This window comes from Oncorhynchus mykiss, chromosome 28 (genome assembly GCF_013265735.2).
Source record: "Oncorhynchus mykiss isolate Arlee chromosome 28, USDA_OmykA_1.1, whole genome shotgun sequence".
NCBI lineage: Eukaryota > Metazoa > Chordata > Actinopteri > Salmoniformes > Salmonidae > Oncorhynchus > Oncorhynchus mykiss.
In genome coordinates, this window is record NC_048592.1 from 24,163,914 (window position 1) to 24,308,092 (window position 144,179).

The 144,179-nt window shown below is 41.9% G+C and overlaps 2 protein-coding genes across 7 annotated transcripts; one reads left to right on the top strand and one right to left on the bottom strand.

Annotated features, from left to right (window-relative positions):
- The first annotated feature begins 27,376 nt into the window (after positions 1-27,376).
- On the top strand, positions 27,377-66,210 carry LOC110508777 (ATP-dependent 6-phosphofructokinase, platelet type). Of its 6 annotated transcripts, none has more exons than XM_021589589.2 (23): positions 27,377-27,652; positions 39,807-39,880; positions 41,736-41,813; positions 42,570-42,759; positions 42,973-43,138; positions 43,299-43,343; positions 43,583-43,691; positions 43,900-43,995; positions 45,397-45,489; positions 45,844-45,969; positions 46,279-46,343; positions 46,584-46,653; positions 48,481-48,504; positions 51,112-51,258; positions 53,816-53,886; positions 54,011-54,098; positions 54,820-54,972; positions 62,696-62,860; positions 64,188-64,249; positions 64,559-64,670; positions 64,846-64,945; positions 65,154-65,259; positions 65,450-66,207. In XM_021589589.2, exons 1-23 carry the CDS (start codon positions 27,559-27,561, stop codon positions 65,589-65,591), a joined length of 2,376 nt encoding a protein of 791 aa, XP_021445264.1. In that variant the 5' UTR covers positions 27,377-27,558; the 3' UTR covers positions 65,592-66,207. The 6 variants fall into 6 exon arrangements, with proteins under 6 accessions (XP_021445264.1, XP_021445263.1, XP_036822876.1 ...); XM_021589588.2 differs by lacking the exon at positions 43,900-43,995 and adding an exon at positions 44,247-44,342; XM_036966981.1 differs by lacking the exons at positions 43,900-43,995; positions 54,820-54,972 and adding exons at positions 44,247-44,342; positions 61,703-61,855.
- A 158-nt stretch (positions 66,211-66,368) lies between these two features.
- Positions 66,369-86,688, bottom strand: LOC110508776 (presequence protease, mitochondrial). The gene is made up of 27 exons (XM_021589582.2): positions 86,451-86,688; positions 83,280-83,385; positions 83,008-83,114; positions 82,637-82,788; positions 82,437-82,551; positions 82,254-82,350; positions 81,941-82,101; positions 81,576-81,702; positions 81,204-81,292; positions 80,882-81,010; positions 80,565-80,678; positions 80,385-80,481; positions 79,140-79,274; positions 78,754-78,892; positions 74,382-74,498; positions 72,892-73,021; positions 72,409-72,529; positions 70,158-70,234; positions 69,823-69,988; positions 69,571-69,671; positions 69,345-69,465; positions 69,068-69,124; positions 68,684-68,796; positions 68,183-68,305; positions 67,667-67,812; positions 67,144-67,246; positions 66,369-66,956 (listed from the first exon to the last, which is right to left on the bottom strand). The coding sequence occupies exons 1-27, from the start codon at positions 86,498-86,500 to the stop codon at positions 66,863-66,865; spliced, it is 3,087 nt and encodes a 1,028-aa protein (XP_021445257.2). The 5' UTR covers positions 86,501-86,688; the 3' UTR covers positions 66,369-66,862.
- Between the last annotated feature and the right edge of the window lie 57,491 nt (positions 86,689-144,179).

Consider the following 144,179-nt stretch of genomic DNA (forward strand, 5'->3'; position numbering starts at 1 on the left):
TTGCTGCTCTTTCAGAACATCAGCTGACTGGATTTGGGAGAAGGAGAAATGGGGAAGGCTTGGGCGAGTTGCTGTGGGGGGGTTCAGTGATGTTGACCGATGTAGGGGTAGCCAGGTGGAAAGCATGGCCAGCCGTAGAAAAATGCTTATTGAAATTCTCCATTATAGTGGATGTATCGATGGTGACAGTGTTTCCTTCAGTGCAAGGGGCAGCTGGGAAGAGGTGCTCTTATTCTCCATGGACTTTACAGTGTCCCAGAACCTTTTTGAGTTAGTGTTGCAGGAAGCACATTTCTGCTTGACAAAGCTAGCCTTGGCTTTTCTAACTGCCTGTGTATATTGGTTTCTAGCTTCCCTGAAAAGTTGCATATCACAGGGGCTGTTCGATGCTAATGAAGAACGCCATAGGATGTTTTTGTGTTGGTTGGCAGTCAGGTCTGGAGAGAACCAAGGACTATGTCTGTTCCTGGTTCTACATTTCTTGAATGGGGCATGCTTATTTAAGATGGTGAGGAAGGCATTTAAAAAAACAAAAACAGGCATCCACTACTGATGGGATGAGATCAATATCCTTCCAGGGTACCCCGGCCAGGTCGATTAGAAAGGCCTGCTCGCTGAAGTGTTTCAGGGAGCGTTTGACAGTGATGAGTGGAGGTCGTTTGACCGCTGACCCATTACGGATGCAGGCAATAAATGACTATTGTAGCTGAAAATTGCTGATTTTTTATGGAATATCTACATAGGCATACAGGGACCCATTATCAGCAACCATCACTCCTGTGTTCCAGTGACACATTGTGTTAGCCAATCCAAGTTTATCATTTTAGAAGGCTAATTGATCATTAGAAAACCCCTTTGCAATTATGTTAGCACAGCTGAAAACTGTTGTTCTGATTAAAGAAGTAAAAAAACTGGCATTCTTTAGACTAGTTGAGTATCTGGAGCATCAGCATTTGTGGGTTAGATTAAAGGCTCAAAATGAATCAACTAACTTTCAGAAACAAATAACTTTCTTCTGAAACTCGTCAGTCTATTCTTGTTCTAAGAAATGAAGGCTGTTCCATGCAAGAAATTGCCAAGAAACTGAAGATTTCATACAGCGCTGTGCACTACTCCCTTCACAGAACAGCGCAAACTGGCTATAACCAGAATAGAAAGAGGAGTGGGAGGCCCCGGTGCACAACTGAGCAAGAGGACAAGTACATTACGGTGTCTAGTTTGAGAAACAGACACCTCACAAGTCCTCAACTAGCAGCTTCATTAAATAGTACCCGTAAAACACCAGTCTCAATGTTAACAGTGAAGAGGCGACTCCAGGATGCTGTCCTTCTAGGCAGAGTTCCTCTGTCCAGTGTCTGTGTCTGTCTTAGTCTGTCTTAGCCCATCTTAAACTTTTATTTTTATTGCCAGTCTGTGATATGTCTTTTTCTTTGCAACTCTGCCTAGAAGGCCAGCATCCCAGAGTCACCTAGTTTTTGTTGAACCTGTAGACATCTAAATACATTGGAAGCCATTCTCATTCAGTTCAGGCACAAAGAGAGTAGAAAGGCCATGGCCACTATTGCGTATTTAGTGCACTACTTTATGGGTTCCGGTCAAAAGTAGTATACTAAAATGGGAATGGGGTGCCATTTGGGACGCAAACATTTTGTGGCTCAGTTGACTAATCTCTGCTAGACCCTGATTGCCAGTTCTGCTAGGGAGATAAGGATACCTCCTGGACCTCTTTTTAAGAGGTTGAGCAAATAACTCATTTTTATCTCATAGTGGACACTCCACCTCCTGGCTAAATGCATTGTTTGAGCTGATTGGCTGACCAGAAAAAAATCCACGGATCTTTTCCAAAAATATTTCCAGGAAAACATTGGACTAACTTTTCATTATATGAAAAATATATACTGTCATAAAGTAATCAATATAAAAGTTAATTTACATGTTTTGATATGTCACTAGTGCTAGTCATAACGTCAGAGAAACAGACACAGACACAATACTTTACTTTGCACAAACATCGATACTGGGGTTTATATGTCTCTAGTTTAAGATTTGCATATTTGCATTGTCATCATCTTTTCAAATTGGGTTTGCTGAGGCCAACATGGTTTAAATATACAGTACATACATTAAATTTTCACATTTCAATCCACTTAGTGGATCAAATAAGCCTCACATTTAATGGCGACAAATTGGTCATCATTTCTCTTCAGTAGAATTTACCAGCTCAGCAGGGCCAGGTTTGGGTCTGGCTGGGGGAAGGGGAAATGAGGTGAGAAATAAACCGCTCTGCATCCCAAATGGCACCCTATTCTCTATATACAGAAGTGCACTACTTTTGACCAGGGCTCATAGTGGATGAAGAGGGGATGGTGGACAAAAGGACCTGGTGGGCGAAAAGATGAGAAAGTCAGTCATCACTACCACCACCACCAGTGTATTCTGTTCATCAAGGTGGAAATATCCACAGAGTGCTGCAAAGATGCTGTTAGACTTTCCATTCTGATCTCAGTATAGGATATGGGGCTCCCTTCCCTTGATGGATATGGGGCTCCCTTCCCTTGATGGATATGGGCTTCAGCCCCTTGATGGATATGGGGCTCCCTTCCCTTGATGGATATGGGGCTCCCTTCCCTTGATGGATATGGGGCTCCCTTCCCTTGATGGATATGGGGCTTCCTTCCCTTGATGGATATGGGGCTCCCTTCCCTTGATGGATATGGGGCTCCCTTCCCTTGATGGATATGGGGCTCCCTTCCCTTGATGGATATGGGGCTCCCTTCCCTTGATGGATATGGGGCTCGCTTCCCTTGATGGATATGGGGCTCCCTTGCTAAGTGAACAAAATATATATGGTTCTGCAAGAGGTGATATCAGTTAAGCCTTGTTCATATTGGCAGTTTGAAGTGACTCAAATCCTATTTTCTGGCATATCCAAATCTGTTATTTTTCCTGAACAGCCAAAAAGCACATGGAATCTAATATTTCAAGCAAATCTAATTCCTGGCCATGCGACTTGTGTCTGAATGGGCATCTCTGATTAATATGTGCTCAAGTGGTTTTTAGACTGCTATTTTGGCATATCTTGTTGCTTGCTAGCTATTCTGTTGACAGTTTGACAAGAACATGTGGTAGCTAACTAGCTTGTTAATTGTTTACAAACAAATGAGTGAACGTGCTAGAAAGCTAAACAGCTAGCTAGCTCAGTGCTGTGGCCAAAAATGACTTGTTTTGAAAGTTGGATGATCTTATCCTTTGAGGCTTTAAAAGCGTTCTCGTACTATGATTTTGAACATTCAAAACAACTGGGAAACGACATTGGCAGGCATTGTTGTCTCCTTAGCTTGTTACATAACTTCTGAGTGATAGTAAGCACAAGCACCACCACCAATCAGCCTACACCACTGTGGACACACCTGTAGTTACTGTGACAACTAGTGTAGCCATGTCAGCAAATGATTTGCTGTCTGAACACACAAAAATCTGATTTGCACACATGTAACTTCCTGTTTGGACAGTCCGTATTCCAAAACATATTTGAAAAACAAAACCAGCCTCAGCACTGCCCAGCTGATTCAAATGATCAACTCATCATCAAGCTTCAAGTGGTATTTATGTATTCATTTGTGATGCTATCCTTGATATGATCCTGTTGTTGTCACATGCTACACATGCATCTATCCAATGTTATCATGGTTTGTTATAAGATATATTATTTTGGATGGAACATTAAACGGGTGTCCTGACTCTCTGTGGTCACTAAAGACCCCATGGCACATATGAGTAGGGGTGTTAACCCCGGTGTCCTGGCTAAATTCCCAATCTGGCCCTCATACCATCAGTCACCTAATCATCTCCAGCTAACAATTGTCTCATTCATCTCCCTCCTCTCCCCTGTAAGTATTCCTCAGGTCTTTGCTGTAAATGAGAATGTGTTCTCAGTCAACTTACCTGGTAAAATAAGAGTTAATTAAAAAATATTATACTTTAGTCATTCACAATGACCTGGTGATGTAAAAGTCTAATAATGACATTATCTTCCATATACCTACAGATACCTTGCAATTGGAATTTCCTTCAAAACAATTGCTGATAGTTACAAGGTTGGGTGACAAGGGCCACCTGGGACTGCCTCCTGGAGGAATTCAGGCGTGTGAAGGCTACCTGTGTCCTGCATAACTTCATGAGAATGAACATGAGGACCAGGAGGGGATCTGCAGCTCACCTCCGTGTGCCAGAGGAGAAGTCAGCTGCTCTGCAGGATGTTTCAACGATGGGGTCCAACAACGCAGCAAGAGAGACAATCCCTGTGCGGGAGATTTTCACCTCCTACTTCTTCGAAGAGGGTGTTGTTCCCTGGCAACACCATAGACTACACTATGCACAACACATTGTAATAAGAGTATTCTTCCATTTACTTAGCTATGTCAACTGCAGTTATTCAATTCCCAGTTTCTCTCCCTTTGATGTCTACTTCTCAGGTGAGGGTGCTGTTTAGGTAAGGATGTCTGTACAAAAACAAAACAGGCTATTTTAAGTCTCCCGTATAGAAATGTTTTTGAACAATTACACACCCTATAACCCACACACTGATGTATCAACCTGATTTATGGCTTGTTGTGCAGTAAGCAAGCTCAGGTGTATAACTGTGAATCATTCCACCTTCAAAGACTGGAATGAGAATGGAGTACTTTATACTTTTCAGTATAAAGTACTCTGCAGGCACTTAGTGTGGACACCAAGTGAAGCCACACACACACAGATTCTTGTTGAACACTGTCTCCGACAGTGTTATTTTTTCAATAACAGTCTCTCTCCTTTCCTTCATCCCTCTCCCCCCTTCTCCCTAAGTCCTCTAGGTTATATCACCTGTGTCGGTGAGCCCCTCCTGCATCTGAACTGGCTGACACATAGAGGGCATAGCATGATCCGAGGTGAGAGGTCACTTGGTTGGGTCAACAGGAAGTATTATTAAAGAGATACTTTACATTGAAATACAGATAGAGATGTAGTAGTCCCAGAGTTAATGATCCAAGGTCAGTTTTGCATTTCCCCTCCTGATTATGATGATTGACAGTGATAGAATACAAAAAACACAAGGCTAAATCATGCTCTCTCTCTCTCTCGCTCTCTCTCTCCATTCTGTCTTTTGTCTGCAGGCATGTTTTGATGTGAGAGAGGATGCCAACCCCCAGTCCCGTCATCGCCACCTCACCCGCTCTTAAGATAACCTTCGGGCCGACTGGGAGCCCAAGGCTGGTTAAGAGACACCACTAGAGACACTATTATGTAATTGTGATGAACTGAGAGAATATTAGGGTAGCACTGTGATTCATTAATCATATGCCGTCTTCCCTGCTCCTATGTTCTTACCTCTTTCCCTTTCTGTCTTTTACACCTCTCTCACCACCACTTTCTTCCTCTGTTTTTATAATGCACAACAGATCTGCACTTGAACTTGTATTAATAATATAATATGACAATTAGAATATTTATAATGCATGTATTATGTGTTTATAATATTTGGTTAATTAACTTATTTCGATAAAACATTCCACATTCTCTACTGGTTGAAATTAAGTCTCTCATTTGATGAAATACTACACTTATCCTGTGTTTATCAGATCAATGCAGATGAAGGAAATGAGATATTGTGATTAACCGGTTTTAGAGTATTGACATGATGAATAAGAAGTGTAGTGTACTGTTTTCTTTTCATTCTGTTTCTGTATATATGAATTACAAATCAGCCTTTAACCCATTAAATCATGTTTCTAGTCTATTGCATAGTTACAATGTGTAAGCATTAATGTCCCAGCACCAGGATTGGTAAATACTGTTGAAGTGTATAATTGTAATTACATACATGCAAACACAGCATCATTCAAAGACTGGAATTTGATACTCCTGGTATTGGTTATGACTGAAAAGGAACATCTCACAGACATTCATACCTGAACTGCACCATTATTTGCCAAGGTAGAGTACATGGGGCATGAGAGTACATCAGAACAACTTGCACCAATTCTGTTTTTTTTCTTTTCTCAATCCAGTTTTCCCATTGTAGTGAGGTTCAGACTCCATGGAACCACGAAGGCTCATAAGGAAAGAACAAAGTGTTATTCAACTTCAATATGGTGAAGAGGTGAAGCAACAACATTTTTTACAGAACATGAAGCTCGTCTCCTATCTGTTAGTCCCCCAACACTAAAAAAAACTTTGCATCTAGATCTTTCCTGAAGCGTATTTACCTCTTTGATCACTTTGTTGCATATGTTGATGAGAGGTGATGGAACAATCGGCTGACAACCTCCTCTTATTTACCTGTGAACAGCCTCTCTGAGGAAACCAACACAGTCAAGTAACATGAATGAAACTATGAAACTGACACAATTGGCTAGGCTACTGTCTGCCAAAAGTCTGCATCTCCACTGAGAGAGTGACATCAAATGAAGGGTGGGGGGGGACACAGCCAGCCTGTCATGGTTAGGAGCCAAAGTGAGTTCCGTGGGCTCACTTTGATGCCACTTTTCCCAGACTCAAGTAATACATAATAATACATAATATACCGCAAACTATTCATGTAGTTGTGATGTTTGTTGTTCATAAGCAGGTTGTTCCCATCTGCAGGAATCAGAGAAACAGGAAGAGAACTTCATAATATTCTAAGAGAGAAGGAGCCATATGTCACCCTAGACACATCAACAGCGGACACTATAAGTTCAGTTTGGACTGGTTATGTACCAGACATTACACACAATGAACATAGCTAATGAATATTAAAAACTTCAGAGAAAAAAATTGGCTTTCCAGTTTAGTTGGTATTTAAGAGAAAAATCAGGGGCTGTATGTATTAAGTATAGTATATGCCATTTAGCAGAAGCTTTTATCTAAAACAACTTACAGTCACGCGTGCATACATTTTATGTATGGGTGGCCGCAAGACTCAAACCCACAACCCTGGCGGTACAAGCGCCATGCTCTTCCAACTGAGCTACAGAGTAGGAGCGTTGAGCTAGGATCAGGTCCTCCCCCGTCCATGTAATCTTGTTGATTGTGATCTAAAATGCAAAACTGATCCTAAATCAGAAGTCCTACTCTGAGACGCTTGACACATACAGTCCTGGATCTTTTTTTAAAACAGCCCACCCATATTATCTTTATTTATTTTTATTTCACCTTTATTTAACCAGGTAGGCAAGTTGAGAACAAGTTCTCATTTACAATTGCGACCTGGCCAAGATAAAGCAAAGCAGTTCGACACATACAACAACACAGAGTTACACATGGAGTAAAACAAACATGCAGTCAATAATACAGTAGAAAAATAAGTATATAAATAATGTGAGCAAATGAGGTGAGATAAGGGAGGTAAAGGCAAAAAAGGCCATGGTGGTGAGGTAAATACAATACAGCAAGTAAAACATAGATTTGCAGTGGAAGAATGTGCAAAGTAGAAATAGAAATAATGGGGTGCAAAGGAGCTAAATAAATAAATAAATACAGGAGGGGAAGAGGTAGTTGTTTGGGCTAAATTATAGATGGGCTATGTACAGGTGCAGTAATCTGTGAGCTGCTCTGACAGCTGGTGCTTAAAGCTAGTGAGGGAGATAAGTGTTTCCAGTTTCAGAGATTTTTGTAGTTCGTTCCAGTCATTGGCAGCAGAGAACTGGAGGGAGAGGCGGCCAAAAGAGTAATTGGCTTTGGGGGTGACCAGAGAGATATACCTGCTGGTGCGTGTGCTACAGGTGGGTGCTGCTATGGTGACCAGCGAGCGTAGATAAGGGGGGACTTTACCTAGCAGGGTCTTGTAGATGACCTGGAGCCAGTGGGTTTGGCGACGAGTATGAAGTGATGGCCAGCCAACGAGAGCATACAGGTCGCAGTGGTGGGTAGTATATGGGGCTTTGGTGACAAAACAAATGGCACTGTGATAGACTGCATCCAATTTATTGAGTAGGCTATTGGAGGCTATTTTGTAAATTACATCGCCGAAGTCGAGGATCGGTAGGATGGTCAGTTTTACGAGGGTATGTTTGGCAGCATGAGTGAAGAATGCTTTGTTGCGAAATAGGAAGCCAATTCTAGATTTAACTTTGGATTGGAGATGTTTGATGTGAGTCTGGAAGGAGAGCTTACAGTCCATCCAGACACCTAGGTATTTGTAGATGTCCACATATTCTAAGTCAGAACCGTCAGAGTAGTGTTGCTGGACGGGCGGGCAGGTGCAGGCAGCGATCGGTTGAATAGCATGCATTTCGTTTGACTTGTATTTAAGAGCAGTTGGAGGCCACGGAAGGAGAGTTGTATGGCATTGAAGCTCGTCTGGAGGGTTTTTAACACAGTGTCCAAAGAAGGGCCAGAAGTATACAGAATAGTGTCGTCTGCGTAGAGTTTGATCAGAGACTCACCAGCAGCAAGAGCGACATCATTGATGTATACAGAGAAGAGAGTCGGCCCAAGAATTGAACCCTGTGCGGTCATAACTTTGGACTAGAGAGGAGAATATCTCATAAGGTCCACTCAACCAGAGGCTCAGACTGGGTAATTGTTGTAAAAACCAGTCAAGCAGTGAGATGTCTGAGCAAACCCTCACTGTGACAGTCAGATCACACACATTCTGTTCCTCAAATCAATCATACAGTAGATCAAATCAAAAACAAATACAGACAAAAGCCGTTCAAAACCAAACCTTATATCAAAGCGCTCACAAACACTTGGAACTGAATTATGAACATTTTTCCTAAAACATATGGTGATGGCAATTTCATTGTAATATGGGATAATAACAATGGCATACTGTGGCACAAATCTGTGGCTCCCCGTTGATACAACAGCTGTGAAAATGGCCTCATTTCAACTAGTAACACCAATGACATCAAACCATTAAACCAAATACTATATTTCCTCTAATCTATGTTGCCTTCTAGTACAGTGAGCAATTTAACAAATGGGGTGGCAGGTAGCCTAGTGATTAAGAACATTGGGCCAGTAACCGAATGGCTGCTGGTTCAAATCCCTGAGCCAAATAGTTGAACAATCTGTCAGTGTGCCCTTGAGCAAGGCACTTAACCCTAATTGCTCCAGTAAGTCACTCTGAATAAGAACATCTGATTAAATGTAGCTTTTAATGTCAGTGAAATCAATCAATAAGAAAGGCTTGATTTAACCTTTTTTATTTTTGCAAAACAACAGCACTCTCTCAAACGATCTACTCACTGTCTGGGATAACATATTGAGGATATTGTTATGGGTTTCTTTACTACAGCAATGGTTAATGAATAATACAACAAGTTGTTGAGTAACAGCAAATACAATAAGAGTAAGAGTAAGAGTAAGTCTGTTTCAGTTGTCGTCTGTTACAGTGGACAGTAATAATTAGAGCTTTATTACATCAATATAGATTTAAAGTTGACTGGTTTCCCTAATGCATGAAATAAGAGGAAAACATTTCCCTTGTGCTGATTGACAGTCTGTCTGTCTGTCTGTCTGTCTGTCTGTCTGTCTGTCTGTCTGTCCGTCCGTCCGTCCGTCCGTCCGTCCGTCCGTCCGTCCGTCCGTCCGTCCGTCCGTCCGTCCGTCCGTCCGTCCGTCCGTCCGTCCGTCCGTCCGTATTTTTGAAAGCATGCAGCCTAGTTGACTGCACTTATGTCTGGTTTCACTGCAACTTCACACAACCAATACAGCTAAATGCAGACCTGACATTTTAACACTGCAATCATATCAAAAGCCTTTGTCTCCCTCCCTCCGTGTCTAGACCTGATGCACTCACTATACAGATCTGTAAACAAAGCAGAAGTAAAATTGCATGTTGACTTGCTCTAGTAATGGTTTTGAGTTTCTGATACTATACCTTTATATCAAAATAGCAGCCCAATCAACAAATATGGATACAAATCATAATACATTTTGTTGAAGCAACAGATGATAGAACACAGCTGTTGTTCCATGTTCTTCCATCATGATAATCTGCCCTGAATTTAGGACAATATTGCACAACTTTCCCAAATAAACCAAGTACAGTATATAGCACTGAATAGTCTCTAGTCCCTGCATGGTGTATATACTGTAACATGAGAGTCTGATCGTTGAAAATGGTAAGTCATTTACCAAATTAACAGTAACTTCTGTCAATCATCAAACCATTATTGTCTTTGAAGAAAACTTGTTCCAAGGCCATACATTTGTCTCATAATTTGCATGTTTGTATACTCAAATGTTTACCACATCTGACTGGGACTGCTTTTAAGTATTTTGAAGGTAGGAAAACACTCTTCAGGAATCCATAACAACACAATACATAATTGCTCATACTGGGAATAACGGTTTTTGTATGGATCCTCCTCTGACCAAACATCCAATTGGCTCTTTCTTGATGAACACTGTAAGGATGACATTCATCAAAAGAGCAATATACACCCACACCCACAACCCTTCTGTAAATATATCAATTAAAAATAGCTTAACATTTTAGTTAAATCATTACAGCACAATACCCCAATAGAATGCCACTTTTCAGACATGATGTGCTCTATGTTCAGCTGGCGTTAAGGCGGCGCTAATGTCAACATGGGAGGTCTGTCTTTAAATTAAAAACGTGTGCCAATTTCAAGCAGCGCTACCAGTGATAACTCACCAAAAGCTGGTCTTAGCGGTAACGCAATTGGTTATGGTATCGATTTTGCCAGTGGAGGCGCACAGTTGCCTATTCAGTAGCCTATAACCAATGCTTTATTGAAATATCATAAGCAACAAAACAGTCAGACATTCCCATTTTTTCATTATATATTGTATATAATTTTTGTCCATATGTAGCTTCTGTGGACTCATTAGGCATATGTGTAATGCACATTGAATGGATGGTTCAGACAATGGTCGGCTTATTGTTTTTCCTTTATCATTTAGTTGAAATATGACAACTTCAACTTTCATCTGTTGGACTTAACTGTCAAATGGCAGGAATTCTGCTGTCCTTGGAGCTGAATCTGCTTGTAGCCTAGGCTATTTTCCTGTTCCTTTGTTTATGTTTTACGTGGCTAACTCTCTAACAGCCCATATCAACAACGATGGTAGACTAATCTTATTATAATGTTTGGGACAATGTCTAAATGTCCATGGCTCAAACATGCAGTGCATTTTCGAAATCCGAACGCAATGACGAATATTTCCATGTTGAAGCCAATAAAATTAGCAACATGTTTGTTATAACTAGGCCTATTGTAGGGTTACTGTATACTATTTAAATTAATAAATGTCCTATTTAGAAATATTGTTTTGTTTTTAAAAAATATATAGTTTTTTGTTTATTCGAAAGATTCATGGGTTTATGTTGAGAACATACATTGCTCGAATGTAATGCAATTTTGTCTGCTATTTCTGGAGAAGTGCAAATATGATCTATGGTTCCATAATGGTTATAAAACGTAACATTTTTGAGCAGTATGACCATAGAGATCCTATTAAATCAGCCTGGTCTCATACATTAGATGTAATATAGTAAACTAAACTCCGAGACACTCAAATTAGTATGATAAGTTAAGTTTGTTATGGTTACATAAGACAGAAGGTTACTTAATGCAAAAACGAAAAATTAGGCTTGTTGGTCGGGGTGGATGGGTTGGCATGTAACGGCACTGTATATCAACCTAAAGGTTACAAGTTCAAATCTCATCTTGGACAACTTTAACATTTTTGATAATTTGCAACTTTTAAACTTGGCTACTTACTGCTTTTTATCTACTTTGCAACTACTTAGCATGTTAGCTAACCCTTCCCCTAACCCTAACCTTAACCCTTTAGCGTAACTCCTAAACTTAACCCTCACCCTAACCCTAACCCATAGCCTAGCTAACTTTAGCCACCTAACCAACTAGCTAGAATTTGTAACATATCATACGGTTTGCAAATTCGTAACATACAGTACATTTTGCTAATTCATAGCATATAATACGAATTGTAATTCAAAACATATTACACAAAATAGGTGATGGATATCCACAAATTACTACATCACAGGTGATTGGTGGCACCTTAATTGGGGAGGACAGGCTAGTGGTAATGGCTGGAGCGGAATAGGTGGAATGGTATCAAACACATAGACACATAGTTTCTATGTGTTTGATGCCATTCCATTTGCTCCGTTCCAGCCATATTATGAGCCGTCCTCCCCCCAGCAGCCTCCACTGTACTTCAGACCATAAGAAAAATAACATATACTAAATGGAGTGTCTCGGATTTAGAATAGAATAATATGAAATACTGTGAGACCAAATGGATTACATTTGTATTCTAATTCCCAATTACATGAGTATAGTATAACAGTGAGTGGGCATTCACCCTTTCTCTTTATATTGGATATTTTTCCAACTCCTGTGAAAAGTTTGGATGTGCGTAAAAACCCCTCCATAGTCTAAGTTGCCTTGTCTGCATTATACGCCCAAAGGGAGCAATTATGGTGCCTGTAACTGTATCCATATTGAAACAATGTAATTAGAACAATGTGGACTGCAAACATGTTTAAAATATTTTGCAAATATTGGGCAGGCTAATAAACAAACTAGGCTATAACAGACTAACATTCAAATTGGAGTTGATGACAACCCTATACATAAAATACTATAAATACACAACTTGAAGAAACCACATATTTAGCCATGGAGCACGTTCTGATTGGCCAGTGAGGGGCCAAGCCTTACACACCCACAACTTGTTAATTTATCAAAACTCCCTTCGAGCCACCGCCAGCTACTGCGGCCATTATTCCAGCTGTGAAGAATATTTCTGACATGCCCCTGGACCTATAATTATATAAAAAATTAGAATAAAATACAAAATATTGTTGTATATCAACAATGACAAGACCGGGGTCTGACAACTTGGATGGAAAATTACTGAGGATAATAGCGGATGATATTGACACTCCTATTTGCCACATCTTCAATCTAAGCCTACTAGAAAGTGTGTGCCCTCAGGCCCGGAGAGAATCAAAAGTCATTCCCCTACCCAAGAATAGTAAAGCCCCCTTTATGGGATCAAATAGCCAACCAGCCTGTTACCAACCCTTAGTAAACTTCTGTAAAAAATGGTGTTTGACCAGATACAATGCTATTTCACAGTAAACAAATTGACAATAGACTTTCAGCACGCGTATAGGGAAGGACATTCAACAAGCACAGCACTTACACAAATGACTGATGATTGGCTGAGAGAAATTAATGATAAAAACTTTTGACATTATCGATCATAGTCTGCTGCTGGAAAAATGTATGTGTTATGGCTTTACACCCCCTGCTATATTGTGGATAAATAATTACCTGTCTAACAGAACACAGAGGGTGTTCTTTAATGGAAGCCTCTCAAACATAATCCAGGTAGAATCCAAATCCAGGTATTTCAAAAACTAAAAGCATTGTATTTGGGACAAATCATTCACTAAACCCTAAAACGCAACTAAATCTTGCAATGAATAATGTGGAAATTGAGAAAGTTGAGGTGACTAAACTGCTTGGAGTAACCCTGGATTGTAAACTATCATGGTCAAAACATGTTGATGCAACAGTAGCTAAAATGGGGCGATGTCTGTTTATAATGAAGTGTTACTCTGCCTTCTTAACAACACTATCAACGAGGTAGGTCCTACAAGCCCTAGTTTTGTCGCCCCGGGACTAAATCAAATCAAATCAAATTATATTTGTTACATACACATGGTTAGCAGATGTTAATGCGAGTGCAGCGAAATGCTTGTGCTTCTAGTTCCGATTATCCAGTAAAATCGAACAAATAATCAAACAAATTCACAACAACTACCTTATACACACAAATACACACAAATGTAAAAGAATGAATAAGAATATGTACATATAAATATATGGATGAGCCATGGTGTGCGGCATAGGCAAGATGCAGTAGATGGTATAGAGTACAGTATATACATATGAGATGAGTAATGTAGGATATGTAGACATTATTAAAGTGGCGTTATTTAAGGTGACTGGCGAAACCGTTATTAAGTCTGTTTATTTAAGTGGCCAGAGATTTGAGACTGTATGTTGGCAGCAGCCTCTCTATGTTAGTGATGGCTGTTTAACAGTCTGATGGCCTTGAGATAGAAGCTGTTTTTCAGCCTCTCGGTCCCAGCTTTGATGCACCTGTACTGACCTCACCTTCTGGATGGTAGCGGGGTGAACAGGCAGTGGCTCGGGTGGTTGTTGACCTTGATGATTATTTTTGGCCTTCCTGTGACATTGGGTGCTGTAGGTGTCCTGAAGGGCAGGTAGTTTGCCCCCGGTGATGCATTGTGCAAACCGCACTACCCTCTGGAGAGCCTGGTGCAATTGTCGTACCAGGCGGTGATACAGCCCGACAGGATGCTCACAATTGTGCATCTGTAACAATTTGTGAGTGTTTTAGATGACAAGCCAAATTTCTTCAGCCTCCTGAGGTTGAAGAGGCGCTGTTGCACCTTCTTCACCACGCTGTCTGTGTGGGTGGACCATTTCAGTTTGTCCGTGATGTGTACGCCAAGGACCTTAAAACGTTCCACCTTCTCCACCACTGTCCTGCCGATGTGAATGGGGGGGTGCTCCCTCTGCTGTTTCCTGAAGTCCGCGATCATCTCCTTTGTTTTGTTGACTACTGTTCAGTCATGTGGTCAGGTGCCACAAAGAGGGACTTAGGAAAATTACAATTGGCTCAAAACAGGGCAGCACAGGTGGCCCCTAAATGTACACGAAGAGCTAATATTAATAACATACATGTCAGTCTCTCCTGGCTCAAAGTGGAGGAGAGATTGACTTCATCACTACTTGTTTTTGTAAGAAGTGTTGACAAGTAAACTACTAGCACACAGCTGGGACACCCATGCATAACCCACAAGACAAGACATGTCACCAGAGGTCTCTTCACCATCCTCAAATCCAGAACAGACTATGGGAGGTGCACAGTACTACATAGAGCCATGACTATATGGAACTCTATTCCACATCAGGTAACTGATGCAAGCAGTAGAATCAGATAACAAAAACAGATACAAATACACCTTATGGAACAGCAGGGACTGTGAAGAGACACACACATAGGTACAGACCCACGCTAGCACACGCGTACATTGTAATTTTGTTGAATGGTTTTATTATACATGTTGTATTGTAGATATAAAGTGGTGTAATAATTGTATATGATGTACTGTTTTATAATTTAAATGTTTTATTTCACTAGTCCTGCATGTTGGAGCTCAAGGCCTAAGATATTCACTGTACCCTGCAATCACACCTGCAACCCTGTACATGTGACTATTAAACCATCTGAATCTGATCTTTTGTTTTATGTGTGATGTAAGTGCATTAATGTGTTTGGACCCCAGAAAGAGTAGCTGTTGCCTTGGGGATACCTAAACTAACGCAGCACTAAGATTTACCTTTGCATTAGGTAGGTTTGTTAAAACAGAGCCCTGTGAAACCAAGGCTGCATCCCAAATAGCTCTGGTCAAAAGTAGTGCACTATATAGGGAGCAGGGTTCCATTTGGGATGTATCCTTGGTTTCACAGGGCTCTGTTTCAACAAATGTACCTCATGCAAAGGTAAATCAGGGAATAGGGTGCCATTTGGGATGCATTCAATGTATTCACCCTGTGTATCCTTATATACTCTCCCATTAATTCACCTTGAGCAGCAAAAGGTCAATAGATCATAAATGGAAGAGAATAGGCTTAAGCACTTTGAATGAGCATAGGTTTTAATATAAAACCCCTTATGAAATAATCTGTAGCATGTTCTGAGGATTAGTGTGTCCAGAACAAACGGCTGTTTAATCCTAAAATATGACCTGTTGCCAAGAGGACAATAGAAATGATTGTCAGGGCTTTCATGAAAATGAGAGTGAATTTAAATAACAGGAGATGGAGGCGGAGAATTGTCAAAAGCCATTTTAATTGTTTATATTTTTGTATATATATTTGACCATTTATTTCATATCCGAAACATACAATGTACTTGCAGTGAAGCCACTCAACAACTACATCACACCAGTCATCCAACAGCCAAGAAAATGAACTAAAAAGAAAAAGACAAAAGAAAACATCCAACAGCAATGCAAAATAATATATAAATACAAATAAATACATAAACTAAGGATATCAAGGACAACTAAAATCATAACAGCAATGCCAACTGTATATGTTTGTGTGCATGTCTGGCACTACGTCCGTCAGTGTATGCGTGTATTCGATTAAGAGTGTGTGTATATAAGTATATGTGTACAAACACCAGACTGGCATCAGTCTCAGGCAAACCGGCATTAGTTGTAAAAACACTGCCCCTCAGTGTCATTCAAACTTACTTACTTTTAAATCTTTATTTTGACTTTATTTTTGACTTTTATCTTTGACCATCATTCTATCTCCCACACAGCAACTCCACTCCCACTTCTCCAATTCCACATCCCAACCCTCAGCATTTGAATTATTGCTCAAAGGCATTCTGTTGATTGGAGTTAGCGTATTTTTATACTATTCTTACTGATCAACTCAGGGCCAAAAGCCCTTAGTCAATGTTCCCTCTATTATTTTGGGGCACTGAGAAAATGTTAGGGCTTGTGAGCGGAAACTTGAACACTGTGACAATTTTGTGCAACTGCCTGTACACGTTTACAGTGAAGACTGAGGCTGTACCCTTACAGGTTTAGACAGTAGCCAATAGGCTATTGTGGCTATTGAGCATAATGTAGGCCTACCAACAAAACAAATGGAGCAAATCACATAACATTTTCACATGGAAATAGCTTTTGATTTCTACGATATAGCCTACAGAGGCCTATATGTGGTGGTCATTGCAGGCCTACATTGCATGAGACTTTTAAAAACGTTTTTACATTATGAAGGGGTTCCCGAGTGGCTCAGTGCAAGAGGTGTCACTGCAGTACCTGGTTCAAATCCAGGCTGTATCACATCTGTCTGTGATTGGGAATCCCATAGAGCACTGCACAATTAGCCCAGTGTTGATTGGGTTTGGCCAGGGTAGGCAGTCATTGCAAATAAGAATTTATTCTTAACTGACTTGCCTAGTTAAATTTTTTAAAATGAAGGGTTTGACATTAATTAATGATTTTTTACTTGGTCTGTTAAACCATGGGCCAAATAGGTGACTGTAAATGGCATTGTTTTGTGTTTACGAAATACAATGGATTATTATTACCACACAGATAATTAGACAGTGTGGGCTACCCCTCTGCCTATTGGCTTATTTGCATATTCAACCCTGTCTGAAAATACAACACTGCCCCTTTAATTAGACATACACTTTTTATCTGACGGGTTTTTCAAAGACAGCTTGAAATGTAGCCTACACGTTTTGTGCTCGTCTAGGAAGCAGTAACTCCCTATTAATGACCTATAATTATTCATAACTGTGCTAATAACTTGCTAACTATAAAAGAATATCAACAAATGTGCACACGCTTGGCTTTGCGCTGTGACCTGAACCGATCTGAAAAGCGCATTCACTCGCGTGTGATTGAAAGACCGCTCGTGGGCTACCCCAGCCAATAGAATTCTACCCCGTTGCGCTCTGGCTCTGCCTACAATAAAATCAATCTTGCAAAGTTAGATTTGTTTTGGTTTGTTGATCACAAATTTTTCTGTATTTAAATAGTGCAAATTAAAGGGGCGAACTCAGTGAAGTTCAATCTCTTACGTCTCTGCGCAGCATGGCATTTCTTGTGCGCGGCAGTACTGGAGGAAGTGCGCGACCGCGCACGCGTACAGTTTAGCGTGAACATTGCTTACAGTATAACAATATGAGAATCAAATTCATCACAGTGCATTTTTTTGTTGCCTCCAACATGAGATACATTTATACAGTTCTTAAATCACTTTACTCCAGGTGATTCGTTTTACGGTGATCCTATTTGTAATCATGTATGTAGATTTATTTTTATGGCCACTGGCAAACCTTAGCATAAATAACATAAATATATTCACAATAACCATCAGTGACAAATTATTCCTGCGTTTATTTCGGGCTATAGGCTATGATTTATTGCCTACAAAGGCACCCTCAAGGCAAACGTTATAATCTTAACAAATCAAATGGTATATTGTTTGATCTTCTGTCCACATTCAACTCCTTGCAACAACTCATCATTTGTCTACTGACCTTTTCTTGTCGACCTCCTCCTTCTCCTTTTGAACTGGCTTCTCAGCTCACAATCTGAAGTTCCCATAGTTCGGGTGCTGTTTCCAAGAACCGCAGCCATGAGGCACAATAATAAACTCCTACAGTGGCCGTGGAAGGCTGTTCCCTCGTTGAGAACTGGTGAAATGAGAAACTGAGACTTTCCAAGTAAAGTCCCGTACTATTTCGCCGAAGCGCGGTAGTGATGTGTGAGTTTTACCGCTGGAATCTCCCTGCTGCTGTTTTGGGGGGCCACCTACATTCATGCTGTGACAGCCTTTTTATAAAGTGACATCATTTAGACTGGATAGGAGAACCAGCACACGCTCGAAGGGCTTAGCACTGTATTTTGCTCTAATGCGAAGTGATGTGTGCTTTGTTCCCTTTTCAAAATGAACAATAATATGCATTAAACATAGTTTTATGTGCAAGAACGCAACACATTTATGCTGTTTTTTGGGGGGAATGTGCGCAATTGCACATTCCTCAGGAAAGCGCAAGCGTATTCAGGGTTGGGGAGTAACGGATTAGAGTAATGGATTACAGAAAAACAGTAACTGTAATCAGTTACTTTACCAGCAAAAATATTGTAATCAGATTACAGATACTTTTGAAAAACTAGATGATTACTTCGAGGATTACTTTTAAATTCAGAAAGGATGTTTGCAAAAAAATATGACATCCAAATCAGCGTTTGAAAAAAATGCCCGTTTAAATTTGTTGCACCTGAGGGAGTCTGACCACAAATCAGAGAACACTATGATGACACACATAATGGGTTTGATGGATCGCGGGAAAAGAGCGGGAATAGGCTTTTGTAGACTACAGTCCCTGCTATGTCTTCCAATGTTAAGACTGCTGTCGGCATCCAAAAATTATCCAACTTGAATAGATGCTTGGAGGTATGGATGACAACAGTGGTGTAGTCTACGGCGATACAGATATCACTTATTATTGATATCTACATATCGCATTGATGTGAATCACACTGCTGCTCTCTCATTTAGCTATTTGCGCCTTACAGATTGTGGTTGTTATGGATGGCTGTTCACAAATCTAAATGTGTATTTGAACCCAATATTGGGAGAAGCTGCATATCAATCATTGTTTTTGAAACCAGTGGACAGCCAGTGAAAAATGGCTCTTGCAACAGCTGCACATTGCGGGTCACAGCCTATGGAAAAAAACTGGGGCTTTTATTATTGCTCAATCTAATTCATGCTGATACATTGTTTCAATCCATAGACCTAATAGACACATGTTTAAACTCGCACACTTTTGATAGACTTAAACGGGCAATATGTACTTGCTACATCCATTTTGGACTTATAAATTCAAATAGCCACCCTTTGCCTTGATGACAGCTTTGCACACTCTTGGCATTCTCTCAACCAGCTTCACCTGGAAAGCTTTTCCAACAGTCTTGAAGGAGTTCCCACATATGCTGAGCACGTGTCGGCTGCTTTTCCTTCACTCTTCGGTCCAACTCATCCCAAACCATCTCAATTTGGTTGAGGTCGGGGGATTGTGGAGGCCACGTCATCTGATGCAGCACTCCATCCCTCTCCTTCTTGGTAAAATTACACAGCCTGGAGGTATGTTGGGTCATTGTCCTGTTGAAAAACAAATGATCGTCCCACTAAGCCCAAACCAGATGGGATGGCGTATTGCTGCAGAATGCTGTGGTAGCCATGCTGGTTAAGTGTGAATTCTAATTCTATCAATCACAGACAGTGTCACCAGCAAAGCACCCCCACACCATAACACCTCCTCCTCCATGCTTTACGGTGAGAAATACACATGCGGAGATCATCTGTTCTCCTACACGCGTCTCACAAAGTCACAGTTGGAAGCAAAAGTCTCAAATTTGGACTCAAGACCAAAGGAAAAATTTCACCGGTCTAATGCCCAATGCTTGTGTTTCTTGGCCCAAGCAAGTCTCTTCTTATTATTGGTGTCCTTTAGTAGTGGGTTATTTGCAGCAATTCGACCATGATGGCCAGATTCACACTGTCTCCTCTGAACAGTTGATGTTGAGATGTGTCTGTTACTTGAACTCTGTGAAGCATTTATTTGGGCTGTTCTTGCCATAATATGGACTTGGTCTTCTACCTTGTCACAACACAACTGATTGGCTCAAACGCATTAAGAAGGAAAGAAATTCCAGAAATGTACTTTTAAGAAGGCACACCTGTAAATTTAAATGCATCCCAGGTGACAACCTCATGAAGCTCGTTGAGAGAATGCCAAGAGTGTGTATAGCTAGGGTGGCTATTTAAACAATCTCAAATATAAAACATATTTTGATTTGTTTAACACTTTTCCATAAATTCTTGAAGAATATAACTCATGAGCTTAGTTCAACTGTCACACTCCCAAAATATAAGCTTGTTTTACTCCAATGTTTGTAAACATTGTACATGTAATCAAACACTGTATAGCCTCATAACATAGTTAAAACAATCATTTAGATATCATGGATGGTCAGTCGTTGCATCCACAGCTCTGTCTATTTAAACAGCTGCATATTATCAAGATGTCAAAGTGTCACCAACAAAAAGTTACAAAAATAGGCAATGCAGCATATGGCATTCATTTTTCACATGTAAATAGCACTTTTCAGTAGTGGTCAAAGCAGGTACAGTAACTAGTAACTGTAACGAATTACATTTATAAAGTAACCTACACAACCCTAAGTGTATTACAGTGCCTTGCGAAAGTATTCGGCCCTTTGCGACCTTTTGCCACATTTCAGGCTTCAAACATAGATATAAAACTGTATTTTTTTGTGAAGAATCAACAACAAGTGGGACACAATCATGAAGTGGAACGACATTTATTGGATATTTCAAACTTTTTTAACAAATCAAAAACTGAAAAATTGGGCGTGCAAAATTATTCAGCCCCTTTACTTTCAGTGCAGCAAACTCTCTCCAGAAGTTCAGTGAGGATCTCTGGGAATACTTTCGCAAGGCACTGTATATGAAAAAGAGAAAGAGTGATGACTATTATTTTCTCTTACAACAATCAAGTGACCATCCATTCAAATGAATTAACACATGACATGTAAATAGGCAACTGTTTTCATTGATAGTTTCAGAGTTTAGTCCCTCTTCCGGTCATGGAAACTCAGGCTTAAGGCAATCATATTTGCTTTCCTGTCTGAATCATGCATTGCAAACAGTCAATATCGTAATGGTGGAACCATTACCTGCTTTCATTTATCCACAGCTTTAAAAAACCACATCCATGAAGAATGCTGAAGCAATCACTTTTCAGTGGACGCATGTTTGAATGTGGTTCATGCAATCCTCAAACTCATGTCGTTTGTGTCATAATACCTATTTTGAATAATCCTCCCAATAAATACCATTCAAACTTTACTTTTAATTAACAGGTGTTTAATCCCTGCCAGTCACATACCATTATTGTCCTCAGAATGATAATGATCATAAATCATATCCCAATTATTGTTCCAATTATGGCACACTTTGTACACAGGGATGTAACAATACCATATCAATATCTTTCTAATTGTGGCTGTCATATTTGTTTCATTTCCAGCTGTATGGAGAGGAGAGATGCAGGTTCAGGTTGTTTGGGTGCTGACTATAACTATAAGCCTCCTCGAGGGGATTAGTTTGATACTGTAACCTCCTCCTTTATCTCTGCCTCTGGCTATGTGTCTGGGGGTTTGTGTTGGGCCCTTTGGAACCCTTCTTCCAGATAACATTTTACCTCACTGCCTTTGTGTGTTTTTAGTCTCTACCACAGGAGGTTGGTGGCACCTTAATTGGGGAGAACAGGATCGCGGTAAGGACTGGAGCAGAATGAGTGGAACAGTATCAAATACATCAAACACATGGTTTCCAGGTATTTGATTCCATTCCATTTGCTCTGTTCTGGCCATTATTATGAGCCGTTCTCCCCTCAGCAGCCTCCTGTGGTCTGTACCCCACAGTTCCTTTAGATACTGAGTCACAAATCTCACCCTATGCCATATTTAATGCACTACTTTTGACATTTCACTCTGAAATGGTCAAAAGTAGTGCACTATATAGGAAAAGGGTGCCATTTGTGATGCAGACCATCTCTCATCTCACCCTGTCCCTCCATTTCCATCCCAAACTTGGGACTTATCCTTGTACCCTGAAATTATTCCACATGGACACAGACCGTAAGAGAGGCACGAGTAGTTTTCTCCACGCCATGAAGATTATTTTAGCTGTAGTTTACATATCTGTGTCCTAAATGGCACCCTACTCCTTATAAACCCTTGTAAAAGGAATGCACTACGTAGGGAATAGGGTGCCAATTGGGACATATGAAATAGCTCAAGCAGTGACATGCCTCCAGATATCAGCCAAAGGGAAGCATTTGAAAAAGGGCCACATGAGAGAGTTCTCAAGATCGCATTATGAGTTAAGGTTCCGTGTGTGGTTTGCAGACGTTTCCATTTGTTTTGTTTCAGTTTGAATCACAAGAGTTTATGACAACAAACCAACCTCATGTTTATGCCAACAGGACTGCAGGAGACAGACACACATGAGTGGCCACAGATATGTTGTATACATACTTAGAAACTACAAATTAGTGGCTAATATGTGTACCTTAAAATAAAGTGTTACCCAGATTTTGTATTAGACAACCTATGGAATAACACCTAGTTGTAACTGCCAGGATGCTCCCAAATTGCACCCTATTCCCTATATTTCCTAGGTAGGAAATAGGGTACCATTTGGGACATAGCTAGTGATGTGACCTCTCTTCCCCTCAGTTCAGATTGAATTCATTATGAGATATCAGCATTGTTTTGGCATCAGAGGCAAGCCTCATCGTGCCTCATAAGGAACATAGAACACATGCTCCAACCAGTGTCTGAGACCCCAGAGGATAGGCAGGGGGAATGAGCTGCTCTCACAATGAGCCCATGGGCCGCTCAGCCAAATGGGGTACAACATCTTGCATACGCTCTCCTGAGGCCAAGCAGATTAGAGAATATAGATCTGACCCAATTCCAATGGAAGTGTCTCTTCCTCCAAGATATGAGGAAAAGTGCTTCTCTTTAAAGAGATGTTTACCCTATAATGTTTGGCTCTCTATTCTCTCTTAGTTTTTTTTCAACCAGATTTGGCATCAGAGTGGAAATGTGAAGGTAAAATGCTTTCTATTTAGTTAAATGCAGCATTTGGCATGAAACCTGACTCTAACCTTTTTTCATATGTAACCTACTACAGTTGTCAGAATTAGATTTTGACTTTGTTCCTCATATTTTGGATGGAGACGGTTGTCAAAGGTTGTTTTTTTTCTATCTATGAGCCACTAGTCAACTAATCATGTCATGCTTGATTGAAAATTCCATACTAGGATCTTTCATTAAGACACGGAGTAAAGATTATGATTAGCTTGATTACATTTCCTGAATATTTGAAAGGCATATCAAATAGCTGATTAAATATTTACAGGCAGTTTAATTCTAGAGGAGTGAGGTATCATTTCATATTTCCCAAACTCCTTACTGTATCTCTGTCTCTATTACTAACTCATGATGATCAGATGTGTATAGTTATATAGTATTTCTTATGTTCTGTTATTGCATTATCAAATATTTATTTAATTTCATGTGTTTTACAAGAAATAATTTACAGCTGTCTAAAAACAATATATCAAAATTGTAGTTGATAGGTTTGAGTTTTTCCTGACCACTTGACCTGATGAGAAAAAAAGTCCTTCATGCTCTGAATAATAATACATCCTTAGACCAGAAGTGGACCATAAACTGTCTGATTTAGGCAAAACACAAACCAGATTCATCTAAATGTGCAAATGTAGGCATTTTTTACTTGAGAAACTTGACTTTGGTAAACTTTGAATGTGTGGCTTAGGTTGTATTCACTAGGAACCAAATGGCAGCAATTGAACCAAAACTGTGAGGCACCTACTTGAATTTATCCAATAAGAAAGGCTTGTTTTCCATGCAAAATGTTTTGTAACAATGTGCACTAATGAATACGATCCTCAGCTTGGGATGATCAGAACCAAGCATTTGACATTTAAGCAGGACAACTTTATGTTGATTATAAGAGAAAGATCATCCTCTAGATGCAACATTTCCAGACAACTATCTATATAAATAGAGAATACATGTCATTGAATATCTCATGTTTAGTCTTCATGTTGGATGTTGTTTGCCTGTGACTCACCAAATGGGGTGTGTTGATGCAAAATTGCATGATTAGGAGAAGCTGGTTCTAGAAAGAGTCAGTCTGTCTCATCTTTAACCTGAAGACAATAAGATGCAGGCACAGATACAAAATCTGACAGAAAAATGTATTTATTTGGGGGTCCTGGCTAAGTTTTTTGTAGTTGTTTTTCCAGATAAATCCTACTGTCCCAGCCAGGGTTGGAGAGTAACTGATTACTATTACGTTTCAGGTAAGACCCAAATGTAACAATGTTTATTACAGCAACAGGGGCAGGCAAACGACAGGTCAAGGCAGGCAGGGGTCGATAATCCAGAGTAGTGGGACAAAGGTACAGGATGGCAGGCAGGGTCAGGTCAGGCAGAGGTCTGTATCCAGAGTAGTGGGGCAAAGGTTCAGGACGTCAGGTAGGCTCAGGGCAGACAGAAAAGGTCAAAACCGGGAAAAACAGGCATAATCAATAGACAGGAACCGAGGGGAAAACTGCTGGTAGACTTGACGAAACAAAACAAACTGGTAACAGACAAACCGAGAACACGGTTTGTGGAAAATGGGGAAAATGGGCGGCACCTGGAGGGGGTGGAGACAAGCACAAGGACAGGGGAAACAGATCAGGGTGTGACAGATTACATGTAACAAAAACATTGTAATCAGATTACAGATACTAAAAAAAACTAAATGATTACTCCTTGGATTACTTTAAAATTCAGAAAGAATGTTTTTGAGAAAAAAAACCCATTATGACACCTTTCTGATTTCTCAATGACATTGAATTCAGCATTGAAAAAAGGCACAAGTTTAAATTTGTTCCACCTGAGTGAGTCTGACCAGAAGTCAGAGACCACTATGATGACACACCAAATGTGTTTGATGATCCTTTTTGTCTTCTAATGCCTCAAGGGGAAAGTCATCCAAAAGTAACATAAAGTAATCAGATTACGTTACTAAATTTGGGTAATCCAAAAATGACATAACTGATTATAATTTTGTACAGGCAACTAGCAACTGTAACAGATTACATTTAGAAAGTAACCTACCCAAACCTGGTCCTAGCAACAAAAGATAAGCCACTCATAGTTTTCCGAAGTCTAATTTTAGAGTCATTTTTTGGGGGTTGAGCTCCCCTTTCTGGTTGGAAAGCAGAGTACATTCATAAAAGGCCACAACAGCCTGCAGAGATGCAATATGCCACTAGATGTCTCTCTTTACTGACAGTAAAAAAACTGATGCAAATTTTAAAAAATGCATCATCAAACAAACCTCCAATGAACTGGAATCTATGACAAAAGTAATGAATTTGGACTTAATGTGCACATTAAGGAAAACAGTAAAATTGAGGAAAACAGTGATGCCTTTTTTTCTTAAATTTTTTGACAATATGTTGTTTCATTAATTAAATCTAGCAGTATCACACCAACGCTGGTCAAATTATTTCAGACCCAGTGTTTAGAGGACTTTCACGCTTTGCTTTCCCTTTTTGACATGGTTAAATAACCAACAATGAACAACCAACCTGCGAGAGGCCATTAAAACAAAGGAGATGTTTACTCAATATGAGTAAATACGAGTAGCACCCAGAACCTAATCTTGGGTGAGCACTAACTCCTGGCCAGTTAAGCCTGTCAACAAGAGACTGCTCATTGTGAAATGCAGGACCAAAACTGCTCGGTGCTGTATGTGCAATATCAGACCATGGCATTCCAAGAGCTGTGTGGGCTCTCCCCTCTCCTCTCCCTCTCCATCACCCCCAGCACCAGCCTGACCCAAGGCAACTCTATATTTAGAAGTTCTGCATCACTGCTTGTCATATCTTCTCAGAGAATAACATACACACGAAAGGCTCTACTACTCCCCCACCTGGACTTTCATTAATATTTTAGGGCTTTGTAAGGAAGGAGAGGCTTTCCAGGAATAATATAACATTTAGGCAGACAATAGCTTTGTGTCAGTATGGCTGCGTTCACACAGGCATCCCAATCTGAACTTGTTCACTAATGGGTATATATTTCAGTAAGATCAACTCTGAAAAAGAGTTGATGTGAAAAGATCTGATATGATTGGTCAAAATACCAATTAGTGGAAAAAGTATCAAAATTGGGCTGCCTGTGTAAATACAACCAATTAGGTAATGTGGTGTGGGGCAGAATAATATTGCATGCTACTGACATCCTTGTGTCTGTTCTTCATCATCCATGTCCTTTCTACCAGTAGGTGTGCCCCTCTCTCTTTTCTGGCCAAGCAATTGATTCTTCACATAAATATTCTATAGCCACCCCTTTCCAGAGTAGTATCATTTCAGTCTGGATGAAATCTGAAAATAAGGATGTCTGGAGGGTAACAAGCTTGGTGGGGGCTATTAGTATGACAGCGGATCGTCTCTGAGATGCCATCTTGGTTTCTTGCTCATGATAGGGCTGTGGCCTGTTATGTAATATGATGCAGTTGGTCTAGGCTGAAGGAGTGATGCAGAACAAAATAGTTATAATCAGACAATATTAGAGACTATATTTCATTACATAGTAAATTCACTTTGAGGTTAAAACTCAACTATGCCTATGGACAGATTTATAAAAAATAAAATAAAAACTAGTAAAATGCCAGCTACTTCATTGCTCCCTGTTTAACTGTTCCTAGTCCCTACCTCATCGTTGTCCCTGCCTTATCGTTGTCGCGCTAGTAATTTCTACCGGCCCAATTGGTCAGAATAGTTGGAGGAATATACGTGATGCAGCATTCTATTGGATGACACCACTGTCAATTAATTACAGGATGATTGCGTTATAGGCTCTCCGCTGGGTTTTGACTAGATGGGATACAGTTTATATCATAATTTAACATATTTTGTTTAAGCAGCACGTTAAGATAATTAACTTATCAGGTTATGATAATTAGATTACGGTTCTGAAAAGGTTTAGGGTTAGCTACCCCCCCCCCCCCCCCCCCCCCCCAAAAAAAATATACTTTAGACGTTAATTTGACACAAACTGTATCCCGTCTAGCCGTGACCTCACTGTTGCCATCGGTGACTGTCAGAAGCGAGTCAGCGAAGCAGGGAAAGGAAGGGGGCGTTAACCACTGCATTAATTTACAGTCGGTCTCTCAAATACCGACACCTATTTAATTTCAAAACCTACATACCAACAAAAAATAAGACTTTTCGTATATAATCTTGTGAAGGGTAGAAGAGGGAGCCATGGCGAAGCGGCAGGACACCAAGAAATTCTTTGAGAATCTTTCCGGTGCTGGAAAATCCATCGGCGTTCTGACAAGCGGAGGAGATGCTCAAGGTATCAGTTACTGTTAGGCTACAAGTGGATTAGAGTGATACTGTAATAAACGCTGGAATTGTGTAATCATTACGATACTAAAAGGGAAACAAAGTGTCGAATTAATATCAGTATTACAAGTGCTGTCATTGTGTTTAGCCTAAAGGAACTTAGTATTTTGTTCTCATATGTTTGACTTAATTATTCAAAAGATAATGTAGGCTAGTTGAGTATTGACCAAAAAAAGCTGTTCAACATTAAATAAAATTCATAATAACATTATTTGTGGAGTATGTAGGCAATTGGTAGGCTATTTTTGGTTAGAATTGTCACACCATTGGAAAAGGGAGATGATGCATTATTGTAATCAACAAAAACACGGAGCAAAAAAGTGTATCATACTGAAGGGTCGGTGCTATCCGGCAAGGGATATTTATGTTTAAGGTTAGAGTTAGGGTAAGAGTGTGGACGTCCCAAGAATCCCGGATAGCACTATCCGACACTGAAGCCTGCATTGCGGAATTCCATTCGTTGATAACCTATGGCGCAGATATGCCATCACGTCTGCAGGCGCACGCCCTGGATGTTAAACTCAACTTGCCAATTGCAGAGAGCTAAGCATATGTGCATAGTAGCAGTTGCGATTTTAGCATGTAAATCTTGGTGGGGCAAACTCAACAAAAACAAAAAATTGGGATCCATGCCAGCAAAGCGACTACACAACACAATACATTAATTGCATTATAACCGTGACAAACAGTGCCCACAAACTGTTAGGGCCTACATAAAGCTGTCCCAAGAGCAGAGCTTTCTTTTCAGCACCATGGAGTGAATCCTTACCACTGCTACACCTGGCTATCAGAGGAGCCTTGTCTGGCAGCTAAACAGTTAATTCAGCCTCATTTACTGCCTTAAAAAAACAGCTGATATAGCTGACTTGCTTAAACAAATGTGGTTTCTACTAACAATTGAGATGTACAAACTATAGCATAAGGGGACGACAATCGGATAAGAGGCTATTTGTCATTTTGATTAAGACATTAATGAGCGAGCTTGGACGGACGTAGACGGACGTAGTCAACTATTTGTTCAGCACTTTTGAAATGTGCATTAATAGAATTAAGTTAATGGGCCATTCTTACAGTATTTTCCCTGTACACCAAGATAGAACCGTGGGATAAATGAAGGGGGCATATAAGCAGACAATGAAAGCTCTTAAAATATTAAATGATTACATTTCTCTCAAACAGGCTATAGGCTACATGTGCACCACCAAGTAAGAACAGTAGGCTAGGTTATGAGGGGGAAAGGGACCAAATTAATAGGGTGCGCCACATGGGCTACTAATAACTTATTACACAACATACACTTAGTATTGCTTTCTTAGCTACAGTATACATATCTCCCTGGCATATTACAGAATTTATGCAGTAGCATACAATATATTTTGTGCTGTGCTTACTTGAACAGGAAGGTGGCACGGCGGTCCTTCTTGTGGGCAAATTTAGTCATCAAAGTCTGGCATTTTCTGGATTTATGGTGCTTTCAAGACAACTGGGAACTCAGAAAAAAACAAGGCCGATTCATGACGTCAGTGATCTTCAGGTCGGAGCTCTAGAAAGAAGCCCAAGTTCCCGACATCCGAGTTGGATAATCGTTCAAAATGTATTTTCCAAGTCCGAGCTAGTTTTTGTCAGCGTTCCCATTTCTCTTGAACTCACTGAAGTCTGTTGCATGTGAATTTGTATTATTTTAAGCTTGGAAAAGAGACCCTTAATCCCAGACTTGGACAACACACCCACTCCACTGAATAGCAGGCTAGTGATTGCTTAGCAATGCTTGCAGTTAGCCACTGATTCCTTCGAAGCTTCTCATTGTTGAATTTCCATCTTGTTGTGTAATGTTTATGTTCAATGGCCGATGAGCACCGATACGTTTTATCTATAATTTATCTTCATATGAAAAGGATTTGCCAGTAGATTGTCGACTTGATTCATGAGGATAACTGCTTGTCTAGCTTGCTAGCTAAGATTTTGAAAGTTTGAGGTTGACATGATCAGTCCAACCTAAGCTACAGTAGATATAATGTGATTTGATGTCATTTTATCTGTGGTCAATGACCTTGAGCCTTTGATGGGCACTTCTAATGTAACTGTATGTCAGCACCAAAGGGCCTAGAATTTTCGAGTTCTCTCCGTAGATTTTGCGATGACGTAGTGTCCCCGTGAGTGACAGAACACTTAGCCAATCACGGCGCAACAAGAGAACATTACCAACCCCTACGCTCCGTATTTTCCACTGGCTGCCCCACCACCACAGAAAGCACTGAGCTAGGCTGAAACACCTTAATTTTAGAGCTGCATTACTCAAGAAAGCAAAAAACAGACCATGTTTGTGTGCGGCTTTATTAACTCAATGATATTTTATTTTTTACATTGTTTGCAAACTGATATTAGCACGTGTTAATGCAAAACAGGCACTTTTTTCAGCTCTGCCTCACCTGTCCTGAATGATGGGTTGCCACTGCATACGAGCCTATCAATATTGTAATGTATTTAATTTTATATCAGCCTATTTCAATGTGACTATCATTATAAAGTTCCCTGTGCATTAAAACATCTGAGGATTAACATTTGTGCCAGCCTGGCAGGAAGTGGCAGGGGGCTGTATCCCAAATTACCAATTCAGCGTACTACTTTTGACCAGGTGTACTTTACAGGGAATATGGTGCCATTTGGGACACTGCCACAGTGCACCTTATCATGGGACACAGAGGTGGCTGCCAATTAAAACACATCTTGACTATTGTAGCGCGCATGGCATTACTAATGGGCAGACAAGCACTTAAAGAGGAAGATGGGGATGAGAATAGGGTAGACCTACGTGAGGCGCTGCAAGTAGTGGAGTTGTCCCCTGGGTTTCTCAACTCCGAAATGTAGCCTACCTCTCACAGAGTTGAGAAATTTGGCTACCTCTATGCGTCACTATAATGTGGAAACACAACTGACATCTCAGTAAAGGACTGTGGTAGTAATAAGTGTGACTCAGCCATTCATTGTTCCATGCCTGGCCCTGGCTGTCATTCACTAATAATATTGTACTCTCTTTACATGGACTATCTTATTGGCAGACTACAGCAGGCTGAGATTTCCACTGAATTTATGATACTGTAGTACATTTGCAACAATAGTCTACTGTATCTGTCATTAAAGTGTGACATAGTGGGGAGTAGAGTAGTAGGCTACTCCCTTTCTCATCAGAGTACTAGTTCTAAAAAGCCTACACGTGTAACCATGTAATGACGCTTTATCTCTTCACAGCTTTAAAGATTGTTACTGGCATGGCCCAAATATTTTCACCTTGCTCAAAGCCTTCAAACACACTGTTGTGTCGCTTTGTTTCATTGGCCTGCTGTTCTTTACTTTGCTTGATCCTATCTTGAAGGGTCAGTAGTGCTGGAAGGAAGAGGTTGTATGCATATGTCTGTGTTGAGAAATACACTGCATCCTGTTACTGTAGAGCAGGGATCATCAACTAGATTCAGCCGCGTCCAAATACATTTTTTTGAGTGGCTGGTCAGTGGGCCAGAACATAATAACACTTTTTTTTTTTTTACTGCAAATGGACCACAAGAAGACCATAATATTTGACTAAAACATCATTTCAAACCTTGCTTACAGTTGTATACAATATCTCTATTATGTGTGGGAATACATGGGAACAGATGACCAAAATTAAAATCACTAGGGCCGATTTCCTGGTGTTGTTATTGTCTTCTATGTCCAACAATGAAAATGCATAAAAATAATATTGGGTGGGCCAAATAAACTACCAGTTGGGGAACCCTGCTGTCAGTTGAGTGAGTGGGTAAAATCACTGGAGAAGCCAAGCACCCCCCCGTTAATTAACAAAAACACGTTTACCATCTTTTGGCTTTCACTGATGCTGACCTTCTGAACATCTACATTTTAAAAAGTCTAATAAATACATGTAATATAGCCTACACCTTCACAATAAAGAACAGAATAGCATACTCTGAGTTGTCCTTATGTTAGGTCCTGATCTGGCTAAGCCAAATGGCTGTGGGCTACAAAAGTGAATTTAGCAGACAAGATTTGCTTAGAATTCCATGGCATTATTTTATAGTATGAAGAATACAACTGAACAAAGCTGAATAAAATAGAAACTATCAGGAATCAAGGTAAGACCCAAGTGCAGACTGTGTGAAGTAACAATGTTTATTGTAACAACAGGGGCAGGCAAACGACAGGTCAAGACAGGCAGGGGGCGATAATCCAGAGTAGGAGCAAAGGTACAATACGGCAGGCAGCCTCGGGGTCAGGGACAGGCAGAGTTCAGCAATCCAGAGGTGGAGCAAAGGCACAGGACGGCAGGCAGGCTCAGGGACAGGCAGAGTGATCAGGGGGGTGGGTACTTGGTCAGGACAGGCAAGGGTCAAAAACCAGGAGGACGAGAAAAAGAGAGACTAGGGAAAAACAGGAGCTGAGACAAAACGTTGGTAGGCTTGAACAAACAAGACGAACTGGCAACAGACAAACAGAGAACACAGGTATAAATACACAGGGGATAAGGGGGAAGATGGACGACACCTGGAGGGGGGTGGATACAATCACAAAGACAGGTGAAACAAATCAGGGTGTGACAGAAATAATATTTTCTCCAAACGATTTGAGGGAGTGCGCACATGCAGCTATTCTGTGTTGAGTGGTTAACAAATCAAATCAAATCAAATCAAATTTATTTATATAGCCCTTCGTACATCAGCTGATATCTCAAAGTGCTGTACAGAAAACCAGCCTAAAACCCCAAACAGCAAGCAATGCAGGTGTAGAAGCACGGTGGCTAGGAAAAACTCCCTAGAAAGGCCAAAACCTAGGAAGAAACCTAGAGAGGAACCAGGCTATGTGGGGTGGCCAGTCCTCTTCTGGCTGTGCCGGGTGGAGATTATAACAAAACATGGTCAAGATGTTCAAATGTTCATAAATGACCAGCATGGTCGAATAATAATAAGGCAGAATAGTTGAAACTGGAGCAGCAGCACAGTCAGGTGGACTGGGGACAGTAAGGAGTCATCATGTCAGATATTCCTGGGGCATGGTCCTAGGGCTCAGGTCAGTTGAAACTGGAGCAGCAGCACAGCCAGGTGGACTGGGGACAGCAAGGAGTCATCATGTCAGGTAGTCCTGGGGCATGGTCCTAGGGCTCAGGTCCTCCGAGAGAGAGAAAGAGAGGAGAGAATTAGAGAACGCACACTTAGATTCACACAGGACACCAAATAGGACAGGAGAAGTACTCCAGATATAACAAACTGACCCTAGCCCCCCGACACATAAACTACTGCAGCATAAATACTGGAGGCTGAGACAGGAGGGGTCAGGAGACACTGTGGCCCACTCCGAGGACACCCCCGGACAGGGCCAAACAGGAAGGATATAACCCCACCCACTTTGCCAAAACACAGCCCCCACACCACTAGAGGGATATCTTCAACCACCAACTTACCATCCTGAGACAAGGCTGAGTATAGCCCACAAAGACCTCCGCCACGGCACAACCCAAGGGGGGGGGGGCGCCAACCCAGACAGGATGACCACATCAGTGACTCAACCCACTCAGGTGACGCACCCCCTCCAGGGACGGCATGAGAGAGCCCCAGTAAAGCCAGTGACTCAGCCCCTGTAATAGGGTTAGAGGCAGAGAATCCCAGTGGAAAGAGGGGAACCGGCCAGGCAAAGACAGCAAGGGCGGTTCGTTGCTCCAGAGCCTTTCCGTTCACCCTCCCACTCCTGGGCCAGACTACACTCAATCATATGACCCACTGAAGAGATGAGTCTTCAGTAGAGACTTAAAGGTTGAGACCGAGTTTGCGTCTCTGACATGGGTAGGCAGACCGTTCCATAAAAATGGAGCTCTATAGGAGAAAGCCCTGCCTCCAGCTGTTTGCTGAAAAATTCTAGGGACAATTAGGAGGCCTGCGTCTTGTGACCGTAGCGTACGTGTAGCGTACGTACACGTACACGTACGTGTAGCGTGTACGTGTATGTACGGCAGGACCAAATCAGAGAGATAGGTAGGAGCAAGCCCATGTAATGCTTTGTAGGTTAGCAGTAAAACCTTGAAATCAGCCCTTGCTTTGACAGGAAGCCAGTGTAGAGAGGCTAGCACTGGAGTAATATGATCAAATTTTTTGGTTCTAGTCAGGATTCTAGCAGCCGTATTTAGCACTAACTGAAGTTTATTTAGTGCTTTATCCGGGTAGCCGGAAAGTAGAGCATTGCAGTAGTCTAACCTAGAAGTGACAAAAGCATGGATTAATTTTTCTGCATCATTTTTGGACAGAAAGTTTCTGATTTTTGCAATGTTACGTAGATGGAAAAAAGCTGTCCTTGAAATGGTCTTGATATGTTCTTCAAAAGAGAGATCAGGGTCCAGAGTAACGCCGAGGTCCTTCACAGTTTTATTTGAGACGACTGTACAACCATTAAGATTAATTGTCAGATTCAACAGAAGATCTCTTTGTTTCTTGGGACCTAGAACAAGCATCTCTGTTTTGTCCGAGTTTAAAAGTAGAAAGTTTGCAGCCATCCACTTCCTTATGTCTGAAACACATTCTTCTAGCAAGGGCAATTTTGGGGCTTCACCATGTTTAATTGAGATGTACAGCTGTGTGTCATCCGCATAGCAGTGAAAGTTAACATTATGTTTTCGAATAACATCCCCAAGAGGTAAAATATATAGTGAAAACAATAGTGGTCCTAAAACGGAACCTTGAGGAACACCGAAATTTACAGTTGATTTGTCAGAGGACAAACCATTCACAGAGACAAACTGATATCTTTCCGACAGATAAGATCTAAACCAGGCCAGAACTTGTCCGTGTAGGCCAATTTGGGTTTCCAATCTCTCCAAAAGAATGTGGTGATCGATGGTATCAAAAGCAGCACTAAGGTCTAGGAGCACAAGGACAGATGCAGAGCCTCGGTCCGATGCCATTAAAATGTCATTTACCACCTTCACAAGTGCAGTCTCAGTGCTATGATGGGGTCTAAAACCAGACTGAAGCATTTCGTATACATTGTTTGTCTTCAGGAAGGCAGTGAGTTGTTGCGCAACAGCCTTTTCTAAAATTTTTGAGAGGAATGGAAGATTCGATATAGGCCGATAGTTTTTTATATTTTCTGGGTCAAGGTTTGGCTTTTTCAAGAGAGGCTTTATTACTGCCACTTTTAGTGAGTTTGGTACACATCCGGTGGATAGAGAGCCGTTTATTATGTTCAACATAGGAGGGCCAAGCACAGGAAGCAGCTCTTTCAGTAGTTTAGTTGGAATAGGGTCCAGTATGCAGCTTGAAGGTTTAGAGGCCATGATTATTTTCATCATTGTGTCAAGAGATATAGTACTAAAACACTTGAGCGTCTCTCTTGATCCTAGGTCCTGGCAGAGTTGTGCAGACTCAGGACAACTGAGCTTTGAAGGAATACGCAGATTTAAGGAGGAGTCCGTAATTTGCTTTCTAATAATCATAATCTTTTCCTCAAAGAAGTTCATGAATTTATCACTGCTAAAGTGAAAGTCATCCTCTCTTGGGGAATGCTGCTTTTTAGTTAGCTTTGCGACAGTATCAAAAAGGAATTTCGGATTGTTCTTATTTTCCTCAATTAAGTTAGAAAAATAGGATGATCGAGCAGCAGTAAGGGCTCTTCGGTACTGCACAGTACTGTCTTTCCAAGCTAGTCGGAAGACTTCCAGTTTGGTGTGGCGCCATTTCCGTTCCAATTTTCTGGAAGCTTGCTTCAGAGCTCGGGTATTTTCTGTGTACCAGGGAGCTAGTTTCTTATGAGAAATGTTTTTAGTTTTTAGGGGTGCAACTGCATCTAGGGTATTGCGCAAGGTTAAGTTGAGTTCCTCAGTTAGGTGGTTAACTGATTTTTGTCCTCTGGCGTCCTTGGGTAGACAGAGGGAATCTGGAAGGACATCAAGGAATCTTTGTGTTGTTTGTGAATTTATAGCACGACTTTTGATGATCCTTGGTTGGGGTCTGAGCAGATTATTTGTTGCAATTGCAAACGTAATAAAATGGTGGTCCGATAGTCCAGGATTATGAGGAAAAACATTAAGATCCACAACATTTATTCCATGGGACAAAACAAGGTCCAGCGTATACAAAGAAATAGGTATTATTATATGCTTAATTTAGAGTTATTAATGTAACTTTAGTTGTTCTACAAATGTACGTTCATCTCTAGGAGACAGAACGCGTATCCTTCCTGAGCGGTATGACGGATGTTTTGATTTTTTAATTTTTAAGGCTGCATGATGCGACTCTAATGATGATTTGAAAAAAGTTGCTTGAAAGGCATGATCTCTGCTTTGTTTTTTGCCTAGGCTGTACACACTACATCAATCACTCATTCACAATTTGACAAGCACTTGAACATGTCTAGAATTTTATGGCGGCATCCCCTTTGTGTGGCCGTAATGCACCCTAAAAAAATCCATGCCTTTTGTGGCCAGTGAGTGCTGCACACTCAATCATGTGATCAGGTCTTTCTCACAGGCTACAAGTGAAGACAGACACATCAGGGACACAACTGCGCACGTCTTTATCCAATTCCGAGGTGAACTTTGAAGATATTGGAAGAACTGTCCACATTTACTTTTGTCAGCCAACAAGATGAGTAGGTTGAAGTCGGAAGTTTACATACACCTTAGAAAAATGCATTTAAACTCAGTTTTTCACAATTCCTGACATTTAATCCTAGTAAAAATTCCCTGTCTTAGGTCAGTTAGGATCACCACTTTATTTTAAGAATGTGTAATGTCAGGATAATAGTAGAGAGAATTATTTATTTCAGCTTTTATTTATTTTCTCACATTCTCAGTGGGTCAAAAGTTTACATACAATTAGTATTTGGTAGCATTGCCTTTTAAATTGTTTAACTTGGGTCAAACGTTTCAGGTAGCCTTCCACAAGCTTCCCACAATAAGTTGGGTGAATTTTGGCCCATTCCTCCTGACAGAGCTGGTGTAACTGAGTCAGGTTTGTAGGCCTCCTTGCTCACACACACTTTTTCAGTTCCGTCTTCTATAAGATTGAGGTCAGGGCTTTGTGATGACCACTCCAATACCTTGACTTTGTTGTCCTTAAGCCATTTTGCCATAACTTTGGAAGTATGCTTGGGGTCATTGTCCATTTGGAAGACCCATTTGCGACCAAGCTTTAACTTCCTGACTGATGTTTTGAGATGTTGCTTCAATATATCCACATCATTTTGCTCACTCATGATGCCATCTATTTTGTGAAGTGCACCAGTCCCTCCTGCAGCAAAGCACCCCCACAACATGATGCTGCCACCCCCGTTCTTCACGGTTGGGATGGTGTACTTCGGCTTGCAAGCCTCCCCCTTTTTCCTCCAAACATAACAATGGTCATTATGGCCAAACAGTTCTATTTTTGTTTCATCAGACCAGAGGACTTTTCTCCAAAAAGTACGATCTTTGTCCCCATGTGCAGTCGCAAACCGTAGTCTGGCTTTTTCATGGCAGTTTTGGAGCAGTGGCTTCTTCCTTGCTGAGCGGCCTTTCAGGTTATGTCGATATAGGACTCGTTTTTACTGTGGCTATAGATACTTTTGTACCTGTTTCCTCCAGCATATTCACAAGGCCCTTTGCTGTTGTTCTGGGATTGATTTGCACTTTCGCACCAAAGTATGTTCATCTCTAGGAGACAGAACATGTATCCTTCGTGAGCGGTATGACGGATGCATGGTCCCATGGTGTTTATACTTGCGTACTATTGTTTGTACAGATGAACGTGGTACCTTCAGGCGTTTGGAAATTGCTCCCAAGGATGAACCAGACATGTGGAGGTCTACAATTAGTTTTTTTTTATGTCTTTGCTGATTTCTTTAGATTTTCCCATGATGTCAAGCAAAGAGGCACTGAGTTTGAAGGTAGGCCTTGAAATACATCCACAGATACACCTCAAATCGACTCAAATGATGTCAGAAGCTTCTATCAGAAGCTTCTAAAGCCATGACATAATTTTCTGGAATTTTCCAAGCTGTTTAAAGGCACAGTTATCTTAGTGTATGTAAACTTCTGACCTACTGGATTGTGATACAGTGAATTATAATTGAAATAATCTGTCTGTAAACAATTGTTGGAAAAAATACTTGTGTCATGCACAAAGTAGATCCTAACTGACTTGCCAAAACTATATTTTGTTAACAAGAAACTTGTTGAGTGGTTGAAAAATGAGTTTTCTTGACTCCAACCTAAGTGTATGTAAACTTCCGACTTCAACTGTAGATGGTTGTCACGTAGAGAGACAGAGGAGCACTGTTTTGATCACTCGGATGCTTTCTCCTGTGAGAAAATTATGAAACACAGAGAGATGAAAGATACATTATTTTATGTGTTTTTATTTTTTTCTTGATACGTTTTTGGGGGAAGCCTGGTTTCCCTTGGTATTCATGAATACACACCACTACCTGCTGTAGAGAAATCAAACATAACTAAACATACCTAATCCATCATCTCTACGAACACTACTTGGCCGTCGTAAAGATACATTTGTCCCTCGCTATCAAATAAACACCCGAATCAAACTTTTGTCACAATCACACTACATTCCTGCTGTGTCAACAGTGGGCTACCATTAGACCAAGCACTTTGTACGAGAGTACCTACCATGAAATCTACCATTGTCTACACAGCAGGAATATAGTGCAAAAGTCCCGTCAGAATCCAGCTGTGGTCGAAGCTAGAAAGCATCCTGTAGCCTACCCTGAAGACTAGAACATTCACATGATGTAAGTAAAAACCACTAAGACTTCTGGCAGTCTTATCTGCCAGAAAATATCAGTTGGTTCTGTATATAGGGTGATTCCTAAAATTAATTACAGAACCATTGGCCATGCTTCAGGAAATCTTCCAGTGGGATTCAGTGTTTATCATTGTTAACCTACATTGGCTAATATATGCACAATTTTCTGTGTACACACAGGTCTCCTTTATCTTATATTGTTACTGGTCTCCTAGCAACAGTGACTGGCACCAGCCAACCCACAGTACCAGAATCAGTGCTCGTTAGCATCGACCCAGACAACAGACCCTTAATATCTGTGCCAGACCAACCATGCACTCTGGTCTCGCTACAGTCTGTTTACTGTGAAGGCATGCTGATTCTGAAATGAAACCCTATATCATATATAGTGTACCCTATGTGGGCCCTGGTCAAAGTAAGTGCACTATATAAGGAATAGGGTTAAAAACTAGTGCACTATAGGGAATAGGGTCCCATTTCAGATACACGTGAGTTCATTGTTGTGGGCCTAAGAAGCTCTTGGAGGCTGACACTAACAATAATGACATCCAAGGCAGCGCCTGCTCCCACCCACACTCAGAGTGCTCTGGGAAGCCAGTGAATAGCAGCCTTGTTGTGTGGTGTGGGAGAAGTGGAAGGACATCAGCATAGAGCAGTCTTGGCACCACAGGGCTGCCCTACTGTTCTTGGCTGCGTGTACAGACTAATGAGAATGTAGCTGTAAGCAGTAAGTGCTACACTCTTAGAAAAAAAGGGTTCTAAAAGGGTTATTTGGCTGTCCCCATAGGATAACCCTTTTTGGTTCCAGGTAGAACCCCTTTGGGTTCTATGTAGAGCCCTCTGTGGAAGGGGAATTAAAAAGGAACCAAAAGGGTTCTTACCTGGAACCAAAAATGGTTCCTTAAAGGGTTCTCCTATGGGGACAGCCAGATAACCCTTTTACTGTAGGTACTAGATTAGAGTGTATTGTCTTGTCCGTAATAAGTTAACCAAAGATACTGCATTCAAAATGATTCCCACACTTGTATAACAATATTAACGTAGTTTTGGTGCAACTAAGATGCAAGTCTTTGTAATCATTATGACCAATTTCCACACTGTCAATGGAAAATGTACTAGATACTGAATCAAGGTCAATGCCTATGCAAGTATCTTTCTCTGCTGGACAGAGCACACCATGTTAACTTGATTTACATGATTCATCCCATCTCCCTGATTTGTATTTTCAGCCTGTAGCCTACCAAATATAACATGCATTGTCATATAATGAATGTATTTTTCATTCTCTCTGACTCTCTCTGCCTCTGTGTTGTTGTTGTTGTGCAGGTATGAATGCTGCTGTACGGGCTGTGGTCCGCATGGGTATTTATGTGGGAGCTAAAGTCTACTTCGTCCATGAGGTGAGATCATGATAGACACCCCCGCGGGCTTGTACTGTTCTACCACTGACACTGAGACAAATCAACACCGACAAGCTCTGTGCTCATAGGGCAAAGCTTTTTCTTTGAGCAGTAGTGGTTTGGATAAACAAAATGTTACAGAATGAAATAGAACACTAAATTAAATTGGTGATTAAAAGGATCTCTATGCAGAATGTGTCATGTTTAAATAAAACAGAGGAGGAGCGATTCTTCGGCATAAATGTTCAACGAGATGACTTTTAGTTTATTTAAGGGTCATGAAAATGAGAAGCATTTGAATTGGAAACTTGTGAAGTCATGGTGTTGGTAGCGGGAGCAGTTTCCCATACATAAGCAGCTAATTAATTTTCTGAGGAAATCATACTCTGGAGGTTATCTAATAATGTTCCTGTCCACTGGGGTCAAATCAAATTGTATTTGTCACATGCTTCATAAACAGGTGTAGACTAGAGTGAAATGCTTGCTTACAGGCCCTTCCCAACAATGGGGTCAAATAAAATAATTTCAGGGCTTAAGAATTAACTTAGGTGTGATTCTGTCTCTACAGATTCTGTCTCTACTTTCACTTAATGCTTTTATAAGGATGACGTAACGCCTGGTCATAAGAGGTCATGATGGAATACTGTATGAGAATATCAAATCAAACTGTATTTGTCACATGCTTTGTAAACAACAGGTGTGGACTAACAGTGAAATGCTTACTTACGGGTCCTTCCCAACAACGCAGAGAAATAATAGAAAAATAATAACACAAGGAATAAATACACAATGAGTAATGATAACTTTGCTACTGTATATACACGGGGTACCTGCATACATAGACAACTTGAGGTAAGATCAATCTGGCCCAAACATGAAAATTAGATGAACCATCCCTTTAACACTAGCACAAATGATGCCCACTTATTAAAGGTACACTGATGTATCTCACAGCATGCTGTTGTTTATTCAGACTCATGGCGATGGCACTACAGGGACGTCTGAAACTTCCTGTAATCCAATTATTTAGACATTGACACCAGAGCTCTTATCCTCCCGCCTCTGTTGAGTCAGACAGAGTAGATAACAACATGTTACAGTTAGCCTCTTGCAGAGTGTATGTCCCAAATTCCAACCTATTCCGTATAGTACACTACTTTTGGTGTGCATAGGGCTCTGGTAAAAAGCTGTGCACTATATAGGGACTAGTGTGCCATTTGAGACACAGAGAGTGAGTGTGCTGTGAGCCTGCTCAATGGAATACCTTTCATCAGTCATCAAACACTGGAGTCTCTAACAATAGACGACACTTAAGCAAAGACTCCAGCCACCCAAGTCAAAGGGTTCTCTCTACTAGCACACAGCAAGCACTACCGATGCAAGTATGGAACCAACAGGACCCCGAACAGCTTCGACCCCCAAGCCATAAGACTGCTAAATAAATAGTTAAAATAGTTAACTAATTAGCTACCTGCATTGACCCTTTTTGCACTAACTATTTGTCTCATCACAAACTGCTGTTACTGTTTATCATCTATCCTGTAGCCTAGTGACTTCATCCCTACCTATATGTACATATCTACCTCAATTACCCCTGCACATCGACTTGGTACTGAGAGACAGCCTCCATGATAATCTGTTGTTTACTTTTGCTACAGGTAGCAGTTAGCATGATTTAGCATTGTCCTCTCAAAATGAATGTAAGTCAATATCCCTGATGTTATCAAAGATGCGTTGCAGAGTCAACGACTGTTACTATGTAACAACATTGTAATTCATGAATATGTTCATATTACTATTAGGAAATATAGGCCTATGCTGTGAGATAATTTTCATATGTATTTTCTCTATGCAGGGTTACCAGGGTATGGTAGATGGTGGGGATAACATTGAAGAGGCATCATGGGAAAGTGTCTCCAGCATGCTGCAAGTGGTAAGTAGTGCAATGAATGCCTTTAGGCAAAATACTATGGATTTGTTTAACATTATCATCACAGTCACAGGCTATATATATAGTATACATAGTGGTTAATGAATATTTTGGCCAGAGGCTACAGTATACTATACAGTATATGATGGTTAATGGTTTGAATATATCAGTGGTCCCAGAATTTACAAATTGCATGTGACAGATGAGCGCAGCTGCATTTCTGGCCGATGCTAAACAGAGTGGAAGGTGGATTCTGCATGAACCTGATAGTTAATGACAACAAAACACACCACACAACACAACACTAAAACAATATGTGAGAGGTTGAATTAATGACACCTATCAATGCAGCAGTGCTCAATTGTGTCAGATAATATCATCCATTGGTTTGCTCTAGAGCTGTTTTGTTCCATTCATCCTACCTTCATCCATCCATCCATCCATCCATCCGTCCATCCATCCACATTCATCCGTCTATCCTTCTAACATTAATTAATTCAGTCATCCATCCATCCCTTCATCTATCCTTCACCCATCCATCCAATCTTCATTCATCTATCCACCAACCTCAACCTATCCATCCATCAATTCAGTTGTCATCCATCCATCAATTCAGTTGTCATCCATCCATCAATTCAGTTGTCATCCATCCATCAATTCAGTTGTCATCCATCCATCAATTCAGTTGTCATCCATCCATCAATCCATCTTTCCAACTGTCATTCATCTGAATTCTTGACTGTTGTGTTTTCCTGTCAGGGTGGCACGGTCATTGGCAGTGCCCGCTGCAAGGAGTTCCGCAGCCACGAGGGGCGTCTGAAGGCTGCCCACCACCTGGTGCAGCGTGACATCACCAACCTGTGTGTGATCGGAGGGGACGGCAGCCTCACTGGGGCCAACCTCTTCAGAGAGGAGTGGAGCGGACTACTGGAGGAACTGGTCCAGCAGGGTATCTCAATGTTATAGTCAATGGAGTGGACCAAATGTTCACAGTAATCTACTCCATCCTTCATTTCTACACAAATGTTTTTATTTATATGCCTGACATGTTGTAGTAAAACATGTATTACTATGTATTACCAAAGCCTGTATACAGCCATTCCATCTATGAGTGTACACTACTAAGCCAGTGGGTTCATGTTGCGTTGCATTGTGAATAAAGGTCTGATTGATGAGAAGGCTGCCCAGAACAATTCAGAGCTGCACATCGTGGGAATGGTGGGCTCCATCGACAACGACTTCTGTGGCACTGACATGACAATCGGGACAGACTCTGCCCTGCACAGAATCATAGAGGTGGTGGACGCAATCATGACTACAGCCCAGAGGTACTGACATAGATGATTGTTGTTGAATGGTACATTTCTTAACTTTTAGATGAGCCAACATTTACACCGACAGAGGTACTGACAGATACAGTGCCATATTTAGCTCAGTGGTGTTGTTTGTACACATACAACATTTACAGACTTATCTCCTTTCTCTCAGCCACCAGAGGACGTTTGTGCTGGAGGTCATGGGAAGACATTGTGGGTATGGAATGGCATTTCATTTCTGCTTTCATTTCCTGCTTTATTCTTGTACTTGCTACAATTTAGCAATGGACTCTCAGCAGTCCTGCTTTGAAAATGTTTGTACATAATACATACAAATGGGTTTGTATTGCATGTATTTATATTTTATTGTATACTAAATGTAGTGTGTGTGTGTGTGTGTGTGTGTGTGTGTGTGTGTGTGTGTGTGTGTGTGTGTGTGTGTGTGTGTGTGTGTAGGTACCTGGCCCTAGTAAGTGCTCTGGCCTGCGGGGCTGACTGGGTGCTGATCCCTGAGATGCCCCCTGAGGACGGGTGGGAGGAACAGATGTGTCAGAAACTGTCTGAGGTAACCACACACACACACACACACACACACACACACACACACACACACACACAAAGGTAACATCCGACATCTGCAGATCTAACAAATACATTTCAATCTATACCTCACATTGAATAGGATTTACTGCTTAGTGATAACACTGTAGTGTATTGTATTTCCTTCAACCATAGCAAAAGCAGCAGTGTTCATTGTGTTTCTTAATGCCCAGAGCCGATCCAGGGGTTCAAGGCTGAATATAATCATTGTCGCTGAAGGAGCCATTGACAGACAAGGAAAGGCTATTACTGTTAATAATGTCAAGGATGTGAGTACCTGACTATGCAACGTAGGGGGAACCAAAAGCAGGTCCTACAGATGTGTGAATAGCTCCATGCTTTACAGATGAAAGGACTCTGTTAAGTGAGAGATGGACAGAGGTAGTAGGCAGATCTGTTATTTCTCTCTCTCTGGTAGGCATGCAGCTGTTTCAGCATAAACCGGGTCCAGCTTTTGAAAACAAATGCAAAAATGTTCTGTCATGTACTGTATATCTGTGCTTTGTTTGTATTCTTATAGAATCGCGCAGATAAGAAACGGCTCAATATCATTATTGTAGCAGAGGGGGCGATAGATTCTCACAACAAGCCTATCACTACAGACCATATTAAGGAAGTAAGTACTCAGCTGTCCTGTACTGGTGGAGTACTCCTCTGCAGACCTGGGTTCAAATCCTATTTGAAATCTTTTTGCGACTTTTCTATTGGTTTAATTGCGCCAGACAAGCTCAATCAAGCCCACATTAAGTATTTGAAATGATTTCATATTGTATTTGAACCCAGGTCTGGTACAGTACTTCTGTGTGCCGTGGTTACTTCTGGCTGCACATCGTCATCTCTCCATCTCTCTGTCCCATTAACAACATGCTGTCCATGTTTTAACTCTTCATCTAAGTATTTTATTGGATCTTTCTTAGTGATGTGAACTTCTGTGAATTATTCTTCGTCCTGTTTGTGCCTTTGCAACCTTGTTCTTCATCAGCATACCTAACCTGGTAAGCATAGAAATCCATATAGAACTTATAGGATCTCTGTTCTGGTAAGAGTCTTATACAGTACAGTTTACCTGGCAGAACAAAAGAACAAGGTCTGAGTCCAAAATGGCACCCTATTCTCTATAATATACTGTACTAGTTTTGACCAGCTCTGGTTTAAAGTAGTGCACTATATAGGGAATAGGGTGCCATTTGGAACACACAGGTGTAAGTGTTGGAGACTCACTTACAGTGTACATGACAGGAACTGTTTTGCATGGGTGTACAGTGCTTGTGCTTTCCCCTACTGTCTTTCTTCCTAAGGTATAGCATGTCATTGTCATTCTCTTTCTACCATACAATACAAATAGACAATTGTTGCATTCCAAATGGCACCCTATGCTCTATATCATGGTCCTGGGGACCCAAAAGGGTGCACATTTTGGTTTTTGCCTTATAGCACTACACAGCTGATTCAGCTCATCATCAAATCTTTGATTAGTGGAATCAGATGTGCACTCCTTTGGGTCCCCAGGACCAGGATTAAGAAACACTGATCTATATAATGCATTACTTTTGTAGTAGTGCACTATATAGGGAATATGGTGCCATTTGGGACGTAAGTGTTATTTGATTACTCTGCTAATTTGAGGAAACGTACATTGCTCAATACCTGGCCTTCCTCTCCTACTATAGTTGGTTGTTAGCTGTCTGGGCTTTGACACCCGAGTCACCATCCTGGGTCACGTCCAGAGAGGAGGAACTCCCTCTGCCTTTGACCGGATCCTGGTGAGTGTTACCCACATACTCACATACAATGAAAAGGCACTTATAGACTGGGTTGCTTCCTAAATGGCACCCTATTCCCTATATAATGCACTACTTTTCAGTTAGAGGCACAGCCATTTGTGCTGCCGTCTGTCTAATAGCTGAATAATATCCCTGGTTTGTTTGTTTTGGTTAGTAACCATGAGGAAGTTTCAGTATGGTAATCATCATTTAAAGAGCACGCCATTTCATACTGTTATGCAATTTCTAACTTGAACTTGAAGTTATTTTCCCAGTGTCCCAAATCACCATGAATTCTAAGTTGACCCCAGTTTAAATATTATTTGACCTTTTCCCTCCACCCTGTCTGTCCAGGCCAGTCGTATGGGAGTGGAGGCGGTCCTGGCCCTGTTGGAGGCGTCAGCCAGCACACCGGCCTGCGTAGTGTCTCTGTGTGGGAACCAGGCTGTCCGTCTGCCCCTCATGGAGTGTGTTCAGATGGTACACTTACACTGTGTGTTCACATGCTATACAGGCCCTGCTGGGACCCTGGATTAGTATTCTGTACAGGGTACAGATGGGGATGGCCGCCAGCCAAGATAGTGGGTGTGAGATTGCTTTACTCAACAGTAATGAACACGTATGAAGTAATAGCCTACCCCTTTGTGATGTTTTCAGGTTCTACACCATTCACAGAATGCATCAAGTACTTCTACCTACTGTATACATTATATATCTATTATGAATAAAGACGATTGATAGGCTGTTGATTCCAGACACATTAACCACTCGTATTTATGTTCTCAATAGACACAAGACGTCCAGAAAGCCATGGACGAGAAGAATTTTGAGGAAGCTGTGAGACTGCGTGGCAGGTACATTATCTGACTCTTGTACCAATTCTACATTCTTTGATAAAATAAAGTGATATCTCTGTATTTCTAAGATGCATATCTTTATTTGGCCAGCAGTCTAGTCTAGCAGGACCATTACCGCGTTACAGGATTCAGATTAATTTTCCTCTTGCCTTTAAAAGTTTATGCAACTTAGTAATGCAGGTTTCTGGACAAAAGGTAGATGGATGAATAACAGTATGTTTCATTCATATTTTGCAGGAGTTTTGAAAACAACCTGAACACCTACAAACTCCTGTCTTACCGGAAAGCAGACTCTGAACTCCCAAATGTAAGTATCCTCAGATAACCCAAGGCAAACATTTACAGTGGAGCAAAAAAGTATTTAGTCAGCCACCAATTGTGCAAGTTCTCCCACTTAAAAATATGAGAGAGGCATGTAATTTTCATCATAGGTACACTTATGACAGACAAAATGAGAAAAAAAATCCAGTAAATCACATTGTAGGATTTTTTATGAATTTATTTGCAAATTATGGTGGAAAATAAGTATTTGGTCACCTACAAACAAGCAAGATTTCTGGCTCTCACAGACCTGTAACTTCTTCTTTAAGAGGCTCCTCTGTCCTCCACTCGTTACCTGTATTAATGGCACCTGTTTAAACTTGTTATCAGTATAAAAGACACCTGTCCACAACCTCAAACAGTCACACTCCAAACTCCACTATGGCCAAGACCAAAGAGCTGTCAAAGGACACCAGAAACAAAATTGTAGATCTGCACCAGGCTGGGAAGACTGAATCTGCAATAGGTAAGCAGCTTGGTTTGAAGAAATCAACTGTGGAAGCAATTATTAGGAAATGGAAGACATACAAGACCACTGATAATCTCCCTCGATCTGGGGCTTCACGCAAGATCTCACCCCGTGGGGTCAAAATGAGAACAAGACTGGTGAGCAAAAATCCCAGAACCACACGGGGGTCCTAGTGAATGACCTGCAGAGAGCTGGGACCAAAGTAACAAAGCCTACCATCAGTAACACACTACGCCGCCAGGGACTCAAATCCTGCAGTGCCAGACGTGTCCCCCTGCTTAAGCAAGTACATGTCCAGGCCCGTCTGAAGTTTGCTAGAGAGCATTTGGATGATCCAGAAGAAGATTGGGAGAATGTCATATGGTCAGATGAAACCAAAATATAACTTTTTGGTAAAAACTCAACTCGTCGTGTTTGGAGGACAAAGAATGCTGAGTTGCATCCAAAGAACACCATACCTACTGTGAAGCATGGGGGTGGAAACATCATGCTTTGGGGCTGTTTTTCTGCAAAGGGACCAGGACGACTGATCCGTGTAAAGGAAAGAATGAATGGGGCCATGTATCGTGAGATTTTGAGTGAAAACCTCCTTCCATCAGCAAGGGCATTGAAGATGAAACGTGACTGGGTCTTTCAGCATGACAATGATCCCAAACACACCGCCCGGGCAACGAAGGAGTGGCTTCGTAAGAAGCATTTCAAGGTCCTGGAGTGGCCTAGCCAGTCTCCAGATCTCAACCCCATAGAAAATCTTTGGAGGGAGTTGAAAGTCCGTGTTGCCCAGCAACAGCCCCAAAATATCACTGCTCTAGAGGAGATCTGCATGGAGGAATGGGCCAAAATACCAGCAACAGTGTGTGAAAACCTTGTGAAGACTTACAGAAAACGTTTGACCTCTGTCATTGCCAACAAAGGGTATATAACAAAGTATTGAGATAAACTTTTGTTATTGACCAAATACTTATTTTCCACCATAATTTGCAAATAAATTCATTAAAAATCCTACAACTTGATTTTCAGGATTTGTTTTTCTCATTTTGTCTGTCATAGTTGAAGTGTACCTATGATGAAAATTACAGGCCTCTCTCATCTTTTTAAGTGGGAGAACTTGCACAATTGGTGGCTGACTAAATACTTTTTTGCCCCACTGTATATTGTACATTGACAAAGTTACTGTGACATTCACATGTGTTTTCCCTAACGTTTGTGTCTTTCCAGCGTTTCTCAGATTTGTGCGTTAGGATCAGGTACTTCCTGTTGAGGTGCATTGTGGCTCATACTGAGGTCTTTTTGTGACACTAACAGAGTGTGTTTGTTAAATTGTTTTCTGTCTTGAGGGGATAGGAAGAGGATGAGCTCCCATATAATGTACGTACTGTACTGTAACCTACTATAATATACCAGCTTTAGATCAGTGCTAAGTTATCCTATATGTATACCGTTTGTGCTAACATGCCAACTCTCCGTGTTTGGCTTGACAATGACAGCAATGGAGTTGGCAAGAGCACAAACAGATCTGGGACCAGGCTTCGTTTGAAATACTAATTTGCTGCATCAATGGCCCTGTAGAATAGAACAACAAGTAGCTTTTACAGTGTCTTGCGAAAGTATTCGGCCCCCTTGAACTTTGCGACCTTTTGCCACATTTCAGGCTTCAAACATAATGATATAAAACTGTATTTGTTTGTGAAGAATCAACAACAAGTGGGACACAATCATGAAGTGGAACGACATTTATTGGATATTTCAAACTTTTTTAACAAATCAAAAACTGAAAAATTGGGTGTGCAAAATTATTCAGCCCCTTTACTTTCAGTGCAGCAAACTCTCCAGAAGTTCAGTGAGGATCTCTGAATGATCCAATGTTGACCTAAATGACTAATGATGATAAATACAATCCACCTGTGTGTAATCAAGTATCCGTATAAATGCACCTGCACTGTGATAGTCTCAGAGGTCCGTTAAAAGCGCAGAGAGCATCATGAAGAACAAGGAACACACCAGGCAGGTCCGAGATACTGTTGTGAAGAAGTGTAAAGCCGGATTTGGATACAAAAAGATTTCCCAAGCTTTAAACATCCCAAGGAGCACTGTGCAAGCGATAATATTGAAATGGAAGGAGTATCAGACCACTGCAAATCTACCAAGACCTGGCCGTCCCTCTAAACTTTCAGCTCATACAAGGAGAAGACTGATCAGAGATGCAGCCAAGAGGCCCATGATCACTCTGGATGAACTGCAGAGATCTACAGCTGAGGTGGGAGACTCTGTCCATAGGACAACAATCAGTCGTATATTGCACATCTGGCCTTTATGGAAGAGTGGCAAGAAGAAAGCCATTTCTTAAAGATATCCATAAAAAGTGTTGTTTAAAGTTTGCCACAAGCCACCTGGGAGACACACCAAACATGTGGAAGAAGGCGCTCTGGTCAGATGAAACCAAAATGTAACTTTTAGGCAACAATGCAAGACGATATGTTTGGCGTAAAAGCAACACAGCCCATCACCCTGAAAACACCATCCCCACTGTCAAACATGGTGGTGGCAGCATCATGGTTTGGGCCTGCTTTTCTTCAGCAGGGACAGGGAAGATGGTTAAAATTGATGGGAAGATGGATGGAGCCAAATACAGGACCATTCTGGAAGAAAACCTGATGGAGTCTGCAAAAGACCTGAGACTGGGACGGAGATTTGTCTTCCAACAAGACAATGATCCAAAACATAAAGTAAAATCTACAATGGAATGGTTCAAAAATAAACATATCCAGGTGTTAGAATGGCCAAGTCAAAGTCCAGACCTGAATCCAATCGAGAATCTGTGGAAAGAACTGAAAACTGCTGTTCACAAATGCTCTCCATCCAACCTGACTGAGCTCGAGCTGTTTTGCAAGGAGGAATGGGAAAAAATGTCAGTCTCTCGATGTGCAAAACTGATAGACATACCCCAAGCGACTTACAGCTGTAATCGCAGCAAAAGGTGGCGCTACAAAGTATTAACTTAAGGGGGCTGAATAATTTTCCACGCCCAATTTTTCCGTTTTTGATTTGTTAAAAAAGTTTGAAATATCCAATAACTGTCGTTCCACTTCATGATTGTGTCCCACTTGTTATTGATTCTTCACAAAAAAATACAGTTTTATATCTTTATGTTTGAAGCCTGAAATGTGGCAAAAGGTCGCAAAGTTCAAGGGGCCGAATACTTTCGCAATGCACTGTAGGTTACATTTTCTCTAACAACATATTTATTTGAATAGAATAATACCTCCATAGGGCCATGATTGAACTAGACAGCTTCTGACGCAGTACATGTTGGATTAGACCATTTTGAACATAAATAGTGCCACAAAACGACAGATGTCTGTTGCTGTAGCCTCATTGCTTATTTCTTCATGACTCTGCTTAGTAGAAGCACAGTAGATCTGTGTTCTAAGAAGTGCCCTGTTCCTGCACTTTCAGTATGCTTGCTGTTGTCATAGTAGCCTACTAACTAGTTCTGCTGCATAGAAGTATCAATCAGACACATGCTTGTGATCTGCTCAAAGTAAGAGATTACTTTGAGATTACCACGCCTATGAGGGCACTCATATACGTGGGGTCTATCTGTCCATGAGCACGCTGTGATCATGTGATTGAGCTCAGAGCCAGTGGTCTATGTGAAGTACAACAACAGCCTATACAGATGCAGCATTTTGGGGCCGTAGCATGAGGCCTTGCTAGGCTTGTCTCTGCATGCTGCTCCATTCTCCACGGAGACAACAGCTTTGCCAGGCTTGTAGAGCATCTCTACCCAGTATCAACCACTATGAGCAGGTGTATGTATACAGAGGGGTTTGGTGATATGGGTATCAATGAGCATTTTGAATTTACTGAATAGAAATTGAAATGACCCCAACTCTGCTGGTTTAAAATGTGTATGTATTTTTGTGTGTGTGTATTTCTAAATGTGTGTGTGACGACTGTGCTGTTGATCCTCAGAGCTCCTTCAACGTGGCGGTGCTGAACGTGGGTGCCCCTGCTGCGGGCATGAACGCAGCTGTCCGCTCGGCCGTCAGGGTGGGCATCACCGAGGGGCACAAGATGTTCGCTGTTAACGACGGCTTCGAGGGATTCTACAAGGGACAGGTACTGGAGTTAAGACACATGATTATAGTCATTGTATTTTTGCCCAATGAGAATGATGGTCTCACTGCCACATGATCAACATGTTGTTTTCTCACTGTTAAACACATTCGATCATATTTGTCCCCTAGTATTGTTTACACCATTAACCTTGAAATGAAGTCTACACCATATTTTGAAAGCCATTAGAATAACAAGAACATATTTAAAATGATTAATATAAACATGACAGCGAAGCCAGGTAATCTAAAGTTTATAGTGACCTTGTTGACTGGCTTTGCAGAGTAGAAAAGTAGCTGCCCTCTGTAAGTCACCTTTACTCTTGTGTCCCCTGCCACAGACACTGATTGTGTTTTTCAGATAAGACTTGTGTGGGGAGATAAACAGGAGTGCTTACAATTGTATTGTCAATTTTGTTTTGTATTTTGTATTTAAACGTGTACATGACACTGCAACAAAATGATCCCCATGGGGACAATAAAGTCAGTAAGTAAGTCAGTAAGTAAGCCAATTACTCTCACCTCCACTCTACTTTACCCAGGCCAGGCCTCTCAATCTACCCCTGTCCTTTATCCAGAACAGGCCTCTCACTCACCCCCTGTCCTTTATCCAGGCCAGGCCTCTCAATCTACCCCTGTCCTTTATCCAGAACAGGCCTCTCACTCACCCCCTGTCCTTTATCCAGGCCTCTCACTCACCCCCTGTCCTTTATCCAGGCCAGGCCTTTCACTCACCCCCTGTCCTTTATCCAGGCCAGGCCTCTCACTCACCCCCTGCCCTTTATCCAGGCCTCTCACTCACCCCCTGTCCTTTATCCAGGCCTCTCACTCACCCCCTGTCCTTTATCCAGGCCAGGCCTCTCACTCACCCCCTGCCCTTTATCCAGGCCTCTCACTCACCCCCTGTCCTTTCTGCAGGCCTCTCACTCACCCCCTGTCATTTATCCAGGCCAGGCCTCTCACTCACCCCCTGTCCTTTATCCAGGCCTCTCACCCCCCCTCTCTCCTTTATGCAGGCCTCTCACTCACCCCCTCTACTTTATGCAGAAGAGGCCTTTCACCCCCCCCCCCCTCTAATTTATGCAAGCCAGGCCTCTCACTCACCCCCTCTACTTTATGCAGAAGAGGCCTCTCTCTCACCCCCTGTCCTTTATGCAGAAGAGGCCTTTCACCCCCCCTCTAATTTATGCAGGCCAGGCCTCTCACTCACCCCCTCTACTTTATGCAGAAGAGGCCTCTCTCTCACCCCCTGTCCTTTATGCAGAAGAGGCCTTTCACCCCCCTCTACTTTATGCAGGCCAGGCCTCTCTCTCACCCCCTCTACTTTATGCAGGCCAGGCCTCTCTCTCACCCCCTCTCCTTTATACAGAAGAGGCCTCTCACTCACCCCCTCTCCTTTATGTAGAAGAGGCCTCTCACTCACCCCCTCTCCTTTATACAGAAGAGGCCTCTCACTCACCCCCTCTCCTTTATGCAGAAGAGGCCTCTCACTCACCCCCTCTCCTTTATACAGAAGAGGCCTCTCACTCACCCCCTCTCTACTTTATGCAGAAGAGGCCTCTCACTCACCCCCTCTCCTTTATAAAGAAGAGGCCTCTCACTCACCCCCTCTCCTTTACACAGGCCTCTCTCTCACCCCCTCTCCTTTATGCAGGCCTCTCTCTCACCTCCTCACCTTTACACAGGCCTCTCTCTCACCCCCTCTCCTTTATGCAGGCCTCTCTCTCACCTCCTCACCTTTACACAGGCCTCTCTCTCACCTCCACTCTCACCCACCCTCTCTTTTACACAGGCCTCTCTCTCACACCCTCTCCTTTATGCAGGCCTCTCTCTCACCCCCTCTCCTTTACACAGGCCTCTCTCTCACCTCCACTCTCACCCACCCTCTATTTTACACAGGCCTCTCTCTCACACCCTCTCTTTTACACAGGCCTCTCTCTCACCCCTTCTCCTTTATGCAGGCCTCTCTCTCACTTCCACTCTCATCCACATTTCCTAGGCCTCTAACCCCTACGTTCTCACCCTCACACCCACTCCCTTTCTCTGTCACTCCCTCTTTCTGTCACTCCCTCTCTGTCACCCACTCTCTCTGTCACCAGACCTCAAACAACACTGCCTGGGTCAGTCTTTGTTTCAAGGGCCCTGGGCACTCAGCTGGAGGAAAGCATGAAGGCAGGGATAAGTGATTGAAAATAATGGCGTGCTTCTTCGTCCATGGTCAAATGCTACTTTACCTTGCCCAACACTGAGGGATGAGTGAGACCTTGGTAGAGTACTGTTGGTAGATTAGAGCCTGTGTGCTTCAATGAGCAATAATACAGTACAATCAAGCTATCATACAAAGCAGGATAGATGTTATATGTCTATATCATTGACTGCAAATCTGATGTGTGTGATTGTTTTTTAGAATGTCATTCCTTCTTTTAGCATGTTTTGTGTCCCATTGAAATGAATGTAATGAATGAGGATGTTAGCAATTAGGAGAGCTTTATGGAGACTACTCAGAACACATTTGAAACCTCAATCCCAAACGCAGTTTTGTTGTGTTTGTGTCCACACAGATAAAGGAGATTAAATGGGGAGATGTAGGTGGTTGGACTGGACAAGGGGGGTCCATACTGGGAACAAAGAGGTAGGCCAATGAACAGAGCCCATAGAGTGCCATTTGGGACACAACAAGTGTTTCAAAAGGTGCAGCATGGACACTGACATATCGGGTACTGTAGATTAACACAGATTTTCATTCCTTATTTCAGAACCCTTCCAGCGAAGCATCTTGATAAGATAGCTGAACAAATCAGGATACATAACATCAATGCTTTGCTTGTTATCGGTGGATTTGAGGTATGTACAGCTCATCACAGAATCAAATGCATTGGACATTGAAATAGCAGTTTAATATTATTACAGTATTATACCACTACTATGCATTACCAAATTGTATATTGTACTTTTTATAAATGTGAAAAGTTTTTAGCATAGTCTAGTAATCCTCAAATACTTTAAGTACTTGGTTAAATGCATTGTCCGGCACACTGAAAAGATCTTACATTAGAATCCTATATTTTGAGTAAAATTTGAATTTTAGTATTATTAGTATTACTATTAGAGTGTATTACTATTAATCTTTGAGAAATACACTGGAATATACTCCTGTCTCTTATATTTTTCTACGTTTGTCACACTGTTGTATTCATTCATTTCACAATCTAAAGTGACAAAATATTCTCCATTATTCCCTCCTATGATTATTAAGAACATATTTCTCCACAATTCCTAGCACCCTTCAGGCTCTCCTCCCTGTGTCCCCCATATCTGTGTCAGTTACACTGTGTGGTGCTTCCTATGTCACACTGTCCGTTTTGATAGGCCCGGCTCCCTCACACTGGCTCCGCCCACCTTGTCCTGTCTTTATGGCTGTGTCCTAAATGGCACCCTATACACTGCACTACTTTTGACCAGCCCTGGTCAAAAGTAGTGTACTATATAGGGAATAGGGTGCCATTTTGGGATGCTACCCAATTAACTCTCCGCTCTAAAGCCCTGGCTCTGCCCTGTACTGTAGGCCTTCCTGGGAGTCATGGAACTGTCCGCTGCCCGGGAGAAATATAATGAGTTCTGTGTCCCCATGGTTATGGTCCCTGCCACGGTCTCCAACAATATACCGGGCTCTGACCTCAGCATTGGCGCAGACACAGCTTTGAATGCTATTACTGATGTAAGTCTGGCTGGGGGTCAGAGGTCGCAAGTTTACGTGTTTTAAGAACACCCTCCAGCCAATCAGAATTGGGGGCTTCACTGATCGCAGCTCGGGCGTGACATTTACCAGCATCACAACTGGCTGAATGTAACTGAGCGTTACCTAAAGGCACCAAACTGATTTGTGTTGACCGAGGTATGCATGTGCTACTTTATCATCTGAAAGGAAATAGTTAGGTAGAGTTTAAAAAGCCACAGTAAACACTAAGTGAAATAGTTAGGTAGAGTTTAAAAAGCCACAGTAAACACTAAGTGAAATAGTTAGGTAGAGTTTAAAAAGCCACAGTAAACACTAAGTGAAATAGTTAGGTAGAGTTTAAAAAGCCACAGTAAACACTAAGTGAAATAGTTAGGTAGAGTTTAAAAAGCCACAGTAAACACTAAGTGAAATAGTTAGGTAGAGTTTAAAAAGCCACAGTAAACACTAAGTGAAATAGTTAGGTAGAGTTTAAAAAGCCACAGTAAACACTAAGTGAAATAGTTAGGTAGAGTTTAAAAAGCCACAGTAAACACTAAGTGAAATAGTTAGGTAGAGTTTAAAAAGCCACAGTAAACACTAAGTGAAATAGTTAGGTAGAGTTTAAAAAGCCACAGTAAACACTAAGTGAAATAGTTAGGTAGAGTTTAAAAAGCCACAGTAAACACTAAGTGAAATAGTTAGGTAGAGTTTAAAAAGCCACAGTAAACACTAAGTGAAATAGTTAGGTAGAGTTTAAAAAGCCACAGTAAACACTAAGTGAAAGAGTTAGATATAGTTTAAAAAGCCACAGTAAACACTAAGTGAAAGAGTTAGATATAGTATGACAACTTATCCTCTGATCAGTTGCAAGAGACTCTATTGTACAAACAGCAAGAAGTTAACAGTGATTTCATTAAAGTTCAACCCATGTAAAGAGGTGGAGTAGTATATGATTAGTAGTGGTAGGAGTAGGATTAGGGATATTAGGGGCAGGGGTGTAATTTGGGTTAGGTATATTAGGGGTAGGGGTAGTATTAGGAGTAGGTACAGTGTCTTCACAAAGTATTAATACCTCTTGACTTATTCCACTTTTGTTGTGTTGCAGCCTAAGTTCAAAGTTCAACATTGATTACATTTTGGGGGGGGGGGGGGGGGGGGGGGTTCTCTCACCAATCTACACACAATACCCCATAATGACAAAGTGAAAACCTGTTTTTTAGAAACTTTTGCAGTTTTATTGTAAATTAAATACAGAAATATCTAATAAGTAGTCACACCCCTGAGTCAATAATTTGTAGAAACATCTTTGGCAGCCATTACAGCTGTGAGTCTTTCTGGGTGTGTCTCTAAGAGATTTCCACACCTGGATTTTGCAACATTTGCCTATTATTCTTTTCAAAATTCTTCAAGCTCTGTCAAATTGCTTGTAGATGACTGCTAAATAACCATTGTCAGGTCTTTCCATAGATTTTCATGTAGATTTAAGTCAAAACTAACTCAGCCACTCAGGAACATTCACTGTCATCTTGGTAAGCAACTCCAATGTAGAGTTGGCCTTGTGTTTTAGGTTATTGTCCCGCTGAAACAATCTCCTGGTGTCTGGTGGAAAGCTGACAAGGTTTTTCTCTAAGATTTTGCCTGTACTTAGCTCCATTCCATGTAGTTTTTTATCCTGAAAAACTCCCCAGTCCTTAACGATTACAAGCATACCCATAACATGATGCAGCCACCACTATGCTTGAAAGTATTGAGAGTGGTACTCAGTAATGTGACGTGGTAAGGTTGGACCCAGGTGCAGAGAAGACCAGACGAGGAATCAGTGGTTAAGGATAAACATAATACTTCACTGAGAAACAGTAGCCGCAGGACCACAGTACACTTGAAAAAAATAAAATAAAAAATAAACACTAAGTCTCAAAAACTCACTCAGGAAACGACCACACACAGTAAACAATTCAAGCTTCTGCAAAGGACCACAGAAAAAAAAGAATAAGACATACCGGAGTCCAATAAAAAGTCCAATAAAAGTCTCTAGGGCGGTCTCTGCCACCCTCTGTCAGGAGGAACCATGACAAGTAATGTGTTATATTGATTTGCCACAAACATAACATTTTGTATTCAGGACAAAAAGTGAATTGCTTTGCCAGGTTTTTTGCAGTATTTCTTTAGTGCCTTGTTGCAAATATGATGCTTCCTTTTATTACTCTGTCAATTAAGTTAGCATTGTGTAGTAATTCCAAATGTTGTTAATCAAACCTCAGTTTTCTCTTATCACAACCATTAAACTATGTAACTGTGTTAGTCACCATTGGCCTCGTAGTGAAATCTCTGAGCTGTTTCCTTCCTATCTGAGTTAGGAAGGACGCCTGTATATTTGTAGTGACTGGGTGTATTGATACATCATCCAATGTGTAATTAATAACTTCACCATGCTCAAAGGGATATTCAATGTCATATTTTTTTTACCCATCTACCAATAGGTGCCCTTCTTTCTGAGGCATTGGAAAACCTTGCTGGTCTTTGTGGTCAAATCTGTTGAAAATCACTGCTTGACATGGGACCTTAGGTACAGAGACGAGGTAGTCATTCAAAAATCATGTTAAACACGGTTATTGCACACAAAGTGAGACCATGCAATTATTATGTGACTTGTTAAGCATTTTACTTATTTAGGTTTACCATAACAAAGGGTTTGAATACTTATTGACTCAAGACATTTCAGATGTTCATTTTTGTATTAATTTGTAAACATTTCTAAAACATAATTCCACTTTGACATGATGGGGTATTGGGTGTAGGCCAGTGACACACACATCTACATGTAATCCATTTTAAATTCAGGCTGGAACACAACAACATGTGAATACTTTCTGAAGGCACTGTATATTAGGGGTTGGAGTAGTATTAGGGGTAGGTAATTAAGGGTTGCGGTAGGATTAGTTTTAGGGGTAGGTAATTAAGGGTCGCGGTAGGATTCATTTTAGGGGTAGGTAATTAGGGGTTGGAGTGGTATTAGAGGTAGGTAAATAAGGGTCGCGGTAGGATTAGTTTTAGGGGTAGGTTATTAGGGGTTGGAGTAGTATTAGGGGTAGGGGAGACTTAGTTTTAGGGTTAGGTATATTAGGGGTTGGAGTAGTATTAGGGGTAGGTAATTAAGGGTCGCGGTAGGATTAGTTTTAGGGGTAGGTGATTAAGGGTCGCGGTAGGATTCATTTTAGGGGTAGGTATTTAGGGGTTGGAGTAGTATTAGAGGTAGGTAATTAAGGGTCGCCGTAGGATTAGTTTTAGGGGTAGGTTATTAGGGGTTGGAGTAGTATTAGGGGTAGGGGAGACTTAGTTTTAGGGTTAGGTATATTAGGGGTTGGAGTAGTATTAGGGGTAGGTAATTAAGGGTCACAGTAGGATTAGTTTTAGGGGTAGGTGATTAGGGGTTGGAGTAGTATTAAGGGTAGGTAATTAAGGGTCGCGGTAGGATTAGTTTTAGGGGTAGGTAATTAAGGGTCGCGGTAGGATTAGTTTTAGGGGTAGGTAATTAGGGGTTGGAGTAGTTTTAGGGGTAGGTGTTTAGGGGTAGGAGGGACTTAGTTTTAGGGTTAGGTATATTAGGGGTTGGAGTAGTATTAGGGGTAGGTAATTAAGGGTCGCGGTAGGATTCATTTTAGGGGTAGGTAATTAGGGGCTGGAGTAGTATTAGGGGAGGTATATTTGGGGTAGGAGTAGTATTAGGGGTAGGTATATTAGGGGTAGTGTTAGGGGGAGGTATATTAAGGGTAGATATATTAGTGACAGGGGTAGTATTAGGGGAGTAGTACTATATTATGGGTAGGGGTAGTATTAGGGGTAGGGGTAGTATTAGGGATAGGTGTATTAGGGGTAGGGGTAGTATTAGGGGTAGGGGTAGTATTAGGGATATGTGTATTAGGGGTAGGGGTAGTATTAGGGGTAGGTGTATTAGGGGAAGGGGTAGTATTAGGGATAGGTGTATTAGGGGAAGGGGTAGTATTAGGGATAGGTATATTAGGGGTAGTATTACGTGTAGGTGTATTAGGGGTAGGGGTAGTATTAGGGATAGGTGTATTATGGGAAGGGGTAGTATTAGGGATAGGTGTATTAGGGGAAGGGGTAGTATTAGGGATAGGTATATTAGGGGTAGTATTACGTGTAGGTGTATTAGGGGTAGGTAATTTATGGGTAGGGGCTGGTATTAGGGGTATGTGTGTTAGGGGTATGGGTAGTATTAGGGGTAGGGGTAGGTAATTAGGGGTAGGATTAGTTTTAGGGGTAGATATATTAGGGATAGGTATATTAGGGGTAGGGGTATTATTAGGGGGAGGTACATTAGGGGTAGGGGTAGTATTAGGGGGAGGTATATTAGGGGTACGGGCAGTATTGGGGCAGGTCATTTACGGGCAGGGAGAGTATTAGGGGAGGCATATTAGGGGTAGATGTAGTATTAGGGGTAGGTCATTTTGGGGTAGGTATATTAGAGGTAGGATTGGATTAGGGCTAGGTTGGTTAGGGGTAGTATTAGGTGTAGGGTTGGATTAGCGGCAGGTATTTTAGGGGTGGTATTAGGGGTAAGGTTAGTATTATGGGTAGGTATATTAGAGGTAGTATTAAGGGTAGGTATATTAGGAGTAGTATTAGGGGTAGGGTTAGTATTATGGGTAGGTAGGTATATTAGGGGTAGGGCATTTTTCCTATTTTGTTGCCGTACAACCTGGAATTAAAATAGATTTTTCAGGGGTTTGTATAATTTGATTTACACAACAAGCCTACCACTTTGAAGATGAAAAAAATATTTTTTCTTGTGAAACAAACACTCTTCTGTAAAGCCCAGCTCTGTGGAGTGTACGGCTTAAAGTGGTCCTATGGACAGATACTCCAATCTCCGCTGTGGAGCTTTGCAGCTCCTTCAGGGTTATCTTTGATCTCTTTGTTGCCTCTCTGATTAATGCCCTCCTTGCCTGGTCCGTGAGTTTTGGTGGGAGGCCCTCTCTTGGCAGGTTTGTTGTGGTGCCATATTCTTTCAATTTTTTAATCATGGATTTAATGGTGCTCCGTGGGATGTTCAAAGTTCCTGATATTTTTTATAACCCAACACTGATCTGTACTTCTCCACAACTTTGTCCCTGACCTGTTTGGAGAGCTCCTCGGTCTTCATAGTGCCGCTTGCTTAGTGGTGTCCCTTGCCTAGTGGTGTTGCAGACTCTGGGGCCTTTCAGAACAGGTGTATATATACTGAGATCATGTGACAGATCATGTGACACTTAGATTGCACACAGGTAGACTTTATTTAACTATTTATGTGACTTCTGAAGGAAATTGGTTGCACCAGATCTTATTTAGGGGCTTCATAGCAAAGGGGGTGAATATATAAACACGCACCACTTTTCACTTTTATTTTTTATAATTTTTTGAAACAAGTTATTTTTTTCACTTCACCAATTTGGACTATTTTGTGTATGTCCATTACATGAAATCCAAATAAAATATTTTTCAATTACAGGTTGTAATGCAACAAAATAGGAAAAACACCAAGGGGGTGAATAATTTTGCAAGGCACTGTATATTAAGGGTAGGGGTAGTATTAGGGGTTGGGGTAATATTAGGAGTGTAGTACTATATTAGGGCTAGTTCTTTCAGTCTGAGGCCTCTGATGTCTGTTGTTTTTGCTGGTAAATGTCATAGTGGAGCTCTCAGTTAGGTCCCAGGTAAGTGGTAGATAGGGGCATGCACTAGTGACGTGGCATGTTTTGCACCCTGCCACTTCCATTGTTCTCCCTGCACCTTGTTTACTAAACATGATGAGATGTCTGGTCCCTGGTCTGGTTAAATACAACCCGTAGCTCTACAACACTCCTATCCTGCTATCCAAATGGCTACAAGCCAGGTGGATGAGGTGGATAAGGTGGAGGTTTGGAAGAGAAGGGTATGAATGAAGTAGAAGTAGTAGTTGTACTAACATTTAGATGTTTTCTCTAACCAATCATTTTACTTTACCCATCTAGTTGATTTTATTTCTATTATCAACAAAAGCTAGATTCTCACGAAGCATCTGAAACAAATATACACTATACTCTATTGGAGAAAGAAGTTCATTCACTTTAATAACTTTAATAAAGGGAGATTAAATTATTCATAGAACAGTAATAGCCTATCTAATTGTTGTCTTCAACCAGGACAGACCACCATTTTGTTTTGAACACGATTGTCTGCATGGGTAGTGGACCTGATGGATAACGACCAGCATTTTGCCACTTGCGTACAAAAGTTCCCTCACGTTGTGAGGTCAAGTGCAGTATCGCCAGGCTGCATTGTGACTGACTGAGTCTACTGTAGTTTCCACGACAACACTTCTGTCTGTCTGCCAGCTAGGGTGACCAACCAACCCCGCCCCTCTTCGGTCTCCTCTTTGCCAATGGGATACCAAGCCAACTCCTCTCTTGCACGGAAAGAGCCTTACACACACAGATACTACATGGGGTAGGGTGTAGATCAGGCCTTAATAGGGTAACATATAGTATGATCTGCCTCCCAAATGAGAGCCTATTCCCTTTATACTGCACTACTTTTGACCAGAGCCCTATGGGCTGTATATTGCACTACGTAGGGAATAGGGTGCCATTTGGGACACGACCCATACTAGGGTACCGTGTAGTAGGGTCTCTCTGAGTATGAGATGCTCCACCTAGTGGTGTAACGCGTTTGTGCCGCACCACTTCACCAGGCGTTTGAGTGTCTGCTGCAGCTCTATGAGGCCCGGACCAGCCATGAGGACTTTTGCATCCCGATGTGTGTGCTGCCTGCCACCATTAGTAACAATGTACCTGGTACTGATCTGAGTATCGGGGCAGACACTTCCCTCAATGCCATCGTAGAGGTAAGGTAGAACTCACATAGCCTGGTCCCAGATCTGTTTATGCTTTTGCCAACTCCATTGGTGTCATTGTCAAGCCAAGCACGACAAGGAGTGGCAATGAGTTGGCATGATAGCACAAACAGACTGGCACTCAGGCTAGAACACAGCTTTTAACAGGGTTGAAATGATACTGTACCATTTGAAGTTATCAGTGATCACTACATTTGTATTATTATGTGGTCTGCTTTCCTAGAGATCTACAAGTCATAATTATTTGCTCAAAAACTAGTTCACTTATTGGACCGATGTGCGACCCTAGTTGACATTGTGAAACTATTGTGGGAATATAGACTGACAACAGACAGATATTTCCCATGATTTCTCTTCCACATTCACACAATGTAAACAACCCCATTTGTGTACACTTAGAACATACATGCTTTACTAGTTAGAATTAGACTTCCTGTTCCTTTACTAACTGGTTTGATGTTATGGAAGAATTCTTTGAGACTAGAGCTGCATCCTGGTAAATCTTGAAATGCTGTTTGCATTTTATGATCGTATTATATTGTGACATGGAGCATGTTTTGGGTAATTGTGTGAGCATGTTTGATACCAATACAGAGCATTTTGTATGTACAGTAGCTATTACCTAACAAAACAACATTGTCTGCATGCTATTGATAATCGTAACATTGGTCTGTGTCACAAATGCCACCCTATTCCCTTATAGTGAACAACTTTTGACCAGAGCCTTATTCGCCCTGGTCAAAAGTAATGCACTAAAAAGGGAATAGGGTGCCATTATGGACAACCTGTGTGCCTATTCGATCTGACTATGAGCATCTGTGTGTGTGTCAGACATGTGACCGCATCAAGCAGTCTGCCAGTGGGACTAAGCGGCGTGTGTTCATCATTGAGACCATGGGGGGGTACTGTGGGTACCTGGCCAGTGTCGGGGGGCTGGCTGCGGGGGCTGACGCTGTCTACATCTATGAGGAACCTTTCGACATCAGAGACCTCCAGGTGAGGGACATTGTTTTACATAAGGTAGAAAAATTCTAGTAACTTTCCAGAAATTCCCAGGTTTTACAGAAATTCTGGTTGGAAGATTCCTGGCATCAGGAGGGAATATGCAGGATAAGACTGCTAAATAGCTACCCGGACTATCTGCATTGACCCTTTTTGCACTAACTCTTTTGACTCATCACATACGCTGCTGTTACTGTTTATTATCTATCTGTTGCCTAGTGACTTCATCCCTACCTATATGTACATACAGTATCTACCTCAATTACCTCGTACCCCTGACAGTAGCAAAGTTATCATTACTCATTGTGTATTTATTCCTTGTGTTATTATTTTTCTATTATTTCTCTGCGTTGTTGGGAAGGACCCGTAAGTAAGCATTTCACTGTTAGTCCACACCTGTTGTTTACAAAGCATGTGACAAATACAATTTGATTTGGAATCCTCCAACCAGGAATTATAGAAAACCTGGCAATTGTGGAATCTCAGTTTTATACAGTTTTATACATATTCCTCATTGGAATCCATAGTAACTGATGTACATATAATCACTCTCTCCTCCCTCAGTGCAACAGGGCCTCTATTTTAGGAGTGCTCAAGTGACCCAGATTACAGTACATTACAGTACGTAGCTATGGTGGTTATTAATAGGTAGAACGCATCATCATTCCAGGAGTGTTAAGCTCTGATCAAGACAGATCTCATTGTTATGGTTTGAGGAGGCCTACTCAACAGCACTAGAGTGTTGTTGTCGTGCTAGTTGTTATTGTCTGAGAGACATTCTGCTGTTGTCAGGTACACAAATGTTGTAGAGCCCTTCAGATCATGGATAAAATATGCAGTCTCCTAAGACCTGGTCCAATATCAGATGAAATCATTTGTATTATTTAATGCAATGAATATTATATATATGCTACATTATTATTTAATGTAATAAATGTTATATATATATGCTCCATTGTGGAACAAGGTGATGTCGATATTTACCCATGTGTTGCAAAGTACACACTCATTATAAACAAAAGATAAAGTTGAGTGTAATTCAGTGTTCTAGCATATGTTCCATCGGCATGCTGTATACTGTAGCCTACTTTAATTGGAGTGAATGGCGACAACTCATCCAAGTAGGGGACAGAACAGCAGTAATAAGTGTGCCACCTCATGGTCACCAGAGCACTCTTGCAGAACTGTCCCTGAGACACAGCAGAGAAATGAGCTTCGTTCTGCAGCTCGGAAAGCTCACGTAGGTTACAGATGGAGGTGGAAAACTCTAGAATACTTCAGACTTATCACAGATAATGTGAGGCTTTTCTCTCTGCTTCAGTCCAACGTCGAGCATTTGACAGAGAAGATGAAGACGGGCATCCAGAGGGGCTTGGTGCTGAGGTAAGGAAGAGCTCATGTCTGGCATGATCACCTCTTTACAAATGTACAGTATGTTAACAATAAAAGGCACACATGTACGTAGCCAGCTATGTATGATAGTCTTACTATATTTATGCCACACTGTGTAGGCTACTAATACAAATTATTTGTATGTTAAAATACTCTACCTTTTGTGATGGTCTATCGAGGCTCTAGAGACCACTCAATATTTCTCAGTATTACTGAACACAATAGGAAGAATCACCCTGTAACGCAGCAGCAGGACAAATGGAACCTTGACATTGTGTGTGTGTGTGTGTGACGTTACAGGAATGAGAACTCCAATGAGAACTTCACCACAGATTTCATCTACCAGCTGTACTCTGAGGAGGGGAAAGGAGTGTTCGACTGCAGGAAGAATGTCCTTGGACATATGCAGCAGGTGTGGTTACAGACACACACACTGTAGCCCGATTACAACTGATACCACTCAGATGTGAATTGAATGACAGCATACTGTATATTGATCATGTTACTGTGTAATCCACATATTACCTTAGTTTATTATGACATGAACCTGACCTGAGTAAAACAGATTATTTATTATATTTCCAAAGGGAGGTGCTCCTTCCCCATTCGACAGGAACTTTGGAACGAAGATTGCAGCCAAAGCGATTCAATGGATTTCAAGAAAGCTCAAGGAGTCATATAAAGAAGGTAGAGTACATGTTCTGAATTTAATACCAAAAATACTACCAAAAAAATACAAAAATGCCTTTTTAGTTTGCATATTGGTTAATATACATCCTAAATGGCACCATATCAACAATATAGTGCACTACTTTTGACCATGGTCCATAGGGGGAATAGGGTGTAATTTGGACTCAAATAAGTGTGCCTGGCTGTATTTGTTCTCCTTGTGCAGGGAAGGTGTTTGCTAACACAGAGGACACTGCCTGTTTGCTGGGGATGCGTCGCAGGGCCATGGTCTTCCAACCAGTGGTGCAGCTCAAAGACCAAACAGACTTTGTGTAAGGCAACTTTTACATGTTGTGTAGACCATGGTAGCACAAGGTTAAAACATTCTTCCTTCAGTTTAACTGACAATGTCCACTCGTATAAAACAAAGTGCCAAATTGAGTGCATTAACTAAAGCTTCAAACTGTTTTATTTTATGTCATCATGGTCTCGTGTGTGTTTTGTCCTATTCTACCCTATCAGCCACAGGATCCCTAAGGAACAGTGGTGGTTGAAGCTCCGCCCCCTGATGAAGATCCTGGCTAAATACAAGACCAGCTACGACGTGTCTGACTCTGGCCAGCTGGAGCATGTGACCCGGGTCAGGCCCAAGAAGGTGGACTGAACTGACCAGCACCTAGTCTGGGTAGGCTAGATCAGCACAGTCTGGATAGGCTAGTCTTTAGATAGAGCAGACTGGCCCTGAGCTGATCCAATCATGGTAACTCTTACCAGCACTTTCACTCCGTCCCATACTCATGTCCCCTCAGAAGCTACTTAGGGCTCAATTGTCCACCCTTCTTCTGAAGTATGCACTTGCACACTTTCTCATATGGATTTTACACTGGTAGAAACTGCTTCCAGCCAATGCTTACACCAATCCTATGCTTTTAAATTCATGATGGGCAGTGTGCAAGTGCACACTTTTGGAAAAGGGTGGAGAACCAGGATGTAGCCCTAGTCTACTCCCATAGGTGCTTCTTCCCTCTCCGTCTTCTTCTAAAGGGAGAGCTGTTCATCCCGCCACCTACTGTAGGTCTACTCCATTGTTACGTTGTGTTGTCACTCCGTACTTGCACTTTGTATCAATCCTGGGTTGGCATCTAAGAGTAGGTCATGTTAGTTCCGCTGCTGTATTGTGTGGCTTAGCTGAGGATCTGTTTGTGAAACCCATTTGAATGTTAACTCACTGTGTGATCCGAGTGTTTTCTCTAAGTATTAAAGAATATTTATTGTGATGACAATTGTGAAACCTCAATGAAGTTCACGTCACCTCTCCTCACCACACTATTCAACATTTGAGGTCAGAGGATGGGCATGGAAATCTCACAGGATAAAGCTGCATGTAGCATTGTGTCTGGTATGGAAGGTATGAGTTCAGGATTAGATAATAACACATTGATTACAACATCATGATAATTTAATGGTCATATTTTTGTATACACATGTACTCTATAGAAATACAATATTTCAGTAAACAGGAGCCATCGCTGTACATACTTGTACACATTCTGAAGCCAGAGGTAGGGTTCTATGCCATAAAGAAATTCTGATGTTTTGAATGAAATGTACGTTGTCATATTTGATACATTATGAATATGGTATTCAGGTGAGGTTAGACATGAAATTATCTGTTTACTGTTGTGCGCATTCAGTTTGCCTACAAAATAGCTTTACACACATACCTCAATGGAATATTAAACTTTGTAACACAGCGCCGTAACATCAAAAACCAAAGCAACTGTCTGGTTAATTCAATAATAAATGTATATTATAACACTGTAGCAACAGTCCAGTTTTTTAGGACAATCAAGTACCACTGATCACTTACCATCAAACACAGTGTATCTGAAGTCTCTTAATTGGAGAAGATACATGTGGATCATTTCCCTGATGTTATTTTACCACCCATGAGGGGTCTTTCTTGATGATGTCATTCTCAGGACCAAGAATAGCAACTCCACATGTCCTCTGTCCAATGCCAAGGTACCTGTGTAAAACATGGATATAAACTATGAAAATGGCCACTCTCTTCATATTCACTTTCATTCAAAGTCCAAAAATAGGGCATGCTCAATAAACTTCCAAAAAGGACTGATTCATGGTAAACAGGAGTTGGAGCACAAAAAACAGATTCAACAACACCTGAAATAATATTAAACCAAAAACCACATTACCTGCCAGCCACATCGACCAGGCTCTTGTCTGTGACAGCGAAGAGTCTCTCTCTGTGGGCCTGTTTCAACTCATCTGTGATTCCACTCAGGAAACGGCCCATACCTGCAACATGATAATGTGATAGTGATCACATTTCAAGACAAGGTTTGACACTTGGTCTTTTTCATCTCTTATCATTGTCCATTTATAACATGTCATTTAGAAGACAGTCATGTTTCTTTCCAAAGTGAGACCCAGGTAAGGGACAACCTCTAAGTAAATGCCTCTCTGTAGAGCTGTCCTCATGTTATACATGTGTTATAATAACAAGTTACTACAGTAAAACTTAACAGGACATAAAATAACAGAATGTTAAATGTCAGGTGAAGAGGTTTAGAGCTGGCATTTGGGCTCTGGTAGCATCCCAAATGGCACCCTATTCCCTATATAGTGCACTACCTTTAACCAGGGCCTGAAGGGCTCCGCTCAAAAGTAGCACTATATAGGGAATAGGGTGCCATTTGGGACACATCATCTGTTCACCTTTATTGGAGGGGGCGACGGGGGAATCCACGGCTGAGAACACGGACAGCTTGGCCTCGTCGATGTCCTGCTGGGTAAACTGTCCTGATCTGACCCAGTCCACACTCTTACGGAAGGTTGACAGAGTCTGCACCGAGTTGGGGTCTCTGAAATCAACACAGGGACATGGAACAATGGGTTAAAGCTAATGAAATATGCCAAGAAGTGATCTAATACATGTATTCAAACAGTACAGTACATTCATTAAAAATGTGTAACTCCCCTTAATGTACTCTGAACATTTCATGACTCTAGGATCAAGAAAATATATTCAAAATAGCTTGTCATGTTTTGTGATTGTGTGTTCAATGGTAAAATATGGCAGTTAATTCAATTTCCTGAAAAGTTATAGTTTGAGATTTTCCGCAACATGTCTTTCTGCAGCTTTGTCAGGTCTTAATCTCTATGACTACTGTTAAAACCTGTTTAGTTACAGTATAATCCTGTTGTATTACAGTACATTAATACACTACACACCTGTATGAATAGAAGGTGAATAGTCCTCCTCCCACCCTGGCCCCTCCACCATAGGCCCCACCCTTCTCTCTGATCTCTCTGTGCAGGTACTTAGCAGTCATCATCCGGGACAGGATATTCAGGCTGAGGGAGAGAGAGGGGAACGAGCATGGGTAAATACGGGGTTACAATATTTGTAACTTTCAGAAATATCCTACATTTTCCAGAAATCTTGGTTTGAGGATTCTGGATTTTGTGCTTATTCCCTCCTGATTCCAGGAATATCCAAACCAGATTTCTGGAACATCAGGGAATTTGGGGAAAGTACGTTTTTTGCAACCCTAGTAAATATGAACATGGATCTACAGAAACAGCTAGCATTTGTGCTAATGCTAGTTAGCAACTTCCTTCAAAACTGAACGCAGAGACATAAAAATGGTATCCATGAGTTCATCTGACTCTAGGGAAGTAGATAAAGGGTTTCATTGCCAAAATCCCAAATTATCCCTTTAAGACAGTCACCTCGCATAGTCCTCATGGGTGAAGGGCACGGTGCGGATACACTCGCTGACAAAGTTGATTGGGAAGGGCATTGGGAAAAATGTCTTCATCTGGCAGGGCTTGAAGTTGGGCTCCTGTGGGGTGATGATCAAACACACTTACATTAGCTCAATGGTAGATTAAGAAGGTCAGAAACCAATGATAAAAGTGTTACTCAACAATAATGAAAGGAAGACCAAACTAATGTTCAGAGGCCGTATGGATCAAGTGTCTCAAGAGTAGGAGTGCTGATCTAGGATCAGGTCCCCCCTGTCCAACATGTAATCTTATTCATGATCCTCAATCAGTATTCCTACTGAGATGCTTGACACATAGGTCTAGTTTAAAAGTGGAGGCGGTACGCACAGTGATTAGTTTTCTACTTGGGCCAGATCCAGGAGCTGCCAGTGAGTCAAGAGGTCTCTGTTAGGATTAAAAGAACACCTGTCAACTCACAGCAATATTCAGGTTTTGTCCCAAATGGGACCCTATTCCCTACATAGTGCACTTCATATGAGCCATGGTCAAAAGTAGTGCACTTTGTAGAGAATAGGCTGCCATTGGGGACATATCCCAAGTATTTATTTCACATTGTTACAGTGCAGTCTTAGTACAGTACTAAGATAGTTTGAAAAATTCATACCTCAGTGATATCGGAGCGGACGGGTTTGCGATCCTTCTTATTGGAAGCAACGTTAGACATGAAGTTATCCAACTGTCCAGCGGCATCAGACATCTTCTGAGGAGTTGAGTTGACCGCACATCTGTCCGAACAACGAGAAGTTGTAATATACTTTACCCTCAAGTCAAAAATACAGAAATTATAGTAAAATCTTGAAGTAGCTGTCACGTGTAAAGACTATACCCACCTCATGTTCAGTGGGTTGAGAATGTGTCTCTTTATTCTAGGAAGTGTCCGTAGAACTTGGGTGAGGTCTGGCATCTCCGCAATCCTTTTCATGAACTTGACCTGATATTCAAGATACACAAGAAAACAGATGTATTTCATTTGAGGGTACAGAAGTGCATTATATTCTCATTCAGATGTTACAATAACCCTTTTCCTTCATCATACAGCTTTTTCTTTGCTTCCAAACCCTCATTGTCCTCCCCCTTCGCACCTGCTCCATCCCTCCGAAGGTCTCCTGTAATTCTCCTGTTGGGGTCAGACTGCGAGCCGCCCTCGTCATGGCGTACATGTGACCAGAGTAAGAGATCCCATTGGCAAGTTCCTGAGCCGATATCATGACCAGCACACGCAGACGCTCCTCATCATCAAAGTGCGGGCTGTAGGTCAAGTTAAAGGTTCAAAGGTCAGAGCACAGAGAGAAAAGGGCTTAAATAATATCAATCAAATGAGTCATTAAAAAACTATGGACATGTGGTTTATTAGTGAACATGCGACCATAGATGGATTACGTGCCATGGCATTATTCTGATGGACATGCGACCCTACCTGTTGAATATGTCACTCCACAGGTGAAACATATCAGGAAGATTCCTCTCCAGACAGGAAGATGAGAGGAGGACTCCCTGTGAATCAGACTGTGAATGAACAATGCTCTTTCTTATAGCGAATTGTGTTATACTTACGTAAAGGTATACATTAGACTTCATTATAACTGACTGGCTGGCTGGGGACTGAGCTAGAGCTGGGCGATATGGCCTAAATATCATATCTCGATTTTTTTCAAACTTATGGGCGAGTCACAATATACAGTATATCGGAAAAAAACCTGTTCTCTCTAAATAAGCATTGTTGTAAAATTAAAGGTCAAATACACTGCATTTCAAACAGTCAGCAATAATCAAATGAATTCAGGGCTTGTACCTAGGCTAAATATAAGCCTTCCACAACAAGACCCACTAATAATTTCATTATTCTATCAAAATACACTGAAAATAATATAAACGCAACATGTAAATGGTTGTTCCCATGTTTCATGAGCTTAAATACAAAATCCCAGAAATGTTCCATACCTACAAAAAGCTTCTCTCAAAGTTTGTGCACAAATTTGTTTACACCACTTTTAGTGAGCATTTCTCCTTTGCCAAGATAATCCATCCATTCCAAGTGTGGAATATCAAGAAGCTGATTAAACAGCATGATCATTACACAGAAACCTTGTGCTTGGGACAATATAAGGCCACTTTAAAATGTGCAGTTCTGTCACACAACATAATGCCACAGATGTCTCAAGTTTTGAGGGAGCGTGAGATTGGCAAACTGACTGCAAGAATTTCCACCAGAGCTGTTGCCAGAGAATTTAATGTTAATTTCTCTACCAACAATAGGCTGCCCCTAATTTCGTTTCAGAGAATTTGGCAGTACGTCCAACCGGCCTCACAACCGCAGCTCACGTGTAACCACGCCAGCCCAGGACCTCTACATCTGGCTTTTTCACCTGCGGGGAAAACTCATTCTGATTGGCTGGGCCTAGCTCCCAAGCGGGTGGGCCTGGCTTCCAAGTGGGTGGGCCTGTACCCTCCAAGGCCCACCCATGGCTGCACTCCTGCCCAGTCATGGGAAATCCATAGATTAGGGCCTAATACATTTATTTCAATTGACTGATTTCCTTATATGAACTGTAACTCAGCAAAATCCTTGAAATTGTTGCATGTTGCGTTTAGATTTTTGTTCAGTATAGTTTAACCTGCTTTTTTTTTGTTGCAATATTCACTGATCTGTCTTGCAAGTCAGTCTATGAAAATGCCCTTTTTGTTACAAATGTAGCTATAACCATGCATAATGCACATTCACTAATAATGACTAAACTCTTGTAGCAGGCATTAGGCTACAGAAAATGAACACAGGTCTCATCAACAATCTCTCAAGCCCATGAGCTAGTAAATAACAAGGTTGAACAGTTGAATTGCTATGAACACACCCTTCTGTCTGCCTCCAACTGTTTGAACAGCATGTTGGCCTGTCCACTTTGTTCAGATGTTGAAATCAATTGGCCTACCTTATTTCTCAGAATTAGAACGAGTTTGCCAATTATTCATATAATTGAATTTAATACTTAGTGCACATTTAAAAAACACAGACTAGAAAGCTAGTATAACAGTCTTAAGCTAAAATGCTGCTAGCAGTACGTGGTACCCCAATGCCGCGCTCGACAAACTGCGCATTCATTTGACAGAATCAATGTTCATTGATATTCTCGTTTTAGTAGTGTCTGCGATGCGCAATTTGAGTAGTTGAGACATAAAAAGGGTATCGTTAGAAATGTTTAAATAATAATGTGTTTTGGTGTCCATATGACCGATTATGTTGGAAAACCTCAAATGGAAAAGCGAGTTAAAACCGCATGTCAGAGAGGACAATGTTATCTCTCAACTTTGTTGGCGTGAGCGGCAGGGGCTTGGTGTGTAAACCATAGAAAAGGCGAAGCAATAGGTTTCGCTCTCAATAAAATCTGTCCAAAGTAAGGCCAATGCATTTGTATGGGCATATTTTGGACCTAAACCTATAGCTTGCCTTCCCGCCTTTGGGACAACGTCTCCCATTGTTAGGGCGGAGACGTACATCTCGTCATTATATACAGATCTCTGGTGTAAATGGGAAGTTGCACACAGCACAGAAGGAGACGCTCATAAAAATGAAAAATATCAAAACCTTGATTCTTGTGATACAGGCATTTGGAATATCACGCAAAAACATAAATTCGAATGAATACAACGTACCGCCCAGCCCTAGGACTGACCTGTTCATACATGTCCATGTTAGAGTAGTCAGGGTTGACTGATGTGGAGATGGACATGCCTCCAGTCTTCAGCTCCATCTGCTGGGCCTGCTGCCTGTAGTCCAGCCCTCCACAGCCCATCCTGGTAACAACACACTCCCATTAGCATGTCTCATCTCACAGCCTGGACCAACACATACTCCTTATCAAATCACACCCCATCCTAAAATAACACACACCTCCATTACCTGATCACAATTCACACGGATCATTAACGGATCACAAATACTACCTACCGGTAGCTCAACCTGGACCGACGCAGCACGCCTTTTCATAATCACCTCAGTAACCCAGTCAGACACACATTCTCAAGACAAAAACTCAATACTCATCACAATTGCAACTAACTCCATTACCTTCAACACATGTTTATGAAACCACACGAGCTATGCCTTCTAGACAATACACAAATGATTGGTCATATTATATGGGGTCTGGACTCACTTGGTGATGACACTGCAGAAGAGGGGCACATATAGTTTGAGGTCTTCAGGGAGGGTGTTGAGACTACACATAGCCCTGAAGTAGACCATCCCATTGGTTGGCTGCTCACAGTACTGCACAGGGACACCTCCTAGTGGGGTGAAGAGAGTAGAACAGGACAAATGTCAGAGGGAGACAAAACCATGACTCCAAGAATTTCTGTCTTGACATGTGGACCAGTTTATTTGCCAGTCTACCAATACTTGGAAATTGTACATCAAAACATATCTACATTTTGTCAAGTTAGTCTTATTCTAAAATGTATTAAATTACATTTTCTCCTCACAATAATCCTAATGACAAAGTTAACTGATTTTTAGAATTTTTTTCAAATTCATTAAAAATAAACAGAAATACCTTATTTACATAAGTATTTAGACCCTCTGCTATGAGACTCAAATTGCGCTCAGGTGCCTCCTGTTTCCATTGATTATCCTTGAGATGTTTATACAACTTGGAGTCCACCTGTGGTCAATTTAATTGATTGGACATGATTTGGAAAAGGCACAAACCTGTCTATATAAGGTCCCACAGTTGATAGTGTACGTCAGAGCAAAAATCAAGCTATGAGGTATAAATAATTGTCCGTTCTGAGACAGGATTGTATTGAGGCACAGATCTGGGGAAGGGTACCGAAACATTTCTGCAGCATTGAAGGTCTCCAAGAACACAGTGGTGGCTTCCATCATTCTTAAAAGGAAGAAGTTTGGAACCACCAAGACTCTTCCTAGAGCTGTCCGCTCGGCCAAACTGAGCAATTGGGGAAGAAGGGGCTTGGTCAGGGAAGTGACCAAGAACCCAATGGTCAACCTGACAGAGCTCCTCTGTGGAGATGGGAGAACCTTCGATAAAGACAACCATCTCTGAAGCACTCCACCAAATCAGGCCTTTATGGTAGAGTGGCCAGACGGAAGCCACTCTTCTGTAAAAGGCACATGACAGCCTGTTTGAAGTTTGCCAAAAGGTACCTAAAGGACTCTCAGAACATGAGAAACAAGATTCTCTGGTCTGATGAAACCAAGATTGGCCTGAATTTGTTTTTTAACCTTTTATTTAACGGCAAGTCAGTAGTGTCTGGGGAACTGGAGGACAGGAGGAGATGTGGTGTCTGGGGAACTGGAGGACAGGAGGAGATGTGGTGTCTGGGGAACTGGAGGACAGGAGGAGATGTGGTGTCTGGGGAACTGGAGGACAGGAGGAGATGTGGTGTCTGGGGAACTGGAGGACAGGAGGAGATGTGGTGTCTGGGGAACTGGAGGACAGGAGGAGATGTGGTGTCTGGGGAACTGGAGGACAGGAGGAGATGTGGTGTCTGGGGAACTGGAGGACAGGAGGAGATGTGGTGTCTGGGGTACTGGAGGACTGGAAATGGGAAACACTATTAGAGTGTTATCTCGGAGCCTAGAGTAACTAGAGTGTAGCGTCTGCGTGTACTACAGGTAGTACTGTACCTGCAGTGCCCATCTCTACAGGTGTGACTGCTATCGTTGGCTCAATGTCAGACACTTTCAGGGCAGGGAGACATGAGGCATCCTGGATCTTGCTCTGAACCGATAGCAGCTCAAGACCTGAATAAAAAGTCATAAATTAGTACAAAAATACTGAAAAAACGTTATGATCATGAATGGTTTATAAAGTTTTGATAATGAAGTGAATGAGTATTCTCCATTTTCCTCAAAAGACAGGTGGGTTGTTAAGCAACAAAACCAATGAGTGCCCAACTTTGGGGCAAAACAAGGATTATTGAAAAAGTGAATTATAATTGATCTCCAAATGTGTATTGAAAACATAAATACATTTGCACAATGAGCACTTGGTGTCTCTCAAATACATCATTACAGATATTGGTTAGCTAGCTAGCATATGTATTAGCATAGATATGACATCAGTCAAAACACCTCAAAACAAGACCTACACTATATATACAAAAGTATGTGGACACCCCTTCAAATTAGTGCATTCAGCTATTTCAGCCACACCCGTTGCTGACAGGTGTATAAAATTGAGCACACCGCCATACAATCTCCATGACAAACATTGACAGTAAAACGGCATTAATGAAGAGGTCAGTGACTTACAATGTGGCAACGTCATAGGATGCCACCTTTAAAATTTCTGCTCTGCAAGAGCTGTCCCGGTCAACTGTAAGTGCTGTTATTGTGAAATGGAAACGTCTAGGAGCAACAACGGCTCAGCCGCAAAGTGGTAGGCCACACATGCTCACAGAACGGGACCGCAGAGTGCTGAAGCGTGTAAAAATCATCTGTCCTCGGTTGCAACACTCACTACTGAGTTCCAACCTGCCTCTGGAAGCAATGTCAGCACAAGAACTGTTCGTTGGGAGCTTCATGAAATGTGTTTCCATGGCCGAGCAGCCGCACACAAGCCTAAGCCCACCATGTGCAACGCCAAGCATCGGCTGGAGTGGTGTAAAGCTCGCCGCCATTGGACTCTGGGGCAGGGGAAACGCGTTCTCTGTAGTGTAGTGATGAATCATGCTTCACCATCAGGCAGTCCGACAGATTAATCTGGGTTTGGTGGATGCCAGAAAAACACTACCTGCCCGAATAAATAGTGGCAACTAAAGTTTCGTGGTGGAGGAATAATGGCCTGGGGCTGTTTTTCATGGTTTGGGCTAGGCCCCTTAATTCCAGTGAAGGGAAATCTTAATGCTGCAGCATACAATGACATTCTAGACAATTCTGTGCTTCCAACTTTGTAGCAACAGTTTGGAGAAGGCCCTTTCCTGTTTCAACATGACAATGCCCCTGTGCACAAAGCGAGGTACATACAGAAATGGTTTGTTGAGATCGGTGTGGAAGAACTTGACTGGCACCTGACCACATGACTGAACCGTAGTCAACAAAACAAAGGAGATGATTGTGGACTTCAGAAAACAGCAGAGGGAGCATCCCCCCATCCACGGCACAGTAGTGGAGAAGATGGAACGTTTTAAGTTCCTCGACGTACACATCACGGACAAACTGAAATGGTCCAGTCACACAGACAGCGTGGTGAAGAAGGCGCAACAGCACCTCTTCAACCTCAGGAGGCTGAAGAAATGTGGCTTGTCACCTAAAAGCCTCAAACTTTTACAGATGCACAATTGAGAGCATCCTGTCGGGCTGTATCACCGCCTGGTACGGCAACTGCTCCGCCCACAACCGCAAGGCCCTCCAGAGGGTGGTGTGGTCTGCACAACGCATCACCAGGGGCAAACTACCTGCCCTCCAGGACACCTACAGCACCCGATATCACAGGAAGGATCTTCAAGGATAACAACCACCTGGGCCACTGCCTGTTCACCCCACTAACATCCAGAAGGCGGGGTCAGTACAGATGCATCAAAGCTGGGACAGAGAGACTGAATAACAGCTTCTATCTCAAGGCCATCAGACTGTTAAACAGCCATCACTTACACAGAGAGGCTGCTGCCAACATACAGACTTGAAATCATTGGCCACTTTAATTAATGGATCACTAGTCACTTTAATAATGCTACTTTAATAATGTTACAAGATCTTGCATCACTCATCTCATATGTACAGTGCCTTGCGAAAGTATTCGGCCCCCTTGAACTTTGCGACCTTTTGCCACATTTCAGGCTTCAAACATAAAGATATAAAACTGTATTTTTTTGTGAAGAATCAACAACAAGTGGGACACAATCATGAAGTGGAACAACATTTATTGGATATTTCAAACTTTTTTAACAAATCAAAAACTGAAAAATTGGGCGTGCAAAATTATTCAGCCCCCTTAAGTTAATACTTTGTAGCGCCACCTTTTGCTGCGATTACAGCTGTAAGTCGCTTGGGGTATGTCTCTATCAGTTTTGCACATCGAGATAATTTTTTCCCATTCCTCCTTGCAAAACAGCTCGAGCTCAGTGAGGTTGGATGGAGAGCATTTGTGAACAGCAGTTTTCAGTTCTTTCCACAGATTCTCGATTGGATTCAGGTCTGGACTTTGACTTGGCCCATCTAACACCTAGATATGTTTATTTTTGAACCATTCCATTGTTGATTTTGCTTTATGTTTTGGATCATTGTCTTGTTGGAAGACAAATCTCAGTCCCAGTCTCAGGTCTTTTGCAGACTCCATCAGGTTTTCTTCCAGAATGGTCCTGTATTTGGCTCCATCCATCTTCCCATCAATTTTAACCATCTTCCCTGTCCCTGCTGAAGAAAAGCAGGCCCAAACCATGATGCTGCCACCACCATGTTTGACAGTGGGGATGGTGTGTTCATGGTGATGAGCAGTGTTGCTTTTACGCCAAACATAACGTTTTGCATTGTTGCCAAAAAGTTCAATTTTGGTTTCATCTGACCAGAGCACCTTCTTCCACATGTTTGGTGTGTCTCCCAGGTGGCTTGTGGCAAACTTTAAACAACACTTTTTATGGATATCTTTAAGAAATGTCTTTCTTCTTGCCACTCTTCCATAAAGGCCAGATTTGTGCAATATACAACTGATTGTTGTCCTATGGACAGAGTCTCCCACCTCAGCTGTAGATCTCTGCAGTTCATCCAGAGTGATCATGAGCCTCTTGGCTGCATCTCTGATCAGTCTTCTCCTTGTATGAGCTGAAAGTTTAGAGGGACGGCCAGGTCTTGGTAGATTTGCAGTGGTCTGATACTCCTTCCATTTCAATATTATCGCTTGCACAGTGCTCCTTGGGATGTTTAAAGCTTGGGAAATCTTTTTGTATCCAAATCCGGCTTTAAACTTCTTCACAACAGTATCTCGGACCTGCCTGGTGTGTTCCTTGTTCTTCATGATGCTCTCTGCGCTTTTAACGGACCTCTGAGACTATCACAGTGCAGGTGCATTTATACGGAGACTTGATTACACACAGGTGGATTGTATTTATCATCATTAGTCATTTAGGTCAACATTGGATCATTCAGAGATCCTCACTGAACTTCTGGAAAGAGTTTGCTGCACTGAAAGTAAAGGGGCTGAATAATTTTGCACGCCCAATTTTTTAGTTTTTGATTTGTTAAAAAAGTTTGAAATATCCAATAAATGTCGTTCCACTTCATGATTGTGTCCCACTTGTTGTTGATTCTTCACAAAAAAATACAGTTTTATATCTTTATGTTTGAAGCCTGAAATGTGGCAAAAGGTCGCAAAACTCAAGGGGGCCGAAAACTTTCGCAAGGCACTGTATATACTGTATTTTATACCATCTATTGCATCTTGCCTATGCCGTTCTGTCATTTACATTCTTATTCCATTCCTTTACTAAGATTTGTGTGTATTAGGGAGTTGTGTGGAATAGTTAGACTACATGTTAGATATTACTGCACTGTCAGAACTAGAAGCACAAGCACAGTAACGCAGTAACATCTGCTAAGCATGTGTATGTGACCAATACAATTTGATTTGATCCCCATCGAACACCTTCGGGATGAATTGGAACATTGACTGTAAAACCAGGCCTAATTGCACAACATCAGTGTCTGACCTCACTAATGCTCGTGGCTGAATGGAAGCAAGTCCCCGCATCAATGTTCCAACATCTAGTGGAAAAGTGGAGGCTTTTATAGCAGCAAAGGGGGACCAACTCCATATTAATGCCTATGATTTTGGAATGAGATGCTCGACGAGCAGGTGTCCACATACTTTTGGTCATGTAGTGTAGTACCAAGAACAAGATACAACTAGCTGAAACAAGCCACATGGCAGCTTCTTGTCATTGTTGCTTGCTATCTGACTGTTCAGGTTCATAACACACAACCTTCTGCCCCATCGATGAGAACGCATCTTTTTCGTGATGTTGTCAGGCAACCCGTCTATAGCTGTTGGCGTATAACTTACCTTTCTCATAGATGTCTTTCTTGTCACTCTCAGACAGAGCCTGTACCTTCTTCTGGAGTTTCTCCTCCTCTGCTTTGACTTGTTTCTCCAGGTACGCCTCATCGGGACTCATAGACAGAGTCAGCCTGTGAGTGTTGTCCTGCATGGGCACCAACAAGATGCTAATGTGACATGACATTACCATAACACTAAAGTCAGTGACATGATTAAACTGATGTAATTTCCTTCTTTCAACAACCCCCTGGTCTATGACCCCTGCATGATGACATCAACTTTCTTGATTAGACTGCTTTATCCCATTACAATTTACTGTTACATAGGCTATTCAGATTTAGATGCCATGTATACTGAAAGAAACGCAACGTATTTCTCCTGTCTGGTCTCACCTTGAAGTAGTGTAGGACTTTCTCCTGGAGGAAGCGAGGGTTGTCCTTCAGGGCTTCTCTGAACTGGGTCACACTGTCACTGATCTTCAGCAGCTGGACCGGGTCTCCATCATGGTTCCAACAGGAAGCTATGTACTGTTAGCAGAGAGACAACACACAGGGTAAAAGGTCATACTCATTTAATGAGCAGCACCTAGGTGTGTATATTTCCATTGTAGTTCCAGCAGGAAGCTACTGTATGTTCTGCAGAGACAAGTATAAAGTTGACAACACGCACCCAAAATATACTGAACAAAAATACAACAATTTTACTTAGTTACATTTCATATAAGGAAATCAGTCAATTGAAATAAATTCATTAGATCCTAATCTATGGATTTCACATGACTGGGCAGGGCTACAGCCCACCCACTAGGGAACCCAGCAAATCAGAATGAGTTTTTCCCCGCAAAAGGGCATTATTACAGACTGAAATACTCCTCAGTTTCATCAGCTGTCCAGGTAGCTGGTCTCAGACAATCCGCAGGTGAAGAAGCCAGATGTGAAGGTCCTGGGGTGGAGTGGTTACATGTGGTCTGTGGTTGTGAGGCCGGTTGGATATACTGCCATACTGAGAAATGGACATTCAATTCTCTGGCAACAGCTCTGGTGGACACTCCTGCAGTCAGCATGCCAAATGCACACTCCCTCAAAACTTGACATTTGTGGCATTGTGTTTTGTGACAAAACTGCACATTTTAGAGTGGCCTTTTACTGTCCCCAGCACAAGTTACACCTGTGTAATGATCATGCTGTTTAATCAGCTTCTTGAAATGCATACCTGTCAGGTGGATGGATTATCTTGGCAAAAGGTGAATGCTCTCTAACAGGGATGTAAACTAATTTGGACAACATTTTACAAAAAGCTTATTTTTCTGCGTTTGGAACATTTCTAGGATCTTTTATTTCAACTCATGAAACCTCGGACCAACACTTTACATGTTGCGTTTATATTTTTGTTCAGTGTAGTTAGAGAGGTGCTGACTAATGGAATAGTAAACTTACTAGAGGGTTAATATGGTCATACTGTATACAGGAGATGCAGCTGCCAGGACAATCACTATGGTATTCGTGAGTCTGTCTTTATATACATTTCAATTCCCTTCACATTTCACCTCTGTTTAGAGTGTGTATAGAAAACAATAAAATGTTCATGGTTAAAACATCACAGTGGAGACACCAGACAAGCTGTGGCCTTGTACTCACTGAGGCCAGTGACAACCCGAAGCTGGTAGACTGATGTTTCATCTGGATTTCAATCTTATGAAGCAGGGCCTCTATCCTCTCCTCCTCAAATCCATTGCTGCATCGTTAGGAGAGAAGTACAGTTAGATTACATTATTGTGATGACTGTTATTGTACATAACACATCAGCAGTATACTTACGCAATGATCTCATCAATGGTTTGGACAATGATTTGCTTGACTTTCTCAGTGTCTTCTTCAGCCATTCCTTGCAAGCCTATGCTGAATGATGCCTCTTTGGTGCTCCCATCGTATCTGGAAAATAACAAGATACTGGTAAATAAAGAATTTTACTGTTCAGTATATATCAACATTCCAAAGTGCTATGCCAATGTGTACCTCACAAGTTCTTTAACTTCGTTGAGATAAAGTGCCTGTATTCTGGGACTGTATGTCTTTTAACGTGTTTTATCAATGTTCATTGGTTTCTAAATCCATCTCCAAAGAGGTTAACCCACCCTACGACAGAGGAGAAGTTTGTTCCTATCTTGGGTTCTATGAGGGTCTTGTAGAAGGGAGAGTTGGGTCCAGAGATCATCAGAGAGGACAGCAGGCTCAGGGTGAAACCCTCAAATGTATCTGTGATGCTGCAGAGCGAAGGACACCTGAATGAGACCACTACTGTGTCGCTTACTGATTTTAAATGACCAAAATGCATACGTAAATCTCGACATGCAACAATTGAGGTTAAAGTCACTTTAAAACAAATCAATGTATACTATCCCAGAAAGAAGTTTAGAGAAACAACTGATAGTGTTGCAGTAGCTCAGTATTACGTACTCTCCTAGCAGGTAGCTCATACACAGCGTGTTCTGTTTGGCTGCATCAGGAGCCATAGCATCGGGACTGCAGGTCACATGGTCCTCTCTCTGTGGAAAAGTCCATTACAATTAGAAACACTTCTGTCCACACAAATGTGGAAATGTCTTTGGCGTCAGACATTAAAAAAAACTGACATTAAAACATCATCAAACAGGATCATTCAAATAAGCATTACGGTGAAATTAATTCAAACTTCCAAACCATAGACCTTGCCAAAGTAGCTCAAGTGGAGTGCATAGAATTGTAATATGTGGGAGCTGATGATGAATAAAGTAATATCTGACAGCAGGTACTGAAAGAGCTACAGTGATACTGGATGGGCAGACGCACAGGCCTGTCCCAGTGGGGTTGGTTAGGGACAGCAGTGTCAGGCTCAGTGCGCTCAAACTTGGACAGAGCCTCCTCCTGGATCTGTTTCAAGTGCTGCTCTAAGGGCAGATCCCCGTAGGTGAAGAACCTGAGGAGCAGAAAAGGGGAAACCCTGTTACTGCCAAGGCCCAACAGAGTTGTGTGAGACACAGTGCTACTGTGCCGAGTATATAATATTGGGGTGTGTGACAGTGTGTTGTGCCGTGCATTGCTAAGTGGTAATGTGTGACAGTGTACTGTACAGGTCATGGCGTATCACAATGAGCAGTAGCTCATGTTGAAGCATGGTGGTGGTGGTGTATTGTGCATGTCATAGTGTACTGTACCTTGCATTGCTGGGGTGGTAGTGTGTAGCGTGGAAGTGCTTCAGTTGTTCCCAGGAGAGGTCAGGGATGGCCAGGGGTTCCCCTCCAGACACCACACCGTATGTGTGGTCAGGAAACAGCTTGTTCTGCAGGTGCTGGGCATATACCCTCTCGTTGTCTGACTGAAATCACATACAGAGAGGAAATGTAAGATTCCAATGTGACTTCTATTTGTCCATCTCCTGACCAAATTATTCTGTAATTCTCACAAATTAATCACAATAAATCTAAATAACAAATCTCTAAATAAATAACTTGGAACGAAGTCACTCACAAAAGCGCCCTTCATTTCATTGAAGACAACTCCTTTGAAGACCAAAGGGGAAGTAGGATCTGTAGGTTTTTCATTCTCCAGTCTCCATCCCTCCTGCCTTTAACAAAACACAAGGATATGAATGCAGACTTCTGATGTCAATGATTTTGATTAAAGAGGCAGCTATTTAAACACCACACTTACCAAAAATCAAGTTCTCGTAGACAAGGGAAAAACACTGCATCCAGATACACGGAGAGGAGATTCTGGAAGTCTTTCCCGTTTTGTGTGGAGAAGGGATACATAGTGAAATCACTAGCTGTGGGGGAAAAAAACAATGATGTTTCAGACACCATGCGTGTACACACACACACACACACACACACACACACACACACACACACCTGTGAATGCGTTCATGAAGGTGGAGAGGGATCTGTTGAGCATCTTGAAAAAGGGGTCTCTGCAGGGGTACTTCTCTGAGCCACACAACACTGTGTGTTCCAGGATGTGTGGGACCCCTGTGTTGTCCATTGGGGTCGTCCTGAGCTGAACACTGCAGAGGTGTTACGACAAGAGATGGAAACACTGTCGTTAGAAAAAGCACTGGCTTAGAATAAGTATTTTATTACTAAACTAGAACATTTAATTTTATCTAATCTCTTCAACCAGCCGGCTCTCTATCAGGGAAGCAATTGAGTCTGGGGACAAGGTTCCATTTTAACATACAAACTTAGCCAAATAAAGTATACTTCCACAAATGTGGGATTATTACCTAAAGAGATTGTTCTTGTCATCTCTAGCTGCGTGTAGATACTGGGCGCCTGTGTTGTCATGGGTCAGTTTGACAGCTGTAAGGAACAGGTCAGGAACAGTAACCACCTGCAGAAACACAGGAGGATAAGATCACATTTATCCTGACTTTATGCTAAACTTTGACTAGAAGTGTATGTGAATTTATCAGAATTTTACTCTTGTTGTGGGTCAGTGTTTTCCAATCCTATTGACCCAAAGGGATTGACATTAGTTTTTGGCCCGGCATTTTACCTCCTTAACTGTGAAGCCATGGATCTTCTGTCCTGCCTGGTACTGCAATGCCCTCTCTGTTGCTGAGGTGCTCCTGAACCTCCATGAAGGATTCTGCCACTGGAAACTGGATTTGCCAAGAGAGAGATCATTGCTGGCTTGCATCAGATGATACCATTTGAAAGGAAACACTTTGAAGTTTGTGGAAATGTTAAATTCATGTAGGAGAATAAAACACATTAGATCTGGTAAAATATTTTTTTAAAGATTATTTTTGTACCATCATTTTTGAAATGCAAGAAAAAGGCCATCATGTATTATGCCAGCCCAAGCGTCATTTAGATGTTGGCCACTAGATGGCAGCAGTGTTTGTGCAAAGTTTTAGACTGATCCAATGAACTATTGTGTTTCTGTTCAAAATGTTGTATCAAGTCTGCCCAAATGTGCCTAACTGGTTTATTAATACATTTTCAAGTTCACAACTGTGCACTCTCCTCAAACAATAGCATGGCATTCTTTCACTGTAATATCTACTGTAAATTGGACAGTGCAGTTGGATTAACAAGAATTTAAGCTTCTGCCAATATCAGATATGTCTATGTCCTGGGAAATGTTCTTGTTACTTACAACCTCATGCTAATCACATTAGCCTACTTTAGCTCAACCGTCCCGCGGGGGACCCACCAATTCTGTAGAGGTTAGATAACTACATGATTCCATAGCTGTTATTTTGTAGTTTTGATGTCTTCACTATTATTCTACAATGTAGAACATAGTAAAAATAAAGAAAAACCCTTGAATGAGTGGGTGTGTCCAAACTTTTGACAAGTACTGTAGTTTACAATAAATACATAAAATACACATTTTTTTTCCTAACTTTATACCACAAATTAAAGAAATCATAGACTGCTTGGAAATGACTGACAAAAATATTCTCTACACAAGTAATATTTACCTAGATATTTCTTCAACTTTTGGACAACTGCCCACTGCAGCCATTTTCCATGGTAGCTAAATTAACATGCTCTTCACAAAACTATATTAAAAAGAGGAACTTGCCCTCAGTGGTGTAAATTACACCATTACCAAAGGACAGGTATATTTTGTGTAAGTAACAATATAAAGGGCATACTCACAATAAATATTGATATAGATTTTATTTAATTGACTCTTTCTCTAGTAGATAACATTATATGAGTAATTATTAATGTTCTCTCATAGAAAAACATAGTAGAAGCTCAAAAGTCTGGGTCAGGGACAAGGGCAAAACAGTGAAATGTAGGTGGAAAAAATGCAACTGAAAAGTAGATAAAATACTTGATGTGTTAAAACATACTTAGTATGAATTTAACATATTTTTTCGAAATTGACCCCGAGGACATAGAAGTGCCCGTAGTTGTAGAATCACTCATATACACAGTTGAAGTCGGAAGTTTACATACACTTAGGTTGGAGTCATTAAAACTAGTTTTTCAACCACGCCACAAAATTCTTGTCAACAAACTATAGTTTTGGCAAGTCAGTTAGGACATCTACTTTGCGCATGACACAAGTAATTTCTCCAACAATTGTTTACAGACAGATTGTTTCACTTATAATTCACTGTATCACAATTCCAGTGGGTCAGAAGTTTACATACACTAAGTTGACTGTGCCTTTAAACAGCTTGGAAAATTCCAGAAAATTATTGTCATGGCTTCAGAAGCTTCTGATAGGCTAGACATCATTTGAGTCAATTGGAGGTGTACCTGTGGATGTATTTCAAGGCCTACCTTCAAACTCAGTGCCTCTTTGCGTGACATCATGGGAAAAACAAAAGAAATCAGCCAAGACCTCAGAAAAGAAATTGTAAACGCCTGAATGTACCATGTTCATCTGTACAAACAATAGTACGCAAGTATAAACATCATGGAACCACACAGCCGTCATACCGCTCAGGAAGGAGACGTGTTCTGTCTCCTAGAGATGAACATACTTTGGTGCGAAAAGTGCAAACCAATCCCAAAACAACAGCAAAGGACCTTGTGAAGATGCTGGAGGAAACGGGTACAAAAGTATCTATATCCACAGTAAAACGAGTCCTATATCGACATGACCTGAAAGGCCGCTCAGCAAGGAGAAGCCACTGCTCCAAAACCGCCATTAAGCCAGACTATGGTTTGCAACTGCACATGAGGACAAATATTGTATTTTTTGGAGAAATGTCCTCTGGTCTGATGAAACAAAAATAGAAATGTTTGGCCATAATGAACATTGTTATGTTTAGAGGAAAAAGGGCGAGGCTTGCAAGCCGAAGAACACCATCCCAACTGTGAAGAACGGGGGTGGCAGCATCATGTTGTGGGGGTGCTTTGCTGGGACTGGTGCATTTCACAAAATAGATGGCATCATGACAAAAGAAAATTATGTGGATATATTATAGCAACATATTAAGACGTCAGTTAAAGCTTGGTCGCAAATGGGTCTTCCAAATTGACAATGACCTCAAGCATACTTCCAAAGTTGTAGAAAAATGGCTTAAGGACAACAAAGTTAAGGTATTGGAGTGGCCATCACAAAGCCCTGACCTCAATCCTATAGAATATTTGTGGGCAGAACTGAAAAAGTGTGTGCGAGCAAGGAGGCCTACAAACCTGACTCAGTTCCACCAGCTCTCAGGAGGAATGGGCCAAAATTCACAACTTATTATGTGGGAAGCTTGTGGAAGGCTACCCAAAACGTTTGACCCAAGTTAAACTATTTAAAGGCAATGCTACCAATTAATAATTGAGTGTGTGTAAACTTCTGACCCACTGGGAATGTGACAAATAGGCTGAAATAAATTATTCTTTCTCCTATTATTCTGACATTTCACTTAAAATAAAGTGGTGATCCTAACTGACCTAAGACAGGACATTTTTACTATGATTAAATGTCAGGAATTGTGAAAAACTGAGTTTAAATGTATTTGGCTAAGGTGTATGTAAACTTCCGACTTCAACTGTACATTTTTCCCCCACCAGGTTATAGCCTATATCCACATAAAATGTCCCGTAAAAAAACATCCCCCTATGGAAATCAAATACCCGTTCAACGGGTTTGTTCTGGTGCCAGACGTGAGATTTACTCATAAAGATCCTACGGTTATGTGCAATGTGATGTAACGGAGTCATGGTCCAGGGCTAGCTGGCTAGCTAGCTAATATATACTCACCGTAGATTTCGAAGTTTCTGGAGAACTGTTTTACTCTGCCTAAACATCATTTCCTTAATTTAGTGACAATATATCTAATTGGTATTTATCAATGAACGTGCATATCCGAATAGTATACGCTGAACAGCTTTACTATCATAACGTCAGCACAATTTGGTTTGCTGCACATCCATATCCTCTCATGCTGTCAGTAGTTGACACACTGAAATTGAAGTGGACATGTTAACGTGGCATCTGCGCATATTACAGACAAACCAATACATGCAATGGGGCAAGTCACACACTCTTATAGGTATGAGTGGGTTCATGCTGTTTATAGATCTACACAAGCTGCGGTTTGCTATTTAGAGCCAGTGGGCTATTCCTTTTAGTGTTGTACAATCAAATGTTTTATTGGCTAAACTGGCAATAACACCAAATATGATTGGGTAAACGTGGTATGACGATTATGACACATCCAATACGTCTGGAAGTTTTCGAAGGGAAAAACATGGACCAAGATGGCGTCGTTGTGAAGCGGGAGTGTTTAATTGTGGAGTTTGTGATTAATTCTCGCAAATTTGATGACTGTTCTTATTATTTCACCCGTTTTAATTTGTTGCAACAAAATGTGATTAAGACGAGTTGGTCGCAGTTTTCATGGGCACAACAAATAATATGCGCGCAACACAGGAACACCTTCCTAAAATGAATTAGATGGTTAGACAAAGATTGTGTATGTCCTCTCCACCCAAACTATAGGTAGTCGTTGTCCACACATCCACTCGGCATAGTTTCTAGATCCCGTCTATTCTTTCTCTGGATTGGTGGACATATATCTCAATATTTTTATATATATTTGAATATTCGATGAGTTGTTGACGTCAGCAACCTGTTTTCAAAGTAGACAGAGGGACGGACTTTGATTACTAGCCTCATTCATAGCCGTCTCAAGACAACTCCGATATAAAGTGTTTTTTTCTCAAAGTTGTGGAGATGTCACACTCGTAACAACCTAAGCATTACGAAACTTCGATTCAATCAAATAAGCCTCATTTAGCAAATAAGACATTATGTTGTTGTTGACCAAATTCGACATTCCAAACAAGTCCTTGCTTGATGGGTCTGAGGGAGTCACATGCAACGGGGTCGTCACTAGTTACCACAGCCACAAAGTAAGAAACCTCGCCTATTTATACAATTCCTCTTCTTCTATCTGATTTTAGAGCTTTGGTTAACCATACTGCTAACCTCATGCCTAACCTTAAATTAAGACAAAAAAGCAACATTTTGTTTTCATAGAATTTTATGATATAGCCAATTGTGACTTTGTGTTTGTGGTAACTAGTGGAAACTCAATGCACAGGTTAGAGATGTAATTGCAGGGTACAGTGACATTCTTGAGAAGTGAATTAAATAATAATACATATTTACATCTGTAACAATAATGAAATGACCATTGTTGGGAGGGGAGCTCGCCGTGTCTATTCAGCAGCCTGATGGTCTGGGGGTAGAAGCTATTGGCCAGTCTGACAGTTTTGCCATGATACTCCTATACTGCCCGCGTCTGAGTGATGAAATCAGGAAGAATAGGCCATGGCTTGGGTGGCTGAGGTCATTGATGATTGTTCTTGGCCTTCCTACGACACCTGGTGTTCTCTGTGTCCTGGAGGGCAGGCAGTGTGTGCACCCAATGGTGCGTTTGGCTGAGCGTACCACCCTCTGTAGAGCATTGCAGTCAGCGACAGTAAAGTTGCCGTATCAGGCTTTTAAATATCTCTGCGAGCACAGATGAATACAAATGTAAAGTCACTGTATTCAATCGATCAATACTAAGTCAATACTTAGCCTATCTTTCTATTTTTCTGTGTTAATTTTGTGCACACTTTCCAGTCATGTTCCCAGCAGAGAAAGAAGCTAGATAAACAGTCTTCTTTTCCCATTTCTCAGTCTGGCTGTAAGTTGCTCTTTCTACCAGCAGATGAAGGCAGAGGGTCATGTCTGTCAATTCGTGTGACTCTGCAATGTAGCAATTTCAGTCAATTTCTGTATTATGAAGTATGCAGAACATGTTACTTTGTAGCCCATGCTCAGTTGTTGCTTTACTGTTTACAATATCTCTGCAGTATGTCATGTTGAAGTGTGTGTCTTTATGCAAATGCAGGTCACAAACTAGGCTATTTGCTCATACACTACAAATATGTCAGTTTATTTCTTGGAGAAAATAAAGTACTCTTCATTACAGCCCCTAATGATATAATACCCTACTGTATTCACTAGGTCTGAATGTAATGCATGGACATGATGGATGCATTCAGGGTTATTCGGTGCGTTTCGATTGACAGCAAACTGAAGTTATTCCACCATCAGCATGAGGAGATCTTGAGCTGGTGGCATGGAGCCACTGCCAGGAGCCGAGTGGACACCTGTGAGTAGTATACCTTATCATACAAGGACCTCTGACACACAAGACATCTACTACACATGAGCTATCCCATTGAAATACCACAGTATCAGTACAACAGAGGTTGTATGTAGAGGAATCAGATTGTATATTTTGAATCTTGACAAATTAAGCTCAACTTGTTCAGAAAAGTGGGCCTTTAAAATTATGTAGAAGCAGGGGCGCCCCCTACATTCTGAAATAGCATTTCCCCCCTCAGAGTTTTATCATTTGAATGTCATGGAATGTGAATGAGGTAAAGGTGTGCTTTAGGACCACGTGGACGCCTCAGAGCGGTCGGGGAGGCAGTTTGGAGTGTTTTGGATTAAAAAACAAGAAATGAATAGTTATGTACCCCCCCCATTTCTAAAACCAAAGTTGGCCCCCTATGTAGAAGCGTACATAGTAGTGTATCACATTCAGTGTCTGTAGTGCAGCATTTTCGAACACAACCCTAGAGCCCAATAATTATTGGTGTGCTTAACAGTGTGCTCTCTAGGCTAGCACAGTCTGCTTTTATGGCCAGTGCTATGCAGGACAGGCCTGTCTAGACTCCCAAGATCTTAATTCAGGCATCTGCGCAGTATAGTGCATTGATCAGAATTCTGATATTGTCTTCCTTTGAGCTATAGCTGTTTGTGCCACATCTAGCACGCCCGCAACTATATAAATGAAGAGAATCAACCATTTTAGGTTATCAAGTATGCACTTACTTGCACTGTGCACACACAAGCCGAACGCATCTCTCTCGCGCGCTCTCTCTATATGATGTGTTTGGTTTGAAATATTATAGTTGATCTCAGTGTGACATTTATCAGGACAGATATCCTCCCGCAGCCACTCAACACATATGGACCTCAGATGGCTTCTCTCTCTGACGGATGGCCCTGGGTCCTGTTCTCTTTCATTTGGACGCAGTAAAAACCATACTGTGGCACTATATAGAAATCTGACAGATTGTAAGAGCACAATGAACAGTAGCTTGTGAGATTGAGATTTAATGGAGAGAGCAGAGAGGTCAATAGCATGTGAAGTAACTCAGTTCGACTCCAACACCATCATTAAATTTGCCGATGACACAACAAGACAGCCTATAGGGAGGAGGTCAGAGACCTGGCTGTGTGGTGCCAGGACAACAACCTCTCCCTCAACGTGATCAAGACAAAGGAGATGATTGTGGACTACAGGAAAAAGAGGACCGAGCACGCCCCATTCTCATCGACGGGGCTGCAGTAGAGTAGGTTGAGAGCTTCAAGTTCCTTGGTGTCCACATCACCAACAAACTAACATGGTCCGAGCATACCATGACAGTCGTGAAGCAGGCACGACAAAACCTATTCCCCCTCAGTAGACTGAAAAGATTTGCCATGGGTCCTCAGATCCTCAAAAGGTTCCACAGCTGCACCATCGAGAGCATCCTGGTTGCATCACTGCCTGGTATGGCAACTACTCGGCCTCCGACCGAAAGGCACTACAGAGGGTAGTGCGAATGGCCCAGTACATCACTGCGGCCAAGCTTCCTGCCATCCATGACCTCTATACTAGGCGGTGTCAGAGGAAGGCCCTGAAAATTGTCAAAGACTCCAGCGACCCTAGTCATAGACTGTTCTCTCTACTACCACACGGCAATCGGTACTGGAGCGCCAAGTCTAGGTCCAAGAGGCTTCTATGAACAGCTTCTACCCCCAAGACATAAGACTCCTGAACATCTAGTCAAATGGCTACCCAGACTATTCACATTGCCCCCCCTCCCCTCTCCACACCACTCCCGCTCTCGGTTGTCATCTATGCATAGTCACTTTAATTAACTCTACCTACATGTACGTACTACCTCAACTAACCGGTGCCTCCGCACATTGACTGTGTACCGGCATCCCCCTGTATATATTGTTATGTTTTACTGCTCCTCTTTAATTATTTGTTACTTTTATCTCTTATTCTTATCCAGATTTTTTGAAACTGCACTGTCGGTTAGGGGCTCGTAAGTAAGCATTTCACTGTAAGGTGAAATACCTGTTGTATTCGGCGCATGTGACTAATACAATTTGATTTGATTTGAGTTCAAACCTATTAGGGTTTTGAACTGCGTAACCCAAAAATATTTTTGGCATCTCAGGTTGTTCAGTTTGTTGAGGCAATTCTCACATGTAAACTTCATTAGAAGGAAGGATGTTTGACATGCTTTTTACATTTGTATCACAAACCATTTTTGAGAAAATCATAATGAAAGTGGCAATTTTAGGCCCTTTTTAGACTGATACCTGCCTCCTGTAAGATCCTATGATCTGTGAACTGTACATGATACAGACAACATCTTTGTGTCGTTATACTCTTTATATTGTGCTCTAAAATATGGAGTATGTCTAGATTCTGAAATAAAAATGTTCACATTAATTTATCCAAAATAAAAAATATGAATAGTACCCTTTTTGATTTAGCTTGTTTTTATACATTATTGTTTGTAACAATATACTCTAGTGGGCTCTCTGGTGTACATTATAGGTTATTAACCAATCACAACACTCGTTTAGGATTGTACATGTAGCAAATCACCAGGAGAACAATCTGACATACCAAAAATATTTTTTGCCCAGTAATCAGTAATCAAGTCGTTTTTTGGGGCATATCTGTACTTTACTATTTATATCTTTAACAACTTTTACTCTTACTTCACTACATTCCTAAAGAAAATAAGGTACTTTTTACTGGCACCCAAAAGTACTCATTACATTTTGATTGCTTAGCAGGACAGGTAAATGGTCTAACTCACACACCTATCAAAAGAACATCCCTGATAATCCATACTGTTTGTGATCTGGCGGACTCACTAAACAGATATGCTTCCTTTGTAAATTATGTCTGAGTGTTCCCCAAGCTATCCGTAAGTTAAAAAAACAAGAAAATTGTGCTGTCTGGTTTGCTTAAAGGAATTTGAAATGATTTAGACTTTTACTTTTGATACTTAAGTACAGTGCCTTGCGAAAGTATTCGGCCCCCTTGAACTTTGCGACCTTTTGCCACATTTCAGGCTTCAAACATAAAGATATAAAACTGTATTTTTTTGTGAAGAATCAACAACAAGTGGGACACAATCATGAAGTGGAACGACATTTTTTGGATATTTCAAACTTTTTTAACAAATCAAAAACTGAAAAATTGGGCGTGCAAAATTATTCAGCCCCTTTACTTTCAGTGCAGCAAACTCTCTCCAGAAGTTCAGTGAGGATCTCTGAATGATCCACTGTTGACCTAAATGACTAATGATGATAAATACAATACACCTGTGTGTAATCAAGTCTCCGTATAAATGCACCTGCACTGTGATAGTCTCAGAGGTCCGTTAAAAGAGCAGAGAGCATCATGAAGAACAAGGAACACACCAGGCAGGTCCGAGATACTTTTGTGAAGAAGTTTAAAGACGGATTTGGATACAAAAAGATTTCCCAAACTTTAAACATCCCAAGGAGCACTGTGCAAGCGATAATATTGAAATGGAAGGAGTATCAGACCACTGCAAATCTACCAAGACCTGGCCGTCCCTCTAAACTTTCAGCTCATACAAGGAGAAGACTGATCAGAGATGCAGCCAAGAGGCCCATGATCACTCTGGATGAACTGCAGAGATCTACAGCTGAGGTGGGAGACTCTGTCCATAGGACAACAATCAGTCATATATTGCACAAATCTATTTAATCTATTTAAATCTATCTACATTTATGGAAGAGTGGCAAGAAGAAAGCCATTTCTTAAAGATATCCATAAAAAGTGTAGTTTAAAGTTTGCCACAAGCCACCTGGGCTTGTGGAAGAAGATGTGGAACATGTGGAAGAAGGTGCTCTGGTCAGATGAAACCAAAATTGAACTTTTTGGCAACAATGCAAAACGTTATGTTTGGCGTAAAAGCAACACACCATCCCCACTGTCAAACATGGTGGTGGCAGCATCATGGTTTGGGCCTGCTTTTCTTCAGCAGGGACAGGGAAGATGTTTAAAATTGATGGGAAGATGGATGGAGCCAAATACAGGACCATTCTGGAAGAAAACCTGATGGAGTCTGCAAAAGACCTGAGACTGGGACGGAGATTTCTCTTCCAACAAGACAATGATCCAAAACATAAAGCAAAATCTACAATGGAATGGTTCAAAAATAAACATATCCAGGTGATAGAATGTTCAAGTCAAAGTCCAGACCTGAATCCAATCGAGAATCTGTGGAAAGAACTGAAAACTGCTGTTCACAAATGCTCTCCATCCAACCTGACTGAGCTCGAGCTGTTTTGCAAGGAGGAATGGGAAAAAATGTCAGTCTCTCGATGTGCAAAACTGATAGACATACCCCAAGCGACTTACAGCTGTAATCGCAGCAAAAGGTGGCGCTACAAAGTATTAACTTAAGGGGGCTGAATAATTTTGCACGCCCAATTTTTCAGTTTTTGATTTGTTAAAAAAGTTTGAAATATCCAATAAATGTCGTTCCACTTCATGATTTGTCCCACTTGTTGTTGATTCTTCACAAAAAAATACAGTTTTATATCTTTATGTTTGAAGCCTGAAATGTGGCAAAAGGTCGCAAAGTTCAAGGGGGCCGAATACTTTCGCAAGGCACTGTATATTTAAAACCAAATAAAACCAAATACTTTAGTGATAATGGCGCCGGAGGTGATGGCTGCCGTTTTATAGTCTCCTAACCAATTGTTCTATTGTGTGTGTTATTTTTGTACAAAATGTTTCTGGCACCGTCTCTTATGACCGAAAAGAGCTTCTAGATATCAGGACAGTGATTACTCACCTCGTACTGGATGAAGATTTACTTCAGACACCCGACAAGTACCAAATCCCTGTGATTCACATGAGAAAGAGACCGAGATATCGAGGACGTAGGTCGGGGTGCCTTGTAAGGATCTGACGGCGAGTGAGTAATCTGCCTCTACCATCAATCCTAATTGCCAACGTACAATCATTGGATAACAAAATAGATGAGCTACGATCACGAATATCCTACAGACGGCACAATAAAAACTGTAATATCTTGTGTTTCACAGAGTCGTGGCTGAACGACAACATTAATAAAATACAGCTGGTGGGGTTTAGGCCGCATCAGCAAGATAGAACAGCCTTCTCTGGTAAGACAAGGGGTGGTGGTCTGTCTATTTTTGTAAACAACAGCTGGTGCATGAAATCTAATATTAAGGAGGTCTCAAGGTTTTGCTCGCCTGAGGTAGAGTATAATGAATGATAAGCTGTAGACCACAATATTTACCAAGAGAGTTTTCATCCATATTTTTTGTAGCTGTATACTTACCACCACAAACCGATGCTGGCACTAAAACCTCACTCAATGAGCTGTATAAGGCCATAAGCAAACAGGAAATCGCTCATCCAGAGTCGATGCTCCTAGTGGCTGGGGACTTTAATGCAGGGAAACTTAAATCCATTTTACCTCATTTCTACCAGCATGTTAAATGTGCAACCAGAGGAAAAAAACTCTCAAGCACCTTTACTCCACACACAGAGACTTGTACGAAGCTCTTGTTCGCCCTCCATTTGGAAAATCGGACCATATTTCTATCCTCCTGATTCCAGCTTACAAGCAAAAACTAAAGGAAGAAGAAGTGGTCAGATGACGCAGATGATAAGTTTCAGGACTGTTTTGCTAGCACAGACTGGAATATGTTCCTGGATTCTTCCGTTTGGCATTGAGGAGATCACCACATCAGTCACTGACTTCATCAATAAGTGCATCGATGACGTCGTCCCCACAGTGACTGTACGTACATACCCCAACCAGAAGCCATGGATTGCAGGCAACATCCACACTGATCTAAAGAGTAGAGCTGCCGCTTTCATGGAGCAGGACTCTAACCCGGACGTTTATAAGAAATCCCTCAGACGAAACATCAAACAGGCAAAGTGTCAATATAGGACTAAGATTCAATCGTACTACACCGGCTCTGATGCTCGTCGGATGTGGCAGGGCTTGAAACCTATTACAGACTACAAAGGGAAGCACAGCCGCGAGCTGCCCAGTGACACGAGCCTACCAGACAAGCTAAATTACTTGTATGTTCGCTTCGAGGCAAGCAACACTGAAGCATGCATGAGAGCATCAGCTGTTCCGGACGACTGTGTTATCACGCTCTGCGTAGCCGATGTGAGCAAGACCTTTAAACAGGTCAACATTCACAAGGCCGCAGGGCCAGAAGGATTACCAGGACGTGTTCTCCGAGCATGCGATGACCAACTGGCAAGTATCTTCACTGACATTTTCAACCTGTCCCTGACTGAGTCTGTAATACCAACATGTTTCAAGCAGACCACCATAGTCCCTGTGCCCAAGAACACTAAGGTAACTTGCCTAAATTACTACTGACCCGTAGCACTCATGTCTGTATCCATGAGGTGCTTTGAAAGGCTGGTCATGGCATGTCATTATCCCAGAAACCCTAGACCCACCCCATTTTGCATATCGCTCTAAGAGATCTACAGATGATGCAATCTCAATTGCACTGCACACTGCCCTTTCCCACTTGGACAAAAGGAACACCTACATGGGAATGCTACTCATTGACTACAGCTCAGCGTTCATCACCATAGTGCCCTCAAAGCTCATCACTAAGCTAAGGACCCTGGGACTAAACACCTCCCTCTGCAACTGGATCCTGGACTTCCTGACGGGCTGCCCCCAAGACATTTGCCACGCTGATCCTCAACACGAGGGACCCTCAGGGGTGCGTGCTCAGTTCCCTCCTGTACTCCCTGTTCACCCAGGACTGCATGGCCAGGTAGGACTCCATCACCATCATTGTATTATTATTTTATTTTTTGTGAATATTTGTGAAGCCTCTCAACAACTAAACAGCCTCTCATCCAGAGCGACACACAGAAGCAACCAGGGTGTGTATGTGCAGGTGTGCATTTGAATGATAGTGCGTGTATATTACATGTGTGAAAACACCTGCATGGCATCAGCCTCAGGCAAACCGGCATTAACTGTAACAACACTACCCCTCAGTGTCATTCAAACGTACTTTTTGTTATGTTTTATTTTGACTTAATTTTTTACCAGGGTAGTGCGTACGGCCCAGTTCATCACTGGGGCCAAGCTTCCTGCCATCCGGGACCTCTATACCAGGTGGTGTCAGAGGAAGGCCCGAAAAATTGTCAAAGACTCTGGCCACTCTGGTCATAGACTGTTTTCTTTGCTACCGCACGGCAAGCGGTACCGGAGCCTCAAGTCTAGGTCCAAAAGTCTTTGTAACAGCTTCTACCCCCAAGCCTCCTGAACAGCTAATCAATTGGCTACCCATACTATTTGCATTGTCCCCTCCCCCCTCTGTTACACTGCTGTTTATTTTCTATTTTACTAGTCAGTTAAGAACAAATTCTTTACAATGACAGCCTAGGAACAGTAGGTTAACTGCCTTGTTCAGGGGCAGAATGACATATTTTTACCTTGTCAGCTCAGGGATTCAATCTAGCAACCTTTCGGTTTCTGGCCCAACGCTCTAACCACTAAGCTACCTGCTCTATGCATAGTCACCTTAACTCTACCTACATGTACATATTACCTCAACTAAGTGGTACCCCCGCACATTGATTCAATACCGGGACTCCCTGTATATAGCCTCGCTACTATTATTTTACTGCTGCTCTTGAATTATTTGTTATTAACATTTTTTATAATCTTTTTTTTTATACATCTATATTCCTTTTTTTTGAAAACTACAGTGTTGTTTAGGGCTTGCAAGTAAGCATTTCACTCTAATACCTGTTGTATTCAGCACGTGACAAATAACATTTGATTTTATTTAAAACTTTTACTCAGATAGTATTTTACTGGGCGACTTTCAATTTGACTTAATTCATTTTCTAATAAGATATCTTTACTTTTACTCAAGTATGACAATTGGGTACTTTTCCCACCACTACCAATAGTCACTTTCCGTTGTTGTATTCTGAGCCAGGTAGATTGATAGAGTTCAATAGCTTCTTCAAATGCCTGTCTGTGACCAGTTTCATTCAAATGTTAAAATGTCCTGGATATCTCAAGCATTCACGGCAGCCTTGGTTGTGACAAAAATAAAGGTAGAGCAAATTCTCAGAGCCAAATTTTAATTGAGGCAAATTCACATGCTTCACCATTAGCTACTGTACTGTATCTCACCAGTTTCTCACATTACTTTTATTAAAGTAAGCTGTGTTTCACTACTAGTGGATCATCCTCCTCAGACTGGACCCCAATGACATTATCATTCTGCTGTTTGATCAAAAACAGATCCCCAAAGATTAATTCAGTCAGTCAGGAGCTCCCAATCCAGTTTGCTTTGCATGGGCTGCCTCGGAACCATAAACGGATGCTGCGTATCTCCATGCGTGTCCCCCAAATGGCACCCTAATCCCTACAGTGCCTTCAGAAAGTCTTCACACCACTTTACTTTTTGCACATTTTGTTGTCTTACAGCCTGATTTTAAAATGTATTACATTTAGATTTTGTTTCACTGATCCACACACACAATAACCCATAATGTCAAAGTGGAGTTACACTACTGTTCAAAAGTTTGCGGGCACTTAGAAATGTCTTTTTTTTAAAGAAAGCTACTTTTTTGTCCATTAAAATATCATCAAATTGATCAGATTGTTGATTGATTGTTAATGTTGTAAATGACTATTGTAGCTGGAAACGGCAGATTTTTAATGGAATATCTACATAGGCACACAGATGCCCATTATCAGCAACCATCACTCCTGTGTTCCAATGGCCCGTTGTGTTAGCTAATCCAAGTTTATAATTTTAAAAGGCTAATTGATCATTAGAAAACCCTTTTGCAATTATGTTAGCACAGCTGAAAACTGTTGTGCTGCTTAAAGAAACAATACAACTGGCCTTCTTTACACTAGTTGAGTATCTGGAGCATCAGCATTTGTGGGTTCGATTACAGGCTCAAAATGGCCAGAAACCAAGACTTTCTTTTGAAACTCGTCAGTCTATTCTTGTTCTGAGAAATGAAGGCTATTCCATGTGAGAAATTGCCAAGAAACTGAAGATCTCGTACAACGCTGTGTTCTACTCCCTTCACAGAGCAGCGCAAACTGTCTCTAACCAGAATAGAAAGAGGAGTGGGAGGCCTGTGATTCACTCTGTGTGTAAGAATAGTGCTTACCATGATATTTTAATTACTACTAAGATTGTACCCCACACATCAAATGATCTAAAAGGTCCGTTAGTCGAGAAGTGAATTTCAAGCACAGATTCAACCAAAAAGACCATGCATGTTTTCCAATGCCTCGCAAAGATGGGCACCTATTGGTAGATGGGTAAAAATAAACAAAAGGAGACATTGGATATCCCTTTGAGCATGGTAAAGTTATAATTAGGCTTTGGATGTGTCACGGCCGTTAAAAGAAGAGGACCAAGGTGCAGCGTGGTAGGCGTACATTTTCTCTTTATTTGGATGCCAAACAAAACAATAAACACTACAAAACAAACCGTGAACTAAAGGCTATGTGCCCTAAACAAAGTCAACTTCCCACAAAGACAGGTGGAAAAAAGGACTACCTATGTATGGTTCTCAATCAGAGACAACGATAGACAGCAGAGAACCCTAACCGGCCAAAACATAGAAATATAAATATAGAGTATAGAATACCCACCCCAACTCACACTCTGACCAAACCAAAATAGAGACATAAACAGGATCTCTAAGGTCAGGGCGTGACAGGATGGTGTATCGATACACCCAGTCACTACAAAGATACAGGCATCCTTCCTAACTCAGATGCCAGAGAGGAAGGGAACCACTCAGGGATTTCACCATGAGGCCATGAGGCCAATGGCGATTTTAAAACGGCTTCAGAGTTTAATGGCTGTGATAGGAGAAACTGAGGATGGATCAACAACATTGTAGTTATAACACAATACTCACCTAAATGCCAGAGTGAAAAGATGGAAGCCTGTACAGAATATATATTCCAAAACATGCATCCTGTTTGCAATAAGGCACTAAAGTAAAACTGCAAAAAATGTGGCAAAAAATGTATGTACTTTATGTACTGAATACAAAGTGTTGTGTTTTGGGAAAATGCAACACAGCACATGACGGTGTACCACTCTTCATATTTTCAAGCATGGTGGTGGCTGCATCATGTTATGGGTATGCTTGTCATTGGCAAGGACTAGGGAGTTTTCTGGATAAAAAGAAACAGAATAGAGCTAAGCACATTCAAAATCCTAGAGGAAAACCTGGTTGTCTGCTTTCCAACAGACACAAAATCCCCTTTCAGTAGGACAAAAATTGAAAACACAAGGGCAAATCTACACTGTTGATTACCAAAATGACATTGAATGTTCCAAAATGGCCTAGGTACAGTTTTTAAATCTGTTTGAAAATCCATGGCAAGACTTGAAAATGGCTTTCTAGTAAACAACTAACTTGACAGAGCTTAAATAATTTTTTAAAGAATAAATGGTCAAATAATATAATAATCGGGAAGCAAATACAGGGAGTTTTTTTACCTTTATTTAACTAGGCAAGTCAGTTAAGAACAAATTCTTATTTTCAATGACGGCCTAGGAGCAGTTTTTTATATTTATTTTTTATTTCACCTTTATTTAACCAGGTAGGCAAGTTGAGAACAAGTTCTCATTTGCAACTGCGACCTGGCCAAGATAAAGCATAGCAATTCGACACATACAACAACACAGAGTTACACATGGAATAAACAAAACATAGTCAATAATACAGTAGAACAAAAGAAAACAAAAAGTCTATATACAGTGAGTGCAATTGAGGTAAGATAAGGGAGGTAAGGCAATAAATAGGCCACAGTGGCGAAGTAATTACAATATAGCTATTAAACACTGGAATGGTAGATGTGCAGAATATGAATGTGCAAGTAGAGCTACTGGGGTGCAAAGGAGCAAGATAAATAAATAAATACTGTATGGGGATGAGGTATGTAGATAGATGGGCTGTTTACAGATGGGCTATGTACAGGTGCAGTGATCTGTGAGCTGCTCTGACAGCTGGTGCTTAAAGCTAGTGTGGGAGATCTGAGTCTCCAGCTTTAGAGATTTTTGCAGTTCATTCCAGTCATTGGCAGCAGAGAACTGGAAGGAAAGACGACCAAATGAGGAATTGGCTTTGGGGGTGACCAGTAAGAAATACCTGCTGGAGCGCGTGCTACGAATGGGTGCTGCTATGGTGACCAGTAAGCTGAGATAAGGCGGGGCTTTACCTAGCAGAGACTTGTAGATAACCTGTAGCCAGTGGGTTTGGCGATGAGTATGAAGCGAGGGCCAACCAACGAGAGCGTACAGGTCGCACTGGTGGGTAGTGTATGGGGCTTTGGTGACAAAACGGATGGCACTGTGATAGACTGCATCCAGTTTGTTGAGAAGAGTGTTGGAGGCTATTTTATAGATGACTTCACCAAAGTCGAGGATTGGTAGGATGGTCAGTTTTACGAGGGTATGTTTGGCAGCATGAGTGAAGGATGCGATATAGGAAGCCAATTCTAGATTTAATTTTGGATTGGAGATGCTTAATGTAAGTCTGGAAGGAGAGTTTACAGGCTTAAGGTATTTGTAGTTGTCCATGTATTCTAAGTCAGAGCCATCCAGAGTACTGATGCTGGACGGGCGAGCAGGTGCGGGCAGCGATCGGTTGAATAGCATCGAAGGAGAGTTGTATGGCATTGAAGCTCGTCTGGAGGTTAGTTAATACAGTGTCCAACGAAGGGCCAGAAGTATACAGAATGGTGTCAACTGCGTAGCGGTGTACCAGAGAATCACCAGCAGCAAGAGCAACATCATTGATGTATACAGAGAAGAGAGTCGGCCCGAGGATTGAACCCTGTAGCACCCTCATAGAGACTGCCAGAGGTCCGGACAGCAGGCCCTCCGATTTGACACACTGAACTCTATCAGAGAAGTAGTTTGAGAAACCAAGGCTGTCGAGTCTGCCAATAAGAATGTGGTGATTGACAGAGTCGACAGCCTTGGCCTGGTCGATAGATGGGCGACGATAGATGGGTGACAGTGGGTTAACTGCCTTGTCCAGGGGCAGAACGACAGATCTGTATCTTGTCAGCTCGGGGATTTGGCTCTGGGCTTCCTTGCCTGCTGTTCTGGTGTGAACTTTCTCTTTTGTACAATTATGAACACATGTAGTGTAGCCTTTTTAATAGTAGGCCTTGTGTACTCTACATCTCCACATGTGGTTGCCAACAGTTGTTTTTGAAATGGTAATCACAAAGAATAGTATATGTGATGTGATCTGACATTGTATCCTTGATGAATGCCAGTGTTTGTGTCACATTTGAAGTGACACACAGACATTTTTAGGAATAGTTGACAGCGATATCAATTTAACATGCCATGGTCATGAAAGGCAAACCTTTTTGGCAGTTTCTAAAAAGCTTCCTTTAATGCAATGTGTTGTCATAAATGTAAATTATTCATTAGAGTTATAATAGACAGGAATATCATTATATACTTTGACAATGTTGACGAAAAATCCCCAAATAAATGTTCATCTCTCCAACATTCATGCATAATTAATGGGCAGTGCCAAGAACTTCACAGAACAATATTAATCCCAATATGCAGACACTCGTTATCACTGTAATATGCAGTAATTCCTCGTACCACTTTGGAAACCAAACAGCATGCGTCTCGTATTTAAAAAAAAGCTCGGGCTCCAAAGTCGAACCCCAGAGTTTGAATTCCCTGGGTGTCGTTCTTTGTACTCTGCAGCCCTATTGACGGGCGATGTTAACTCAGTGACAGTCCTTGATTGGCTCCTTGTTCTCCTCAGGGGCTCCATTGCCATGTAAAGCCATCACAGACGTCACAAAACAGCTAGAGTTTTTTTTAGGAAGGGGACTAGAAAGTGCAGCTATAAACATATAATACAGGAATGAATTCCCTTGCTTTACTTGGTAAGTTTGTCTCCCTCTCAAACAAAATGTATTTCATCAAAGGTGCATCTGCCAAACAACGCATGAAATTACTTTTTTTGTGCAGACATTTTTTATTGAAGACTGTCAGTGTGTCCCCTGTGACTTTAAGATTGCATGAGTGATCAGAAAATATCTACTCCAAAAAAGATGCTCAATAATGTAGCTAACCACCATCAGGAGAGCCGTAAAAATGCAAAATGAAAGACAACAGAAAGACTACGTGCCACATAGACAGCAGCACGCTCAATAAAACTCCCTCAAAGGGATAGAAAGCCAGCAACATAAAAGGGGCCAACACTATTTACCATGACTTCTTGATTTGCATCTTAAAGGCAAGGTTTTTATTCACATTTAATGGGAGGAGGGGGGAAAGATGTTCTTGTCTATGAAGCACAAATAGAGTCAACGTGCCAGAGAACATCACACAGGCAAAAGTCTCATCGCGACTCCCCTCATAGATCATTCATTAGGCTCCTGGTCAACAGGTAATGCTGCAGCCTGAATCCCTGTCTGCATCCCAAATGGCACCCTATTCCCTATATAGTGCACTATAGGGCCCTGGTCAAAAGTAATGCACTTTATAGGGAATACTCTAGAGTACCATTTGGGACGCAACCATGGTGAGACCATACCGATGCCTTTGAGAGCCACCTGTTTTTCATGAGTCTCTGGTGAGCTATTTATGTCTGGCGCATTTAAAAATGTCAGGTAAATTACAGACGTCGACCTCGACCTGACGGTCATATAATGTGGGACGCGCATAATTAACTGGAGATCGTTTATTACCTTGGATAGACGCAACACAGCACTATAGCTATGAATGCGTCCCAATCGGCACCCTATTCCCTATAGTGCACTACTTCTGCCCTGGGCCCTTAGGCTTCTGGTCAAAATTAGTGTCATATGTAGGGAATAGGGATGCAGCCTGGGTGTTGATTTGTGTCTGTCTACTGTATGACGGAATTTAAATGGATGTTTGTTGATGTTGAAATTAATTCACTGTGACCTCAGGCGGTGGCCTTGCATTGATGTTTAAGATGGGTTCGGGCTACGGAGCTACAGCTACGCCATAGAAATGTTAGTGTGACTTCAAATCACTATTTTCAATACTAATTATTTTGGACCATTCATCATTGTTTTTGCAGGGGCATCTGACAACTGCCTGAAGTCATAGGGAACGAAACAATTATGCTATCTACGTTTCAGTGACATTGACTTGTGAGTGTGTGACAGAGGTTGTAGACTATAGAGGGTAGGAGGTTGACTGGCTGCCAGGCAGGATGTTCTGAGACACAGGATGCATTTGATGTGCGCCTCACTTCCTTCCAGAGTCCTTGGCTCGTTATCAATGTGCAGCAGTAGTTTCTCTGGCTCCGTCTCAAATGGCACCCAATTCCCTACATAGTGCACTACAATATACAGTAGGGAATACGGTGCTCAGTCAGGTTTTCAGCTTACTGTTGAGAGTTAGAATAATAGAATACACAATTTCTAAAATGTTGTTGTGCATAAGCAGTCACTTAATTAGTCCATGTCAGCAATTTTATTTTAGATTGTTAAGTTAGTCTAGCGGCTGGCACTGCATGTGGGTACGCAGACCCATGAGCCACTGTGGCCCCTCATGATGAGTTCGGTTCTTTTGTGGCCCCTACCCCCATCAATGATTCCCATCCCTGAGTTACAGCCTGAAGTTAAAATTGATCTATTTAATCAATTTTGAATTCAGGCTGTAACACAACAAAATGTGGAGTAAGTTCTGAAGACAATATATCTCCCTCAGGGCTCACTCACCTGGAACCTCAGAGCTCAGTGGGGAAAATACGCTTCCCTGTGTTAGATGCTAACCTTTTACAGCTCTCCTTGTATACTGATATCTACATGACTATGTATCAGACATCTGATATCTAATGAGCTAGAAATGGTTTGGATATTATAACACACTTTTATGTACGGTTAGATAAGACCAGATTTGACCTTATTCACCTTCAAACATTCATGAATGCAAATGTTAGTGTACGTACGTATGTATGTCAACAACAACAGCAGGTTGCAGTGACCTACTAATCTGTTGTAGACATAAAGTAGATTAGCCTATTACAGACAATAAAATATTACTTTTTTCAGTTTACCGTGTATATTATTATTATGTCAACTCTAGTGTGTGTTTTGTTTGAATGTCATTATCATTATCCACTATCCTGTTTTCCATGGAAACAGGCTCAACCAATGGCACATGTGTTTGAGAATGGATGGATAACACATGGTAAGAGGGAATAGCTGTTTGTGTGTGTATGTAATTGTGTGTGTGTGTGTGTACAAACACGTGTGTGTGATGTGTAAACATGTCAGAATAAAGGAAAACTATTTGGAGAGAGGAGAGGACTGTTTTGAACAGACTTTGTTATCCTCTTTTCCACCCACAAAACACAAAGCGACTTCCCCATTGAGCATCCACTGTGGAGTTGACACAATTCAGCGCACTGTATCTCCACAGGCAGGCAGAGGCAGCTAGCTGTCTGACATTTCAATGTTAAAGGAGAACTAATCTGACCGATTTGACTCTTCTTTATCTCTTATTAATGGCAATTTAGTTTATCCTCTGTATATCTGAGGTCTCCGGAAGAGTTCAGCTCATCAGGGAATCTTTTCACACAAGTCCATTTATGACATCTTTAATCTCAATAGCATCATTTATTAATAGGCATGCTCCCTCCATGTCTCCCTCCCCCTCACTTTATAGTGCCATGACACTAGACTCCCTTGAGCTTGCTCCACTGAATGTTACACCAGTTGATGGACTGCTTCTGAAACAGCAGAGCTGCATGTCCCTGGATCTTGCCTTTATGAAATCACCCCCCAGTGCACTGTGCACCACCACTGTGTCTGAATTAGTCTGGGTGCCTGCAGCTACTTCCATCTCAATAAGTATGTTGTTTATGGGCCCATAAGCAAAATTTTGCCTGCACTGCTCATTATTGCTGAGTGGGGGGAAATCCCATGAGGCCTGCCTGCCACGCAGTTAAAACAATTCATATCTCTTCTTATGGCAAATCCAAGGAAACTGATATTAAAGAGAGTTAGTGGAGCTGCTGCTTCTGCTGCTTCTCTCACCAAATGGCACCCTATTCCCTATATAATGCACTACTTTTGACCCGAGCCCATGGGATAGGGTGCCATTTGGGAAGGAGGTTCTGAGTGCCTCTAAAAAATAATAGATTCTTCGGCCCACTATGAGGACTGTGAACACTTATTAGTGTCAGCACCGTAGTTTAAATGGTTCAGTGGTTCTGCGTTATTGTTACTGTACCAATCTAAACTGTACCGAGTGAGTCGTAACACTGCGATATAAAAGAAGATGACTGGGTATCCATCCCAAAAGCAATGCACTATAAAGGGAATAGGGTGCCATTTGGGACAGAGCCTAGGTTCTAGTTTTTACATCAGTCTTCACTCATCAGACCATGTCTATATTGCCCAATAAAGGTAAAGTAACTGAACAGAATGGCTACCGAACAGCAGCACTAACTTCTGTCATCATGATTTGCTTCAAGAGGCTAGTCAAAGAACACTTCACCTGCACCCTCCCTCCCGAACACACTCAGCGCTCTCCATTTCGCCTACCACCCTGATCCAAGGACAACGCAAATGCCATTGCACAGCACACTGCCCTCAACCACCTGGACAAAAGGAATGCTCCTGTAGTCCCCTCCTGTACTCTCTGTATACCCATGACAGCATGGCCTCACACTGTTACAATTCCATCATCAAGTATGCTGACGACATGAAAATATTAGGCCTGATTACCAACAACAACGAGACGGCCTACAGGGAGGAGGTAGGACATCTGACGACGTGGTGCCAGGTAAACAACCTCTCCCTCAACGTCAGCAAAACAAAGGAGCTGATTGTGGATTTCAGAAGGAACCAGGTTGGGCAAGCCCCCATCCTCATAAACGGGGCTGCCGTGGAGATAGTCAAAAACATCAAGTTCCTCTGTGTACTCATCTCTGCCATACCACACGGACACCATGATGAAGAAGACACGGCAGTGACTCTTTAACCTCAGGAGGCGGAAGAAATTCTGCCTGTCCCCGATGGCCCTCAGTGTTCTACAGGAGCACAATCGAGAGCATACTGTTGGGCTGCATCACAGCCTAGTACAGCAACTCCACCGCCGCTGATCGCAAGGTTCTAGAGAGGGTGGTACGCTCAGCCGAATGCGCCATCTCTGCCTGCCCTCCAGGGGGGTGTAGGTGTCCTGGAGGGCAGGCAGTGATGGTGCATTCGGCTGAGCGTTCCATGCTGTGATGCAGCCCGACAGTATGCTCTCGATTGTAGAAAAGTAAAAAAGCATGTTGACTCACCCTACTTGTAGAGAAACGCCAATGCCATCCTCCTCTCTTTCATGTTGACAAAACTTTCTATTACTTTGTCATACTGTATACGCTTTTATTTTTTGTTGTCCTAAGCTACCTGGCTAAAATGCTTGTTCGCTAGCCTAACTTCCATTCATGTGCAACGTTAGCTAGTTAACATTAGCCTTCTACATCTAGCTACATGATGAACTTCCATCCTCTCAGGCCAGGGGCACAACAATGTATTAATGGTTGGATCAGAATCACCGTTATAATCATTGGTCAGTATGGAGAATTAAGTAAAACCACAAGTCCAAATCCCTATCTTCATCCAAGGCTAATTTAGGAAAGGGACAATTTTAGCTAGCTGGCTTGCTAGCCACCGGAGGACAACAACACAATGAGATGCAACAATTCAAGTTTTTCTGTCAATGACCTAATCCAAGTTGTCTTCCCTTGACACTTTTTTTTTTTTGGTGTGCCAGAACCATTTACGGTTCAGTTTAGCTCAATGCCAATTGGCAAATTCTTATACTGTTTTTGTTAAGGGAGGCCAGATGTTCGCTGGCTACAACAATGCGGCAACAATGTCATACTCATTTGGATCATAGAACATCAGATAGATTGTCTACACGTAGAGAGACAGAGTGGCTCTGTTTCACCCGCTCTAATGCTTTTTTTCTGTGAGATATATTCAGCCTCTTGCCAATTGTAGGGAAATTATGAAACACATCCATGAATACACGCCACTGGTCTCGACCTAAACTTTAAAGTAAATAAGATCATGTAGCCTAAAGTGTATTTTCTGGAAAGTGTTTGTTGGGGTCGTGTCCAGGGCCTCTGAAGTTTCGTTATGGTTTAATGGAAATGCCTCGAATGAATAAAAATAAAAAATACTAATAACAATTCCCACAGTGACTTTACGACACATTTAAGATGAGCTATCAACATCACCTGGCATCTCTCCACCTACAGAAGATTACATTTTGACCTGTATAATGTATATTGTGTAGTACATTAATACATGCAATACAACAGAGGTTACAGTGTGGCTGGATGAGGTATTTATGCCAAGTTGCTGTAAATCCCAAGAGATATAGAATTAAAATAATTGCATTTAATGAAACTTGTACATATTATTCTCATTTAATTTAGTAAATAATTGAATCCAATTCCCAGAGGTAGCCTTTAACACCACTCTCAATTTCTTTAAGAAATACAAAAGATTGTCACAAAATTATGAAATTTAGTCCACTGTCATTTTATTATCCTCAACGACTGAACCATGAAAAGGCACTGATAGGAATCTACTTAATATCGGTATAAAAGATTTAGAATTGATTGACAATACCAAGACCAAAATAATTGCCCTAAAAATAAGCAATTAATGGAGCTCACACACACTGGACTGCAAAGCACGTCGTGGCACTAATATTAGCATGTTGAGCTTTCATCAGATTTGATGTCACACTGATGGAAGTTTTCAGTTCTTGAATCTGTCTTAAATTGCACCCTATCTTCATATAGTGCACTACTTTTGACCCAGAGCCCTATGGGTCCTGGAAAAAGTAGTGCACTATATAGGGAATAGCGTGCCATTTGGGACACTGCCCTTGTCTCTAGTTGTCTAATCAAAGAACCCAATTATGGTTTTGGGCCATTCTGTGCGAACTGAACAAGTCTTCTCTTTTTGTATTTTCCTGAACTTTAACACGTTCTTTGGATGAACACATTTTCACATATATTTGACATTTATGTCTACAATTATAATTGAGAAGAAACCAATCAAGTACAATTATATTAACTTTTTTCTATTTGCACAGAATTGTTGAGTGAGTTCTCCAGTAACTTACTTCTCCATGCAGACTTACAGTTCATCCATACAGTACATGACTGAACTGAAGGAAATACAGCATAGAAAGACCATATAGAATTCATAGCTTGGCTATATAGCCCAGCTGTAAAATTACTTAGGTGTGCACTCCCATTTACCCCATTGCCCCACTAGTCCCTGGGTTGCAGTGTTACATACAGATGTTGGATCTTAATTTGAGACAGTTTGCTACAGCAGGAAAATAATCCTGCAGCAACAGGAAATGTGAATTATTATGTGGATTATAATTAATAGATATTTCTGTAGGTTTTGCTACATATTTCGTTAGGGAAAATCCCAGACCGCGTCCTCAGAGCATGCGCGGACCAGCTGGCTGGTGTGTTTACGGACATATTCAATCAATCCTTATCCCAGTCTGCTGTTCCCACATGCTTCAAGAGGGCCACCATTGTTCCTGTTCCCAAGGAAGCTAAGGTAACTGAGCTAAATGAATACCGCCCCGTAGCACTCACACTGCCCTAACCCATCTGGGCAAGAGGAATACCTATGTAAGAATGCTGTTCATCTACTACAGCTCAGCATTTAACACCATAGTACCCTCCAAACTCGTCATTAAGCTCTCATCACCATATCACCATCTTCATCACCCTATTTGAGTCAGACCCCTTGACTTTTTCCACATTTATTTTTATGTTACAGCCTTATTCTAAAATGGATATAATTGTATTATTTCCATCATCAATCTACACACAATATCCCATAATGAAAACAGTTGTTTATTTTTCAGACCCTTTAATCAGTACTTTGTTGAAGCACCTCAAGGGTATGAAAAACATGCCCACAGCATGATGCTGCCACCACCATGCTTCACTGTAGGGATGGTGCCAGTAAAAGGCACATGACAGCCCGCTTGGAGTTTGCCAAAAGGCACCTAAAGGACTCTCAGACCATGATAAACAAAATTCTCTGGTCTGATGAAACCAAGATTGAACTCTTCGGCCTGAATGCCAAGCATCACATTTGGAGGATACCTGGCACCATCCCTACGGTGAAGCATGGTGGTGGCAGCATCATGCTGTGGGGATGTTTTTCAGCGGCAGGGACTTAGAGACTAGTCAAGATTGATGGAAAGATGAATGGAGCAAAGTACAGAGAGATCCTTGATGATAACCTACTCGAGAGCGCTCAGGATGTCAGACTGAGGTGAAGGTTCACCTTCCAACAGGACAATGACCCTAAGCACACAGCCAAGACATCGCAGGAGTGGCTTCGGGACAGGTCTATGAATGTCACTGACTGGCCCAGCTAGAGCCCGATCGAACATCTCTGGAGAGACCTGAAAATAGCTGTGCATTGACGCTTGAGAGGATCTGTAGAGAAGAATAGGAGAAACTCCCCAAATACAGGTGTGCCACGCTTGTAGCATCATACCCAAGAAGACTTGAGGTGCTTCAACAAAGTACTGATTAAAGGGTCTGAATTCATGCTAGAACGTGCCAATATGATTTCGCTAGCTCTGGCTTGGCTCTGCCCCCTCCTCGCTTCATCTGCCCACTATGTCTCATTTATTCCCATTGAAATGACAGGCTGTGGTCTAGCTTGAGTTAGTCACAAAAATGTTGGGATTTGAATGTCTATATGTAACGGATGTGAAACAGCTAGCTTGGTTAGCGGTGGTGCGCGCTAAATAGCGTTTCAATCGGTTACATCACTTGCTCTGAGACCTTGAAGTAGTAGTTCCCCTTGCTCTGCAAGGGCCGCGGCTTTTGTGGAGCGATGGGTAACGATGCTTCGTGGGTGACTGTTGTTGATGTGTGCAGAGGGTCCCTGGTTCGCGCCCGGGTATGGGCGAGGGGACGGTCTAAAGTTATACTGTTACATTTATAATATTTTGAATTGCTACCAGGGGGCACCTGGAAGTGGTGTTTGTAGGTTACAATAACTTAGAATACAGGTCCACTGGACATCAGTTCAAGTAGCCTATGTAAACTACGTGCAGGTTACAGCGCGTCTCCTGTAAAATTTTATATAGATTATAAGAAATGGACAACATTTGTAGAGGGTAGATATATTTTTCGTTTAGATCAATTGTTTTATAATATGTTCAAGGCAATCAATAGGCAAAATAAATTCATGATTATCTCAGCACCTGAGTGGTTCATCGGGTACAGCCACTGAGAACAGCATACAACCCCAACCCAAGGTATGAGTTCAAATCCAACCTACTACTGTCCTTTGACGTTTTGGAAGAACTAGTAACGTTACTTTTCTAGTTACTCTGTGTGCTGTACTTGTACTGTTACTCAAGTAATTTCTGAAGGAAGTAACTTACTTTTTACTCTGTTATATTTTACCAAATCACCACATAGATTCATGTTATTATATTGTCGCTGTCAGATTTAAACCTCCTAACAAAATGTGGCGATTTTTATTTGTTTTTACATGAATCAATACTATTGGTTCCCCTTTACATCTGTATGAACTTTTCACAACCCCTTGACCAATGTACTGTATTCAAAATAGCTTGTCATCCAAACTCTTGAGACCAGTGCCTCTCAAAGTTGTCTGCCAAACCGTTTTATCTCACCACGGCTCTTGAAGTGAAGCCACTTCACACCTGAGGATATTTTGGTTCTTGGGTTCTTAGCTAGATACGATCAGAGGTAAGTTGCACTTGAATTACCTTCTGCCATTGTAATACTATATATTTATGGAGAAAGATAAGTATTTCTAAGATAATGCTGAGCGATTAACCATTTAGTTATTTTCCGTTTTTTAAACAACTAATTGACTGATGTTGGCTAAATTATTTGAATTCCATTTCATTACGTTTTTTCTGTGAGCTCAATGCGCACATGGCACAGTTTCTCTAGAGATAAATTAGATCCAGCCTGAAATGTGTGATGTAGTAGGGAGTTGTAGTTTCCAACAGGCCAATAATTTACATAGTTTTACATAGTTTAGTTAACTACAATGACCATAATGCGCACCTTCTTGTCCAGTCTGTGTTTCTTTTAGAACTATGGAAGAGAGAAGAGTGGGTGTTCCTGAGGCGATTTAGAGAGCAGCTGTTGCTTTGCCATGTATTTCTACCTGAAAATACATGATAAACTGTTAGTGATTGATAGTTGGTCTAAGGCAGTCATAAATGTATTGTCACGACTTCTGCCGAAGTCGTTGCCTCTCCTTGTTCGGCGGTGCTCGGTGGTCGACGTCACCGGTCTTCTAGCCATCATTGATCCATTTTTCATTTTCCGTTGGTTTTGTCTTGTCTTCCTACACACCTGGTTTCAATCCCATTCATTACCTGTTGTGTATTTAACCCTCTGTTTCCCCTCATGTCTTTGTCAGAGATTGTTTTATGTCAGTGTTGTTTATATGGTTGTATAGGTGCGCAACGGGTCCTCGTACCCATGTTTATTTATGCATGTACATTTAGTGTTTGGAGTATGTTTTGTGGACATATATATTAACACTCTCCTGACTTCCCTGCCACCTATACACACGACTCTGACGTATGAAATATGTAAAGATTTAATATACACACTGAAGTATTTTATTAAAGTAAATGATTAAATGATGGTTAAGTGATAAACAGTAATGGGCAGTCACTACCATCATGAGACTTAATTGTTTTATTCTGTATTGTTACAACATTCAACCCACATAATGCATAGTGCCTTTAATGTTTAAAAAAAAGAATCAACCGAAATCGAAAACAGTGATTATTTTTTGAATCATCAAACCAAAAAAAGAACAGATTTAAAAAGCACTACTCTCTCAGCACTATTCTAAGATTCTGCTGTTGAAATTGTGTTTTGAGAACAAGTGCAAATCAAATGGTTAGTTAGCTATCAGGAGTCATGGTAAGACCCAAGTGCAGACTGTGTGACGTAACAACGTTTATTGTAACCACAGGGGCAGGCAAACAACAGGTCAAGGCAGGCAGGGGTCGATAGTCCAGAGCAGAGGCCAAGGTACAGGACGGCAGGCAGGCTCAGGTCAGGCAGTGGTCGATAGTCCAGAGCAGAGGCCAAGGTACAGGACGGCAGGCAGGCTCAGGTCAGGCCGATAATCCTGAGGTGGCGCAAAGGTACAGGACAGCAGGCAGGCTCAGAGAAAAGCAGGGGTCAGGCACAGGGTCAGGACAGGCAAAAGTCAAAAACCAGGAGGACGAGGAAAAAGAGTGATTAGGGACAACCAGGCGCTGAGACAAACCGCTGCTAGGCTTGAACAAACAAGACGAACTGGCAACAGACAGACAGAAAACAAAGGTATAAATACACAGGGGATAGTGGGGAAGATGGACGACACCTGGTGGCGACAAGCACAAGGACAGGTGAAACAGATCAGGACGTGACAGTTAGCTGATTCATTCTATAAACTAGGGTACCAATTTGCCGTTATAAGATATAAAGGGGAAACATTCAATATATTTAATGAGTTGAATCAAAACCTATGTTTATGCTTTCCCATGCTTGGAGTCTTCACAGATTTGGCAAAAATCGTGTGACATAAAACACTAACTTTCTTTCCTTACATTTATGATACTGTGGTTTGTTGTTATATCATATACTAAGCATTTATCAATTAAATTACATATTGACCTTGATCCTGTGAAATTCCTGGATGTTGCTTTCAGACTCTTTTTTTATTTATTTTTTATTTCACCTTTATTTAACCAGGTAGGCAAGTTGAGAACAAGTTCTCATTTACAATTGTGACCTGGCCAAGATAAAGCAAAGCAGTTCGACACATACAACGACACAGAGTTACACATGGAGTAAAACAAACATACAGTCAATAATACAGTATAAACAAGTCTATATACGATGTGAGCAAATGAGGTGAGATAAGGGAGGTAAAGGCAAAAAGGCCATGGTGGCAAAGTAAATACAATATAGCAAGTAAAACACTGGGATGGTAGATTTGCAATGGGAGAATGTGCAAAGTAGAAAAATAATGGGGTGCAAAGGAGCAAAATAAATAAATAAATAAAATACAGTAGGGAAAGAGGTAGTTGTTTGGGCTAAATTATAGGTGGGCTATGTACAGGTGCAGTAATCTGTGAGCTGCTCTGACAGTTGGTGCTTAAAGCTAGTGAGGGAGATAAGTGTTTCCAGTTTCAGAGATGTTTGTAGTTCGTTCCAGTCATTGGCAGCAGAGAACTGGAAGGAGAGGCGGCCAAAGAAAGAATTGGTTTTGGGGGTGACTAGAGAGATATACCTGCTGGAGCGTGTGCTACAGGTGGGAGATGCAATGGTGACCAGCGAGCGTAGATAAGGGGGGACTTTACCTAGCAGGGTCTTGTAGATGACATGGAGCCAGTGGGTTTGGCGACGAGTATGAAGCGAGGGCCAGCCAACAAGAGTGTACAGGTCGCAATGGTGGGTAGTATATGGGGCTTTGATGACAAAACGGATTGCACTGTGATAGACTGCATCCAATTTGTTGAGTAGGGTATTGGAGGCTATTTTGTAAATGACATCGCCAAAGTCGAGGATTGGTAGGATGGTCAGTTTTACAAGGGTATGTTTGGCAGCATGAGTGAAGGATGCTTTGTTGCGAAATAGGAAGCCAATTCTAGATTTAACTTTGGATTGGAGATGTTTGATATGGGTCTGGAAGGAGAGTTTACAGTCTAACCAGACACCTAAGTATTTGTAGTTGTCCACGTATTCTAAGTCAGAGCCGTCCAGAGTAGTAATGTTGGACAGGCGGGTAGGTACAGGTAGCGATCAGTTGAAGAGCATGCATTTAGTTTTACTTGTATTTAAGAGCAATTGGAGGCCACGGAAGGAGAGTTGTATGGCATTGAAGCTTGCCTGGAGGGTTGTTAACACAGTGTCCAAAGAAGGGCCAGAAGTATACAGAATGGTGTCGTCTGCGTAGAGGTGGATCAGAGACTCACCAGCAGCAAGAGCGACCTCATTGATGTATACAGAGAAGAGAGTCGGTCCAAGAATTGAACCCTGTGGCACCCCCATAGAGACTGCCAGAGGTCCGGACAGCAGACCCTCCGATTTGACACACTGAACTCTATCAGAGAAGTAGTTGGTGAACCAGGCGAGGCAATCATTTGAGAAACCAAGGCTGTCCAGTCTGCCGATGAGGATGTGGTGATTGACAGAGTCGAAAGCCTTGGCCAGATCAATGAATCAATGATTACGGCTGCACAGTAATGTTTCTTATCGATGGCGGTTAAGATATCATTTAGGACCTTGAGCGTGGCTGGGGTGCACCCATGACCAGCTCTGAAACCAGATTGCATAGCAGAGAAGGTATGGTGAGATTCGAAATGGTCGGTAATCTGTTTGTTGACTTGGCTTTCGAAGACCTTAGAAAGGCATGGTAGGATAGATATAGGTCTGTAGCAGTTTGGGTCAAGAGTGTCACCCCCTTTGAAGAGGGGGATGACCGCAGCTGCTTTCCAATCTTTGGGAATCTCAGACGACACGAAAGAGAGGTTGAACAGGCTAGTAATAGGGGTGGCAACAATTTTGGCAGATAATTTTAGAAAGAAAGGGTCCAGATTGTCAAGCCCGGCTGATTTGTAGGGGTCCAGATTTTGCAGCTCATTCAGAACATCAGCTGAGCAGATTTGGGAGAAGGAGAAATGGGGAAGGCTTGGGCGAGTTGTTGTGGGGGGTGCAGTGCTGTTGACCGGGGTAGGAGTAGCCAGGTGGAAAGCATGGCCAGCCGTAGAAAAATGCTTATTGAAATTCTCAATTATGGTGGATTTATCAGTGGTGACAGTGTTTCCTATCTTCAGTGCAGTGGGCAGCTGGGAGAAGGTGTTCTTATTCTCCATGGACTTTACAGTGTCCCAGAACTTTTTTGAGTTAGTGTTGCAGGAAGCAAATTTCTGCTTGAAAAAGCTAGCCTTGGCTTTTCTAACTGCCTGTGTATAATGGTTTCTAGCTTCCCTGAACAGCTGCATATCACGGGGGCTGTTCGATGCTAATGCAGAACGCCATAGGATGTTTTTGTGTTGGTTAAGGGCAGTCAGGTCTGGGGAGAACCAAGGGCTGTATTTGTTCCTGGTTAAAAAAAATTGAATGGGGCATGTTTATTTAAGATGGTTAGGAAGGCATTTTTAAAAAATATCCAGGCATCCTCTACTGACGGGATGAGATCAATATCCTTCCAGGATACCCCGGCCAGGTCGATTAGAAAGGCCTGCTCGCTGAAGTGTTTCAGGGAGCGTTTTACAGTGATGAGTGGAGGTCGTTTGACCGCTGACCCATTACGGATGCAGGCAATGAGGCAGTGATCGCTGAGATCTTGGTTGAAAACAGCAGAGGTGTATTTAGAGGGCAAGTTGGTTAGGATGATATCTATGAGGGTGCCCGTGTTCAAGGCTTTGGGGAGGTACCTGGTAGGTTCATTGATAATTTGTGTGAGGTTGAGGGCATCAAGTTTAGATTGTAGGATGGCTGGGGTGTTAAGCATGTTCCAGTTTAGGTCGCCTAGCAGCACAAGCTCTGAAGATAGATGGGGGGCAATCAGTTCACATATGGTGTCCAGAGCACAGCTGGGGGCAGAGGGTGGTCTATAGCAGGCGGCAACGGTGAGAGACTTGTTTTTAGAGAGGTGGATTTTTAAAAGTAGAAGTTCAAATTGTTTGGGTACAGACCTGGATAGTAGGACAGAACTCTGCAGGCTATCTTTGCAGTAGATTGCAACACCGCCCCCTTTGGCAGTTCTATCTTGTCTGAAAATGTTGTAGTTTGGAATTAAAATGTCTGAATTTTTGGTGGTCTTCCTAAGCCAGGATTCAGACACAGCTAGAACATCCGGGTTGGCAGAGTGTGCTAAAGCAGTGAATAGAACAAACTTAGGGAGGAGGCTTCTAATGTTAACATGCATGAAACCAAGGCTATTACGGTTACAGAAGTCGTCAAAAGAGAGCGCCTGGGGAATAGGAGTGGAGCTAGGCACTGCAGGGCCTGGATTCACCTCTACATCGCCAGAGGAACAGAGTAGGAGTAGAATAAGGGTGTTCGTATGGAGATCTCATAAGTGTACTGTATAATGTCTGTGATTGCAAAATCAAAACTTCAAACAGAAAGAGTAACTTTAAGATGATTAATAAAACAAACATCGATACTGTCATTAAGGGGGTTCTTCAATAGTGATGCATAATAGTTGTTTGATTGGGGACAATTATTGCACAACATCAGCTGATTCAGGAAAGGATTTTTCGGAATGACAGTCAAGAGGATAAAGAGCTTGTGTGATACTGGACTCAATTTAACAACAGCCAAAGTGTGGGAATAAATGTTGATCTCGAGAATTGACAGAACATTTTGGTGTCTATGTCATTACTGCAGTCAAGATAATTATCCTACTTCGTGGACAGCATTAAATCAAGATTCCCGAGGTAAGATTATGGTCCGTGTAGCTTTTGATCATTTGCTCCGTTTTAACTCGAAAGACAATCAGGAATGTGAAAACGGTATGTCCATTCGTCTTTGAGTATAATAAAAAATTGTATTGCTTGTTTTTTTGTTTTTGTATATAAAACGAAAAAACAACTTTATATTTTGATGTTCAAATGTGGGTGGGGTTAAATGTGGAGTGCCTGATCAAGTGCACGGCCAACACTTCCTGTCCTTTCAAAGTAGTAGGTCACCCTTCTAACCACATTCTATGAATCTATTATCTATTAATGAATTGATTAATACCTGCCCATACTGTGCCACAGTGCCAAGATAAGGTAAGCTTTCTCAATTTCTGCATAAGATTTAGTGTGTATTGACACACACACACACACTGCTTGAAGAATTTACTGATTCAAATTATTTTATTATTGGTTATTATTATTGCAAATGATTTTGGTTGACAGAACCCATTGTATTATATTATTGTATTAAATTATTATATCAATTATTACAAAATATAGAAATACTGTTGTTTATGTTTTTCATTCTTCTGGAAAATTTAGCATGGTTATAAATGATAGAGAAGTTGACTAAAGCACAAACAGACATGGCTACTAGGCATGACAAAGGAAAATGCAGTGTCCATGTTTCATGTGACAATTTGAATGACATGATGATTTGTTGTTGCTAGGAGTTATGGTCTCATTGTGCTTATCTAGACTACACATGTGAAGCTGCAAGAAAACCATATTTAAATGCATTTAAATGTTGACCCTGATGTTTCTCACATTGAGCCCTTTATTCATTGAAAGACCCAGCTATCTAGAATTGGGTTAAGGTTAGGAAAAGGGTTAAGGTTAGGAATTGGGTTAAGGTTAGGAATTGGGTTAAGGTTAGGAAAAGGGTTAGGGTTAGGAAAAGGGTTAGGGTTAGTTAAAATGCACAAAAACACATGTTTTATTCCATGTTGAAAGTGTCTGGTTTACATACTAGTAACATGATTGATAGTGACATTTCTGCATTGATTATTGTTTGACTGTTAAAACTGTTAATTCTGAACACAACATTTTACATCACATTTGGTGTAAATCTTTTTCAACATCACTTGGAGTAAATCTTTTCAACATCGCATGTACTTGAAATGTTATTGTGAAATACATTTTCATGAATACTGTTGAACTTGTAAAATGATTCCAATGTCTCGAGTACCATTTACCTTTTTATGAAATCGTGCACATATTCAGTCAACATTGAAAGACTAATTGAAACTGTACAGCCTATGGACTTTGTTTGATGTCAGTCTTCATTAGAGAGTGCCTGTGCTGGGGGACATCTGCAAGGTGGTGCTGGCAGGCTTTAATAATAAATGAATGTCAAATCAATTGTACTAAGTTAGTGTCCTATTTGTTTTCTGTCACAGTTTACCATAAGGTGTAAATAATTACCAAACAAAATTTGTAACTAGTACTTAAGTAGTTTTTGGACAGGATACTTTGTTACTCTTACTTGAGTAGGCTCATTTTACTTGAGTGAATTACAATCTAAGTAACAATACTTTTACTTAAATACAGATTTTCAGGACTCTACCCACCACTGAAAATTATACATAGCTTAGCTATCAAACATTGGCCAGCATCCACACTGGAGGAAAGTTTATCATTCTACAGTCGACCTACCTCTGTCAATCAACTTTTGCCCCAAATCATCTTATCAATTTAACCTGGGAAACACAAACAATATATTAGCGTTTTTTATTGCCTTTCAATAATCACATAATGAAATGTAACAGGTCGCGTACCACATTTTGTAAAAAATGTAGTCTGTTGGAATATAATCAAATAACAAGGGGCCTATTACAACCATCGATGGCACTAGGTTATCGCAAATTGATGTCTCGTTAAACCATCAATATGCACTAAATTCACCCGCACAGCTGATCTCTAAAAATGTGAGTCGGGCCTCCCGGGTGGCGCAGTGGTTAAGGGCGCTGTACTGCAGCGCCAGCTGTGCCATCAGAGTCCCTGGGTTCGCGCCCAGGCTCTGTTGTAACCGGCCGCGACTGGGAGGTCCGTGGGGCGATGCACAATTGGCCTAGCGTTGTCTGGGTTAGGGAGGGCTTGGTCGGTAGGGATGTCCTTGTCTCATTGCGCACCAGCGACTCCTGTGGCGGGCCGGGCGCAGTGTGTGCTAACCAAGGTTGCCAGGTGCACGGTGTTTCCTCCGACACATTGGTGCGGCTGGCTTCCGGGTTGGATGCGCGCTGTGTTAAGAAGCAGTGCGGCTTGGTTGGGTTGTGTAGAAAGATACATTTGTATGTGTTCATCAAATCAAATCAAATCAAATGTATTTATATAGCCCTTCGTACATCAGCTGATATCTCAAAGTGCTGTACAGAAACCCAGCCTAAACCCCAAACAGCAAGCAATGCAGGTGTAGAAGCACGGTGGCTAGGAAAAACTCCCTAGAAAGGCCAAAACCTAGGAAGAAACCTAGAGAGGAACCAGGCTATGTGGGATGGCCAGTCCTCTTCTGGCTGTGCCGGGTGGAGATTATAACAGAACATGGCCAAGATGTTCAAATGTTCATAAATGACCAGCATGGTCGAATAATAATAAGGCAGAACAGTTTAAACTGGAGCAGCAGCACGGTCAGGTGGACTGGGGACAGCAAGGAGTCATCATGTCAGGTATTCCTGGGGCATGGTCTTAGGGCTCAGGTCCTCCGAGAGAGAGAAAGAAAGAGAGAATTAGAGAGAGCATATGTGGGATGGCCAGTCCTCTTCTGGCTGTGCCGGGTGGAGATTATAACAGAACATGGCCAAGATGTTCAAATGTTCATAAATGACCAGCATGGTCAAATAATAATAAGGCAGAACAGTTGAAACTGGAGCAGCAGCACGGCCAGGTGGACTGGGGACAGCAAGGAGTCATCATGTCAGGTAGTCCTGGGGCATGGTCCTAGGGCTCAGGTCCTCCGAGAGACAGAAAGAAAGAGAGAAGGAGAGAATTAGAGAACGCACACTTAGATTCACACAGGACACCGAATAGGACAGGAGAAGTACTCCAGATATAACAAACTGACCCTAGCCCCCCGACACATAAACTACTGCAGCATAAATACTGGAGGCTGAGACAGGAGGGGTCAGGAGCCCATTTGGGTAAACTCCCTCTTTACCTCTGTAGTCTGGTCTCCTTCACCACCAGCAGTTACCATACCCGGTCTGCTAGGTGGTTGCTACTTAAAGTCCCCAGGACATTCACAGTATTAGGCAAGACTGCCTTCTCTTCTTGTGCACCAGACACATGGAATAGTCTACAGTCCATGCTTCATCTAGATATGTTAGTGCCACTGAAGGAATTTAAAATATTGATGGGAGACTCTGTTACAGAGGAGTGTAAATGTTTTTTAGGTTGGATCATGTTGTTGTATTGTATTGTTGTATGTTTTAATTATGTAATGTATTGATTGTTTCTGCCTTCTTGGCCAGGTCTCCATTGAAAAAGAGACTCTGGGTCTCAATGGGCTTTTCCTGGTTAAATAGGTTAAAGGTTAAATAAAAATAAGCAGAGTACCACTCAACTATGCATTGTCTTTACATTACATCCTGTGTTGGAAGTTAACACACTTTGTTATAGTCTACCTTTTGTATTTCACACATTGACTCAGTATCAACATAAGTCACCAGGTACTTTTGATGTTGGCAATGGTATGTGATCAAAACCAAGTGTAGAGGCTGTTTGTCGGAAGGTGGACAGTGAGAGGCGATGAGAGGCGTTGGGGGGAGTGAATTGTGTCAAGGCAGGCTATCCCCTTGAGTCATGCAGTTACCCATGATGCCTTCCTTAGTTATGATACCCCAATGAGCTCATTTATGATGAGCTCACCATCTCTGTCTCTTCTCTTTACACTTTCAAGTCCAAGACATTTTAAAAGGGGCAATCAGTGATTGGTACAGTATATCAATTTTAGGATTTTTAAATGAATGATATATAGCAATTGCACTTGAAGAATATAACTTATTAATGCATAATGAGCTCAGTTCAACTATCATAGCCCATCAGAGCCTCAAACCTTATCTTAAAAATACAGTGCATTCGGAAAGTATTCAGACCACTTTACTTTTTCCACATTTTGTTACTATAGCCTTATTCTAAAATTGATTAAATCATTTTTCCCCTCATCAAGCTACACACAATGCCCCATAAACAAAAACAGAAACACCTTATTTCCATAATTAATCAGACCCTTTGCTATGAGACTCGAAATGGAGCTCAGGTGCATCCTGTTTCCTTTGATCATCCTTGAGATGTTTCTACAACTTGATTGGAGTCCACCTGTGGTAAATGAAATTGATTGGACATGATTTGAAAAGGCACACACCTGTCTATATAAGGTCCCACAGTTGACAGTGCATGTCAGAGCAAAGAACAAGCCATGAGGTTGAAGGAATAGACCGTAGAGCTCTGAGACAGGATTGTGTAGAGACACAGATCTGGGGATGGGTAACAAAACATGTCTGCAGCATTGAAGGTCCCCAAGAACACAGTGGCCTCCATCATTCTTAAATGGAAGAAGTTTGGAACCACCAAGACTCTTCCTAGAGCTGGCAAACTGAGCAATCTGGGGAGAAGGGCCTTGGTCAGGGAGGTCTCTGATAGAGCTCCAGAGTTCCTCTGTGGAGATGGGAGAATCTTCCAGAAGGACAACTATCTCTGCAGCACTCCACCAATCAGACCTTTATGGTAGTGTTCTGATGGAAGCCACTCCTCAGTAAAAGGCACATGACAGTCCACTTGGAGTTTGCCAAAAGGCACCTAAAGGATTCTGACTATGAGAAACAAGATTCTCTTGTCTGATGAAACCAAGATTAAAATATTTGATCTGAATGCCAAGCGTCACGTCCGGAGGCAACCTGGCACCATCCCCACGGTGAATTATGTTGGTGGCAGCATCATAATGTGGGGATGTTTTTCAGCAGCATGGACTGGGAGACTAGTCAGGATTGAGGAAAAGATGAACAGGGAAAAGTACATAGAGTTCCGTGATGAAAAGGACAACAACCCTTAACACACAGCCAAGACAACGCAGGAATGGCTTCGGGACAAGTCTCTGTTCTTGATCGGCCCAGCCAGAGCCCGGACTTGAACATGATTGGAAAATCTCTGGAGAGGCTTGAAAATAGCTGTGCATTGACGCTCCCCATCCAACCTGACACAGCTTGAGACGATCTGCAGAGAAGAATGGGAGAAACTCCCCAAACTCCCCTTCTCTGCTTAATTAAAGGCATACATTTCTCTCTCACTTTTCTACATGAACAACGAACAGTTCATTCTCCACAGTGATGCTGGCTGCTTCCATAAAAACACAGTAGTGATAAAATGAGTCACTGAACTGTCTCATTACGCACACCTGATTCCAATTCCCCTGATTAGTAATTCTATGTATGTGCTCTCTGTTCACCATTGTCTTGTTGGTTATTGTTCCCATGTCTATTGGTCTTGTGAGTACCTGTGCTTTGTTGTTTTGGCTTTCGTGTGCGTGTATTGTGTACTCGTTATTACCTGTCTCGTCCCGTGTATTTATTAGAGGTTTAACCTCGCTCTTTTGTTTGGGTTACATCCCTGTGTTTTTGTATACGTGTTTGTTTTGGGCTTCGCCCCTGTGCCTTTTCTTGGCATGTTGTATTTTTGGGTGGAGATTAAAACCCCCTATTACGTATTCCTGCGCCTGTCTCCAATCATTTATACAATGTGACAGTCTCTGTGCTTCGCTTTGCTGGCGTTCCTCAAGGAACCATGTCCTTGGAGTGTTAACATTTACATATTGCTTGTTATATGTAGCAATAGACTGACTGGCTTTTCACAACTCTTGGGACGCTGTCAAAAACAGTACATCAAATCCACTAGAGTGTCTTATGTCTTGCATTGATAGATTTGTCTCATATTGGTCAACATTTAGGCTTAGTTTGGGTGGTTAACTAATGACTAGTCAGTCCCTAATAGCTTGTGTGTGCCTGAGTCTAATTGGATGAACATTCAAGGCTAATTAACTATCAATTAACAGGTAATGAATTAGATACATATTCATGAAGCCATGGTCAATTAGCTTGTAATAAATATTTAGTAAGATGTTAGACGTCCCATATCCTAAAGTAATATTAACTGTTCGCTGTTGGTTGTCTTTGGGGATTCACTTCATTTATTTCCACAATAAAAATCTGCCCAAAGATGCATCCGAAATGGCACCCTATTCCCTATATAGGGCACTACTTTTGACCAGTTCCCTATTATCCCTGGTCAAAAGGAGCACACTATATGGGGAATAGGGTGCCATTGTGGCCAATTGATAGGCCTTTCTGTGTGATCACCCTGTAAATGCCAGCAGTCTTATTTGTCCTGACAGATCTATAACCCAGCTGCTTTATGAAAGATTGACTGTGTTAGTCGGTAGCAGCTGGAACTCAGGGAACATTTGAATGGAGCAGCTTTGGCTGAGAAGACGTCGATTTGGATCACAGACAGACAGGCTGTTATTGGAAGACACTCCAGTAGTCAAATCACAGCAACATACTGTATATGAGGTGACATACTGTAGAGCAATAGGCTGTGATGCTATATCTAATAGATTAAAGTAGCTACCTGCAAAACCTACAGTAGATGACAACAATTCTAAGACAACTTTGATTGATAGCTTCTGAAATAATTATTCATTCACAGCGACTCACTATTTAAATATTCCTTGTAATCTTTTTGGTGTTTTGAAAATTAATTTGTCAACCTTTTATTGTGCTCCAGTTTAAGCGGGACTTTTATTTGTGTATCTCTGTATACAGCTAGCCTGCGTTTTGAGTCCCATAGCTGTTGTTGGCTTACAGGGTTTCTATGGCAACAACGGGATGCACTCATGCTGGATTCCACCCAGCTGAGACCCTACTGTGTAGAACCTCAGGGGAATGGTGGGAGGGAAGGTGCGAGGAATGTAGGGTGGAAGAGAACACGGAAGACATGCAGAGGAATCTGTGTATTAATTATGTTAAGGCCTTGCAACGTTCAATAACTTCACTCTAAGGTATTGACAAATAACAGACTCTGTGTTTAACTGAAATGAAACAGAACAGAAAACCATAGAAGCAAACATACTGTAGGAAACACACTTTTTCCAGCACAAATATATATAATAGTCATACAATAAAATAATGAATACTATAAATAGTACATTAAAAGGTGAAAAATGTATTTCCAGAAAATATTTATACAATACCGGTGTAAGATTTTAATTTGATAACACTTTTGTTGCTAAGAATTTTCCTGCCCTGCAGGAAATGCAGACGAGCTTCATGATTCACATGAATTCATTGAAAATCTGCACTAAAACACATGTTTATATTAACCATGTTGCACTTTTCATGTAGCCTAATTTTGGCCAGCTATTAGCCTAACCACCGATCAAGAAGGATTATTTTTCTGTCATATTAATGGTCAAATTAAGATCCTGCATCTGTACCTACATCTTGGGCAATAATGCTCAAGATGAATCTAACAGGTATCTAAATTGAAATGCTCAGATAATGCTTTAAACTTGGGCATAGAAATAGGCCTACAGTGTATCAAGCGTCATTATAGCTAGACAGTCAGTTTACAGGCATGGCACATGAATCAGGCCAGTTGCCCTTTCTGTTTCTGTCTCATAAACGTGAAGGTCAACACAAACAGCCAATATAGACATAAATGGGTCATATATTGTAACAAGGCCGAGGGGTCCGAGTAAATATGACCACCAGGTTCAGGATGAATTCCCAAAGGATCCACTCTCACAGCCTCCTTTATTGGACACTTTTATGACAACGGCAGGCTTGGTCATTGGCAGGTGTGGATTGCCCTTAATGGTTAATGGTAAGCTGCTGGTATGGAAATAAAATAGTATAGAATAGCCTTCGGCTCGCATGACATTTATAGTAGAGCAAGCCAGCCATGAATGTATGATGCGAATGGCCTTACCCAGGACGGACATTGCACTGTGCATTCCCAGCCCCCATCCAATCCTGCCCGGCCAGCAGCCCAAGGGAGAGACAAAGATAATAATTGGCTCCAGTTTATCGTTGACTACATTGTCTATCCCACATTTGATCTATTAATTGACCCCAAACAGCACCAGCACAAAGGGGGTCATTCTCAAAAAGGCAGTGATCTCTTCCATGAAACATCCCTCTGGAGTTAGGTCCTATCAACAGCTTAATCAAGTGTGTGTGTGTGTGTCCATGTGTGGTGGGGGGGTTAGTCGCTTTTTAATGCTTTCATTCATCGCCATGGATGATATCATCTAGATTTGGAGAGGCAGTGTGAGGCGGTTTCTTTATTCTTTACATTTTAAAGTGATAGTTTGTGATTTTGGCAATGAGGACATTTATCTACTTCCCTAGAGTCAGTTTAACTCGCAGATACCATTGTTTTGTTAGGCCTAGCTGCATTCTGTTTGAAGGAAGTTGCTAACTGGCGTTAGCGCATTGACTAGAAGTCTATGGGAACAACGAGCGTGTTTCCAGTCATTGCACTAACGCTAGTAAGCATTGGCACATGCAAAATTACCTCTAACTTCCTTCATACTGGACACAGATACATATACATTTTATCCTCATTGCCAAAATCCCAAACTATCCCTTTAAATCTAGTCTTGATTGGAGGGATAGATGTTTAGGAGAGAGAGAGACATGGAGAGATCGAATGAAAGAGAGAACGGGTTCCTTTCTTGCCTAGGGACCCCCACCCCAGGCAAACCGTCAACCCACGTGTCTTGTCATCAAGTGAATGATAATGAAAAGGAGAAGTAATCAACATTTTTAAATGAATGAGTATTAGCTGGAAATTTAACTCCATTTCTCCTTTTGTGAAGGGCCGATTCAGACCTTGGAAATGTCTCATCTCTTATGCACACCTTTTCCATGCACCTCTACTACACTGTTGGAGCTCAGAACACAAGACCTCCACTACACTGTTGGAGCTCAGAACACAAGAACTTCACTACACTGTTGGAGCTCGGAACACAAGACCTCTACTACACTGTTGGAGCTCAGAACACAAGAACTTCACTACACTGTTGGAGCTCAGAACACAAGACCTCCACTACACTGTTGGAGCACGGAACACAAGACCTCCACTACACTGTTGGAGCTCGGAACACAAGAACTTCACTACACTGTTGGAGCTTGGAACACAAGAACTTCACTACACTGTTGGAGCTCGGAACACAAGAACTTCACTACACTGTTGGAGCTCGGAACACAAGACCTCCACTACACTGTTGGAGCTCGGGAACACAAGACCTCCACTACACTGTTGGAGCTAGGAACACAAGACCTTCACTACACTGTTGGAGCTCGGAACACAAGACCTCTACTACACTGTTGGAGCTCGGAACACAAGACCTCCACTACACTGTTGGAGCTCAGAACACAAGACCTTCACTACACTGTTGGAGCTCGGAACACAAGACCTCTACTACACTGTTGGAGCTCAGAACACAAGACCTTCACTACACTGTTGGAGCTCGGAACACAAGACCTCCACTACACTGTTGGAGCTCGGAACACAAGACCTCCACTACACTGTTGGAGCTCGGAACACAAGACCTCCACTACACTGTTGGAGCTCGGAACACAAGACCTCCACTACACTGTTGGAGCTCAGAACACAAGACCTCCACTACACTGTTGGAGCTCGGAACACAAGACCTCCACTACACTGTTGGAGCTCGGAACACGAACTTCACTACACTGTTGGAGCTCGGAACACAACACCTCCACTACACTGTTGGAGCTCAGAACACAAGACCTCCACTACACTGTTGGAGCTCGGAACACAAGACCTCCACCACACTGTTGGAGCTCGGAACACAAGAACTTCACTACACTGTTGGAGCTTGGAACACAAGAACTTCACTACACTGTTGGAGCTCGGAACACAAGAACTTCACTACACTGTTGGAGCTCGGAACACAAGACCTCCACTACACTGTTGGAGCTCGGGAACACAAGACCTCCACTACACTGTTGGAGCTAGGAACACAAGACCTTCACTACACTGTTGGAGCTCGGAACACAAGACCTCTACTACACTGTTGGAGCTCGGAACACAAGACCTCCACTACACTGTTGGAGCTCAGAACACAAGACCTTCACTACACTGTTGGAGCTCGGAACACAAGACCTCCACTACACTGTTGGAGCTCAGAACACAAGACCTCCACTACACTGTTGGAGCTCGGAACACGAACTTCACTACACTGTTGGAGCTCGGAACACAAGAACTTCACTACACTGTTGGAGCTCGGAACACAAGACCTCCACTACACTGTTGGAGCTCAGAACACAAGACCTTCACTACACTGTTGGAGCTCGGAACACAATACCTCCACTACACTGTTGGAGCTCAGAACACAAGACCTTCACTACACTGTTGGAGCTCAGAACACAATACCTCCACTACACTGTTGGAGCTCAGAACACAAGACCTCCACTACACTGTTGGAGCTCGGAACACAAGACCTCCACTACACTGTTGGAGCTCAGAACACAAGACCTTCACTACACTGTTGGAGCTCGGAACACAAGACGTCTACTACACTGTTGGAGCTCGGAACACAAGACCTCCACTACACTGTTGGAGCTCGGAACACAAGAACTTCACTACACTGTTGGAGCTCGGAACACAAGACCTCCACTACACTGTTGGAGCTCAGAACACAAGACCTCCACTACACTGTTGGAGCTCGGAACACAAGACCTCCACTACACTGTTGGAGCTCGGAACACGAACTTCACTACACTGTTGGAGCTCAGAACACAAGACCTCCACTACACTGTTGGAGCTCAGAACACAAGACCTCCACTACACTGTTGGAGCTCGGAACACAAGACCTCCACTACACTGTTGGAGCTCGGAACACGAACTTCACTACACTGTTGGAGCTCGGAACACAAGAACTTCACTACACTGTTGGAGCTCGGAACACAAGACCTCCACTACACTGTTGGAGCTCAGAACACAAGACCTTCACTACACTGTTGGAGCTCGGAACACAAGACCTCCACTACACTGTTGGAGCTCAGAACACAAGACCTTCACTACACTGTTGGAGCTCGGAACACAAGACCTCCACTACACTGTTGGAGCTCAGAACACAAGACCTTCACTACACTGTTGGAGCTCAGAACACAATACCTCCACTACACTGTTGGAGCTCAGAACACAAGACCTCCACTACACTGTTGGAGCTCGGAACACAAGACCTCCACTACACTGTTGGAGCTCAGAACACAAGACCTTCACTACACTGTTGGAGCTCGGAACACAAGACGTCTACTACACTGTTGGAGCTCGGAACACAAGACCTCCACTACACTGTTGGAGCTCGGGAACACAAGACCTCCACTACACTGTTGGAGCTAGGAACACAAGACCTTCACTACACTGTTGGAGCTCGGAACACAAGACCTCTACTACACTGTTGGAGCTCAGAACACAAGACCTCCACTACACTGTTGGAGCTCAGAACACAAGACCTCCACTACACTGTTGGAGCTCGGGAACACAAGACCTCCACTACACTGTTGGAGCTAGGAACACAAGACCTTCACTACACTGTTGGAGCTCGGAACACAAGACCTCTACTACACTGTTGGAGCTCAGAACACAAGACCTCCACTACACTGTTGGAGCTCAGAACACAAGACCTCCACTACACTGTTGGAGCTCAGAACACAAAAACTTCACTACACTGTTGGAGCTCGGAACACAAGACCTCTACTTCACTGTTGGAGCTCAGAACACAAGAACTTCACTACACTGTTGGAGCTCAGAACACAAGACCTCCACTACACTGTTGGAGCTCGGAACACAAGACCTCCACTACACTGTTGGAGCTCGGAACACAAGAACTTCACTACACTGTTGGAGCTTGGAACACAAGAACTTCACTACACTGTTGGAGCTCGGAACACAAGAACTTCACTACACTGTTGGAGCTCGGAACACAAGACCTCCACTACACTGTTGGAGCTCGGGAACACAAGACCTCCACTACACTGTTGGAGCTAGGAACACAAGACCTTCACTACACTGTTGGAGCTCGGAACACAAGACCTCTACTACACTGTTGGAGCTCGGAACACAAGACCTCCACTACACTGTTGGAGCTCAGAACACAAGACCTTCACTACACTGTTGGAGCTCGGAACACAAGACCTCTACTACACTGTTGGAGCTCAGAACACAAGACCTCCACTACACTGTTGGAGCTCAGAACACAAGACCTCCACTACACTGTTGGAGCTCGGAACACAAGACCTCCACTACACTGTTGGAGCTCGGAACACGAACTTCACTACACTGTTGGAGCTCGGAACACAAGACCTCCACTACACTGTTGGAGCTCAGAACACAAGACCTCCACTACACTGTTGGAGCTCGGAACACAAGACCTCCACCACACTGTTGGAGCTCGGAACACAAGAACTTCACTACACTGTTGGAGCTTGGAACACAAGAACTTCACTACACTGTTGGAGCTCGGAACACAAGAACTTCACTACACTGTTGGAGCTCGGAACACAAGACCTCCACTACACTGTTGGAGCTCGGGAACACAAGACCTCCACTACACTGTTGGAGCTAGGAACACAAGACCTTCACTACACTGTTGGAGCTCGGAACACAAGACCTCTACTACACTGTTGGAGCTCGGAACACAAGACCTCCACTACACTGTTGGAGCTCAGAACACAAGACCTTCACTACACTGTTGGAGCTCGGAACACAAGACCTCCACTACACTGTTGGAGCTCAGAACACAAGACCTCCACTACACTGTTGGAGCTCGGAACACGAACTTCACTACACTGTTGGAGCTCGGAACACAAGAACTTCACTACACTGTTGGAGCTCGGAACACAAGACCTCCACTACACTGTTGGAGCTCAGAACACAAGACCTTCACTACACTGTTGGAGCTCGGAACACAAGACCTCTACTACACTGTTGGAGCTCAGAACACAAGACCTTCACTACACTGTTGGAGCTCGGAACACAATACCTCCACTACACTGTTGGAGCTCAGAACACAAGACCTTCACTACACTGTTGGAGCTCAGAACACAATACCTCCACTACACTGTTGGAGCTCAGAACACAAGACCTCCACTACACTGTTGGAGCTCGGAACACAAGACCTCCACTACACTGTTGGAGCTCAGAACACAAGACCTTCACTACACTGTTGGAGCTCGGAACACAAGACGTCTACTACACTGTTGGAGCTCCGAACACAAGACCTCCACTACACTGTTGGAGCTCGGAACACAAGAACTTCACTACACTGTTGGAGCTCGGAACACAAGACCTCCACTACACTGTTGGAGCTCAGAACACAAGACCTCCACTACACTGTTGGAGCTCGGAACACAAGACCTCCACTACACTGTTGGAGCTCGGAACACGAACTTCACTACACTGTTGGAGCTCAGAACACAAGACCTCTACTACACTGTTGGAGCTCAGAACACAAGACCTCCACTACACTGTTGGAGCTCGGAACACAAGACCTCCACTACACTGTTGGAGCTCGGAACACGAACTTCACTACACTGTTGGAGCTCGGAACACAAGAACTTCACTACACTGTTGGAGCTCGGAACACAAGACCTCCACTACACTGTTGGAGCTCAGAACACAAGACCTTCACTACACTGTTGGAGCTCGGAACACAAGACCTCCACTACACTGTTGGAGCTCAGAACACAAGTCCTTCACTACACTGTTGGAGCTCGGAACACAAGACCTCCACTACACTGTTGGAGCTCAGAACACAAGACCTTCACTACACTGTTGGAGCTCAGAACACAATACCTCCACTACACTGTTGGAGCTCAGAACACAAGACCTCCACTACACTGTTGGAGCTCGGAACACAAGACCTCCACTACACTGTTGGAGCTCAGAACACAAGACCTTCACTACACTGTTGGAGCTCGGAACACAAGACGTCTACTACACTGTTGGAGCTCGGAACACAAGACCTCCACTACACTGTTGGAGCTTGGAACACAAGAACTTCACTACACTGTTGGAGCTCGGAACACAAGACCTCCACTACACTGTTGGAGCTCGGGAACACAAGACCTCCACTACACTGTTGGAGATAGGAACACAAGACCTTCACTACACTGTTGGAGCTCGGAACACAAGACCTCTACTACACTGTTGGAGCTCAGAACACAAGACCTCCACTACACTGTTGGAGCTCAGAACACAAGACCTCCACTACACTGTTGGAGCTCGGAACACAAGACCTCCACTACACTGTTGGAGCTAGGAACACAAGACCTCCACTACACTGTTGGAGCTCGGAACACAAGACCTCCACTACACTGTTGGAGCTCAGAACACAAGACCTTCACTACACTGTTGGAGCTCGGAACACAAGACCTCTACTACACTGTTGGAGCTCAGAACACAAGACCTCCACTACACTGTTGGAGCTCAGAACACAAGACCTCCACTACACTGTTGGAGCTCGGAACACAAGACCTCCACTACACTGTTGGAGCTCGGAACACGAACTTCACTACACTGTTGGAGCTCGGAACACAAGACCTTCACTACACTGTTGGAGCTCAGAACACAAGACCTTCACTACACTGTTGGAGCTCGGAAACAAGACCTCCACTACACTGTTGGAGCTCGGAACACAAGACCTCCACTACACTGTTGGAGCTCGGAACACAAGACCTCCACTACACTGTTGGAGCTCGGAACACGAACTTCACTACACTGTTGGAGCTCGGAACACAAGACCTTCACTACACTGTTGGAGCTCAGAACACAAGACCTTCACTACACTGTTGGAGCTCGGAACACAAGACCTCCACTACACTGTTGGAGCTCGGAACACAAGACCTCCACTACACTGTTGGAGCTCGGGAACACAAGACCTCCACTACACTGTTGGAGCTAGGAACACAAGACCTTCACTACACTGTTGGAGCTCGGAACACAAGACCTCTACTACACTGTTGGAGCTCAGAACACAAGACCTCCACTACACTGTTGGAGCTCAGAACACAAGACCTCCACTACACTGTTGGAGCTCGGAACACAAGACCTCCACTACACTGTTGGAGCTAGGAACACAAGACCTCCACTACACTGTTGGAGCTCGGAACACAAGACCTCCACTACACTGTTGGAGCTCAGAACACAAGACCTTCACTACACTGTTGGAGCTCGGAACACAAGACCTCTACTACACTGTTGGAGCTCAGAACACAAGACCTCCACTACACTGTTGGAGCTCAGAACACAAGACCTCCACTACACTGTTGGAGCTCGGAACACAAGACCTCCACTACACTGTTGGAGCTCGGAACACGAACTTCACTACACTGTTGGAGCTCGGAACACAAGACCTTCACTACACTGTTGGAGCTCAGAACACAAGACCTTCACTACACTGTTGGAGCTCGGAAACAAGACCTCCACTACACTGTTGGAGCTCGGAACACAAGACCTCCACTACACTGTTGGAGCTCGGAACACAAGACCTCCACTACACTGTTGGAGCTCGGAACACGAACTTCACTACACTGTTGGAGCTCGGAACACAAGACCTTCACTACACTGTTGGAGCTCAGAACACAAGACCTTCACTACACTGTTGGAGCTCGGAACACAAGACCTCCACTACACTGTTGGAGCTCGGAACACAAGACCTCCACTACACTGTTGGAGCTCGGAACACAAGACCTCCACTACACTGTTGGAGCTCAGAACACAAGAACTTCACTACACTGTTGGAGCAAGGAACACAAGACCTTCACTACACTGTTGGAGCTAGGAACACAATACCTTCACTACACTGTTGGAGCTAGGAACACAAGACCTTCACTACACTGTTGGAGCTTGGAACACAAGAACTTCACTACACTGTTGGAGCTCGGAACACAAAACCTCCACTACACTGTTGGAGCTCGGGAACACAAGACCTTCACTACACTGTTGGAGCTCGGAACACAAGAACTTCACTACACCCGCAATAAAAATCTGTTAAATATAAGTATGTGACCAATAAAATTTGATTTTATTTAGTTGGAATTCGGACTTCTGCAGGTGCGTAGGGGCTTTGCAGGTGTGGTTCACTTGCGCGCACTGCATAAATGTAAGTCAACCACTGAAAACCCTCCCACTTGCTGACCAACAGATTTTCTCAAGTTTTCATTCGATACAGTTTTCAGTACATCCATTTCAATTTGCTGTAGCTTTAATTAGAATGTTCATGACAGACTAGAATATATGAAGAGAACGGTTCAGATTATTAGGGATCAATTAAAGAACTCTATGTAGGCCTAAATACACGCATATTCATCTCATTTTCAGCACCAATAGGTAGATAAAAAAATTATTGAATATTATTTAGGTTTAGGAAAGTATTTGTGAATCAAAAATACAGTGGTTTGATTCGTCCAGAAAGTTGCTATGTTCAATTGTTCAATCCGTGAAATATTGGACGGTGAGAAAAGTGTACAATAGGGGTTGAACAGAAGTCCTTTAAATCTACCCTAATAATCCTCACTAATCAGAGAACTGTGGTGACAAAGGTTCAGTCGCTGTGAACCATGCACCAAGCTCCAGGTTTTAACTGCTACATATGTTCTGTGCTCCATAACGATTCAAATAGGCTAAATGTCCCAAATTATTGTGCAACAAATGGAATAGTGTACTGTTTGGGATGTAGACCTCTTGTTTACAGCAATGCTGCTTTTGTTTTCTCCTCCTGTCGCTATCTGTGGGGGAGGACGACGCATCGGGGTAAACATTCAACCTTGACCCAACCGTGTCTTAATCATAAAATCAGCTCCACAAAGGAAGAGATGTGAATAGATAACAGCATTCTTTATGAGTACTGTCTGTAGTGCAGTGCAGTGTGTGGGGTATTGAAGGTTAGCAAACTCAGAGGTTGTTGAGTGTGTGCTACTTTTTTCAGATGTTCTTTTTGCAACAGCTGCAAATCTTTTCACTTGGTCTCCCATTTTCTTTATTCTGACATAAAGTGTATTTTGGGGTTACTTTTTCTAGCTCTGCTGTCCTTAATATAGCAGAAAACAACACTATATTCAACCAGTTTTTATCATAATACATTTGGAAAGTGTACAGCTTCTGAACGCAAACGCACCTTGGTTCTGACTGTTGGACGTGAACGTCTTGTGATGATGACAAATTAGGCTACATGACAGAACCACAGTACTCAGTCATTAGGAGAGAGTAGGGTAAGTTGAACCAAAGGGGTAAGTTGAGACACGCATGTTTCTAGGAAACCATACACAAAATGTACCATTTGTCCAAATAATTAGGAAAAGGATACAATTTCATGGAATCTGTGAAGGAAGAAACCACATAGAAAAAGTGGTAGTAAAAAACAACAACACTTTTCGCCAAGTCAAATTCATTTATTGTGTTAGAGGTTTCATGATGCTTGTATCTCAACCAAATTAAATAGTTTTAAGATGGTTCTATACATCAGTTGGAGTCTCCATAAACTTCAATATGAGGTCCTAAACCAAGCATGAAATGCATCCTTGTAGCTGTGTGGGCTAATATAGTCAAAATGTTTGCCTCTGGGTAAGTTGAGACAATGGTTTAGCCAATGCGGCAAGTTAAGCAAATCTAAGTGTTTTCTTTCCAGGCGTAATGCAAGGCATTATCGCTGTGATATGAGGTAACAACAGGGCCTGGCCTTCGTTAAAAGTGTTTTAAAAAGCACAAAGCGTTTGTTAGGCGTTAAGCCTGTGTTCATAGTTGCTTAAAATGATTAAAAAACAAAAAATAAATAAAGATACACATTGTTTAAAAAAGGTAGTGGTGGCCTCCCAAATGGCATAGTGGTCTAAGGCGCTGCATCACAGTGTCGAGGAGCCACTGCAGCCTCTGGTTTGATCCCAGGCTGTTACAGCCGGCCGTGACCGGGAGTCCCATGGGATGTCACACGATTGGCCCGAGTTTGGCCAGGGGGATATCCTTGTCTCATCGTGCTCTAACGACTCCTTGTGGTGGAACGGGTGCCTGCAGGCTGACTTTGGTTGTCAGTTAGATGGTGTTTCCTCCGACACATTGGTGAGGCTGGCTTCCAGGTTAAGCGAGCAGTGTGTCAAGAAGCAGTACGACTTGGCAGGTCATGTTTCGGAGGAGACTCTCGACCTTTGTCTCTCCCAAGTCCGTTGGGGGGGGGTCGCAGTGATGAGACAAGATTGTAACTACCAATTGGATATCACTGAAAAAGTGGGTAAAATATATATATTTTGTAAAAGGTAGTGGTAATATATAATTCAGTACAGACATTTGTAAGTGGCTTAACTTCCCCTGTCCCGCGAAGCGACTTACACCATACCATACCCAGGGTAAGTTGTGCCAAGTGACAAGCTATGTTTTGAAATTCTGATTATATGTAGACATCTTTGTTAGAAAGAATACTATATCTCCCATGACAGAGTGATGCTGAATGTAAAAAAAAAAAAAAAACATGTCTCAACTTACTAGAATCTACCCTAAAGAACATTTCACAGGCAGTTGGGAAATCATAATTTAGAGATTACCCTAGCTCTGTGTCCTCTGTTGGTGATTTTGACTGTGATCTCTTTGGTTCTTACAGCACCATGTGCATTGTTGATGACCATGCCCTCTTCTTTTTCCTGTTGATATTAGTTTTGTTGTGTTCAATTATCCTCTTACGCTTTAGTTTAGACAGAAAGCAGAAGACACAAACATTAATGTCATATTTAGAAATCTGTAGGCTCAGACACCAGCTGGTTGAACTCTTCTCCAAAGTATACACCGGAAGAGTGGAGAACATTATTTGGTGTTATTAGCTAGAGAAAGCTAAAGTCCTTTTTCATTGTCTCAAATCTAGACTGGCTCCAAATCAAATATTTCATTACTAAGCAGACCACAATAAGCACACCTTGCAAGGGTCTGGAGGAAAGTCCCACAGGAGAGTCTTGATATGAAAACACAAACATTGACAAAATCCTCACTGTTCGTGTGTTATTACTCTCATAAACGGCTCATGTTGCAGCAAAATGTCAGATTTGACCAGTCTGGGGATAAGCAGGATTTGAATAATGTTTTGTGTCAGCTGCTGGCCCAATAATTTACCAACACAAGTCCATTCCCCTCAGGGGAGGAAAGTGCTGTACTTCACTAACAACCCCCCTCTTACCGTACCTTGTGCTGTTTTCAACTGAGAGGGAAGGAGACCAATTTACTGCATTTCACAAGCTGTCATTTGAAGCTTAATATCAAAACCCAGGCACTTACTTCTGTTTTTATGCTTGACAGTCATGTCTTTGTTCACAATTGAGTATTTTTGATATATCATGTGGGATTTAGTCACCTTTATTGGATCAAAATAAGCAAATACAGTGATTCGAGGAGTACAATCACAAAAATATATAGGAAGTAAAACAGTTCTAAGAAATATATATATATATATTATATATATTTCAGAAATGTTCACAACCATAAAACCTTCTAAATCCGTAATACACCATGGAAAATGTACAGATAACCCACTATAGTAATCACATGCATGTGTAAATTGACCTGAAAACACACTATGTGATGTGGGTGAAAAGTGTTACAGTAAACTATGACATAGAAAATAAATGGAGCAGCAAGAGCTGCTCTGGCATTGCTGTTATATAATTAGTGTGTCAAGCTCAGGGCCTAGGGGACTAAAATAGTGCTGTCGCCTCGCTTAGAGTGGTAGAAGCTTACTATAACATGGGGTTAACAGTGTCAGTCAGGCCTGGGAGAAAGTTCTCAAATCAGACGCAGCTTATAGACCCAAAATCCGTTAGTAAGGAGACGTCGTTCACAGAACAAGGCTATTTTACAGCTACAGTATGTTCCCTCCCTTGTAATCACATTTTGAATGAACAGGCCACTATGGCCTACTGCGTTTGGATCAGATCCTTACCTCAAAAAATGTCATTGAGATACATTTTCTCCTGCTACTCACACTGTTCAAAAACACTGTTCGGTCAAAAGGGAATCACTGTCAGAGGGAAGCACCGCCACCATGGAATCATCAGGCAAAACAAATTCTACCTCTCAGGTATTCATTCAAAGAAATACAAAATTGAATCTTGTCTTTATCCATTTGATAAATACATTCATAAAATATTTGAATAATTCTGGTCTTAATGTATATCTTTTTTTACAACCAAATCTCTATTTGTGATGTAAATGTGCATGTTATAGAAGGGTCCAGACAACTTTTTCTGTGATTTCACGTTTTCACTTCCTTATCCTGGTTCTGTAGTATGGGGGATCCGAAAAAAACATGAACAAGGCCTCCAAAAACACCAAAATACATAATTTTAGAAACTGCAAATCTCTCAGTATAGTGATACAGTTCTCTAGATGTTGTACACATTAAATTGTGTCATTCCACAACGTTATATTCCATTTTCTTTTGCGACTTGAATGATACCTCTCCGTCCAGTTTGCAGGTTACTGCCAAGATAAAGAAAACACTTGAGGGATAGCAGAGCAGAAGAGAGAGCCCAACTAAACAACAAATCTGTCTCCCTCAAGCAGGTGGCGTGTTTTTGTTGTTTTGCCCACCAAGCAAGGAGCTTTTGTATAGAGGTCATTGAGAGACTCGATTTTGGTCAACAACAAAAATTAAAGGCTTATTTGCTATGTGAGGTTTATTGATCAAATTGTTTTTTAATGCTTAAGTTGTTACAAATGTACTGATATAAGTAGGACACATGACATGCCGTCAACTTTGGAAAAAAACACTTTATATCGGAGTTGTCTTGAGATGACTATGGTTATACATGGCATGAGGATAGTAGCATAGCATCTCTTTCCATTGAATACAGGCGATTGACGTCAACAACCCTCATCGAATAGTAAAAAAAGGATTACAATCATGAGATGTATCCACCAAACCAGAGAAAGGATAGGCGGGAGCTAGACAGCCCGCCCTGTTGCTTTGTGGACAATGACTCCCATTATTAGGGTGGAGAGACATGTGTCTTGTTAGTATATCCATAATCTTTAGGGATACAAAATATATATAATATATAAAATATATTTAAGGAGGACGCATGACTCCACCTTCGCCTCTCCTGAGCCCTTTGGGGAGTTGCAGCAATGAGACATGATCGAAAAAGGGGGATAAAATGCACACACACAAAAATCTACATGTTGGTGTTTCCTTTGTTTTGGCAGTAACCTGTAGCAGCAGACTGGACGAGCCATGCAAAAGGGAATATAACATTGCGGATAAAGTTTGGAATGACACAACTTCATGTGTACAACATCTAGCGACCTGCAGCATTATACTGAGAGCTTTGACATTTCTAAAAGGACGTTTTTAGTTGTTTTTGAAGATGTTTTTTCAGGGCCCCCATAATACACAATGAGGATGAGGATGTAATTTTCTGTTTGGGATAAGTTTCTCGAAAAGTTATAAAATCACAAAAAAGGTGGGTGTACCCTTCTATAACATTTACATCAAAAAATAGAGATTTGGTTGTAAAACAGAAAAGTCAATCAAATGTCATAGTTTAGTACTGTGCACTCCCCTCCTTACAGTCTGCATTTTTGCCAAGCACTGAGAACTCCATCATAGTGCACTTGTCAGATAGCTAACATTGCTGCTCATTTGATTTAGTTCGCAACAGTAGACTTGTATAGCTTACCTGTATATAGGCTATAAATTTGCTTCACACACCCCATGCATGGTAGCCTTTTGAAAAACCTGTTCAAATAACAGTATGTTTAAATAGTAGGCCAATGTTTTGTGCTCTGGGGCCTCTGCATTCTTTCCTTTTCCTCCTTCATTGTGAGTGTCAAAAGGCCACGCCAGATGATGAATGAGTATGTGAAAAAAAAGAATAACATGGGTGTGTATCACACAACTTTTTCTCTCAATTACTTATGTTGGCTGGTAGCCAAAGTGCACATTTAGCCAGTTACGTAAAATACAGATAAGTTGGTATAATGTTAGATAGAGCCAGGGAGCTGCATATTATTGACACTTAGAAGTGACAGCATCGTCATTATATACCTACTTAACATGTCTTACTGTCCAGACAATGTGCCTTGTAAGAATCTGACAGCGAGTGGGTAATCCACCTCTACCATCCGTTCTATTGGCCAACGTGTAATCACTGGAGAATGAACTGGATGAGCTCCTTTCCAGACTATCCTACCAACAAGACATTAAAAACTGTAATATCTTATGTTTCACCAAGTCGTGGCTGAACGACGATATGGATAACATACAGCTGTCTGGGTTTTTAGTGCATTGGCAAGATAAAACAGCTGTCTCCGGTAACACAAGGAGTGGCTATTGGCTAGTGTCTATTTGTGAATAACAGTTGGTGCACAAAATCTAATATTAAGGAAGTCGCTGGGTTTTGCTCGCCTGAGGTAGAGTAGCGTAGCACCACTTGTTATCGGCATATTCAACAGCGTTTAAGAAATATATTACCTTCAACAGTGATATCTTGTGATCAAGCCATCAATGTTTTGTGATATTGGCATCGTAAAAATGTTAGCTAACGGGTTAGCAATTAGCATGTTTGACATTTCAGAGGAAAAACTACTACTATCAGCTTTTTGATAAGTCAAAAAAGAGACACCAACCTCGTATCCAAAGTGTTTACTAGATAGTTGACTAGTTGGCAAGATTTCCAGTAAAAAAAAAATATTTGCCTGAAGTCCGTACAAAGTTAGATATTAAATTATGTGTGGTCTGTCACGCAGTTGAATTTTACAATATAAAGCGTGTCCCACAAAATGTGTATGTGTTACTTTTTTGAAAACTCTCAAAACCTAACTTAACTTACATGAATTGCAATGAAAATTGGTGGTCAGCTAGCAGAAGGATGTCTTTAGTCGCAAAACGTACTGGTATTTTCCAGTCCATTTAAATGTTGAGTTTGAGATGATTTAATCCTCATCGAGTGGAGGGGATTTCCGATGTCGGGGGAAAATTTGTTATTTCATGATAAGCTGTAGACCATACTATTTACCAAGAGAGTTTTCATCTATATTTTTTGTAGCTGTCTATTTACCACCCTAAACCAATGCTGGCACTAAGACCACACTCAACTAGCTGTATAAGGCCATTAACAAACAAGAATATGCTTATCCAGAGGCGGCGCTCCTAGTGGCCAGGGACTTTAATGCAGGGAAACTTAAATCTGTTTTGCCTAATTTCAACCAGCATGTTACATGTGCAACCAGAGGAAAAAAAAACTCTAGACCGCCTGTACTCCACACACAGAGACACGTACAAAGCTCTCCCTCGCCCTCTATTTAGCAAATCTGACCATAACTCTATCATCCTGATTCCTGCTTCCAAGCAAAAACTAAAGCAGGAAGAACCAGTGACTCGCTCAATACGGAAGTGGTCAGACGACGCGGATGCTAAGCTACAGGACTGTTTTGCTAGCATAGACTGGAATATGTTCCCGGATTCTTCTTTCGGCATTGAGGAGTACGCCACATCAGTCACAGGCTTCATCGATAAGTGCATCGATGACGTCGTCCCAACAGTGACCGTATGTACATACCCCAACCAGAAGCCATGGATTACAGGCAACATCCGCACCGAGATAAAGGATAGAGCTGCCGCTTTCAAGGAGCAGGACTCTAACCCGGATGCTTATAAGAAATCCCGCTCCACCCTCCGACGAACCATCAAACAGGCAAAGCGGCAACACAGGACTAAGATTGAATCCGACTACAACGACTCTGACACTCGTCGGATGTGGCAGGGCTTGCAAACTATTATGGACTATAAAGGGAAGCACAGCCGCGAGCTGCCAAGTGACGCAAGCCTTCCAGATGAGCTAAATGACTTCCATTCTCGCATCGAGGCAAGCAACACTGAAGCATGCATGAGAGCACCAGCTGTTCCGGACAACTGCGGGATCACGCTCTCCGTAGCCAATGTGAGTAAGACCTTCAAACAGGTCAACATTCACAAAGCTGCAGGGCCAGACGGATTAACAGGATGTGTACTCCGAGCATGCGCTGACCAACTAGCAAGTGTCTTCACTGACATTTTCAACCTCTCCCTGACCGAATCTGTAATACCAACATGTTTCAAGCAGACCACCATAGTCCCTGTGCACAAGGACACAAGGTAACCTGCCCAAATGACTACAGATCTGTAGCACTCACGTCTGTAACCATGAAGTGCTTTGAAAGGCTGGTAATGACTCACATAAACACCATTTTCCCAGAAAGCCTAGAACCACTTCAATTTACAGACCGCCCCAACAGATCCACAGATGACGCAATCTCAATTGCACTCCACACTGCCCTTTCCCACCTAGACAAAAGGACCACCTACGTGAGAATGCTGTTCATTAACTACAGCTCAGCATTCCACACCATAGTGCCCTCAAAGCTCATCACTAAGCTAAGGACCCTGGGACTAAACACCTCTCTCTGCAACTGGATCCTGGACTTCCTGACAGGCCGCCCCCAGGTGGTGAGGGTAGAAAACAAAACACTTGCCAAGCTGATCCTCAACACGGGGGCCCCTCAGGGGTGCGTGCTCAGTCCCCTCCTGTACTCCCTGTCCACCCAGGACTGCATGGCCAAGCACGACTCTAACACCATCATTAAGTTTGCTGACAACACAACAGTAGTAGGCCTGATCACCCGCAACGATGAGACAGCCTTTAGGGAGGAGATCAGAGAACTGGCAGTGTGGTGGCAGAATAACAAAAGGCCCACATTAACATCGACAGGACGGAAGTGGAGCAGGTCAAGAGTTTCAAGTTACTTGGTGTCCACATCACCAACAAACTATCATGGTCCAAACACACCAAGACAGTTGTGAAGAGGGCACAACATCACCTTTTCCCTCTCAGTAGACTGAAAAGATTTGGCATGCGCCCTCAGATCCTCAAAAAGTTATGCAGCTGCACCAGCAAGAGCATTCTGACTGGTTGCATCACTGCCAGGTATGGCAAATGCCCGGCCTCTGACCGCAAGGCACTACAGAGGTGTTGCGTGCGGCCCAGTACATCACTGGGGGTCAAGCTTCTTGCCATCCAGGACATCTATACCAAGTGGTGTCAGAGGAAGGTCCTATTTTTACTCTGCTGCTGCTCTCTGTTTGTTACCTATGCATAATCACTTTACTTCTAACTACATGTACATATTACCTCAATTACCTCGATTAACTTGTGCCCCCACACATTGACTCTGTACCGGTACCTCCTGTATGTAACGTTGTTATTGTTGCTTTTCCTTTTTCTTTTTCTTTTTTCTTTCTTTTTTTCTTCAGTTATTTTAGTAAATACTTTCTTAACACTTATTTTTCTTAAAACTGCGTTGTTGGTTAAGGGCTTGTAAGTAGACATTTCACACTAAGGTCTACCTGTTTACCTGTTGCATACATGTGACAAGTTCAACTATTTGATGTGATAGAGTAGGTTGTTATTTCAGGGTGGAGTCTGGATCTTCATCCCAAACGACACCCTATGGACTATCAAGGGAATAGGGTGCCGTTGGGGGTGCAGCCTGGGGCATATACCAAAATAAATAAATAACATTCTTGATCTCCTTGCATGCATAGACTGGTTTGACACAGGTCATTAGCCTAAAAATGTTGAAAACAACCTTTAATAACTTTGCAGTTGAGCCTAGTGAGCCAAATTAAATATATTTATTTTACAAGTGTTCACTTCTCGGCATGGTTTTCCTTTCAACAGTTACATGTATAGCTGAGCTTAGTATAGCTGATCTTATTAGAGCTGAGTTTAGTATAGCTGAGCTTATTAGAGATGAGTTTAGTATAGCTGAGCTTATTAGAGCTGAGTTTAGTATAGCTGAGCTTAGTATGTTGATACTGTCTGAATGAACCCCCCCAGAATAGCCATATATCGTAACTTATGGAGCCTTATTGGAATTCCTTACAAGAGAGTAATGTAGATGAAAAGGGATGCATTTCTCAATAGGAGTTCCTTCTCTGAGTCTGATAAGTTCTCTGTGAGAGAGAGATCTAGAAGCCAATGACTATGAATCATTGTTATACTCAGGAGCATGGTGAAAGAAATGTTGCCCTCGTCAGTATTATGCAATACTAAGAGGGTAAACACGACCACATAGAAAGGATCGTTTGTCTAGCTGGCATGTATTCATGAAATAGAGATCGTACAGAACTAAAATAATAGGCATTGGTAGAAATACCAAACCTTTATGCTGTTTTAAGTTTATTTGCCAGTGGTAGTCATCATACACACTATGAAACCATGAAAAATGTCATGGTAAAGGCTCGGATATTTTCCAGGTCAGATCATGTGGTCAGGAAAAGCTCATTGCCCTAGTTAGGATCTAGGATATTCCAGCTCTCTGTGAGGACTAAACTTGACTCTGAGAATGGACATGGTGGTCAAAGTGAATTGGAATGACAACAGATGTGTGGATGCTCTCAAAAATGTTGGGTCAATAGTAACCCAGCACTGGATCACTATAGTACATACCTAATCCTGGGTTATTTTGACCCAGCACTGTTGGGTTACATGAATGACCTAACACTTTGGGTTACATGAATGACCTAACACTTTGGGTTACATGAATGACCTAACACTTTGGGTTACATGAATGACCTAACACTTTGGGTTACATGAATGACCTAACACTTTGGGTTACATGAATGACCTAACACTTTGGGTTACATGAATGACCTAACACTTTGGGTTACATGAATGACCTAACACTTTGGGTTACTTGATTTACACAAAAATGTGGTTATTTTGACCCAGCAGTGGGTTGCATTTCACTCTTTTGCTGGGTTATTGTTATTAATGTATTTCTGACCCAGCAGTGGGTTATTTCTTACTTTATTGCTGGGTCATTTTTTTCTACCTTCTCTCTATTACAGAATCTGTTAATTTTCTAAAGGTACCAATATTTGAACAATAACAATCAATGCTACAACGTTACTTCACAGTCTATGAAATTATTAAAATGACATGGCCAATCATGACAAATTGTAGATAAAATACTAAATGTTTATTTTCAGATATTAATTTCAGCTACAAAATGAAGTTATGCAAAAGATAAACAACAAATAAGGAACACACAAATGAACCAACACTTTAGAAGCAGAATCCATTTTTGTACAATCACAGCAGACCGACCAATTAGAGCTGGGGAACAGGGCAGAAGAAAAGTACAAACTTTACCATCTACTCCCCCAACCCCTGCCAGGTATCAATTTTCAAGATGAATTCATGTAAAACAACAACAACGAAACATAATGTTTTCTGCTCCAGAGCCTGCCCACTCACAATGTTGACTGTCAGGGAGTAGAGGCGATTGTCCCCGAGAGTCAGAACAAAGGGATGGGGTCTCTTGTTCTTTTGGTCACTTGGCGGAGATATTCAGCCATATTAGTTCCAGCCTGGGGATTAGAGAATATGATTATAAAATGTTGTACAATAATCAAGACACTCATTACACTATGGCGCAAGCCTGCACACACACACACACACACACACACGTTAATCTGCATTGAGATGAGTCAAGCCACTTTGTGAGTGGTTTACAGCACGCTTTGGGAAGAGTACTGAAATAGCCTACTCAAGTAGAAGTACTGTAACTGACTGAAAAAATAAATAAAAAGTACAACTAACTTGGAAAAGCTACTCAATTACAGTAGCGATACATTATGACTTTTGGGCCTCA

Bases quoted from the DNA above. Each gene is read 5' to 3' on its own strand.
- LOC110508777 (XM_021589589.2), top strand. From the start codon at position 27,559: ATGGCGAAGCGGCAGGACACCAAGAAATTCTTTGAGAATCTTTCCGGT. The intron at 54,973-62,695 runs GTAAGTCTGGCT...TGTGTGTGTCAG, and splicing joins CTTTGAATGCTATTACTGAT to ACATGTGACCGCATCAAGCA. The intron at 64,250-64,558 runs GTAAGGAAGAGC...GTGACGTTACAG, and splicing joins CAGAGGGGCTTGGTGCTGAG to GAATGAGAACTCCAATGAGA.
- LOC110508776 (XM_021589582.2), bottom strand. From the start codon at position 86,500: ATGATGTTTAGGCAGAGTAAAACAGTTCTCCAGAAACTTCGAAATCTA. The intron at 79,275-80,384 runs GTGAGTACAAGG...CTCTGCTAACAG, and splicing joins TCGGGTTGTCACTGGCCTCA to TACATAGCTTCCTGTTGGAA. The intron at 78,893-79,139 runs GTGAGACCAGAC...GTGCCCATGCAG, and splicing joins AAGTCCTACACTACTTCAAG to GACAACACTCACAGGCTGAC.